Genomic DNA, 142,863 nt, shown 5'->3' on the forward strand with positions numbered 1-142,863 from the left:
ACCCGGGCCCTCGGCAGTGAGAGCGTGGGGTCCTAAACACTGGACCGCCAGAGAATTCCCATGTGCCTGTGTTATTTTAAACAACTCTATGATGTAGGTGTGTTATCGCCGTTCTAGAGAGGAGAGAAAACTGAGATCACAGGTGACATGACTCGACCAAGGTCACTCAGTAAATGAGGCAGGATTCAAACCCCATCAGTCTGGCTCAGGCTTGCTCTCCTTCATCCACATGATGACTGTCTCACACACACACACACACACACACACACTCTCTCACACACACACACATAGACACATGGCTTTATGAATTTATTTAGCAACTGGCTAGTGCAAAATTTTTTCACAAAGCATCAAATGTTAAAAGAATCCTCGCTTTCCCCAACAGGTCCATTCCTGAAAAGTTAACTATAGTTCTCTAGAAGAATTCACTAGAAAGTAGGTTTTTATTGATGGCTTGCTAAGTGCTTTTCGTGTGTTTCTTCATTGGATCAGTACAGAATCCTTGGTGGGATGTGTTGTTACACCCATTTTGTAGATGTGAAAATTGAGTCACAGAGAAGGGAATGGACTCATTCCGGGTCAAACAGCAAGGTCTTAGATGAGCTGGGATTCAAACTCAGTTCTTTGTGTCCCCACTGCCCCGTCCATAACCACTAGGCTCGACTTGCTTTTAGGTCTAAAAGGCACCCCACTGTTCTGCATCCTAGCCCAGGGGCACTCAAGAGCGGTGGGTGGAATGGCCAGAGAGGCTCTGGGATCTGGCCAAGCAAGACTGCTCACTCTCCTGTCCCTGGGGCTCCAGCGTCTCCTGAAGCTGTTCAGCTGGTGCACTTTGTCATCACACAAATATGCTAATCCTGGGGCTCCACTTTAATAACGGGTCCAGCTGGTAGGAGCTTTTCTTTCAGTGAAGTGCGAATGCTGTTGCCATGGAATGCAGCCTTATACCCAGGGAGCAGGAATTACCGGGAGGAGAAGCCGCTCTGGGTTGTTTTTCCCTTTATCCAAATTTCATTTCCCTCTGTGTGTTTCACCGCTGATCTTCATTTCAGTCTTCATGGAAAACTGGCACACGAATGACAGTTTGAGTCAAGGCTCTCAGGGCTTAATCTTCCCCACTCTCCATATGTTTACAAGCCACCCCTTCTGGGACAGGAGGCGGGGATGAGATGGTTATTTTTCCCACCCTGTGTGAAAATAGCATCCAAGCAGTGAGTAGAACGGGATTGGTCCAGCAAGCCAAACATCGACTCCCCTTTTTCAGCAGGACAGCCGTCCCCAAACTGCTCCTCCGCCACCCTTAGCTCCTGCTACAACTTGGTTTAAAAAGTCTCTTACCACAGAGAACAGACTTGTGGTTGCCGAGGAGGAGGGGGTAGGGGAGGGGTGGATTGGGAGTATGGGATTAACAGATGCAAACTATTACATACAGGATGCATAAACAAGATGATCCTATTGTATAGCACAGGAAACTATATTCAATATCCTGTGAAAAACCATAATGGAAAAGAATATGAGAAAGAATATATACATATGTATAACTGAATCACTTTGCTGTACAGCAGAAATAAACACAGCATTGTAAATCAGCTACACTTCAATAAAATTTAAAAAATAAATTTTTTAATAAAAAAATTTTTTTAAGGTCTCTAACGAGAAAGACACGCTGGGGACCTCCATAGTGTCTGGCTTGGTGTGTATACACGTGAGCGTTCCTCTCCAGTCACGCTGTGCACTGTGGCCTCTAGCCCTGGCTTCGGAATCAGTTGTCCTGGAGTCCACTTCCCACTAGCTGGGTGATCTTGGGCCAGTGACTTAACTACTCTGAGCCTCAGTTTTCTCCTTTGTAAACAAGGAGGAACAAACGGTTACAGCACAAGGCAGTGGGTATCGGGGTGATGGTTATAAAGCACAGCCCCTGGCACAAACCAGCTGCTTGGTGATGGGAGCTGGTAATAGCATCACTTTTTCTTTCTATTACCACTCTCTCCTCCCTCCCTTGACAAAGCGGGTGGGGCTGTGAGGGTGGGGAGGTAGGGGACGGAATAAAAGACTCAGATGAGTCATAAGTGGTCTCTGCCTTCAAGTGCTTCACGGCCCTAGTCCAGGACGTGGGCCATGTGTCCAAACAGCTACAACGTAAGTCAGATCGTGACCATAATACTCATGGCCAGTGTTTGCTGAGCACTCACAGTGCGTATGGTTTTAAGGTGTGCTTTGTGCGTGATCACTTCTAATCTTTCTAATTCCTGTGTGGGAGGGGCTGTTCCTATTCCCATTGTGCAGATAAGGAGACTGAGGTCCAAAATCACGCATCTACTGAGGGTAGGGGCTGGGATTCCAAGCCAGTCACCTGCAGTGTCTTAGTGTCATCGCCACACGGTGCCATCTCCCCAGAGGAGCAGTCCAGAGACCTCCGGGTCAGGAGCTGACATTAGTTTCCAGGCCAAAGGCCAAGCCTCGGTGCCAGGCTCTGAAGTCACGTGGGACTTCCTGTACACCTAGGAAGGCAGAGGGCCCAGGCTTGGGCTCAAACCCATTTAAGTGCCTACTATTCTGTTCCCAGTGGAAGACAGATCTGGGCAGGGAACATCCCAGGTGTGTCGGGGAAACAGCCAGGCCCCCACTGACTGAGGCACGGAGGGGATGGTGGAGGTGAGCCGGGCTAACCTCTAAGTGTCATTTTTTTTTTTTTTTTTTTTAAGGAACTCCTTTATTATTTATTTATTTATTTTTGGCTGTGTTGGGTCTTCGTTTCTGTGCGAGGGCTTTCTCTAGCTGTGGCAAGTGGGGGCCACTCTTCATCGCGGTGCGCGGGCCTCTCACTATCCCGGCCTCTCTTGTTGCGGAGCACAGGCTCCAGACGCGCAGGCTCAGTAGTTGTGGCTCACGGGCTTAATTGCTCCGCGGCATGTGGGATCCTCCCAGACCAGGGCTCGAACCCATGTCCCCTGCATTGGCAGGCAGATTCTCAACCACTGTGCCACCAGGGAAGCCCTAAGTGTCATTTTTAAGCCTTATCTTCTAGACAATGAGAAGCTGAGTGTAGCCAGGTGTGGAGTAAAAGGGGGAAGAAAGGGGCTTGGGGGTGACCGATAGGTGTTGGGAATTAAACCATCTTCTGAAGGTCTTGGAAGATCTTAAGCACTGACTGATCGGAGCCATCCTTGAACTGTTCTTTTTCACCTCCCCAACTAAAACATAAGCTCGCCGGGGTCAAGTGGAGGTTCATATCTCTTGGGTCATCATGGAGCCAGCAGGGTCACCAACGTCCAAAGATTAGATGCTGCTTGGTGATGTCAGTCCCTCCTGCCGTGCATCAGCTGGCCCTCGGTCTCTGATTGCTTTCCTTTCTTCCTCCTCCTCCTCCTCTCGTGCACAGGAAATCACGAGGACGGCCTGAACACAAGATGAAGAAAACCCAGGCCGGTGGGGCGGGGACGGGGGACGGGGGGGCGGACTACCTGACATGGGCCAAGTGCGGCCACACTTTCTCTTCTCTGTGGCAGGAGTTCTTGGTGGCCCTTGATCTGCCGTGGGAATTCCAGACAGGGTGGGAGATGCACTGTTTTGATTAGTAGTGATGCCAAGTAATACACACATAGACCACTCCACCTCTTATCAGAATGCTGAGAAGATCTTTCAGAGTTGTGATCGTCCAAGTCTACACGTATACACGGCGAGAGCTGACAGTTGAGACAATTCTATTCGGGAGAGAGGGAGAAAGATAGGCTGGGGGTGGGGGAGAGGAGAGAGAAGGAGGGAGAGGAAGCAAGTGTGTGCACTAGCAAGAACTAGAAGGAACTTTCATTTTAAATATTCCAATTAGCAACTCTACTGATCCTATTAATCCACGAATTACTCAGCTTTACCTGCGTGCACAGGAGTCATCACACTTCTCACTTGCTGCTCGTCTATTGAGGCAGCAAACGTTTATTGAGCACCTACTATGCGCTAGGCACTGGGAGGTCTGTTGACTTGGACGGGAAAGCGTTCCCAAGTGGAGCTTGTAGTCCAGTGGGGGTGTGGGGGGAGGGGGACTAGTAACCCAGAAATCACAATACAGTGCGGGAGGGCTCCCTAGGAGTGGAAGCACAGGCTCTAGCGGGAGCTGCGGGGCCCTGGATCCCCCATCATGGTCCTGTATCTGCCTCCCAACATGTCCAAGGTCATTCCCCAGACAAGACACATGGAACAGTCTCAGCAGGTACTTGGATGAACAGCCATCACTTCTTAACACCTGCTAGGGGTCAGCCCTTGGCATAACAGCCCTTTCAATGCGGCATAGTTGCTATACTTCTCTCCTGTTCAGAGATGAGGGGACTCAGAGAGGTGATGTTTCTCACAGGGAAGCTAATGGATGGCAGAATGGGGATTTAAACTTGTTCACTCCCAAAGTCTTATCCCTTTCAGACCTCTTTCCATCAGCACCTGCTGCCTTCTGGACAGCCCGAGGCAGGTAGAGTCTTCTTGAGGAAGGGCAGGTGGGAAAGAGGAGAGAGGGAGAGGGCAGTCGGGAGTCAAGAACATCTAACATCTTGTGATGCTGAAACTCAAGAGCCCCCTGACTCAGCAGGATATTAATAACCCTGGCTGGTCCCTGGAGGGCGACTCGACCAGGGATGAGAACAACAGAGTTGTATCTACCCGCCCTGCTGCCCGTGGCAGCTCACACACCACCTGTCCTCACTTTGTCTCTCCCCATACCTGGCTGGAAGCTTCCTAGAGCAGATGCTGGTCTGTATCTCTAGCCCCCATACAGAGCTCAGCATACAGTAGGCACTTAATAAATAACTGTGGAGTGAATGAATGGATGGCTGGATGGGTAAATGAACTGACCCCCGAATTTCCCAGAGCATCCCTACTAGTTCCTTTCCCTACTTTATCGTCCAATTGCACCTAATACGTGTTCAATAAGTGCAATTTGCTTGGTTCATGTTTAAAATCTCCCTCAATTAGAAGCACTTCCCAAGCATCTATGTGTGTCTGGTACAGTTCTGGGCTCTCCACGGGGCGGACAAAGGCTCATCCCCACACTCAGGGGATGAAAAAGGAGAACTATGTGAGGTCCGCCCTGCTTGACCCCTCTCCCAGACAGACATGACAAAACCATCAGCAGGCGGCCATAACCAATCAATCACACCACTGTGTCCTGATGCCCTGGGATCTCGCTCAGCACAGCCCTCCAGATGGTCAACAATGCCCACTGGAATTGGCCCCTTCTCTCTGCCCCCCACACCTCCCCCTCCTGGAGTCCATCTGAGAGACAGCAGCCAGGGCAGCCAGGGGAGCACTCCCTCCTCCATAAGCAGAAGTCTGTGTTCTCTCTGGTTCTAAAATGCGGAGTGGTGGGTGGGCTTGGCTGGGGAGAAGGTTTTGGTGACAGGAAAACACAGGCTCTGAGAGGCCACCGCAACTCTGTGGGTGGGTGCTGCGCCCCAAGGCATCCACGGGACCAGAAGTCACCTTCCTGCCCTGCTGTGGGGAGACCCCAAAGCGGCCAGTCCAACGAGCTGGACCCTGAGGGCTGCCACCCCTAGAGGACCCTGGGGGACTGTGGAGAACCACGGCACCCCAAACTCTGGGCTCTGTGTGTACGTGGGGACGTGTGTGATCACCAGTGATAATGAGAATAGTAGACCACCTGTGAGCCAGTCAATGCAGGTGCCAGGTGCGTGCAGGAGTGCAGGTAGCTGCTGCGTTGCAGGGGGAGGGTGTCTAGAGGGTTCCAAGGAAGGGTCCTGGGTGGGCCGGGAAGTGGGTGGTGGGAGTTCCCCCAGGGCTCAGGACTGGTAAACGCACGAAACATCTCAATATTTCAACAATCGGCACCCAGTTGAACAGCAGCAGGCCCTGCGTGGGGATGCCTCAGGCTGAGAGGGTCTTTCTGGCAATGGTCCCGTCACATCAGGCCAAGGAGTTCCTGTCTGTGCCCAAGACCCCGCAGGCACAGAGTAGTTGCCCAGTACGTGTTGGCCCTTTAGCTGCAAAAGCAGGCCTCCACGCCATGTGCTATAAAGGCATTTCTGGAGCCATCTCAGGCCCCTTTACCTGCCGCCACCTCTGCATCCCCCGTGGTCATGCTTGGGTCTCACCTGTGCGTGCACGAGGCGTGTTAATGTCAGGCTTCTAACGAGCCCGCTCCTGACGTGTGTCTCCCCTCTCCTTAGGGACTTGTCACCCTGTTGATCGTTCAGGGAAACATTTGTAGTGGGAGAGCTCAGACTCCTGAGTAGGGAGGCCGGCGGTTTATCTGAAAATGTTAGGGCTGGAAGGACCCTGGGGCATCACCAGCTCAACCCCCTCACTTGACAATGAAGATCCTGAGGCCTAGAGAGGGGGACCTGGGGCTCAGCCAGGGTCCCCAAAAGTTCCTGGGGGACAGAATAGCAGAGAGAATCTCCCCAGTGGGAGGTTGTGTGAGGGGTCAAGGGCACTGGCTGTGGGGTCAGGTGGGTCTGGGTTTGAATCCCAGTGCAGCATTGGAGCAAGATGTTTACCTCTCTGAGCCTCAACTTCCCCATATGGAAGGTGGAGGCAGATAAGAGCGCCTTCCCCAGGGTCTGGCACATGGTCTGTTATCAGTCACTGGAGATTTCTTTAAGAAACCCCAGCAGGCTCCCGACTCTGGCCAGCAGCAGTGGCTGTAACTTAAGGACCAACAGTGGGCCTGGGGGATAAAGAGGAGGGGCTTGGAAGACAGGGGGTCGTGCCTCCAGCTTTGCCGTAGACCGTGATTTAAGCTGGCCTCAGAGGACGAACTCAGCTGGATCGGGGCATGGGGGTACATCACACAATTTGACTTGAAATTATACTCCCTTTGGCTTCTGGTGTGCCCCTAGCTTAGCTGTCTCATGAGTTCAAGGCCAAAGATGGCATCTCCCCTCTGAGGCAGGGGGAGTGCCTCCTGTCCCTGGAGGATCAAAGGGCTTCTCTAGGGGAAGGGAGGGCCTCTAGGGTCAAGGGTCAACTGATTCCCGGCAGCCTGGTCACATTCGGGGTTCACCACACCCCTCTGAGCTCCCCGCAACCACGATTTCATTATTTTTTTAAAAATTTTTATTTGAAGATCTTTATCCAACAATTTATGAATCAGGCAGCATCCCATCCAGCAGGTAGAAAAGTGCTCCCTGTGACTTCATTCTGAAATCCTCACAATAGCCCTGCGAGGTGGATACCATTATTATCTCCATGGTATTATCTCTGAACCCTGCTCGTGAACACCACTTTCTGCAAATGCAGCCAAAGCCCCTCACACGGGGTCTGGACTGTGCCTGGGGTGGTGATGGGGGGTGCATCACTGCTTGCTCAGCACCCACCCCACGGACGCCTGGCTCGGGAGCTTGTAGGCCCCCCGTAGACACTTCCACAGCAGCCAAAGTTGCTTGGTGGTCAGAACTCTGCGGAGGGGTCCCTGCTGAGACGCAGGGCAGTGGCCCGGAAAGGGGTGAGTCTTGACAAGCCACAGAACTGCCCTGTCAGCAAATTTGGATTCAGGAATTAGCAGGGTCAAGATGAAAGGAAATCTGATACAGAGCTTTTGTTTTTCCAGATTAAAAAGAAAAAAAAACTTCTGGGCATCTTCCAGGGGTTGGGATGCTAGAAGCCATGTCCTTCCGACCATCAGATGGATGGTGGGTCAGGAGACCAGCTGGCTAACCTTCCCAGCCCTGCACGCTCTGACCGACGGTGGAAAACGAGAGGGGTGGGACCAGGATGCAGAGGCGCTGGGGAGGATCCCAGTGTGAAGACAAAGGCCCGTGAGGGCCCTGCGGAGCTGAGGAGCCCCTCTGGGAATGGGGGCAGCAAGGGTTAAGCGTGGTCATCCTAGAGGTCATGGGTGACAGCCGGCAAACGGAGGGAGGGAGCAGTGTCAGCTGCGAGCTGTCTCCATCCCTTAGGCCAAGTGCCATTAAGTGAGAAGTCGAAGCAGGTTCCCAAGATCAAGAGTCAAACTTGATGAGCAAGGGTGCCCGCAGCTGTCTAGAGAGCCCCCATCCTGACGCCCTCCTTTGGGCAGAAAAGACTGACCAAGAGGTTTAAGAAAGAGAGATACTGTCTCCCACCATCAGTGCCTGGAAGTCCGCCCAGACATGGCTGGTTAAGAGCAGCGCCCCTGCGGCCCCTTTTGGCAGGACCCAGACCAGGGGCCAAGGTCGCAGGGCTCTTAGAATTCAGGGGTTGATGGCAGAGAAGTTTGCATGCCAAGGCGGCCTCCTCGCGGTGGACAATTTAACAAGGGAACTGTTGCCTGCAACACGGCTCGTGTCAGTGTGTGTGTGACCAGGAAAGAGGGAGTCGGAGGGAATGCCTTTCTGTTTATTTGTTTCTCCCTCTCACTGTGGGTTGTCTTTCGGAATTTCCAGCTGCCTTTGGTTACAGGGTCTCTTGCTCTCAGCCTGCCCATGCAGGCGATCGACTGCTGGGGACTTGGCAAGTGGGCACATGGTGGGGACCTGAGTGGGGCTGGGGTGCTCAGAAGGCCACTCCTTCTCTGTCAGCTCTCCAGGAGGAGCGGGAGGGAGAGGACAGGTATTTCTATAACTGGGTGAATTGTTTTTGCGATCAGCACACGTCTGAGAGGATGGCTGCATCTGCTGCGCCCAGATCACCTGCCCGGTAAGAAAGAAAAATGTTTTCCTCTAGGTGAGGAGTTGGGGTGGGAGGGGTCTGCAGGAGGTGGGAGGGCTGCTTCATCCCCGCTGACAGTGTGTCCCTCCGCCCCCCCACCCCCTGCTAGGGCACACCTTCCCCCCATCCCCCAGCCCCCTTAGCTGCCCACACACCTGGGGGTGGGAAGGATCCACATCCTGCAGGGGTGGGTGCGACTCCTTCCTCGACTCCCCAGCTCTCCGGCCTCCCACCCCCATGCTGAGAGCTGGGTGGGATGAGGGTGGAGAAGCACCGCCCAAGGGCGGATTTGTGAGAAGAGATCCACGGCAGGAGGGCTGCGGCTGGTATCCCCATGTATTTCCCAGACTTGACGAACCCTATTTTCTTTGGACACAGAGCAGTGTCCTCTGCTGGGCCACAGGCTCCCAAAGGGCTCTGGACACCCCCTCATTGCTGGAAGGAGGGCCTCCCCCAAAGGAGACAGTCAGATCATCCAGAACCAACACTGACCAAGCACTTACTATCTGCCAGTGTTGAAGGATTTTTACGTGCGTTTCTCCGTTAATCCTCCCCAAGCCCCAGGAAGTAGGTGCTATCATTATCCCCGCTTGAGGGATGAGGAAACTGAGACTCCAGCAGGTGGAAGTCGAGGTCTGGGTCCCCACGAGCCTGGGTCTTATTTTTCTTGGTGCTCATGGTTTGAACGTTCCTTGTCTCCTATCCTGATAATTAGGACTTGCCTCTGCAGTTATTTTAGTTTGTCCAGTGTTTTTTGGCAACATGGCCAGGCTGGCACACTTACACTGGGCCTACACACGGGCTCATGTACATGTGTACGCAGACACACACACACAAACATACGTACACATAAATGCTCACACTTCCCCAGACTCCACTGCCTCCCTGACTCCACCTGACAGTGTCTAACACGTAGTAGGTGCTTAGTAAACCTCTGTGGGCTGCACAGGCAGCTTGACACTTGCGACATGGATAATCTATTAGAATTGCCACACTCCAAAGGCAGGACCCAGTGGTTTTGTCGCCATTTGCATCCCTGGGTGCTGGCGCACAGTAGGTGCCCTGCAGGGTGATGTCCCCTGAGATCTAAGCTGGCAGGGTCAGGGGAGTGACCAGCGCCACTGCGAGAGGGAAGCCGATGTTCCTTCGCACCCCCATCTCCCAGGCTGAGGAAGCCCAGAGACTCTGGAGTCTACTCGGGAGCAGCAGCTGGTTCTGCCCGTGGGGCCGGCAGACAGTGCCTGCGGAGGGCACTCTGGGCACCCACTGCGCTGAAGCCCTGCCTGTCTGCTGGTCCCCCTGGAAACTTGGTGAGGGGCCTTTCTCTTTCCGGCAGCCACCCCTCCTGAAGGAGCTGAGCAGCTTTGCCAGGAGGAGCCGGGCTCTTCCTCCTGGGCTGAGCTCTCTCCCTGCCCACCTGGCTGGGGCTCCGGAACGGGACAGTCCCTTGCGGAGAGGGAAGGACACCCAGCCTGGCTTGAGAGGATGGGGCAGGGGAGATTCCACAGGCAAAAGTAGGCATCCCAGTGCCACGCCCACCCAGTCGACGGAGCCTGTTCTGATCACCCAGGCGATCGCTTGCTGTGTGCCCTGGAGAAACCACCGAACCTCTCTGGGTCCCTGGGTCTTCTGCTGACAAGTGGGGTCTGCAATGCCAGGTCCCTCCCAGGATCATCGGGAAGAAAACAATCCTGGAACGATAAGCTTAGGACACAGACCGTACATCAGTGAGCGTGGCCATGAGGTCTGTGTCCAGATACTGCCCGTGCCCCAATCCTGCACCGAATCACCCTGGACAGTGCTCTCATCTGAACAGTGGGGCCGATAAAAGCTTCTTCCCCAGGGTGGTGGCACAGCAGAAATGCGAGAACATCAGTAAGGGCTGTGCACCAGGCCTGCTGTGGAATACCAGAGCCACCTTGTGTTAAGCACTTTCTAGAAGCCAAACAGGTTTCAAGCATTCGCTCATTAAACCCTTACATCAAGCCCAGGCGTTAGGTGCTATTATGATCCCCATTTTCCAGAGGAGGCAACTGAGGCTGGGTGAGTCCTTTGCCCAAGGTCACTAAACTAGGAAATGGTGAGAGGGAGTGTGAGCCCAGGGCTGCTTGATTCTGAAGCCCTGAATCCCAACCATGACTATAACACGTGCTCATCTAAGATCTGAAAGGTACCCTCGAAGTCGACTGGTCCACCCATTTTTACAGCTGAGAAAACTGAGGCCCAGAGAAGAGAAGAGATTAGCCTAGTCACAGAGCAGCTGCTGCTGGAACCAGACCTACGACACCCACAGTTACCGCTCACATTTATTGAGCACATACTATGTGCCAGCTTTGAAGTGCTATACGTGCATAATTGCATGTAAATTTTATAATAACCCTAGGAAGAGAGAGACTTTTATTATTCCCATTTTTCATTCAGGTAAACTGAGACAGAGAGGGGCAGTAGCTTACTCAAGGTCACGCAGCTAACTGACAGGAGAGGTAGGACCCACACCCAAAGAGTCAAGCTCTAGAGCCCTTTTCCAGTGCCACGTGTGGCACCAGCTCCGCGCAGAGCCCAAGCTGGCCTTGCCTTGCAGCTGGATCCTAGGCAGACTTACCTGCCAAGGGAATGGGGTCTGCAGGGTTCCTAGGGCATGGCCACCATGAGGCAAGGCAGGACGAAGCGGGAGTCCCCAGCTGGGTAGGCACTGCCTAAGCTGGGAGATGGGCACGGAGCTGGGGCTGGCGAGCCCATTCTGCCCCAAAACCCTTACCTCCTGCCTCTGCAAAGAGAAGTTTATCCAAAAAAATGCAGGCGAGCTAAGAACACGTCTTGCTTTATGAGTCTCTTGTTGTAGGCAGTGCACATCTTGGGAGATGTGTGGATGAAAGGCACCATATAAAATGCAATCAATTATGAATCACCATTACTGAATTAATCACATGTATGATTAATACAGTAATAATAATTAATGCGAGTATGGTCTAGAGATTAGAGCAGAGAACTGGCAGGGAGGAGTCGGGGTGCTTCTGGCAGCCTCTGCCACGACCTGGAGGTGTCACCTTGGGGAAATGCCCTGGGCTTGGATTGTGGTCTCTCTCCTCCTGGCCCTGCCTTGGCCGTAGAAGTCAGGGGCCCAGGGATGCCCCCAAACCCCTAGATGGTCCTGGGCTAGTTCCCAGGGTCTCACCTCCTACTTCCAGCACATCGCAACTGCTCAAGGTCAAGGGGACAAATCAAAATCTTGGTCTGGCATAACTGAGAATGGAGTGAATCAGGTGAACGGTGAGAACACGGTGCTGGTGCCTTTTGAGCCTACACTTGACTTTGGTCAGCGGTGTGAGCTCATTTTATCTGTCTGTCTTTTAGTCCGTCTGCATCAGGATTTGCCTTCTCTCGGAAATCCCCGGAGGGGCTGGACCTCATCTGTAACCTCTCATTGCAAAGCTGGTAGATCGTTTTTGAGTGTGACTTTATAATTTCCTGTTACTTGTCTATCCCATCCATGCCTGTTCCCTCACTGTAAAGGAGTGAAGCAACACAGAAAGAATATATATGTAATAAAGCATGTCATCCCCCCATTTCCCCTGCTCATACTGTGGTATCTTTATTTTACATATGTGTATATATATGTATAGGTACATATGTATCTTTATATGCATATATCCCCTTTGTTTAAAAAACATAGATGGAACAAAATTACATGCATTATTCTGCAGTTGCTTTTTTGATAGTAGATTCCACATACACAATTGGAATTAAAACTGTGCAGTGGAGCCAAAATCCCACCAGTGAAGAGGACCATTAGGCGCTGTTGTGAGAGGGGAGCCAGCAGTTATTTGGGGGGAGACTCATTAACACTTTCCTGCCCCTGGTGCTCAGCTTCTTTTCATTGCTGGGGAAAGGTCATTTGTCATAAGATACCTTAATGAAATTTAAAAACGAACATCCCTTGACCACCTGGTCCCTACATGGCTGGAATCCTATTTGTTTCCCATCTTGGAAAAGAAGCGCTTTATTAGTCACTTGAAAGAGATGCTGTCTCCCAGAGGTTGCTGTGGCCTGCTGTCAACTCGGGATCACCGCGCAGGGACTACCTTCTGGGGCAACTTCCCTCATTATGCAGATGGAGAAACTGAGGCTAAGAGCGGGGAAGTGATGGCCCCAGGCCACATAGCTAGTAGGGGCTGAGCCACAAAAAGCCCATTATTCTGACTCTCGGGTCAGTGCTCTTTCCACGATTCCATAATTTCCGGGATCTGGAAGTGGGGAGACCAGAAGACAGGCTCGGGAGTGGGTCTCTGAAAATGCCGGTCGGCATCAGCTCGTTGGAGAGGCAGGAAGTGCTGGGGAGAGCAGGGCTGCAGAGGCGGTTTAAACCCTGTTTCCGTGGCATATAGCTTTGCACATGGGTCCCTTAAACCGTCCGGGAAATAACAGGAATACGCCGCCCTGGGTCCCTCCACTGTGTTTAGGTGAACCACAAATCAGAAGCATCTTCCTCTATGTCTTGTTGGCTGTCCTGACAGCATCCAGTCTCGGTGATGATGGAGGAGCAAGGCGTTTCCCGGGAATTGATGACCCTGCCTGGGGGTGACAGCAGGCTGAGGGCCTACCCAGGTCATCACTCACCCTGCCTGCGTGGGAGCCCCACACTGTGCCCTTCACTGCTGCCTGCAGGACAAATGCTTGAAAGTCAAACTGCTGAGATGTGTTCTTCTCCTCCAAGGAGCTTTCTCCTGCTGGATGCTTTGAGGCCCGGGAGCAGGTAAACGGGGGCTGGCTTGCATCTGCTCTCCTGGACGGCTTTGTATGTGTTGGAGGAGAGGGGATCTCTAGTGGGAGGGGTCTGAGAGCACCGCAGGAGGAGGCACTTGATGGCCTTTTTGTGACCGCTCTTTGGAGAAGGAAAGACTCACCATTCACATCTCACAGGTGGGGAAACTGAGGCCCAGAAACAATCTGTGCCGTGCCCCAAGTTAACCAGCAAGTCAGGAGGCGGCACCACCGGGAAGCCCAAGAGCCCTGCATCCCAGGCCAGAGTCTTCCTCAGCTGTGTGACCTTGGGCAAGTTACTTAACATCTCTAAGCTTCATCTATAACTTGGGACTTTACTAATAGGAGTTAAGTCACAGGTCTGCTGGGAAGAATCAGAGGATAATACACATAAAGCGGTTTGCATGGATCCTGGCATAAAGCAGGTATTCAATAAAAGTTAAATTATTATTATTATTAAAGCAGATGACAGTCTTTAATTCCGCGTCCTCTGCCTGCTCTGTGACAACAGTCTAAACGTTATTCAGCAATACAGCCCCCTCTGCAAGCTTAGGGGGAGCCAAAAGCAGGGAAGGGTTAAGGTGGAGGTAAGAGGTGGCAGAGGGGTGTGGCACTCAGGGTCACATCTTGCTCTTATTCCTGACACCCTCTGTGACCTTGGACCTTGGACCAGTCTCTCTCTCTCTCTCTCTCTCTCTCTCTCCCTGTCCTCAGGCTCTTTGTTCTTGATGCACCAAATGACAGTGCTGGCTGCCTGAGCACTGCACTGAGAACCCACCCCCAGGAAGCCGGGAGCACCTGAAAACCACAGGTCTCCCCTGGAAGATGGAGGAGGCTCTCCCCACAGGCCTGGGAGGCAGCCTGGAAGGAAACCTCCGGGGGGTTGAAGAGCCCAGGGCTGCCCAGTATGGCCAGCTCCCCGGCCTCTGCCCTGGGCTCTGCAGGAGTCCTCGCAAGGGCTCCTCCCAGGCTTACCAGGGAGTGAGGCCTCTCCTGCCCCCCTACTCTGCACTCCCTCCGGAGCTGGCTTGGCTTCGTCAAAAGCAGGGCCCATCAGGGTGGAGGCGGCGATGTGTCAGCTGGTATTCAGGCTCTGGTTGTGCGCTCAGATCGCTCCCCCTCCCCATCTCCCCCAATCCACCCACCCACCCTTTTACCCACTGCTTGGGGCCTTCTGGGTGGCAGCACTTCACCGAGGGAGACCGAGCTGCAGCCTTGAGCCTTTGGCTGTTGGGGGGTGGGCGGACTGACTCACTTGGCCCCCTCCCTGGTGCCGATGGGGCAGCTCCCACACCCATGGGCGCTGGCACCCGGTCAGGCCCCTGGGTTTCGGAAAAGGAAGCCGCAGCCCCGCGGCGCCTGACCCGAGCTGGCTGAGGATGCGCTCTGCGCGCCGGGACCCGCTGGCCCCCGGGCCGGGAGGAGATGTTTAGCCTGCGACCCCCCCAGAGCAGGCTCGCTCCCGCGGCCGCCCGCTGGGGCCACCCTGGCCGCGGGCCCGCCGGGACGCCCCTGCTCGCAGAGCCCCTCCCCGGGCCGTGGCGCGTCCCCCGAGTCTCGCAGTATTTCCTTCCTGCACCTTTAAGAAGACCGTTGCTCCGTGGTGGGATGGTGTGTTAAAGCCACACAGAGGAAGTTACGCAGCCCGGATCAGACCGAGAGATAAAAGCCCCGATGGTGATCGTGAGTGATGGCAAGAGGATTTAGCCTCGGCATTAACTTGGAGCGGAGTGCAGGGGGGCAGTGAAACGCCCCGCCATCTGGCCCGCGCCGCGCCGGGGGGATGCCCCGGCGCCCCGACGAGCAGCCGCGAAGCCCACCCGGGCCGGGGGCTGCCGGGTGCCCGAGCGCGGGTCCCCTCCGAGCCGCCCAGGGGGCCCCAAAAGTTTGCACTTGTTAGCGGCGACCTCCCGCTCGGCCGGGGCGGGCGATGCGGGCGGCTGGGGCCCGCCCCTCCCCCGGCCCGCGTCTCCGGGACGGCTGCGGGCGGCCCCCCCGGCGGCCGGAGGGCTCCCCAGCCCCGATCTGACGGCCGCGGCGGCGGCGGCCACGGCGGCAGCGGGAGCAGCGCGGGGAAGGAGCGCCGGCTCGCAGCCCTCGGCCCTCGCCCCACCCAGCGCCAGCCAGACGGGGGAGGCGGAGCGCCAGAGGGTGGCGGTCCTCGGCCTCCCGGGTCTCCGCTCCGGGAAGCTGCTCCGAGCCAGGGTAAGGCTGGAGGGGAGAGCCCGGGAGGCGAGCGGGGGGCGGGGGGGGGGGAGAGACGCTGCAGCTTTGCCAGGCTGGTTTCATTTTTAAAGGGCTTCGGTGACCGTGCAGGCTTTCCCGCGGCCCAGGAGCCACTTCAAGCGGCCCAGCAAGGGCTGGGATGCAAAAGTTATTTGGTGGCGGCCGTTACTAGCGGAGGACTCGAGTCGCTTGGAGAGGGGTGTGTGAGTGTGCATTTGTAGCAGCATCTTAAAGGAGTAGCTTGTCTTTCTGGCTGGCTTTTCCCCACCAGGGTCTTTTTCCATCGTTTGTGTGAGTGAGTGGTGGGGATGGGTGTTACCAGAATGCCTGGACGTGTTTGTGAAAAGGAAATTAACCCTCCTCGCGCGCCATTCCCCTACCCCAATTTCATCGCCACCCCAATTCCTCCCATCCCCTTCCCCTCTCTGAAAACTGGGTATGTGTGAGTTGCACGGAGAAACTCTGTGTTCCAGCGGCGGCTAGAAACTTCTTTCCGTGCCCTGGAGGGGTGGGCTAACGGGGAGGGTTATGTGCCTGGACCGGCTTGGGGACAGAGTGGAGTCGAACCTCCAGCCGGGTGGCACGCAGATGGTGGGAGCAGAGGCCGCGGGAAGGCGGGAAGGGGACCGTGGGCTCGCGGCGTCCGCGGGCTCCGGAGTAAGTTGTCCGCCTGGGCTGGGGGCGGCAGCGCTGGGGAAAAGGATGCGACGAATTCCCCGGCGCTTTGCTGGGCGTCTTCTAAGTAAGGGAGGCGGTGCCAGGTGTGGGTGCACCCTCGGTGCCCGCCGGGCCTTTTTTAAAGGCGTGATTATTAATTGCTCCCGTGGCTTGCACTCAACTTCGGGAAGACGAAAAGCAGCTGCGGGATCGCCAGGCACGCATCCCCGTGCGACGCCCGCCGTTTGCAGCCCACCCGAAGCACGGACTCCGAACCCTTGGCGTCCAAGGCTGGGAGCTGACCCCCATCTCCACACCCCCCACTCCCCCCGGCCCCAGCCGCCCAGCCGAGGCCTCCTCCTCGCGCCCCACCCCCCTGCGCTCAACTCTTCGGGGCTATCTGGGTGCTGAGAGGGCGTGGGGGGCGCCCGGGAGCCCGAGAAGGCTCCCATTCCGGGGCTGGGGGCACCGGGGCCGCCGGAAATGGGATGCTCACTCGGGCGGCGGCGTTGAGCGGGGCACCTACTGGACCGGCGCGGGGTGAGGGGGGGTTAGGGTTGGGAGGATGGGGTGGGGCTGGAAGGTGATCGCGACCCTGAGCGGGCTCCCCTTTCCTTCCTGGCTCCCAGCACCCTCCCCTGAAGGCAGATCTCACCCCCCTCGGCTGTCCCCGCGGGGAAAGGAGAAGAAACTTGGGGGTGGGCTGGGTCCTGGGAGAAGCCCCCAGTGCCCCCTCTCCAGGGACCCCCCGCCCCAGGGGCTCCGCGTCCACCAAGGCAAGTTTCCCACGAGGCGAGGGCGCAGCCGGCAACTCCGGGAGGAGCTTCCAGCCCAGCCAGCTCGAGAGGCGCTAATTCAATACGACAGAGAAATCTGAGTTCAGAAATCCTGGTAAAATCTAATTTTCGGGTTTTAATACCCTGGCTTTCAGCCCCCCTCGGCTCCTGAGGACTCTTAAAAGAAAATAAAGCGCATTGATTCTATTTGTTTCTGGGAGCTGCAGTTTCTTAATAATATCAGGTGAAGATTTATTTTCCAAGGAGAAAACTATCCACCGGGATACAACCTCTTACTCTGAAATTTCCCACACTGGCTTCTCACTCCGTGCTTTCCTCCTCGCTGTTCCGAAGACTCTTGCATCTCTCCCCCTCCCTTTTTTTCTGTTTGGCAAAAACTGACTGTAACATTCTCATGCTGAGCTCACAATTCCCTTACGATGCCAGCAACGCCCAATTGATTGACTAGTTGTAAACACATTTATTACCCCCCCCGCCCCCCCCCCGCAGATTTTGATGTTGTTGGCTCCCCCACCCCATTTTCCAGGGAATGCATGGCATTTAAGCCTGCAGAACTGCAAAGCAATTAATAGGTTTGCGAGGCGCGCTGCCTCTTCCATCTCGCGGGCCTCCTGGCCTCCGGGCCTCACTGCCTCCCCACGCCCGCCTGCGTCCAGTGCGGTCCAGGCCGAGAGCAGCACTGGTCCTGCAGACGAAGGAAGCCCGCGTCCGGGCCCACCCTGCGAGCCGTGGCCCGGCGCCCTGGTGTCCCGCATCAGGAGCGCTCTACCTGGGAGTGAACGGTTAGGAGCCCGCGGCTGGAAGAATGAGTTAGGAATGTGCTGTCTTCTGGGCAGCGCGAAGCTCAGAGAGAGGCATCCAAACCTTTGCCGGCCGCGCTATCTTATTTTTACTACATTTTCTCAGGTTGTAAAAATAGTCTCCAGGCGGGTTCTTTCTGAGAGTTTTCTAGCAAGAAGCACATTCAAGGCTGGGCAGGCTCTGTAACACTGTTTCTCTTTAAACAGCCAGAGGGGAGATGTGAAAATGTGTCCCCCTCGGATCCTCCCCATTCATCTCCATCAAGAGCCCTTCAGCTAGAGAGAGGGGCAGGGGCTGCCTTAATGCAGATTTATGATGTCCCCCGCCTGGAGCTTTGGGGCAGAGGCTGGGGACTTCTCCTGGGGAGGTGCGGAGTGGCCAGCCCCCATTTGGACAATGTCCCCCCCCGCCACTCCGGTTTGTCATTTTTGGCAGGAGTGCATTTGTATCTGGGTGGAGAATGGAGGTTCATGGAAAGGTAGTTAACTCTTCAGGACCTTCTAGGTACAATGGCTGAAGAGTCAGCAGTTTGGGAATTTAGATGCAATAATCATAGACATAATAACCAGAATTAATAACACACGCGCTTCTGCTGTGACTCATTGCAGTAACCTTTGCCCTATTGGCTAGTATTTTTGGCCAGGATCCCACACTGGGGACCAAATTCTCCTGGTGATATATCAAGTGTCCTGAAACACCCCACACTATTGGAGTCGTGTTTTTCGCAATGTAACATTCATCTTAGTTATGTCTATTTAGGGCTTTTAAATAATTACCGGTAGCTTAAAATAGTAAAGCAACAATCATAATGGTGACCTGTTTATAAACATACCCTCTAAGGGATGATTGCAAAATTATGGCCTTGATCGGAAAAAGCTAATATGACAAATCATTGTCACTTCCGTCAAAGTCTTCAACATCCCTAGTTTCTTACAGTTAAAAATTAAATTCACCATTTCAGAATTTTGGAGAGATATTTACTGGCACCCAGTTCGTAATTGTTGGCCCACGCGTGGACCATTCTTAATCGGAACCTGTCCGCACAGCCTTATTGGCACCTGTGATTACAGCTTCATCTCTGCCTTCGGCGGTTTTGACATTTTGACTTGTCAGTCATGATAAAGTCACCATTCAGTCTCGGCTCCTGCGGCTGTTTTAGAAAGTCACTGACCCCAAACAGGGGCACTTCTGCCGACCCCGACACCCCCATAAATAAGGAGAAGGCGCATCACCTTTTTAATAATGTGCCCCATCTCCAAATGTGCATCTCCTATATTAATAAAAATAACCCAGTTTCCTCGGGACACCTTGCTAATGCAGCCTCATTTTTTTGCACATTTTGCCAGAGAGCTTTTGTTCTTATACATCTTTACCCCCCCTTTCTCTGTTTAATTTGTTGCAGGTGTTGTTGCTAACGAGCTCTCTCTCCTCCCTTCTTGCAATGAAAGACAAGCCAGACCCCGGGTACCTGGATGGCTTGGGAGCTGAAGTCTCAGAAACTTCCTAATAAGTTGCCAATGGCTACCAGCCAAGGTCAGCTGGTTCCCATTAGCGCCTGTCCCCACCAAAGCCGAGCCAAATAAGCTGCTCCCCAGTTAACACCTCAGTCGCTTTTTTTATGCTCCAGTCCAGCTGCACAATTGTTGTCACTTTACGCCCATATGAAAAGAAATCTCTTTTATTGGCCCAAAATGCCAAGTCCAATCCCGTAGAGGGAACGTGTTTGCAGCTAACAGGTACACCTCCTGATTTTATTTTATCTTTACAACGCAGGCCGGAGGGTTGTTTTGCAGTTGTGTTGAGCACATCACACATTAAGGGCCCTTTAAAGACCTGGGTTGATTGGAAGGACAAAAATTAAAAGCAATCTGATCCGGCCTCATGCCAGATCCCTGCGGATTTTCTCCCTATCCCATTTCCATCCACTGTCACAATTTGAGAGTCTGCCTGATTTGACCAGATTCACCTCTGGGAGAGGTGTGATGCCAAGGTTAGGAGGACGCCAAGTTGTGGGCAACTTCTCGATCTGCCCATCAGCAGTCTGAGAAACGCTGGCTCTGAGTTTTCCATATCGGCCTCTTGGAAAAAACAAGTTCCTCGCTGTTTGCAACCTGGCAGAGTCCCTGGGACATCCGGCCTCCGTCGCCTGGTAGATGTGGCTTTTCCATGCTGAGGTTTCGAGTCCCTCCTGACCCAGTCGCCACCTCTCCGGTCCCTCTCTGGGCCTCGCCCCTGGGGACTGCGCCGCCATGCTGCACCTGCTGGCTCTTTTCCTGCACTGCCTCCCGCTGGCCTCTGGGGACTACGACATCTGCAAATCCTGGGTGACCACGGATGAAGGCCCCACCTGGGAGTTCTATGCCTGCCAGCCCAAGGTGATGCGCCTGAAGGACTATGTCAAGGTGAAGGTGGAGCCCTCCGGCATCACGTGCGGAGACCCCCCTGAGAGATTCTGCTCCCACGTAAGTCAGCCCCACCCCGCCGTTCTGTTCGCTCAGGCCAAGTGGGTGGGGGTCTGGGCCGGACCCTTGGGGTGGGTGAGCAGAGCAGGAGGACCCAGATGCAAGGTTGACTTTCCTGCATGTAGGTTTGGGATCAGGTCTCTGTCCCACCTTGGAAATGTGCCAAAGCAAAGGCAGCCCTGAGGATGCCGGGGTCACGTGACATCGTTCTTTGGGGTGGGGAAATTCTTGGCCAGGTGATCACTAGAGCCTCTCCTCTTGGGAAAACCACAGTACTAGTCACGGTTCCCCAGCCTTGCAGATAAGCCCCGCCTCTCTCGTAGGAAGTCAGCATCTGGGCAAGCGAGCAAAGTACTATTCGCAACGTTGCACTCTGACCTCCCTCTGTTCATCCCTTTGTGGTGCCACCTCCTATTCCACCCAATCCAATCCAGCAAACAGATTTGCCAAGCGAGGGAATGCCAAGCACCGAGCTGGCACTTTGCAGGGGAAGGTTTGAAGGCAGTGCAGAGGGGATTCGTAAGGGAGGACGGAAGGGGTCAGAGCAGGGCGGGCGGTGTGGCTGGTGCCATTTCTGATTCCACCCCTATGTGCAGTGACCACAGTCGCTGGTTAAGTCAGGGGGAAGGCAGACTTTCAGGTGTTGTCACTTGAGTCCCTAGTTAGTGAAAGATGGAGTCTTAGAGCCACGGAGTACATCAGTACTCAAGTAACATTAACAACAACAACAACAATAATAATAGCGGGGATCATTTATGCAAGCCCCTGAGTGTGGAGGCTAAGAGTTCAATACGAGTCATTCCATGGAGTCCTCCGCTCAGCTGAGCTGGGTTGATTCTGTGTTGTACAAAGTAGGAGTTTCAGGGGGTGAGCTCTGGACCAGTGGCATCTCTGGGCCACTGCTCCATCATCTATCTGTAAAGTGTGTACACTAATAGCACACACTCAAGTCTCTGTAAGGAGTAAGTGAGCTAATGCACCCTAAAATGCTCAGACTAGGGTCTGGCACAGAGCAAGTGCCCCTAGGTGTTAGCTATTGTCATTCCCATTGTACAGATGGAGAAACTGAGGTCCAAAGTCACAGCCCAGGAAGTGATGAAGCTATGATTTGAGTGTCTGGCTCCAGAGTCACTGAGCTAATCTGCCTCCCGAGAGACGCCTTCCCACTGGGCAGAGCCCCGGGTCGGGCAGGAGGCTGGACAGGGCAACCAGGCTGCAGGAGGCACAGGAAGGGCTCAGTGTCATCCTCGGGTGGCTGCTGCCTTCATGTGTCCTGGGGGAGCCTCCAGGTCTCTGGGTTTATGGCTGGACTGAGCCGGTGTCCCCACTGGGCTCCTGAGGATGCCTCAGTCCCGTGGGGCGCTTGGGTCCTATCCTAGAGCAGTCAGCCTGGGAAGGTAGGTTCCCACTTGGATGGTCAGCAGTCAGGAGGCTGTCACTGTGGGTGGTGGCTGGGCTGGCGGGAGCTAGCTGGGGAGAGAGAGAGGGAGGGAAGGAGAAAGCAGCACAGGGCCAGGAGCCAGGGACTGGAGAGTTCCACTGCACTGAGGACCCCAGGGCTTTGCTGGCTCAGGGACAGGCAAGGGGGCTGGCCCCTAAAGGTCAGGGCCAAGGCCAGCACCGGGGCAGCCCAGCTCTGAGTCCACATCTGAAGCTGGCTGCCCACCCCAGCTCATGTAAGGACTTCTCCACACACTCCCTGAGCAGAGTCAACCGCTGCCTCTTGTATTAGAGTCTTGACTGTATTTCTTCTTTTGAATATTAATCGTCTTAATGTGCTGGGGGCGGGGCCGTGGGGCGGGGTGCCTAAATCATAAATCACTGGACCAGCTTCTGGTCAAAGCTTGAGGGGTGGAGATGACCATCAAATGCAAGTCTGAGGCCCTCTCCTGGCCAGAGGTGGCTCAGGATGCCCTTGGCCCTGGGCCTCCGCCCTGCCCCCCCTCTCACACACAGAGAACCCAGTGCAGCTGCCGGGGTGGCCGGGGTGGAGTGGTCACCCCGCCACAGTCCTGATGCCACCCAGCATGAGTCCTTGAGCTGTGCAAGGAGCATTCATGCCCTTCCTGTCCTCTCCTGGGAAGACTGGTGAGGAGGGCAGGGGAGGAAGAACAGCATCTCCCTCAGTGTCCTGACACCTGTCTGATGGACTTAAATATTTCATGATGGGCTGCCATCCGGCTCTGCCCTTGATTACAAATGTGCAGCCAATGCAGAAGGGGACGCTGCCTAGGCTGGCTTCTGCAGGGAGGAGGGGGTCACATCCAGATGGATTCAAACCCCCCCCCCCCCACTGTTTAGTGCAGCTTCCCTAAGCAGGTTCTGTGCATGTCTCATTAAATTATCTCTAGGATGCTCTGAGGTGGGGGCTCTTCTAATCCCATTGTAGGGATTAGAAAGCGTTGGCTAAATCCCGCCAAGGTCACTCGGTCTAGAGGGCAGGCTGGGAACTTGTACGTGGCCAGGACCCATGCTTATGCACCCGACGGCCCAGCCTTCCCTCTCTGAGCTTCGGTGAAGCAGAGATGATGGTGTAGGCAAGTCACAGTGCCAGTGGAAAGATGCAGCCCCGCCATGGGTGTCCTGGCACGTAGTAGGTACTCCATGTGTGGTAGCTGTTATTTGCTTATTATTGTGGCTATTATGTCCTTGGTGGTGTCTGGGCCTTTGTCTCTTTGCCTCTCTCCAGCCTTGGGGACACCACGCCCTGTATTCCTGGTCTCAGGGCAGCCGGTGGTGGATGTGTGCTCAGGAAGCGTTCACTCCTCTAGCCATGGCCGGTGGCGCCACCAGGGGGCGCCCTAGTGGTACCCAGGTGGCCCTCTGCCCCCTTAGCCTTACAATAGCCCAGTGGGTCCCTGTTTCCTGGCACCCCTCCTGCGGCGAGTGCTGGGCCTGTCCTAACATCCATCCAAACGGAGCATGAGCCCTGGGGCACCCTGAGGATGCAAGAGGGGCCACGGAACGACTGCTCCTTTCAGGCTTCAGTGTGCAGACCCTCTCTCCCCCCCTGGACTTGGGTACTTCCGCAAGGCCACCTGAGAACTGAATTGTAAATTCCAGCCTGGTGAGGAAGGGGAGTGGGGAGGAAGACCAAGATAAATGAACAAAAAGCCTATTGGCTCTAAATGCACAATGAGAATGAATAGGGCTGAGCTCTCAACCAAGGATTCTTGGGCAAGGGCAAAATTTCAATGAGGGCTGCGGGAGAAGGCGGGCAGCTTCCCACCCCTGACGCCCAGGGCCTGGCTGGAGAGGGCCAGCCTTCTGAGGCTGCAGGGCCAGGGAGAAGGAGGGAAAGGCAGCGCCCGCAAAGGCTTCTCAGCCCCTAGCAGGACCCCTTTGGGATGGGGAGGGCACAGTTGGCGTGGGGAGCAGCCCCACAGAGCTTCGAAAGAGAGGTTGCCGGTCAGCTGCCTGCGCTGCCGTGAAAGGAAGGGGGAAACCCTGTCCTCGTGCCTTGAGCCTCAGGAGAGAGATGGTGAGAAAAGAGGGTGGGGGGCACAGAACAGGCAGGTGGTGTTTAAAATGATCCTACAGCTAGCTACACACTGCTGCCCAAAGTGTAGTCCCTGGACTCACCTTGTTAGAAATGCAGACTCCTGGGCCCCGCCCCAGACCCGCTGAGCCAGAAGCTGCATTTTAATGAGAAGTCCAGGTAATTCGGATGCACGCAGGGTGTGCTCTGAGGAACGCTGCTCTCCATGGTCCGTCAGTGATGGGTGATACTTATTATTGATGATGGACAGACAGGAGGCCTGTGGTTCCCATGGGACCTTTGCAGGGTAAGGAGGTGTCGCCCCTGCTGAAGGAGAAAGGCAGAGAGCAGGAGGAGTGGCGGTCCCAGGAGTGAGTGGTGATTCCTGAATGTTGGAGACCTGGCGGAAGTTTCCAGAAAGGCGGTGTGCTATCCCGACAAGAGCCACAGGCCTGGAATCTGAAGACCTGAGCTTGCATCCCAGCTTTGCTGCTTGTGGGCTGGGTGATCTGGGGCAAGTCTTTCAATTTTCTGAGCCTCAGTTTCCCCACGTGATGGAATATGGCTGCCTTGCCCACCTCTCCAACTTCCTGGGAGAAGGAAGTGCCTTTCAGAAGATCTGAAAGTGCTTAAAGAGTGCAAGTTCTCTTCTAGGGTGAGGCTTTGATAGTGTCGTTGATCCAGTCTTGAGCATCTTGGCTTTTCCACGGTGAAATAGCTGAACATTAAAGGTTTCATCTAAGGAGACTCGAGCACACAGAGGTGCCTGGGTCTTGGTGCACAGGAAAACCCAGAGATGGTCATGAAGGCACATCTTAGAGCACACGTCTTCCTCAGAACCTGCTTTGCCTTCTCTGTGCCTCCGTATACCCAGACGCAGAGCAAATGGCCCCATCCCTACCCCATGGGGTCTGCTGGGCTGATGACTGCAGAGGGCAGGTGGGTCCCGGGGGCCTCAAGCCCCTCCCCACCATGACACTGAACACCATGTACAGAATCAAGGTCACAGATGCCATGCCTCCTGCCAGACCTTGATGTTCACGAAACGTTCCCATCCAGCAGCACTGAGCTCACCAGCCCACTGGCTCAGGTCTCCTTTCCCCTCTGCGTTCTGTCCCCAAACCCACAGAGGACAGCCTGGGGAACACCCTTCTCCACCCCTCCCTCCTCTCCCCGTCACAGCCCTCCCGTCCCGTTTCCGGGGCTGACCTCATGCCAGGTACAGCTGTGATGGGGCAGTGCGATAACTCTTGCAAATCCAGGTAAACAACAAGAGAAACACAGCAGGTGTTAAGGGTGGTGCACAACTAACAAGGAGTGGGTGAGACTGGGACCTAATGTAAGGAGCTTGAGAAGGATGAGTGTGCGTCCCGCTCCCCCCCCACATGCTCTAGCTCACCACAGAGTTTCCTGCCTCCTTGCCTTGGCCCGTGCTGCCTCCTCCACCTTCTTTCCTTCCTTCATTTCCGAGGCTTTCGTGTTTACCTAGATTACCTCATTTTTCAAGGTTCAGGTTGGACCCACCTCCCCCAGGAGGCCTTCCTTGACTCCCCAGCCCAGGTGGGTTAGAAGGCCCCATCTGGTCACATCTGTGTCATTGGGCTTACAGACGTGGCCTACGGTTAAGAGCTCAGGCTCTAGAGGCAGAGAGGTAGAGGTTGGAATCCCGTGCTGTGTGACCTTTGGCATGAAGCTTAACCTCTCTGAGTCTCATTTCCTTAAATGGGACTATTGATAGAAGACGCATTTGGAACTGTCATGAGCACAGTGCCTGGAGTCAATGGTCATTCCATGCTCATTATTCTACTCTTGACATTTGCCTCCCCCTTGGACTGTGAGCTCCCCAGGGGCAGGGCTGCCTTGTTCATCTTTGCATCCCTCCCTCTTGGCTCAGTTAATGCTCAGAAGGCATTTACTGAACCAATGGATGGGTGGGTGGAGGGACAGTGTGATCCAGGAAGGCTTCTCGGAGGAGGAGAGATTAGGGCTGACTCTTACAGGAATAACTAGGGTTTCAATCAGGACAGAGGAGGCACCAAAGGCCTCTACTTATCTCCATTTGAGTCCCTGTTCTGTAGGATTCTCAATCAGTTGACACCAGGAGGTCTGCACAGTTCTGTCCTTAAGCAGGAAGTGATTTTGGAACCTGAGTTTCCCCCAGCCCTTAGTTAAAGCCGCTCAGTCTCTTGAAACGCCCGAGGCAGGGCCCAGCCTGGGACAAGAATAGTTCCATGCATGACATCTTGTGGCTTGGTGAAGTCTCCTTCCTGGGGAGCAGACGAGTGACAGGATGGGAGCAGCGGTGCCTGTGAGGGCCGGGCCCACACGACTGAGATCCTGGCCTCTTACTTTCCTTAAGGGAATGAGTTTGGGTCCCGACACTCCATGGAGCGTAGGGGGCAGAGCCTCTGGAGTGCCAGGGGGAAGGGAACACATCTTTCCAAAGAGTGTCAGAGACTTAGAGGTTCTAGAACTTTTCCCCAGGTTCGTCCGCCTCTTCCCTCTCTACATTCCCTGGCCCTGATTTTTCATATATTTTCATTTTTCTCCCTTAATGCATGTATAACACAAGCTGCCTTGTTAAATCCCACGTGTGACGAGGCAGGGGGTGGATGGATGGATGGGCAGGCAGACCCCTCCAGCTGTGGATGTGAACTTGAGGCTTGGGATGGGGCAAACGGGCGCCCATGCTCATCCCACCCCTTCTGGGTTGTGGGACTTTGGAGGAGTCCCTCGTGCTCTGAGCCTCGGTTTTCTCATCTGAAAATTGGGGTGATGCTAAACACAATCTCAAAGGAAGGTCGTGACGGATGAGACGAGACAAAGCATGTAGAGCCCTCAGCTGGGTGCCTGGCACGAAATGAATGTTTCCCAAAAGGGATTTTTTCCCCCATCCTAGAATTTAGCGTGAGAGACAAAAGAAGGAAAAGTAGAAAATCACAGAAGAGGAGCTTATTAGCCAAGCGTGTAAGGTGGGGTATAGTCAGCATGTGCTGTGGGAGTTCAGAGGGGGAAAGCAGGGCACCGGGTTGGTCTGGGATGGTCTATGACCTTGAAGGGTTGGAGAGATTCAGAAGAGCCATGATGAGGCAGAAGGAATCGCAACTGCAGAGATGCAGGAAGGGGTCCGTGTGACATGAGGGGACAGTGTGTGGGTGATGGGGAGGGGATGACCCACTCCACCTGTTTGTTTCATCCCCCCCACCCCGCTCCCTGTAAGCCCGTGGGCTGGGCTGTTATTGTGCCATTGGATGGAGGAATAGACCAAGGCTCCCCAAGGTCCACTAATGGTGGAGCTGGGATGCAACCTTCCTCTGCCTGGCTCTTGACCACTCTCTAGTGTCAGGGGGGTTAGGCCAAGGGTGTCGGGGGAGAGAGGAGGAGCAGAGCAGTGGGCATGCAGAGACCCGAGGGAGCCCACAGGGCATGGAATTCCTGAGCCACAGGGCTGGAACAGAGCTTGGCAGGCTCAAAGAAGCAGGTTCCAAGCTGCGGCCCCTCACCCTCACTGCCCCAGTAAGGAGGTCCAGACTGCAAAGCTCTGTTCCTGTCCCACAGCCCAGGACCCAGGCTTTCCTGCCTCAGACCTGGCCAGGGCCCACTTGGCCCACTAGGCCCACTAGGATGCTCAGCTCCTACCTGGAGGGGACTGGAGTGGTGGGGAAAGTGGGAAATGGCAGATCATGCATGGTTCTGTTCAGCTTTGGTTTGCAGGTTCTGATTTGTTTTTCATCACAGCAGATTTGCTTAAATATATGAAAACGTGTTTCTAATTCCCCAAGCACACACCAACTGCTGGCACTGGTGGGGGGCGGGGGGCGTGTCAGAGCAACGTGAGCGCAGGATGCGAGCCGGGCAGTGCTGGGCCCCGACAGGGTCTCCTCACTGCTGGGACAGCTCCTTAGCCTCAGTTTCCCCAACGGTGCAACGATGGGGTTTGGCTAGATTAACCGCTTCACCCAGCATCCCTGCGTGATTGTAGATACATTCTCGGAGTTTGGTAAAAATCTATGCTGGGGTTCAGCCTTGGTCTCAAACAGACAAAGTGAGGGGCTCCAGCGCAGACAGAATGGTTCCAAGTGCATATCCTGTGCTCAGCACAGCACTAGATGTTTTTTCAAGTTTAAATCCCTTTGTTATAGTAGTCTATTAAAGGAAAATCAAAACAAAGAAAAACAAAGCTGAGGGCTAAAAACATAACGGTACATCACATCATCTCCCCTTGGTTTCTGCTTCTAAATTCTTTTGCAAATTTTTTAATTGAGGTATAATTGACATAGAAGATTGTATTAGTTTTAGGTGTACTGTACAACATGATGATTTGATGTAGGTGCATATTGTGAAAGGATTACCACTGTAAGTTTAGTTAATATCCATCACCACGCACAGTTAAAATTTTTTTCTTGTGGTGAAGGCATTTAAAAATATTTTTTAATTAAAAGAATTGAGGTGATAGTCATATAACATGAAATTAACCATTAAATTTTTTAAAGTTGGGGTAAAATATTTATGACATAAAATTTGCCTTTTTAACCATTTTTAAGTTGTGCATTTAGCACATTCATGATGTTGTGTAACCAGACGGGAAACCCCGTCTCCGTCAGAAGCCGCTCCCCATTCCTCCTTCCGCCAGCCCCTGGCAACCACTAGTCTGCTTTCTGTCTCTCACATTTGCCTATTCCAGACATTTCACATAAATGGAATCATGCAGTGTGTGACTTTTTCTATCTGGCTTCCTTCACTCAGCATAACGTTCTCGAGCTTCATCCATATTGTAGCTCGTACCAGTACTTCATTCATTTTTATGGCTGAATAATATTCCACTGTATGCTCTACCACATTTTGTTTATCCATTCATTGGTTGCTGGGCATTTGGGTTGTTTCCGCTATGGGGCTATTATGAATAATATTGTTATGATCATTTATGTACAAGGTTTTGAGTGGACATATGTTTTCATTCCTCTTGGGTCTATACCTAGGAGTGGAATTGCTGGGTCATATGGTAATTTTATTTTTTATTTATTTATTTTTAAAATAAATTTATTTATGTGTTTGTTTATGTTTGGCTATGTTGGGTCTTTGTTGCTGCGCGCGGGCTTTCTCTCCAGTTGCAGCGAGTCAGGGCTACTCTTCGTTGCGGTGTGCAGGCTTCTCATTGCAGTGGCTTCCCTTTGTTGCGGAGCACGGGCTCTAGACGCACGGGCTTCGGTAGCTGTGGCATGCGGGCTCAGTAGTTGCAGCTCGTGGGCTCTAGAGCACAGGCTCAGTAGTTGTGGCGCACAGGCTTAGCTGCTCCATGGCATGTGGGATCTTCCTGGACCAGGGCTCGAACCCGTGTCCCCTGCATTGGCAGGCGGATTCTTAACCACTGCGCCACCAGGGAAGTCCCCATATGGTAATTTTAGATTTAAGTTCTTAAGGAACTGCCAAACTGTTTTCCAGGGCAGCTGCACCATATTACATTCCTACCAGCTCTGTACAAGTGTTCCAATTTCTCCAGGTCCTTGCCAACGTTTATTATTTTCCGTCTTTGTTTTTTACTATAATGGCTAACCTGGTTGGTGTGACGTGGTATCTCATTAGGATTTTGATTTTCATTTCCCTAATGACTAATGATGCTGGATATTATGTGCTTATTGGCCATTTATATATCTTCTTTGGAGAGATATATATCCAAGTCTTTTGCCCATTTTTTCATTGGGTTGTCTTTTTGTTGTTGAGTAGTATATGTTTTTTATATATTCTGGATACTAAATCCTTATCAGATATATGATTTGCAAATATTTCCCCCATTCTACAGATCATCTTTCATTCTCTTGATTGTGTCCTTTTAGGCACAATTTTTTTTTTATTTTAGTGAAGTCTAATTCATCTCTTTTTTTCCTTGTGCTTTTGGTGTCATATCTAAGAAATCATTGCTAAATTCAAGCTCGCGAGTGCTTACCCCTATGTTTTCTTCTAAGACTTTTATAGTTTTCACTCTTACAGTTAGATCTTTGATCCATTTTGAGTTAATTTTTGTATATGAAGTCAGACAAGCATCCAACTTCATTCTTTTACATGTGGATATACGCTTTTCCCAACACCATATGTTGAAAAGACTATTCTTTCCCCATGGAATGGTCTTGACACCCTTGTTGAAAATCAGTTGACCATAGACGTATGGGTTTATTTCTGGACTCTCAGATCTATTCCATTGAGGCACTGAGCAGTCTATGTGCAGTATTTCATCTAACCCTCCCAAATATCCCTCATGGTGGAAACAACCTTTATCTTATTGTCCCCATTTTACACATGAGAAAACTGAGAGTCTAATACTGAGTGGCAAAGTCCAGGCCCAAACTCAGACCCTAGTCATTCAACCTCCCGAGGAGGGAGGAAGTCCAAATGCTCACCCCTCCTCCCTCCCTTTCTCTCCCACCTCTGTCCTTTCCTCCCTCTTTTTCTCCTTTTTTTCCTAACTTATCCTTTAAGCTGGGATGTTAACGGTGATTCCCAGAGGAGGGTATCTGGGGAGGGGATGTCATGACCTGTGACCTCTCTGGTCTCCAAATATCTCCTGCTTCCACTTCACCTCCTCCCCTCCCCTGCTCATCAGGGCACCAGATTCTGTGTCTCCATCTTTGCTACACGGGCTGTGCTTGCACAAAGTAGGCGATAAAGAAATGCTGGGGATAACTATCCCTCATCTCAAGTAGATGGTGCAGTTTGGAAGGGGTCATAGAGATTATCTAAACCAGAGGAACCCCGATATCTCTAAGCACATTACAGTGGAACTAACTACTCAGGGGAAAGTGGGTGCCTGGAACCTGGCTGCTGGCACCCTCTGCCCCTGCCCCGGCCCCTGAGCCCCCACCCCCGGAAGTCCTAGGGCTCCTGTGAACACAACACGAAACCACTAATAGAGTCCAACTTCCGCCCCATTTCCTACATGGGGAAACTGAGGCCCAACGGGATGGACTGACTTCCTGGGTCCCCAGTGAGGGAGCAGCAGACCCGAGAGGTTCAACCGTAAGCCATGGGCTCTCCCACAAGAGTAGACTGGAGCCCTGGGGACATGAGGCCCTCCACACCAGGTCTCCGTGCATCCAGTCACATCCTGGATTTGACCACATGTGGGGGCATTTGGTGGGGGACCTGGAGTGCCTCCCAGCGTGTGCTGGAGCTACACCTTCAGGGTAGGCATGGCCATAAGGTTAAAGTTTGCTCTCTGGCCTGCTCAGGTGAGCTCTCACACCTGTGTGTAGCCCCTGGTGACCCAGTCCTGCTCAGAGCTGGCTCTCGCAGGCCCTGGGGATCCTAAGACCCCTGCCCTGGCCCGTCCGCAAGCTGTGGTTCTCCTTGCTGTGGCAGCACTGTGAAAGGCGGACAGGAAGGGGATGTTTGTGGGAGGTGGGCAAGGCCAGGGGTGAGGCAGGATGGGGGTCAGAATGTTAGGGATCACGGCAAAGTCAGCCTTGGCGATTACCCTCCGATGTCAGGCTGGGGTGCATGTGGTCCAACCCCGGCCCTCAGCTGGGAGCTTCAGGAAGCAAGAGCCGGGGATACACTCTTGTGTGTCTCATCACATGCTGGTGTTTCTTCCACCCGCCCCATCTCGTGGGTTTTGACTGCCATTTCCCGAGGCCTCCCTGTGGGCTGGGTACCCTGCATATGCACTTTCTGTGCATAGCGTTTGTGTTTTCTCCGCAGCACTGGGACGGGTACATTGCAAATGAAGGGAGGGAGGCTCAGAGAGATGGAGAGACTTACCCAAGTTTGCACAGCAGCGACAAAGCCAGGATCTGTCTCCGGGGCCTTGACCACTGTGCCATCCTGCCTTGTCAAAAGTTGGGACCACTGTCCTCGGGGACCCGAGATCTCAAGGTGCAACCACAGAGGGGAAGCCACCTCACCCCTCAGGGTCTCGTTGGTAGGAAGGAATTAAATCCATGTTTGTGGATCCCTCCAGATCTACACCTGGGGCTTTCTAGAGCTGCCCTTCCTATTAAAGCGTCCTGGGCCCGTCTTCAAGGACCTGGCATTCTTCTCCCCCAGCACAGTTTGTCCTGGGGGCTTTGGGACAACTTGGACCCCCTCGGTCCTGCATTCCAGCTCCCTCCTGTTGCCTGAGTCATTTGTCCACTTGACTGCAAGTGTCGACCAGGGAAATAAAAGGAAATGAAACACGACCAGGGCATTTCCCCTCGGTTGTAGCAGAAGTCCGTTTTTGGGCAAAAGATGAAAAGGAGGAGGATGAGAGATAGAGGCTGCAGGTAACCCCAGAGTCTCGTCAGCCACAGCAGCACGCCCCTGCCTGAGCCCACAGAAAGTGCGTGGTGCCCATACGGGAGACTGCAGGTTCCTGAATCGTCCCCTCCATCTGGGGAATCAAGAGACAGCAAAGGCAGGTGACAGCAGAAGGAGAAGCCAGTGGGCCAAAGAGCATGCCCTGTTCCCACCCCAGGCACCATTTAAAACCCCTTGCCAACAGCTCCGAGGCTGGCCTCTTGCTGGGTCTGGGCTTCTGGGGATCAGGGTCCACGCTGGATTGGCTGCCAGGGGCTGGGTGCCCTTGGGTCTCGTCCCCGCTTTAGGATGTAAATTTCCTGCCTTCACCAGAGGGGGTCTGTGTATTCACCCTCCAGACCCCACTGCATTCCTAGATTTTGCTTCTGGCTTTTGGGACTTTCAGACTTAGAGGAAGAGGGAGAGGCATGGAGAGAGCAATAACCTCCCAGGCACTGGAGGACCCCAAGGGGATGGACAAAGGCAGGACACCAACCCCAGCTCAGCTGCAAAACCCCAGAGCAGTGCCTCCTTCTTTGGCGGGGTCTCAGCCCCTTTGAGAATCCATGGTGCTCTTCCTCGAACAACGCGTGCGCGCGTGCGCACACACACACACACACACAGTTGCAAACACTCACAAGGCTTCCCAGACCACCCTGAGTCCACCTGTGGGCCCCTGTGGGCCCCTATGCTCCCTCTGGGGGCCCTTAAGCTCAGGACAATCACCATGTGTCTTCTTGTAACTGACTGATCCTGTTGTCTGAGGCTTTTCTTGATTCCACATCTTCCACCACCTCTTCAGACCAGCAAAAGCTTATATTTATTGAGTGCCTACTGCATTCCAAGCACGTGACCTGAAGTTGCTTGTTGAACCCACCCAGAACACTTACGACAGATCCTATATTTATGCCCATTTTCAATATGAGGAACCTGAGGTTCAGAGAGGTTAAGCCACTTGCCCAAAGTCACACAGCTTCCAAGTAGAGGATCCTGGCACCTCCACTCCAGGCTGCCTGAACCCAGTGCCTAGCTCCTAACCAGGCTGCTTAGCTGACCTGAGGTGCTCTGCGTCTCTATCTCACGGTTAGATTGAGGCGGTTGTTGTGTGTGTGCATGCGTGTGTGCGTGTGTGCACGTACGTGTGGCCATTTTGCTGGGGGAGTATACTGTCCCTGTCTGCCTCTCCTCCCCCAGCACTCCTCGGCAGCCTGAGCAAGGAGGGCTGGGGAGGAGTGACGGGAGCGTTTTGCCCACCCCCTCTGCCCCCGAGACATGATGGAGTCTGCTAATCCAATTATTTGATAATTCACTTATTTCATGTCTATTTGGCAGTGTGCGGGCTCCCACGCACCAGCTCCGGGGAAGGCGAGATGGCTTTGCCTGGAGGAATCCGATCTGTTTTTCTGGGGAAGGAGTGGGGAAAAAAATACACCCAAGAATGGACAATAATGGACCTAAAAATAGAGGGTGGAGGGAAGTGGGGGCGGGGAGCGGTGCATCTGCCTTCCACTGGGCCTGCTCGCACCCGGCAGCCCTCCCCCTCCCCCTCCCACCCGTGGGTTCCCCAAGGGTCTGGCTGCCTCTCAGCCTGGGGGAGAGGCACGGGAATGGGGAGCGGAAGGAAAGCAAGGCCGGAAGCCAGGTGCCACCCCAACATGGAGAACTGTCCCATCGAAGGGTCCTCCGGGCTGTGGCCTTGACCTTGGCTGCACGTCAGAGTCTCCTGGGGAGCCGTAACCAGCCAATGCCTGGGAAGGGACCTACCTCTGAGGGTCTGATGTGGTTGGTCCGGGGTGCCCCTAGGTGAGTCAATGTGAGAAACACTCTAAGCGGTGTCTCCACAGCAGGAATAGGGGTTCAGATTTGGGGGCTCTCTCCTCCTTTACCCCCGGGTCTCCTAAACCTTGAGACAGCCTTCCTGAAGGCCCCAAACCCAGATGGTCTGCTGGGACTCCAGAGGAGTGCAGGCAGGGGACAGGGAGCTGTGCAGACTCTTGGTTCTGTCCGGGTCCCCATCCCCCTTGAGTGTCCTCAGCTGAGCCTCACAGTGGACTCACCTGGGAGCTCTTAACATCCCCCCAACCTGCCGGGGCTACCGCCCCACCAGCTGCCACCCCACCTGCTACTGCAGAGTCTCTAGGGTGGGCCTGGGCCGAGGATTTATTCAAGCTGGGTGGTCCCAGGGTGAAGTCAAGTTTGAGAACCAACATTTCAGTCTTGCCCAGGACGGCACTGGGTCCCTTCCAGCTATAAGCATCTTGTCTTTTCATCTTAAGCATCTTGGTTTTTTGAATTCAAAGTCCAGAGAGGGAGAGAGATTGCTCTCAGAATCTTTCCTTCCATCTGAGCTGCAGGCACCCCATCCTTGCTCTGGCTTCCTGGGACCTGAAGGGTGCTGGCCGCCACCTTACCCTTTGTTCCCAGGTTCTTAACCTCTCTTTCTGAAAGGAGGCTGCCCAGCCAGAGTCAGGGCTTTCCCTGCAGTTGCTAAATGTCAAGGCTGCCGGCCGGCTCCAGGTCTCCCCTTCCGCCTTATCTCCTGCTACCCACCAGGCTCCTGGTCCATCCAAGCACATTAACTCCTCTCTCCCTGTGGCTCTTGCATGTCTGGTCTGGCTCTTCGCTCGATCCCGCTACATAGCGCGTCCTCCTCACAGCCCGGTCAAATCTCCCTCCACCTGTCCATATCCAGCCCACCCATCCTTCTGGGCCTGTCCTTCTGAAATCCCACCTCCTCCAGGAAGCCTTCCTGACCTTCCCAGCCAGTTCCCCTCCAGGCTTGTCATCCGTGCCATACTCTGGTGGTCACAGCATGGTGGTCAATGCTCCCATAAGGGGTCAAAGGTTACTGCAGGTATGACCTTGAGTCAGTGCCTGGCCTCTGGGGGCCTCAGTTCCCTCACCTATAAAGCAGGGATGATGGTGAGAGCTGGGCTGACATCACTGTACAGGTGCCCTTCTTTGGACCAACTGTAGCAGGCACCCCAACCTGGCCAGGCATCTGAGTCTCTGCAGGGGGTTTTGATTGGTTGGTTGGTTGGTGGGTTGGTTCGTTTTCAACCTGGAGCAGAATTTCTGGTCTTAGTGCCCAGAAATATTTTCATCTCTTTCTTCTTCCCAAGGATTTGGATGGGCAGCCAGGTTTGACGGCTGCTTCTTCAGGACTATTCTGCACATTAGAGGTAGTTGTTGAATAAGTGAGGGAATAAATAAATGAAACCTTACCAGCTCAGGCTTGCGTCTCTCACCACCACCAAGGGCTTCATCGGTAGATGAACTGTCCAGTTGTGCCCGGGGGTGGGGCAGGCCCAGACACTTCTTTCTCTTTCCTCTACCCGGCCGCTTCTTACTCCTCAGAGACCAGCAAGAAGAAGCCCTAGAAAGTCTCAGCTTGTGGCCATTGGCACAGGCAGGTCCCATCCTCCAGGTGCTGCATCCACTCCTGACACCTCCTTTTCAATGCGGAGGACCTGGAGAGGGGACCCGCCCAGGAGGGGGAGTTGCTCTGCAAACCTTAATTAAGCATCTTGCGTGTGACAGGCCCCGCTCCTGTCTTCACAGAGCACACAGTGGGGAGGGGACCACACAGTAATTAACCAAAGAATGGCTAAGGAAAACCGATGCCCATCGGGTTTTAAGTGCCCATCTCGGGGAGGGAGGTGTTGGCCAGAGTGTTCTCCGAGGAAGGGAGGGTTAGCAGACACCTGCAAAGGAGTGGAGGGGAGGAGCTCCAGACAGAGGTGGAGAAGCCCGGGTGGGATGGGGGATGGGCATCAAGATAGGAAGGAGAGATTCCAGGGTCCAAAACAAGGTGGAAATTGACCTCCGTAGGATCATACAATGATTTGTAAGAATTTTGTATATGTTTTGTAGACTCCGTGGCACAAAAGTTCATTTCATCTTTCCTAAACCAAGGAATGACCCTACAGGCAGAGGCAGGGTAGCATAGCGGGCCCTTTATAGAGCATATATTGTGGAGCTTCTAACACCAGTTCTGCCCTTTGCTCAGCAAAGTGCCATTGAATAGGTTTTCTAACCTATCGGTGCCTTGGCTTCTCCATTTTGAAAATAATTATTAGGATCGTCATGAATAGAGAAAAGGAAATTTCACACGGAAAATCACGATCTCAATGTCTGGTGCTAAGAAAAATACTCAGTAGGGAAGTTTAAAAAAGAAAAACGGAAGCAAGGCAAGATGAGAAGCGAGATAGGTGGGCGAGGTGGGCAGAGCCAGGACCAGCTTGGGTTTGGAATTCATCCGAAGAGCGTGCTCTGGGGTGCAGCAGGGGAGCTGAAACACACGGCTGCTTTCTAGAGTGTGCCTGGTGGCAAGTAGGGGCGGGGAGGCCGGAGGGGTTGGTGGTGGCAGGGGGTGGACACGGCAACTGTTAGGGGAGGGGGCTGCCGGGATCGATCTTCAACCTCAACCCTCTTGGGCCCTTCCCTTCCAGCCGGTGGTCCCACCAGCCTCTTTCAGGACCCACCGAGGCCCCATTGCTCTTCAGCGAGAAAGCCGAGGGCAGCTCTCAGAGAGGAGGAGAGGGGCTCTGCAAAGGCCCCAGGGGTCTGGGGAAGGCGGCTCCCCTGAGTACCCCAACCAGGCCCTTCGGAGGGGGGCTGCTCGTCGCCCTGCCTCCCCCCGCCCCCAGTACTGCATCCTCCAAGCCGCTTTTTTTTCCTCCGTGATAAAATATTCATGTCAGCAGAGCAGGCCCTCTTAGGGAAGGCTGCCTGTGTCTAGCTTCTGCTTTGTTCAAGCTTTTAAAGAGTAGGACGCTCTTCCTACTCTCTAAGCATTTTCTAAGTCCTCAATCAATAATGCACTTTACCCGGCTTCTCTGGATGCAGCTTTTCTTCCTCTCTGCACCCTTCCCCCAACCCTGCCCCGATTTCTCTCTCTTTCTCTCTTTCCTTCTTTCTTTTGTCCTTCCGTCTCTCCCAATTTACTTTTATTTACTTTTTTCTAAATGTGTTCCACGAAAGTGTTGAGCTGCTTGGGCGGCGAGCCTCGGATGGGGAGTGGGGGTGGGCAGGGAGGGAGGATGGATGGAGGCCCAGGCAGCTGCCAGGCAGGCGGGTCCTTGGATGAACAGGTGGAGTCTGTGTGCGGGGCGGGCCGAGGAGGAGCGGCCGAGCCTTCCCGCTGGCCCTGGTGGGGAAGCGTTTGAGCTCCTGGCACCGGGGGAGGAGGAGGGCTTGGGCTAATCCGGCCTCTCACTCTCCTTTTTCTAATCAATTAGAAAATGTTTACAGCATAACCAGAGAAAACAGGACAAACGCGTAGAAGAAAGGGGGCCTGGAGCAAAGACAGTATGCAGAGTGTGAGTCAAAATACATCGCCAAACTTTCTAAGGAGCCAGCAGTCCAGATTGGCCTATCTGCTTTTTATAGTAATGAGTTCCCTGTCATGGAAGGTATGCAAATGAAGAGCTGCCATCCCCTTGTCTGAGAGAGATGCCCACGTGGATCTGGTCAGTTATGTGGTACCCAGTGAGGGGCTGGGGTGCAGCAGGTGCCCGTGGGGGGGGGGTCCTACAGGGATCAACCCAGGCACTCTTCAGCTGGGATAGAATTTCCCACCCCAAACATTCCTAACAATCTGGCTGTGGCAAGAATCTGCATATGCCCAGGACCGAGTGAAATATTTCCTTTTTTTTTTTTTTAAAGGAATACAATTTTGAGTTCCTGGAGAGATTAACCCTTGTCTAGCCAGAGCCTTGGCAAGACCTCACCCCACCCTCTCTGGCTGTTCAGCTGACGGACAGCCTCTCTGGGTGTGCAGTGGTGGAAGCAGTGTTTGGCGTTGCATCCTTGCCCGTCTCCTGGACAGCTCGTCCGCCGGGCCAGCCCTACGCCTCGGGTGGTCAGAAGGGCTGGCTGGCTGGGTCTGTCGGGGAAGTCGGAGTCAGGGCGAGGAGGACTGAGGAAGTGGGTCCCTGCCCCGCTGCTAGAGCAGCACCTGGGCCGGCTGTTTTCCACTCCCCTCAGTAAACGCACAGTCCTCCCTGGGTGATGCCGGGAGGGTCGCTTACCCTCTCTGAGCCGCGCCAGAGCAAAGGGATCCAGTGAGGCACGTTAGGAAGGGCGCATTGGGACTTCCCTGGAGTTCAGTGGTTAGGACTCCGCGCTTCCACTGCAGGGGGCACGGCTTCGATCCCTGGTTGGGGAAATAAGATCCCGCATGACTCGCGGTGCAGCCAAAATATTTAAAAAAAAAAAAAAGCAAAGGACATGTTGAATAACTGCTCAACAGATACCATCCTTAGATCCAACTGTCAGGGATCCTCACTGAGTTTGGAAATATTTATCAAATGCCACTTTGTGCAAATCACTACTGGGAGTGGGGGATGGCAAGGATGAGCCAGACCCGGCCCCTGCTGTCCCAGAGTCCAGTCTCAGTCACGGAAGGTTCTGGAAGGAGGTAAATGTGGGCAGGGGTGAAATGAAAGGGGGGCTGGAGCAGAGTGGTGGGCTGCTCCAAGCAGCTGCAGAACTGAAGTGCGTTTCCTAAGTTACGGCCTGGCCAGGCTCAGGAGGTGGCCCAAGACTCTGGGTCCAAGGCAGACCTTGGACCAGGAGATGCCCACGGTGGCTGGCTCGGGATCAGGGTCTGGGGTGGGGGTGGGGAGGACATCACTGTGGCTTCTGGAGATTCATTGCCAGGATGGATGAGCCCTGGGAAGACACCTTCCCCTGCCTGAGTGACGGCCAGGCTGGGAAGAAATGGCTCCAAGGAGAAACAAAACCAGAAAAATACAAGAGGAACCTCCCTGGCCAGCTGTAGCTCCTGCCCTGAAATAACACGAGGGTCGGCTTCTGCTGATTCACGAGCAGGGAGGGGTGACCTTGCTGCTGTCCAGGGCTTTTGCTCCAAAAGAAACCAAAAAAAGGGAAGGGAGAGAGGCCTGGGGGATCGGGTTGGGAGGAGTTAGAGGCAGGACAGGGATCAATGAAACCGCAGAAGGGGAAGGGGGGCGGGGCGGGGGGAGGAGCAGAGGGAGGGAGGGAGGGAGGGGAGAGGTAGAGACTTCCGGGCAGCTAGAATTAGAACCGGCTCCCAACAGAATCTCCGTTTCCGATTTGTTAATAATTTATCCCCGCTGCAACTTTTCTTACCAATAAATAGGAAATAATTTGTTAAGGAGAATTCCCCCGGCACCCTGGCTTTCTCCCTGGGATGAGGGGGTGGGGATGTGTCTCTGCATCCTTTCTCCGAACTGGTGTGGGCGACCGAGGAACTTGGACTTGGGGAGGTGAGAGTCAGAGCTCAGTCGTTTCATGAACGGGGAAACCGAGGCACAGGCAGGGCAAGGCCCCACCCAAGGTCACACACGGGGTCAGGGACGGTCTCCGGGATCCCAACTCCATGACCTCATGGGTCGGCTACCAGGCCCAAAGAGTTTCCCCCGAAGTTCTAGAAGCATCATCCAAGGCGGAGGGTGGTGCTAGCTCCTCTGTGTGTTGACTTCCCCCCACTTTTGCTCCTGCCTAAGTCCTGTTCTGTAAGACGGAGCTGTGCTGCCTCGCCTTCCCCTAAGCGCCCCGCTGGGGTCCCCGGGGAAGGCCGTGCTCCGAGTCCTTGCCCAGCCCCCCTTGCCCAAGGCTCTCCCTGGCAGCCCCCCGCATCCAGCCTCCCACCCGCAGATGCCCCAGCCCCAGCTGAGGTTGGTGGGGCTGAGGATGAGACTTCAGCTAGCAACTTGGCAGACAGGTTCAAAAAAAATCTGTCAGCTGCTAAACTGTTCCCTGGGTCCGCCCACACGCCTCGGTGGCACCCGAGCCTCTGGGGAGTGGCGCACGGCTGGGGCGCCAGCCGCCTTTCCCTCTGGGCGAGGGGCACAGTTCCTGACTTGTGTCCAAGCCCGACGCCCTGGCTTCTTGTCCCACCTCGGCCACTGCGGAACCCTGTGACCTTGAGACATTGCTCAGTCCCCTTCCTTTGCAGAATGTAAGTAAAAGGACCCCATCCTCCAGGATAAAGCACATGCAGGGCTTAAGCATGGCCGTGACCTTGCCCTTGGCCCAGGCCACGGGGCTGGTGATAGTCAAGATGCTCTCCCTACACCCATTGTCCACAAGCCCAGGCCCCCCAAAGTGCTTGCCACGTGGCACCTGGTGCAATTCTCAGGACCGCCTATGAAGTCAGCATTCACAGCCTCCCTGGACTTTCATTCACTGGACAGAGCTTTCCTGAGTCCCCGGAAAGTGCCAAGGTCTGGGCTGCAGTGGGGAAGGAGGCGGGGGAGGCCACGGCCCTCGTGGTACTTGCCCTGCAGTTGGGAACCTAAGGCTCACGGTAGTGGAGTGACTGCTCAAGTGGCCAGTGAACGGCCGAGCCCTGTACCCGCCCTCCCAGTTACAGAGGGCAAAGCCCTTCCCGCCACACTGTGGCCCGCTGCTCCGCAAAGACCCAAACCTGCCTTGGCGGTGTCCAGCAGTGGTGTGATTTTGTCCCAACACAGGTTTGGATGGCAAGGCCAGTCTGCATGAAGTTGTTTATTCCTCCTCCTAAGACTTGCTTACAATTCCGGTGACTGCCCCATCCATGCTCTCCTTGGTTAAGGACTCAAAGCCAAATAGCCAGACTTCCCCGGGCAGGTTACCTCCATCTCTGCTAGCAGTCAGCTTTCCCACTCGATGATATATATATTTGTAAACTTTTTCATTTTTTTAAAAAAATTTTATTTATTTATTTATTTATCGGCTGCGTTGGGTCTTCGTTGCTGCGCGCGGGCTTCTCTCTAGTTGCGGTGAGCGGGGGCTACTCTTGGTTGTGGTGCGCGGGCTTCTCACTGCGGTGGCTTCTCTTGTTGCGGAGCACGGGCTCTAGGCGCGCGGGCTTCAGTAGTTGTGGCACGCAGGCTCAGTAGTTGTGGCTTGCGGGCTCAGTAGTTGTGGCTCGCGGGCTCAGTAGTTGTGGCTTGCAGGCTCAGTAGTTGTGGCACACAGGCTCAGTAGTTGTGGCTCGCGGGCTCTAGGCGCGCAGGCTCAGCAGTTGTGGCTCACGGGCTTAGTTGCTCCGCGGCATGTGGGATCTTCCCAGACCAGGGCTCGAACCCGTGTCCCCTGCATTGGCAGGTGGATTCTCAACCACTGCGCCACCACGGAAGCCCTCGATGATATTTTCTGCTGGTAGCTTGTCTCTGCTCTTTACAACCTGGCCTCTGACTCCAGCTGCACCCTTTGCACAAAAAAATAACATAAAAGTAAAAGCATTGAAGAGACAGTTGCAAGATCTCTTCAATGAAAAGCCTGGGATGACATGTTTCTCTGTAGAACAGTTGGTCCAGGTGACTCCTGCTCAGTGTTTGTGGAGGAGATTTGTCCCCACCCCGTTCTCTGCTGTGCTGGTGTCCAGGCTGACTGCCTTCCCCTCGCCCTGCACCCTGGCCTTCACCCCTCCAGCTGTGCTGCCCCACTTTGCAGGTGACTTGCCTTTGTGTATCTGTAGAGATAAGTGAGCCGCAGACATGATGGGCTTGGTTTCCCCAAGATTTCCTTGCTGGGGTCCCACAGGATCCAGAGGAAGTGATGCAGGGCTGGCAAGTACTTGGTTTCTTGTCTGGGAAATGGAGCTGCCCAACCTCCTGGGGGTTCTGGGAGGATGCGGCTGGGATGGATGTGCAGTGCCCAGCCCGCCCTGGCCCATGGTTGGCATTCAGTGAATGTCATGATCGTCACACCCTTTCAAGCCAGCAGTCCCACCGTGGTCAGTGTTGTGTGCGAAGTTCCTGGCTTCACCATGAAGGGGCCAGGTGCCCTTCAGCCTTACTTCTTCCCCTGGAAGGTTGCTGGGAAAACCCTTGACCTAGTGTACGTGAAGCTGCTGTTTAATAATAATTGCTACCATTTGGGGACATTTCCTAGGCATTTCATACAGATTATCTCATGTGATATTGGATGAGAAAATAAAGACTCAGAGAGGCAAAGCAACTTTCTCAAGGTCACACAGCCTCAAGGGGTTGAGCCAAGATTGAGCCCAAGGCTTTCAGACCCCAACACCAGTTTCCTTAACTGTTTGACCCCAGAACAGGGGTTCCTAACTGGGGAAATGGGACCCCATGAGTCCCCTAAGTGGAAAATGTGATATGTTACATTTTTCCAGAGAACATCCTAAGGTTTTTTTTTTTTTTTTAGAAATTCACGTTCTTTTATTTATTTATTTATTTATTTATTTATTTATGACTGTGTTGGGTCTTCGTTTCTCTGCGAGGGCTTTCTCTAATTGTGGCAAGTGGGGACCACTCTTCATCGCGGTGCACGGGCCTCTCACCATCGCGGCCTCTCTTGTTGCGGAGCACAGGCTCCAGACGCGCAGGCTCAGTAGTTGTGGCTCACGGGCCCAGTTGCTCCGTGGCATGTGGGATCTTCCCAGACCAGGGCTCGAACCCGTGTCCCCTGCATTGGCAGGCAGATTCTCAACCACTGCGCCACCAGGGAAGCCCCATCCTAAGGTTTTTAAACAGGGTATGATTTTTTGTTTTTGGTGATATTCATGAAATGTTTAAAGAAACAATGACGACTTTTGATAATATCAAAGTTTGGCTCTGCTGTCATCCAGAGAAGTTAGGGGTGTGCCCCAAACATCCCTGGCTCTTTCTCCCCGGTATTAGGCCACTTTATCTTGACGGTGATTAGTTAATCTGATCTCATAGAGATGAGTGGAAATGTGCAGACCTAGGAGGCCAGCCAACGCTGGCCCCCCTGCCGGCCCCTCCCTCTCACATGCAGTGATCAGCCGTCAGATGCAGCAGTGCTCAGGGTACGGGGCTCGGGGTGAACCGGCCTTCGCACCCCAGGCTTCCTCCTCGGAATCCTCCCTAGTGAAGAACAGGAGGAAAATGAGGGTATGAGCCAATGGCGCTTGGGAAGGACCGTGGGCATGAAGCTGCCTTCAGTCGGGGGCACTCTGGCCCCTAAATGGTTAAATGGAATTCCGAGATCTTGGGGTGGGAGGGCGGTGGAAGAAAGAAGAGAAATAGGAGAGAGGGAATTGTGTTGGCGATGGCTTGGGATTTATTTATTGTGCTCGCTGTTGATTAAGCCCACTCACTCCGCAGCAGGCGCAGGGCTGGTAAATACACAGGCTGATTCATTAGTTTCTGACCATCTGCTTCCCGGGCTGAGGCCGGGGTGGGGGCGGGGGGGGGGGGCAGTGAGCCCTGCAGGTTAGGGCAGCTTGGCTCTGGCAGCCAGGTTGGAGCCTCCCATCCCTTGGCAGAGCCGGCTGTGTCAGTCTTCCTGATGACAGACAGGCCAGGTGCATCGGGGCGTGAGGGATCCAATGTCCCGCCATGGGGACCACAGGAGGCTGGGCAGGTGAGGGAACGTAGGCAGGGGGATGGAGAAGGACCAGGGGAGGGAATTCCCTGGAGGTCCAGTGGTTAGGACTCCGCGCTCTCACTGCGGAGAGCCCAGGTTCAATCCCTGGTCGGGGAACTAGGGCCCCATAAGCTACGTGGCATGGCCAAAAAAAAAGGACCAGGGGAGAGGTGAGGTGTTTCACAGCAGCTGGGGGTTGACAGGAATAATATCAACATTCCATATGAGGTCTATTACTATTAATCTAATTATCATTCTATTAATAACTAATTAATAGGATGACCGTAATAACTGTAACTTAGTGACTGGTTACTGAGGTCCAAGCCCTACAGGGAGGCTCCTCTACACTGTCCCAGATAAGCACACTAACAATCCTGTGGTGAATGATGAGGGAACTGGGTTCAAAAATGAATCAGGCAAGGAGGGCTTCCTGGAGGAAGTACGTGGGGAAAGCTCTAAAAACCCAGAGTAGGGAAAGCGGCTGCAGGGGCACAAGCTCAGAGGTGAGAGGGGATGAGACAGCCGGGGAAAAGGCCCAGCTTCAGTGCTGGGTGGATAGCTTTCCAGGTGGGCAGAGTAGCATGATGCCACCTGGTGCCAGCGTATTGAGAAGCGGGCTGGTAGAGGAGGGCCCCAGAGAGAGCGTCTGGCCGCTCCTCCCACCCTGACCCACGCTTTGCTCACTTGGGGTGAGGCATGTATTAGTTTGCTAGGGCCTGGGTGGCTTAAACCACAGAAATTTATTTTCTCATGTTCTGGAGGCTGGAAGTCCAAGGTCAAGGTTTGACCCTTGAAGACCAAGGCAGGTTGGTTTCTTCTGAGGTTTCTCTCCATGACTTGCCAATGGGCCCCTCTTGCTGATTCTTCATATGGTCATCTCTGTGTGCACGTGCCCCAGGGGTCTCTCTGGGTATCCAAATTTTCCCTTCTTGTAAGGACACCAGTCAGATTGGATTTGGGCCCACCCTAAGGGCCTCATTTTAATGTAATCACCTTTAAAGGACCTATTTTCAAATACAGTCACATTCAGAGGTACTGGGGGTTAAGGCTTCAACATATGAATTTTGGTGGGGGGGGGACACAGTATACTCCATAACAAGGTGCCAGGGGCCTTAGAAGAAGGGAAGCTGTGGGAAGAGGATGATTGCTGGGTTGGGGGAGGGGAGGATGCCCACTTGGGTGCAAACTGTGTCTTCCGGTCCCCAGTGTCCAGGTGTGAGCTCTGAGCCGGCTGAGGGCCTGGGGAGCAGGCTGTCCCCCACAGGCAGGCCTGCCCCCCTTTCATCACCAGGCCTGGACTCTACAAGCCATTGAGCCATCCCCATGGGGCCTTTCAGCCTCTCCGCATTCCGGGCAACATCACAAGATCACCAACTGGAGCGCAAGGAAGCTTGGACCCCCGTGGGCCGAGCCAGGCCCCTCTCCCTGCCATGTTTTGTGTGAGGTCCCGAGAGTTCCAGAACACCCCTGAGGTTGTCCAGGACAGAAGCAGGTTCATCCTCAAACCCCTCCCACCCTCAAGGAGGCCCGGGCCCATCCTGCCCCACCCTGGGCCTCGGTTTCCCCATTTGCTCAGTGAGGGGGGTGGACTCAATGCTGTACCCCTTCCACCCCAAGTTTTCCGGGTCCTGGGAATCAGCAGGTCGGGCCAGGTGGGGTGGACAGTTGTACCACAGGGGACCCAGGACAGAGCTATTTTGGTGGAACCTGCCTCAGTAAACCCCAGAGCCAGCCTGCCCACTGAGGATCCCTGGGTGGCCTAGGAACTGGTCCTCCACTAACGGGCTTCAAAGGTGATGGCCCAAGGTCGCTGCGGTGATGCCGGCTCAGCCCCTCGGGAGACAAGGCGCCCACTGACACTGGGAGCCGAATGCCTCATTTTAGAATGTGAGGCTTTAACTCAGATCGAAGCCGCTTTGTTTCTGAGCAAACCAGGGACCTGAAATATTCATCAAAGGAGCTGCAATTGGTCTGGGGCGCGTGCGGTTCTTAGTGACGGTGTTTCCTTTTAATTAATAGCCTTTATTTTTTAGAGCAGTCTTAGGTTTACCGAAAATGTAGCAGACAGTCCAGAGAGCGCCTAAGACCCGTTTCCCCACACAGTTGCCCCATTATTAACAGCTTGCATTAGCGTGGTACCTTTGTTACACGGACATGTTGTTATTAACGCAAGCCCACGTTGACAGTAGGGGTCCCTCTTGGTGTTGCACAAATGTATCATGTCATTTATCCAGCATGACAGTGTCATACAAGATGGCTTCACTGCCCTAAAAATTCCCTGGGCTCCCCCCTATTCATCCCTCCAACCCCCGGCAACCACCACGTTAGTGATATTTTCAGGCCTCCGGGTGAGTTCACACGGCAGACCAGATCCAGGGGATGGATTTGAACTGCGGAGGAGGGAAGCCCCGGCTGGAGCCCGCTGGGCCAGGGAGTGGGCTGCCAGCTTTCGGAGGCGGGGGTGAGGGGAGAGGAAGCACGTGGGGGCCGTGCCCTGCCTTCCCCAGCCGGTGTTCCCCACTGGGCCTGCCAGGCACGTGCCGAGGACCTGGAAAGGACTGCCACAAGATGCACCCGCTTGAGGGGAACCTGGGCTGTGCGTGAGGCAGACACTCGTGCTGTGGGGACAGAGAGCAGGCCCCAGTGACAGACAGGCCACAGTGTGGCCCCCAGCTCTTCCCAGCAGGGCCTCGGGCAAGGGCCACCACCTTCCAAAGCCCGGGTTGCTTCATCCCGAGCATGGAGCTGACACTCCCACACTGTGAGCATTGGCGGTGAGCTAGTTACTAAACAGGAGAGAAATGAGATAATGTGCTGGGCACCAGGGGGCTGTGACTTTGACTTCTTCCAGCGCCCCTCCTGTTGCTACTAATTGTATTGTCTGAAGGGTCGAGAAGGCATCTCTGTGTAGGAGATGTTTCAAGAGTCAAACGTCCATCAACAGATGAATGGATAAAGAAGATGTGGCACATCTATACAATGGCACATTGCTCAGCCATAGAAAGAAACGAAATGGAGGTATTTGTAGTGAGGTGGATGGACCTAGAGACTGTCATACAGAGTGAAGTCAGAAAGAGAAAAACAAACACCGTACGCTAACACATATATATGGAATCTAAAAAAAATAGTGCTGAAGAACCTAGGGGAAGGGCAGGAATAAAGACGCAGACGTAGAGGATGGACTTGAGGACACGGGGAGGGGGAAAGGTAAGCTGGGACGAAGTGAGAGAGTAGCGTTGACATATATACACTACCAAATGTAAAACAGATAGCTAGTGGGAAGCAGCTGCGTAGCACAGGGAGATCAGCTCGGTGCTTTGCAATGACCTAGAGAGGTGGGATGGGGAGGGTGGGAGGGAGGCTCAAGAGGGAGGCTCAAGAGGGAGGGGATATGGGGATATATGTATGCATGTGGCTGATTCACTTTGTTGTACAGCAGGGGCTGGCACAGCATTGTGAGGCAATTATCCTCCTATAAAGATGAAAAAAAAAAGTGTCAGTAGGAATTTGGAGGCAGACAGAGAGTGGAAGGGCATGTCGAGGAGAGGGAACGCCATCTGCAAAGGCTCAGAGGCACAGACAAGGGAGGCCTGGAGGACAGGAGTGCTCAGGTGGGAGGCCAGGAACAGTGGCTCCAGATATGGTGGGAGGAGGTCAGAGTCAATGAGGTAAAGCGGTAAGGCTTTACCCTCCAGGCAGTGGGGAGCCATGGAGGGTCTTGGAGCAGTGACTAGCTCCCGCCCTTCCTGATTGTCTGAGCTTAGAGTAGGAACAAATGTGTTTTCTTGGGAGGCAATAGAGCTGCATGTCTTTATGGGCTTCGGAAGAGAGAGGCTTCCTGGTGCCCGGACGTCGGAGCACAGGCTCTGAGACCTCTGGGCAGACAGCGGGGCTGGGCTGGGACAAGGCTCCCGGGCCCCCCAGAGCATCCAGCGTCCACCCTGGTCTTCTCCCCCCGCAGGAGAACCCCTACCTGTGCAGCAACGAGTGTGACGCCTCCAACCCGGACCTGGCTCACCCGCCGCAGCTCATGTTCGACAGGGAGGACGAGGGCCTAGCCACCTACTGGCAGAGCGTCACGTGGAGCCGCTACCCCAGCCCGCTGGAGGCCAACATCACCCTCTCGTGGAACAAGAGCGTGGAGCTGACGGACGACGTGGTGGTGACCTTTGAGTACGGCCGGCCCACCGTCATGGTCCTGGAGAAGTCGCTGGACAACGGGCGCACGTGGCAGCCCTACCAGTTCTACGCAGAGGACTGCATGGAGGCCTTCGGCATGCCCGCCCGCCGGGCGCGCGACCTGTCGGCGTCGGGTGCCCACCGGGTGCTGTGCACGGAAGAGTACTCGCGCTGGGCCGGCTCCAAGAAGGAGAAGCACGTGCGCTTCGAGGTGCGGGACCGCTTTGCCATCTTCGCCGGCCCCAGCCTGCGCAACATGGACAACTTGTACACGCGGCTGGAGAGCGCCAAGGGCCTCAAGGAGTTCTTCACCCTCACCGACCTGCGCATGCGGCTGCTGCGCCCGGCGCTGGGCGGCACGTATGTGCAGCGGGAGAACCTCTACAAGTACTTCTACGCCATCTCCAACATCGAGGTCATGGGCAGGTAAGGCCCGGGGGCGACCTGGTACCCAGGATGTTACCTGCTTCCTGGGATATTACCAGATACCTGGAATGTTACCTGAGGCCTAGGATGTTACCTGTTTCCTGGCATGTTGTCTGATACCTGGGATGTTCCCTGGTACCTAGGACGTGACATGGTTCCTGGGATAGTACCTGGTTCCTGGGACGTTACCTGGTACCCAGGATGTTACCTGGTTCCTGGAATATTATCTTGTTCCCAGGATGTTACCTGTTTTCTGGGATATTACCTGATAACCTGGAATGTTACCTGGTACCTAGGATGTTACATGATACCTGGGACATTACCTGGTACCTGGAATGTTACCTGGTGTTACATCAACGGGGCTACCTGCGTTTTTCCATGGAGGGAGGTGAATGGTGGCTGATAAATGTCCTCCGTAGGGCCCAGGCTACCTCTAGCCACAGGGCTGGGAGGTCTGGAGAGGATGGGTGGAGCTGAGCAGACCTGGGCGGTGTGGGTGGGGCTTGAGCTAAAGCCTGGTGCTCGGGAGGTACAGTGTAAGTGGCCACGGACTCAATGAATGGGCACTTGTGTCTGCGGGGTGCCCGAGACCACCTTCAGACTCCGTGATTTGCTAGAAGGACTCACAGAGCCTAGCAAAGCTGTTATACCCACAGTTGCTGTTGTTACAATGAAAGGATACAGATTACAGTCAGCAACAGAGAAAGGTGCAGAGGGCAGGCTCTGGGAGATAGCAGTGCGAGCTTCCGGTCTTCCTCTCCCAGTGCAGCAACGATGTGTGACATAGCACGTGTGAAGTAGCGCCAGCCAGGGGAACTTGCCCGAGCCTGGGTATCCAGGGGTTTTATTGGGAATTGGTTATGTAGGCATGGCTGACTGCCCACGTGGTTGACCTTGGTCCCCAATTCCTTGACCCACAGGTCATGTTGATACTACATGGCCCAAGGCTGCCATCATAAATCACATCATTAGCGTAAATTATCTGGAGTGGTCCAAGGCCCCAGGTAAACAAAGACACTCTTATTGGACAGGACATTCCAAGGCTCATAAACTCCTCCCAGGAGCTAGTTAAGGGCCAGACTTTTCTTTGGACTATGTAGCGTGTGGACAACCCAACCCTGCCGAGTTATTCCTTTACTCACAGCTTTGGAGAAGAAAATGTTTTGTGGACACTTTGGGGGGAGGCAAAAGACCATCATAGGAGGTAAAAACAGCCTTTGATTCCCAGGAACTCTTTAGATTGCAGATGATAAAATGGTCGCACGCTGTCCCAGATCATCTGTTCATTCGACAGATGACCTGCTGGTCAGTAGGGGCAAGGCCTTTATCCCAAGCCACGGGTATAACACCCTGGTCTGCACTCAAGAGTGAGGCCTGGGGGGGGGCCCGTCGCTGGTAACCAAGGGGTCAATCATAAGGGGCAGCAGCGTGCAACACAAGAGCTCTCTAAGTGTGGTTCCTGGGCCAGCAGCATTAGCGTCACTTGGAAACTTGTTAGAAATGCAAATTCTTGGGCCCCATGCCAGATCTGCTGTATCGTAAATTCCAGGGGTGAGGCCCAGCAATCTGTGTTTTAATAAGCTCTCTGGAGAATTCTGATACACACTCACGTTTGAGGACCGCTGGTGTGACAGTTGGGAGTAGGCATTCTGGAGCCGGATGGCCTGGGTTGAATCCCCAGCTCTGCCATTGACTGGCTGTGAGCCTCCGGACGAGGGCCTCCCTGTGCCTCAGTTTCCCCATCTGTAGAACAGGGAAGATAATGAGCATCCTTCTCGTATTGGATCGTGGTAAGCTAAATGAGTTAGAGTTAGAGTTGATGAAATACTCAGAACTACTATGAGCTTGTGTTTATTACATCGTAGTTTAAACTACTATGGGTTTAGCACGTCACACATGCTAACAGAGTGTTTATTGAATAAAATAAATAGTGTTCAAAATAATGGCGTCCGAGAGCTGGGGCAGGTTGAGGAAGGACCAAGTTGAGACCCAAGGGTGTTGGGGCATAATTAGAGCCAGAAACATGGCTTAGGCCAGTTTGGGCAGGGGCTGCACCAGAACCCAGCTGGGACAACATACCCTGGGCAGCTTTCCACAACAGGCTCTACAGACTGCCCGAGTATATAATTACTGATGAGTGCAAAAACCAGTTTGCTGCATGGTGTGTATAGTATAATCCCATTTTTGTAAAATATATAATATGCCCACACACATGATTTCTCTGTTGACATTGACATTGGAAAGAAGCCCGTTCGGGCCCAGGAGCATCGTGGATGTGGGGAAAGGCTAGAATCTTGTGTACTAACTTCTCACTGTGGTCACACCTGCGGAGTAGGGGTGGGCAGGGGCGGTGTGGGGCTTTGGTTTTCCGCTGTGTCTGCATTTTATTTTCCTTTGACTCTGTGTGTGGATTCCAGGTGGGCCAAGGCAAAGGCAAGTGATTCATGAGGTGGGGTCAAGTTCAAGGCCAGCAGGCGGCAGTGAGGCAGGTGCACATGCAGGGGCCTGTGGTTCTGACACCCGTGATTCCTAACCCGCCCGCACTTGGGGCAGGCTATTTTAAACCAGGAACGGCCTGGAAACCACCTGATATATGGCAGCTATTGTAGTAGTGGGGAGTCAAGGATCAAGCTCCTGCTCTGTTTCTCGGATCTATGTCCAGGCTTTGGGCCGTTGGTCATCTTGGTGACCTCTGCCAGCCCTGAGGATGCAATGGTCTGGTTCTTTTAAGACCCCCCCATCCACCGACCCAACAGCTTAGCAGTTCGGAGGTAGGAACAAGATCCCCACCCCTTCTGGGGGCTGTGGCCCCTTTCCTGACCTCCTTGGGCTGCTACGGGGGTGTCCCTCATCTTCAGGAATCTAATCAAGGGCCTGCCTGCCACTTCATTAGGCGGCTCATGCAGGGTCCTGAGGTCTGGGCCGGTTGCAGGGTCTGCGCTGGATGGTGACAGCCAGGACCTGTAGTGCCCCTTACACCTCAGCCAGGGGTGAAGGTCCTTTTTCTCTTAGGAGGGACTCTGAGATGCAGAAGTGGGGCAGATCGTATTTGGGAAGGGACAGAGGGACAGAGCGGGGCAGGAAAGAGCCTCAGCTTTTCAGCCTCATCCAAATCAAGAGGGCTGTTCTGGTGCCAGGTGACCTGGGGGTCAGGTGAGCTGGGTTCCAGCCCCGCCTGCCTGCACCCCTCTCTGGACCTCAGTTTCCTGTCTGTAACCTGAGGACTGGGGCTGCCTGGAGCCCGTGCCTTCCTGGCAACGTGGCAGGGCGGTCCCTGCCCAGCAGCTCCCAGTTCCCGTTGGCACCCAGCCTCTGTGGGTGGTGGGGATTAGCTGTAGTGGTGGTGAAAGTACGCAATCAATTCACAGATAAAGTAAGTACTCTTCAGGCGGCTGGTTGGCAGGAAAGCGGCAGCTTGGCTAAGCGATTAATTAGGTCTAGTTAGATGCTTCAGCAACGGGCTGTGACTTCCTCTACTTTTCCTTTTTAAATTCCAGGTGGGAAAGTCCAGCTGTGCCTGGGAGCCAGAGAGGCCAGAGAGGCAGGGTGGGGTGGCAAAGGTGCCCGTGGGCCCACCCAGATGATGCCCTTGGTGTTCCTGAGTAGTGACCTGAGGATCCCAGGGCTCTCAGGTGCTGGGATTTCAGACTGAAGCTGTTCTGGTATTTGCTCAGAATTTCATGACCCAGAGTTACACGGTGCCTCCCCCTGTGGCCTGCTAACAATAGTAGCTGATATTTATTGAGTGTTTGCTATGGGCTCCTTTCCTGTTGAGCAGTGAGCTAAGGGCTCACATACACCTTAGTTAATCAGTAGTCATTCACTTCCCACATGGTTATTAAATCTCTAAGACCCCACAAGCTGGAGCATTGAGCAAGCCGGACCTGATCTCCGCCCCATAGAGCCTTTCCCACAGGGATGGCATTCCCCTCTACCTCGTGTTTTTAGATAAGGAGGCCGAGGTCAGGGGACATAAGTAGATCACACAGCGAAACTGAACACCAAAGAGTCAAGGTCCAACCCAAGTGTGCCCAAGCTCAAGTCCATCCCTCTATGGAATCCAAAGGTCTTTGATACCATGGATGCTTCCAGCCCTGTCACTCATGTCGGCTATTTCCAGCCAGCAAGCACCTGGCTCTGGGGGAGGAGGATGGAGCAGATGGAGAAGCCCAGGCCCCTGGGGATGAGGACCTGGTACAAATCAGGAGGTGAGAGGAAGGAGGAGAGCGAACCGCAGCCCCACAGGGCAGTGGTGCAGGGAGCAAAGTAGCCTCCAGCATCTGGAGGTCCCGGCCCACCACCGGCCTCCCCTCCCTTCAGGACCAGGCAAAACAGCCTTGCCAGTCCTGCTTACTCTGGGTCTGAGATAAAGAGAAGAGGGGGGTCCCGCCCGTTAAGTTGCTCCCGTTCCTGGAAGGCTGGGAGGGGGCGGGAGCGATTTTCTCCTTCCACACACAGGGAAACTCAGGTGTGGACTGGGAGAGCGGCTGGCTTTAACTGGGCAAGTCCGGGGCGGCACCGGATTTGAGGAGGAATGAGATGGTGCTTGGAGAAGAGACAGGGCCCCCACCTGCACCCCCGACACAGTGGTCAAGGTCAGCCAGGCCCACATCCAACCAGCTTCATACAGGAGAGCATTTTACTTTATTTATTTATTTTTTCAATATTTATTTATTTTATTTTTGGCTGCGTCGGGTCTTAGTTGCAGCACACAGGGGTCCTTCGTTGCCGCATACGGGATCTGGCATGCGGGCTCTTTCGTTGCAGCGCGTGGGTTTCTCTCTAGTTGCGGCATGCGGACTTGGTTGCCCCTCGGCATGTGGGATCTTAGTTCCCCGACCAGGGATCGAACCCCCGTCCCCTACATTGGAAGGTAGATTCTTAACCACTGGACCGCCAGGGAAATCCTCAGGAGGGCATTTTAAAACAACGGGCTCCCCAGCCCCACTGCTAAGAGCTCTGGATCCCACAAGTTTGGGGCGAGGTCCAGAAGGCTTTATCTTTACAAATCTCCTCAAGGAAGTGGAGAGGTGGGAACCCCCAGGTAGAAGATGGCATCATTAGACCAACCAGGGTTTGAATCCTGCCTCCATCACTGATTAACTGGATCACCTTAACCTGTCTAAGCCTCAGTTTTCCCATCTTCAAAATGGAGATATGATAACGACCTCACCAGCTTGGGGTGAGGCTTCAGTGAAATGATGTATTTGAAGAGCTTACCCTAGTGTCCCATTCCTCTGGCTAGGTAGCCGGAGAGGTCAGGGAGAGAGGCAGACCAGATGTGGCCACATCTTCTGATGTTGTGAGAGAAGGCACATAGCAGATATATATGTGAAATCACTTGCTTTTTGAAATACTGGCACCTACTCAAAGTTCTTTGAAAATCCTGTGCAGGTAAAACAAAACACACCTGCAGCCCAAGGCAGCTCACAAGCTGTCAGTGTGCCCCCTCTGCTCTGAGACCCGCCTGTCTTCTCACAGCTGTGACAACATAGCCACTACACTCACAGTATTCTGCAGGCCCCTGGCAGGACGGACACCTGGGATCTGAAGTGTGGACAAACTCCGGGTAAACAGCCTGCTGACTCTGGATCTGGGGCAGAGGGAAGGGGAAATGGTCATCCTATTCTCACCCCCAGGCCCTGCCCCAGGGCAAAGTCCTCCACCCAGAAAACTCTTGGAGGCTCCAGGGAACCAGTCCAGCTGGAATGGAAGAGTGAGTTCCCCATTCTTGGAGGTATTCAAGCCAAGCAGGGTGGTGTTGGTGGGAGATGATGGAGAGAGGTCTCACGCATCAGATGAAGGTCCTGTGCACCTGATCTGTACACCACTGATTAAGTGAACAGGAACTATAGATGCCATTTTAAAATTTGGTTGGTGTGAGAATCCACCGGCTTTCCCAGATGCTGCTGGGGTCTGGCTTCTCATCCAAGGCCCCGGGCCAGCCAGCACCCGCCTGGTTTTCTCCTCCTTTGACCCCCTGCCCCTTTCTTGCCTTCTTGTCTTCTTCCATAAACGTCCTGTCTGTATTGATCACGCAGTAACTGGAGATAGACGGAACTTAGGACGAGAATAGAAACCGCAGGAGGGAAGAAGACTTTGTACACGTGTGTGTGTGTGTGTGTGTGTGTGTGTGTGTGTGGAGGGGAGTGGGAGGGGGAGGGGATCAGAGAGAGCAGAGGCCTTTCCACTTACTGCACGTACTTGCCCCGCCCTCCATCTAGTCTCTTCCGTCTCTGATCGACAGGGAACATGGGCGAGAAGGGAAGCGTGTGACTTTATTCTGCCTGCACTGACCCTTGTAGCTCTGTGAGCCCCACCTGGGGTTGGGGGGGTGGGGCTCCCCCCTTCAGTAACATTAGCTGTCATTGCTGAGCAGTTCTTACGGGCCGTGTGGTATTCTAAGTCCCGTATGTGTGTTTCCTCATTGAGTCCTGCCCCTTGAGGGCCATTGTCCCCAGTACGCGGATGAGGAAACTGAGGCTTGGAGGTTAAGAAATAGACGGAGATGCCCCCTTAGGATGACTACTGTCAGAAAAACAGAAAACAACGAGTGTTGGCGAGGATGTGGACAAATAGGAACCCTTGTGCACTATTGGTAGGAATGTAAAATGGTGCAGCTGCTGTGGAAAACAGTTTTTTGGTTCCTCAAAAAAATTAAACATAGAATTCCCATATGATCCAGCAGTTCCGCTCCCGGGTATATACCCAAAAGAACTGAAAGCAGAGACTTGAATAGATACTTGTGCATCCACGTTCCTAGCAGCATTATTCGCATGGTGGAAAGGTGGAAATAACCCAAGTGTCCATCAACTGATGATGGATTAACAAAATGTGATCGGTACATACCATGGAATATTATTCAGCCTTGAAAAGGAAGGAATTCCTGACACCTGCTGCAACATGGATGATATAAACCAGACACAGAAGGACAAATACTCTGTGAGTCCACATCTGTAAGGCACCAGGAATAGGCAAATTCACAGAGATGGAAAATCGGATAAGGTTGCCAGGGGCTGGAGGGAGTGGGGAATGGAGAGTTATTTAGAGGGTATAGAGTTTCTGTTTGGGGTGATGTAAGTGTTCTGGAAAAGGATATTTTTTAAAGGTAATTGCTTCTATTTGTTTGTTTGTTAATTTTATTTTATTTTTGGCTGCACCGCACAGCTTGCAGGATCTTAGTTCCCTGACTAGGGATTGAACCCTGGCCACGGTGGTGAAAGCACTGAGTCCTAACCACTAGACCACCAGGGAAGTCCCTAGAAAAGGATATTGATGATAGTTGCACAATAATGTGAATGTACTTAATGTCACTGAACTATACACTTTAAAATGGCAAAATAGTAAGTTTTATGTTATGTATATTTTAACACACACACACACACACACACACACACACACACAAGATGAAAAAGAAATAGGTGGATGGCTTCCATGTCAGACTGTCCAGGTGCAAATCCTGGCTCAGGTGTGACCCAGGGCAAGTTTCTTAACTTGTCTGTGGCTCCTTTCCCACCTCCATAAAATGGAGATAATAACCATGGAGTTTTTTTGTTGCTGTGCACGGGCTTTCTCTAGTTGCTGCGAGCAGGGGCTACTCTTCGTTGTGGTGTGCGGGCTTCTCATTGCGGTGGCTTCTCTTGTTGCGGAGCACGGACTCTAGGCACACGGGCTTCAGTAGTTGTGGCATGCAGGCTCAGTAGTTGTGGCTCGTGGGCTCTAGAGCGCAGGCTCAGTAGTTGTGGTGCACAGGCTTAGTTGCTCCGCGGCATGTGGGATCTTCCCGGACCAGGGCTCGAACCTGTGTCCCATGCATTGGCAGGCAGATTCTCAACCACTGCGCCACCAGGGAAGTCCCATAATCATGGAGTTTAAATCAGACAACCCATGAAGAGGCTCAGAGCCTTGGCCAGGCTGTGGTAAACATGCAGTAAGTGCTAGGGTCACCACTGTGTCAATAAAACACCAGGGTCACAGGGCACAGCCTGGAGGTCCTTCTGTGGGGCCCGTGGGCTTTCAGGAGAGTGGGCTTTAATGGTCCTGGACTCCCGGAAATACATGCTAAGCATTATGTGGGTGTGAGGTCAGCCCGAGTGAGGGCCTTAGTTTTTATTCCATTGCCAAAGGGGTCCATGATCCCAAAACGTTTGGAGAATCAGTTTCATGTTCCATTTTTTATTTTTTCAACCCAACATATATGTTCCCAGCTCATTAAGGACAGAGATTTTTGTGGGTGCTGTTTACACCCTTTAACCGAATCTGCCAAGCTTCCTGAACCACTTCCTCCCACCAAAGATGGGACATGCACAATATTGTCGTCTGCTGAGGAATGGGGCGGGGGCAGAGCTGTGCTGAGGATGTGGGGGGTGTCCACTGCCAAGTGTGGCAGGGGGACCCATGGGGCATTTATCCAGGCTCCTTTGGGTACCTCTGGGCTGCTCACCTACCAGGTGTGGCCCCAGCCCTGGTGGGAGGGGGCAGGAGGGGGGTGCTGGGTTTGGCTGGGGTCTCAGAAGATATGGGGCCCTGGTGGGTGAGTTAGGGATGGAATCCCTGACAGTAATGCCTTCCAACAGTGCTGGGGAGAACGAGCGCCCCCCTTTCTCTCGCTGAGTGGGGAGGATTTTCTTCTGAGAGTTTTGTCACTGTCGTATTAATTCATTCAACGGATATTTTTAATGGGCACTTGTATTAGTTAGTTTCCTGGGGCTGCCATCACCAAGTACCACAGATCAGGTGGGCTTAAAACAACAGAAATGTATTGTCTTACAGTTCTGGGGGCTTGAAGTCTGAAATCAGGGTGGTGGCAGGGCCATGCTCTCCCTAAAACCTGTCAGGGAGGATCCGTTCTCCTAGCTGCTGCGGAAGCCCCTGGCTGTAGGTGCAGCTTCCCATCCCTTCGTCTGTCTTCTCGTGGCCGTCTTCTCTCTGTGCCTCTGTCTCGATAGAGTGTTCTCCCCATATCTCTTCTTCTTAGAAGGACAGCAGTCATACTGGACTAAGGGCTCACCCTACTCCAGTATCACTTCATCTTAATTTACATCTTAATCACATCTGCAAAGACCCTGTTTCCATATCACGTCACAATCACAGGCACCAGCATAGATAGAACTTCAATCTGTCTTTTTGGGGGACACAATTCAATCCATAACAGGGACCTACTATGTGTCCAACACAGCCAGGTGCTTCAGATCCAAGAGCCCCACGGGGTTTACAGTCTAGTAGGGAGATAGGAATAAACAAACCAAACCACCACAGGTGACTAAAGGTGCTGGGAAGGTAACAAACCGAGGGGACTATAGGGAGGGTGGCTGGGAGGGCCGACCTGACACCGGGGCCCAGGTGGTGGGGGAAGGCCCCCAAGGAGGAAGCTATTTTTTTTTTTTATCAGAACATTTTAAACCCCACATTTGTTTATTTATTTATTTTTTGGCTGTGTTGGGTCTTCGTTTCTGCGCAAGGGCTTTCTCTAGTTGCGGCAAGCGGGGGCCACTCTTCATCGCGGTGCGGGGGCCTCTCACTATCACGGCCTCTCTTGTTGCGGGACACAGGCTCCAGACGCGCAGGCTCAGTAGTTGTGGCTCACGGGCCTAGTTGCTCTGCGGCATGTGGGATCTTCCCAGACCAGGGCTCGAACCCGTGTCCCCTGCATTGGCAGGCAGACTCTCAACCACTGCGCCACCAGGGAAGCCCGAGGAGGAAGCTTTGAAGGTGGAAGGGTGAGCGGGAGCAGGTGGAGGTGCATTCCCGGCAGGGGAACAGCAGGTGCAAAGGCCCTGCCTTCACCTCACGGGTGATGCCTTCCAAGAACTTAATGTGACGTGGCTAGAGTGTGTGAGCGCCATGAGAGCAGAGGGGACAGGGCCAGGTGGTGCTAGCCCTGCAGCCTCTGGAGGGAGTAGGTTTTTGTTCTAAGTTCAGGGAAAGCCATTGCAGGATCTTAGGCAGGGAGGTAACACTATCTGATTTCTGATGCTTGGCCGCTTGAGTTGGGAGGGGCATCTGGAGGGAGACCAGGCCGTTTCCGCCGAGACAAACCACAGCCTGGACCGGGTTCTGGACGTGGAGATGGGAGCCGAGGGCTGCCTGGGGATGGAGTTGACGGAGTGGCTGGTGGGAGCGGGAGGCATCCAGGGGAGCCCCGGATTCTGGCTGGAGACCCTGGGTGGATGGAGATTGTATCTAGTCAAGTGGGGACAGCCGGTGGAGGAAGAAGTTTCTGGAAGAAATTTTTTAATATGTTTACATTTTGTTTTGTATATTATCATACAGTAACATTGACCTTTGGGAGTGCAGTTCTATGAATTTTAACCCATGTAGGTTCATATGACCACCAGCACAATCAAGACACAGAACAGTCCATCTCTGCAGAGAGCTCCCTCGAGCTGCCCCCTTGTAGCCACACCCTCCTCTCCCGGCCCCCAGCCCTCAGCAAACACTGATCTCTGTCACTACAGTTTTGTTCTTTTTTTTTTTTTAACATCTTATTGGAGTATAATTGCTTTACAATGGTGTGTTGGTTTCTGCTTTATAACAAAGTGAATCAGTTATACATATACATATGTTCCCATATCTCCTCCCTCTTGCATCTCCCTCCCTCCCACCCCTCTAGGTGGTCACAAAGCACAGAGCTGATCTCCCTGTGCTATGCGGTTGCTTCCCACTAGCTATCTGTTTTACGTTTGGTAGTGTATGTATGTCCATGACACTCTCTCACCCTGTCACATCTCACCCCTCCCCTTTCCCATATCCTCAAGTCCATTTTCTAGTAGGTCTGTGTCTTTATTCCCGTCTTACCGCTAGGTTCTTCATGACTTTTTTTTTTTTTTCCCTTAGATTCCATTTATATGTGTTAGCATGCTGTATTTGTTTTTCTCTTTCTGACTTACTTCACTCTGTATGACAGACTCTAGGTCCGTCCACCTCACTACAAATAACTCAATTTCATTTCTTTTTATGGCTGAGTAATATTCCATTGTATATATGTGCCACATCTTCTTTATCCATTCATCCGATGATGGACACTTAGGTTGCTTCCATGTCCTGGCTATTGTAAATAGAGCTGCAATGAACATTTTGGTACATGACTCTTTTTGAATTATGGTTTTCTCAGGGTATATGCCCAGTAGTGGGATTGCTGGGTCATATGGTAGTTCTATTTTTAGTTTTTTAAGGAACCTCCATACTGTTCTCCATAGTGGCTGTATCAATTTACATAAGTTTTGTCTTTTTGAAAACGTCTTGTAAATGGAGTCACACAGCGTGTAAGAGGCTTCCTTCGCTCAGCGCGGTGCCCTCAAGGTGCTTGTGTTGTTGCCATCAAGCATGGTCCTTTTTATTGCTGGGGAGCATACCGCCCAGGGGCTGGGTGCACCGCAGTTCCGTCCATTTGTTGCAGGAAGGGGGACCCCTTCCAGGACCCAAGTGGGCTCTTGTCTAACACTTGGAAATGAATCGTCCAAGGAGACACACGTGCTGACAAAGCAAGAGACTTTACTGGGAAGGGGCGCCCGGGGCGGAGAGCAGCAGGGTAAGGGAGCCCAGGAAGACTGCTCTGCCACGTGGCTCGCAGTCTCCGGGTTTATGGTAATTGGGTTAGTTTCTGGGTTGTCTCTGGCCAATCGTCTTGCTTCACCCATATTTTTTCTGACTCAGGGTCCTTCCTGGTGGCGCGCGCATCTCTCAGCCAAGATGGATTCCAGCGCGAGGGTTTCTGGGAGGTTGGTAGGACATATTATGGGCTGGCGTCTCCTCCCTCTTTTTGGCCCCTCCCAAATTCTTCTGGCTAGTTTTTGGCCGGCAGCACCGTGTTCCTTATCGGGACCTCCTGTTGTGAGACAACTCAGGCAAGCGGTCGTCATCGTGCCTGGCCAAGGTGAGCGGTTTCATTTGACGGTTCCCTAACACATTCACTCAGAGAAGGGAATTTCAGTTGCTGCCAGTTTGGGGCAGAATGAATGCCTCCATGAACAGAGCTGCTCTGAACATTCGTGTAAAGGTTTGGGTATGAGCATAAGCTTTCATTTCTCTTGAGTGAATCCCTGGGTGTGGGATTGTAGGGTCATATGATAAATGTGTGTTTAACTTTATAAGAAACTGCAGAACGGTTTTCCCAGGTGGCTGTGCCCCCAGAGGAAGACAGAGTTCTGTTTTGACCTGTTGCTGTGAGGTGCTCTCGAGGCATGGGAGCATTTGGACGTCCAAGTTCGAAGGGCAGGCAACCCAGGAGTCCTGGGCTTAGAGATGACCCCCGATGCCATGGGAGCGTGTGAGGCTGAGAACGAGGAGGGAGATGAGGGCTGGCCTGGGATGGAGCCCTGGGAAGTTGGACAGTGAAGGCAGGACACGGAGAACAAGGAGCCATAGAGGGGAGAAAATCGGGAAGGATGGTGCCCCAAAGCCCAGCGGGAGGAGCATATCCAGGGGGCATGGGCATCAGTGTCCTGTGCCACTGAGGGGTCCAGACAGAGGACAGCCAGGTGGGTCCGTGGACTTAGCAACATGGAGGTCAAAGGTGACCTTGGGAGAGCAGATTTGGGGGAGTCGGGGACAAAGCCCATCTTGGGTGGATTCCAGGGTGAATGCAGAAAACTTTAAAAGAATGAATGAGGGGTAAAAAAAACAAAAGTGGTGTTGATAAGGCTTTCAAGAGGTTTGATCATGAAAGGGAGCAGGGAAATGGAGTACAAGCTGGTGGGGAGTTTGAGGGAAGGAGAGGGTTCTTCCTGAAAAGAGGGAGGGACCGCAGCACCCTGGGGTTCTGGTGATGATGCAGAGATAACAGAAAGGAACAGCAGGGGAAAGTGCTGGGTGGAGGGCCTGAGAGGATGGGGTGGGGGGGGCGGTCTTCCACGATGTACAAGGAGAAGAGAACAGGTGCGGGCTGACAGACAATATTTAGGCCAGAAACCCCGCTTCTCACGCTTCTAAAGACCCCATATCGTCCCGGCAACCAAGGGCAGCCATCCTGGGGCTCCGAGGTCTCTTTGTAATGAGTCGATAGCGGCACATCTTGGTGTCAAAGAGAAGACTGCGTCTGCATTCAGACTCTTTCATTTGCTAGTTTATGGTCCAGGGCAAGTCTCTTCAATTTTCCCGAGCCTCAGTTTCCCCATCTGTGAAATGGGATCCTACTGTTTCGAGGACGGTCTGAGAACTTGTAGGTCAGCTCAAGGCCCGACGTGCAGTAGGTGCTTGGGAAATGGGAGCCCTTGTTATTTGTAAGGAGTCAGTATTTAGTTACCTGAGCAAAACCCCATTTCCACGGGTCCATCGCTCACCTGGGGGACCCTCTCCAGCCAAGCTGAATCCCTGGATCTCTGCTCCTGTCTGGCTCCCTGCCCCGCCCACAGCTTGGCGATTGGAGGGACCTTATTAGCTGTAACTGAGGCTAATGAGACATGGGCAGGACAGACAGGGCTGGAGAGCCCCGGCTGGGCTGCTTCTCTACCCCGCAACAGAGGGAGCCTGGAGTGGGTCATTTTGAAGGCTTGCTGGCACGCCACCCATATCAAGCATGTTTTATTTATTTACTTTTAATTAATTTATTTATTTGGTCACGTCGGGTCTTAGTCGCGGCACGCGGGATCTTCATTGCGGCGTGCGGAATATAGTTCCCTGACCAGGGATTGAACCCGGGCCCCCTGCATTGGGAGCACTGAGTCTTAACCACTGGACCACCAGGGAAGTCCCTCAAGCACGTTTTAGATTTACAGGTGCTCCCTTATATGTACACACGTACCTGCCCCACCTACACGCGTGAATCCACTTCCACAAGCACCGGTCACATACACATCACACGCTCCATCGCCTTCGTGCACCGCAGCTCACAGAGGCTGACCTGTAGGACAAGCCGAGGCTTCTGCAGGAGCCCAGGGTCAACGAGGGGCCTTGTCTGGGCTTCCCTGGCCTCGGGGAGTTCGGGTGCCTCTCCCCCATTTGGAGTTGCCTCTTTCCACTCTGTGGGGAAATGCCTACCTCTGGGTTCCTTTTCTTTTAATATCTTTTTTTAAATTGAAGTATAGTTGATTTGCAATGTTGTGTTAATTTCTGGTGTACAGCAAAGTGACTCAGTTATACATATATATATACATTCTTTTTTATATATTCTTTTCCATTATAGTTTAATCATAGGATAACTATATCATATTGAATATAGTTCCTTGTGCTATACAGGAAGGCCTTGTTTTTTATCCATTCTATATATAAAAGCTGACATCTGCTGACCCCAACCTCCCACTCCACCCCTCCCCCAACCCTCTCCCCCTTGGCAACCACAAGTCTGTTCTCTGTGTCTGTGAATCTGTTTCTGTTTCATAGTTAGGTTCATTTGTGTCATATTTTAGATTCCACATATGAGTGATATCACATAGTATTTGTCTTTCTCTTTCTGACTTACTTCACTTAGTATGATCATCTCTAGGTCCATCCATGTTGCTGCAAATGGCATTATTTCATTCTTTTTTATGGCTGAGTAATATTCCATTGTATATATATACCACATCTTCTTTATCCATTCATCTGTCGATGGACACTTAGGTTGTTTCCATGTCTTGGCTGTTGTGAATAGTGCTGCTATGAACATAGGGGTGCATGTAACTTTTTGAATTAGAGTTTCGTCTGGATATATACCCAGCAGTTCGATTGCTGGATCATATGGTTATTCCGTTTTTATTTTCTGAGGAACCTCCATACTGTTCTCCATAATAGCAGCACCAACTTACATTCCCACCAACAATGTAGGAGGGCTTCCTTTTCTCCACACCCTCTCCAGCATTTGTTATTTGTAGACTTTTTAATGATGGCCATTCTGACCAGTGTGACCACCTCTGGATTCCTACCCACCTCTCCCATCCCACTCTGTCAGCCTGAGCAGTTTCCTACATGGACCCCATGACTACCCCTGCCCCACGGAGAGGGGCACACGCCGCATCAGGATTTTGTCTGGGGAGAGGACTGGCCTTGCCCCCTTCAGCCTTGCCCCTTCCACGCGGAGGTTTTTCCCCAAACCCAAACCCAGTCACATCACTTCCCTGAACAACACCCTTCAGCGGCTTCCCGTTGACCTTAGAAACTCCGTTCCCGTGGACCACAGATCCTTCCTCTCACCTCCCTGGGCAGCCTGGGCCCTGAGTCCTCACAGATCAGCCCCCTGCCCGGAGCACAACCCACCCCATCCACCCCTCCTGTCTGGCAAACTCCTCATTCCTCAGCGCTTGGCTCGGAGAGCGCCCCTCCGGGGTCCCCGCAGGCTGGAGATCTGGGCGGCCAGCCCTTGCCTCCCCTCCTCTGGCCTTCAAAGAGCACAGCAATCCCACTGCATTGTCACAGGTGCGTTGCTGCACACACACGCCTGTACCCAGCTGCCCTCCCCCTCCCCCCACCCCGGGCTCCGCGCTCTGAGAGAACAGGGTCTGGGGCTGTGTTCCTGACCCTGTAAGGCCAGCACTGAGAACCAGGCAGGAATGCTGTGTATTCGTTGAAATCATTCGCTCATTCATTCATGAACAAATGAACTCACTTACATGAGCAAATGGGTCTTAATATCCGTAGCTCTTTCGGAGGAGAAGGGGTCCGGAATCCGGGAGCCAGGAGGTGGGTAGACAAAACCAACGGTCTGGCTGACCCCCACCCCATCGCTGCCCCTCCACCATCACGCCCAGCACTCCGCACATTCCCCCCCTCTCCCCCGACCCAGGCCTGGCCCTTCCCTCCAGGGTGTTGAGCCCTCCCACAGGGGAAGAGGTGATCTTGCTTTAGTGAACCAGCCTGGTCATACCCACCGTGTCTCCCCCAGGCCGCACGCCTGAGCCCCCCAGCACCCCTCCATCAGCCTCTCTCCTGTTGGCTGGCAAGCTGCCTCTGGCTTCATAATGGGTAATAGGATTTATCAATAGACTGGAGGAGGTGATGTACGTTAAAGCACTTAATATAAAAGGACTTCGCACAGAAGCCCAAATCTGATTTGGCAATGAACTCAATTGCCAGCCTGACTGCGTTCCAGGAGATGCAGCAGCCGGCATTTATCCACATTACCCTGAGAGAGCCAGGTCACGCCAGGTGGCCGAGGCCTTGCACACCCGCGCCCTGCAGCTCGGCTTTCAGTGCCCCCTCTTCTCGGGGTCTCAGGCCTTGACTTGAAGCCTTTTGACCCAGACGGTTCAAGTTCTCCAGCATCCAGGAGCCCTCTTCCCACTAGTGCCCTAGCCCTGCCCCCATTCCACTCATTAGCTATGAGTCCAATATTTTATAGGCTTCCCTTAGCAAGATCCCCAACTATGTCCTTCTCATTACTGGTCACCTCTTGATCCAGCCTCTCTAGGATCAGGAGAGGTTCTCCTGACCATTGCTTGCTTCCTTGAAGGCTGCCAATCTCTCCACGCTGCTGTGCACCAGCCAAGGACACGGTCTCTCCCTTAATCCCCCAAAGAAGATCTGACACCCCCAGGCCACAGTGATCTATCACACGTGGATTCACAGGCTGGGGCGAGCCAAGGGGAATGATCACGTACGAAGAGAACACGTCAAAGGATGGCCATTAGCCAGCACTGACCTGGAGACCCAGCCATGGGCCGTGGCCACCTGCTGCCTGGGTGGGGCAGCCCCTGGACCACCTCTCTCGGGAGCCCCCAGCCCCCTCTCATGGCTGCATCCTTCCTCCCTGGAGTCCAGGCCTCCAACCCCAGATGCCTGAGCCCCTCTGCAAGGGAAGTGCCCTGCTCGAGGTCAGCCTTCTCCCCCATGTGTCCACCCTCACGTGCTAACATCTCCAGGCCAGCATAGGCTTGGGGTTTGCTTCCCTATAAACCCAACAGCCCACTGAACTGTTTTTCCCCAAACAAAAGAACAGTCTTTCCCCAGAAATAAATGCTCTCTCTGACAAGGGAAATGGGAAGACACTGCTGGCGGCTTTAAAATAGAAGTTTGTTTCAAGCGACCCTGGCCTTCAAGGTGTCAGAAATACACCCACCCACTCCCAGAAGTCTCCATATGCAATGATGTTTGGACAAGTGGTAAAAGAAGTGGGGGAGACACCAGGAAGAGGTGATCGATTACCAAGAACCCCCCCGGGGGCCTGCGCTCTCCCAGGCGCCCCACCTGTGCTCACCGAGGGGTCCCTGTGACTGCCCTGAAATCCTGGCAGGTTTGACCATTGAGGGGAACCAGCCCCGGCCCCCTCCTCCCTGTCCGGCTCCGGCACCCGGCTCTCTCGCTCGCCTAAACTTACCACTTCCCCATCTCTCCCCCAGGAGCCGATGACATCACTCTTTCCGACAGCCAGGAGTTGACCTACATTCCTCCACCCTGCTGTCTGGGAGGCGCTCCAAACACCCCGCTTCTCTCACCCTGAGGAGGGGAGGGCCCGGCTCACGATTTCCGATTTTCGTGGCGCACTGGTGCCAGGCCCGTGTCCAGATGGCGCTCCCGCCAGCAGCTCCCAGGCGCTGCCCGCCCCTCCCTGCGGGGCAGGGCACGCTGGCGCCTGGCACGGGCTGGTGCCCCTGCCGTCCCGACGACTGCTTCGTGCTTCGTGCGGCTGTCAGGCCCCCGGCCGGGCCCGGCAGGTGGACGGGAGCTGGTGAAGTCAGCATGTCAGTCTCCTGGCAGGAGCAGGGCACATTTCCCTGAGAACTCGGGTTGTCTGGGATGGCCGTCCCGTGCAAGTGAGCCTCGGTCCTGCCTCCGGACAGTCATGGTCCCCTGGGGCTCGTTAGGGACTCGTCAACTAGAGAAAAAGAAACGACTTAGCGACTTAGAGGAGAAGGCAGACAGTGGCCTCGTCTCCGGAGGGCAGGCAGCCCCGCCAGCTTCTGATGGGTGGGTGGGGACACCCAGGCCAGGCCTTGAGAGGGGTCAGGGGTCGGGCCAGAGGGCCAAGGCTCACCATGTGGGTGAGCAGGGGTGGCAGGTAGGGCTGCCAGATAAAATGCAGGATGCCAGCTAAATCTGAATTTCCGATGAAGCACAAACAATTTTTTTAGTGTAAGCGTGTCCCAGGTATTTCATGGGACATACAGGCAAACCTTGTTTTATTGCTCTCACTTTATTGAACTTCGCAGATAATGTGTTTTTTTACAAATTGAAGGTTTGTGGCAGCCCTGCATCGAGCAAGTCAATCGGTGCTGTTTTCCCAACAGCGTTTGCTCACTTCGGGTCTCCGTGTCACATTTTGGTAATTCTCGCACTACTTCAAACTTTTTTTCATTATTATTACATTGGTTGTGGTGGTCAGTGATCTGTGATGTTACTCCTACAACTCACCAAAGGCTCAGGTGATGGTTAACATTTTTCACAATATAATATTTTTTTAGTCAAGGTATGTACATTTTTTTAGACATAATACTATTGCACACTTAATAGACTACAGTATAGTGTAAACATAACTTTTATATGCACTGGAAAACCAAAAAAATTCATGTGACTCGCTTTATTGCGATATTTGCTTTATTGGTCTGGAACTGAACCCGCAATATCTCCGAGACACGCCTGTACTTATACTAAAAAGTTATTCAGTGTTTACCTGAAATTCAAAGTTAACCAGGCATGCTATATTTTTATTTGCTAAATCTGGCAATTGTAGTGACAGGAGGCCCTTCATGGAAGCAACTCTAAGAGGACAGTGGGCGTGTCCCAAGGGGCCTGGAGAACAGGCCAGCTGATCTCGGCGGGGGGGCTCTGGGGTAGGGTGTTGGCAGGACAGCGTGGATAAGGAGACCTGTCCCTTGGGACTGGGCACCTGGGGGCTGCCGAATAAGGACGATCTTTGTTCCTGGGGATCCCCCCACATTCCCACCAATGTCACTCGTTGGCCATTAGCAATGGCAAAGCAGCTGGTATTTATGAGGGCTCCCTACGTGCCCGACCCTGTGCTGAGCACGCCCCATGAGCCAGCCCATTCTCATCCTGTCAATAGCCCTGTCTCGTGGAAACCGTCAAGTCCCCAGTTTTATGGACCCGGAGACTAAGACCCTGCGGTCGCCTGCCACCACACTGCTCCAGCCGTGATACTGCCTGGCTTTCACTGAGCCGTTAAGGCTCATCCGTGCCAGATGCTGTGCAAAGAGCTTCTGTGCATTGTCTCCTCCCTGCCTTCCTTTCCTCCTTCATTCATTCAGCCACTATCGATTGAGAGCCCACTGCGTGCCAAACAGTATATTAGGCACCCATGAACAACTAAATAGAAAAGTTGAAAAGCTAAGATGTAATTCAGCCCTTCCAAACTGCAAACGAAAGGTCTGAGATCCGGAGAAGTGACTCGCTCAAGGTCACCCAGGCAAATCAGGAGCAGGGAATCTGCTCTGACTCTGGCCGCTGACTCAGTGTCTCTGTTCCTCCCTTACCCCCATTCTTACGGAGCCACTCCTGCTGCCATCCAAAGGGTCAAAGCCCTGGGATTCTGTGATGGGGCAGGCAGCAGATCCTGATGGGCTGGGAGTGGACTGCTGGCCAGTGGCAGGCCCCGTGGGCCGGCCGGCCTTGCCCTGTCCCTCTTTCATTATTAAATAATGTTCCCTGATGGATGAGCCGAAAAGTGCTGTGTAGCGGGGTCAGGCGGCTCAGGTGATGGCTTTCTGGTGAGATGGATGGTTCTCAAAGGTCAAAGTCAGAAAGTAATTCCCTAGGAAAATTGATCGCATGGATGCAGGAGAAATACTCGGGCCAGCGGTAGAGCCAGGAGTCTGGACCACCCACCTACGTCTAGACACAGGCTGCAGTTGGTGTTAGAAAGAAAGTTAGGAAAGCGAGCTTCTTTCTCCTGCATTTCCTTTTCTTTTTTTTTTTTAAATATTTATTTATTTATGGCTGTGTTGGTTCTTCGTTTCTGTGCGAGGGCTTTCTCCAGTTGTGGCGAGCGGGGGCCACTCTTCATCGCGGTGCGTGGGCCTCTCACTATCGCGGCCTCTCTTGTTGCGGAGCACAGGCTCCAGACGCGCAGGCTCAGTAGTTGTGGCGCACGGGCTTAGTTGCTCCGCGGCATGTGGGATCTTCCCAGACCAGGGCTCGAACCCGTGTCCCCTGCATCGGCAGGCAGACTCTCAACCACTGCGCCACCAGGGAAGCCCTCTCCTGCATTTTCTTGGCTGAGGCTGGGCCTCGAAATTGGTTTCTTGGCTGAGGCTGGGCCTCGGAATTGGCTTGGGAGTATCTGTCCGGTGGCCCTCCCCACTGGCCTTCATTATCCAAGTGGAATCAACATAAGGCAAGTGCCGGGAGAGACAGGCCAATAGAATGGTGATGAAGTCCAAGTCTGGCACCGACAGTTCTGGGTTCAAATCCAGCCTCTTCCACCCAGAGACCTGGGGTGAGTTCGTGACACTTGACCTACTACAATCTTATATCCTTACCTATAAAATGGGAAGAGTGATGCCTTCTGGGTTTTCACAAGGATTCAGTTAATAACGCACGTCACCTATGAGTGCTCTATAGAGTATTTATATATGCTTGCTTATTTATTTTAATTTCATCTCCCGAGGGCCTTCTGGAATAGGGAAGAGAAACCTCAGGACGGCAGCCTGAGGGAGGGGGGAAGGACACGACTGTGTCCTTTGGGGGAATTGTGGGCAGGTTGGATTTCTCTGAGCCTATATCTGTCTGAGAACCAGCACTGGAGACCCTCCAGGCCGCCACCCCCTTCTTAAAGTGGGGCTCACCAGCTGTGTGGCCTTGGGCAACTTGCTGAACTTCTCTGTGCCTCATTTCCTTGTCTGTAAAATAGAGATAATAGCAATAAACCTTTCATGAGATTCTTGTGAAGAACTGACACATTCATTCAAGGAAAGCTCTCAGGACCCCGTCTCTAGACACTCATAAATATAAGAAATGAGAAAACCAACAAGACACTAGCATTTGCCAAGCACTTATATGCATGTCTTCAGGGCCATGTCTCAGTTACTCCTTATGACAACCATATGAGGTAGGTGCCACTGCCATCCCTATTTTACAGATGAGAAAACAGAGGCCGAGGAACTTCAGCAACTCTCCTAAGGTCACACAGGAAGTGGCAGAACGTCCCAGGCTAGGGCGACCAGGGGCCAGGGCTACCATCTTACAATCAGCAGGAAAGGCAAGAGGAGAAGTATTAACCCCAAATGAGCACCTGTGTGCGAGGCTGGGTGACATGGCAGGTGCATTACTTATGTCCATTCGCTCATCCCCTATTCAGGAATGACCGAGGTCACCAATCCTCACGACAGCCTGTGGTGTGACCAGGGTTGTTGCTCCCCATTCTCCAGGTGAGAAAACTAGAACTCAGATTAGTGAAGAATTTGTGCAGGGCCACCCAGCATGTGCACTGGGAGGGGGTCGAAGCCCTGCCCGCTGACCCCAGGATCCCAGTGCCCGCCACACTGGGCCACCACGGCATGTGGACATTCAGTGTGGCCTCTGGCGTCAGGTTGCCCGGATTCAAGTCGTGGGTCTGCCCCTTACCAGCTGGGGGGCCTCAGGCAGTTCACTTCACCGCTCCAGGCCTCAGTTTCCCCGTCTGCATAATGCAGATAATAATAGTTTGTCGTTCATAGGATGGTTGGTAAAGGCTGAGGTGTTTATCCGTGAGGAGTTCTCAGAATGATGCCTTGTATCAGCTATGTTCACCCAGCAAGACTTTCTTTAAGGTGCAATGGTGCTAGGTTGATACAAATAGTAAAACAAACCTTTGAAGTTTTGCAGGAGAGAGATTGCAATAAAACCCTGGTTCCCAGGCTTTAGTCACTCAGGTAACAACTTCACTATTTCCCATATATTCCAATTAGTTATTCATTTGTTTGTTTAGCAACAGCTTTACTGAAATGTAATTTACATACCATAACATATCCATTTAAAGTGTACAATTCAGTGGCTTTTGGTATATTCACAGAGTTGTGCAACCATCTCTATAGTCAACTTTAGAACATTTTCGTTTCCCCAGAAAGAAACCCTGTACCATCTAGCGGTCACTCCCATTCTCCCCTCTCCCCAGCCCCTGGCAACCACGAGTCTACTTTCTGTCTGTTCTGGACATTTCATATAAGTGGAATCATACAATATGTGGCCTTTTGTGTCTGGCTCCTTCGTGTAGCATGATGTCTTCCAGGTTCACCCACGCTGTAGCAGGTGTCATGCTTTGTTCCTTTTTATGGGTGAACAATATTCCATGGTGTATATACACCACATTTGGTTTTTCTATTGATGGACATATGAGTTGTTTCTACCTTGTGACTATTATGATTAACACTGCAGTGAACATTCATGTACATGTTTTTGTGCAGATGTGTTTTCGTTTCTCTTGGATATATACTTAGGAGGGGAATTGCTGGGTCATATGGTGAGTCAGTTTCACTTTTGTGGAAAGTTTTCCAAAGTCACTCACAACACTTTACATCCCCACCGGCGGTGTACGCGGCTTCCATTTCCTCCAGATTCTCACAATCATTTTCTTGTTATTATCTGTGGTTTTGACACTAGCCATTCTAAGGATGTGAGGTGGTAACCCTTGTAATTTGCTTGCATTTCTGTGATGGTTAGTGATGTGAGCATGTGCTTGTTGGCCATTTGTGTATCTTCTTGGAAGTAATACCTATTCAAATCCTTTCCTCATTTGAAAAATTGAGTTGTCTTTTTATTATTGAGTTGTAAGGGTTCATTATATATTCTTAGATATAAATCTCTTACCAGAGATAAGATTTTTCTCCCATTCTGTGGGTTATCTGTTCACTTTCCTGATGGCGTCCTCTGAAACACAAAAGTATTTAATTTTGATGAAGTCCAGTGTATCTATTTTTTCTTCTGTTACTTGTACTTTTGGTGTCATGTGTAAGAAATCACTGTTTAATCCAAAGTCATGAAGATTTACCCCTGTGTGTCCTTTTCAGAGTTATCTAGTTTTAGCTCTTACATATAGGTTTTTGATCCATTTTGAGTTAACTTTTGTTTATGGCGTGAGGTTGAGTTCTAATGTCAGTCTTTTGCATAAGGATATTGCACATGATTTATTTATTTACTTAATAATTTCTTTAAAAGAATATGCTTTTAAAGTTTGACCTCATCTAGGCCAAATAATATTTTTGAGATTCCCAGGCTTGGTGAGTTTTGTCACTTAAAAAAAAATACTGTGTAATCAAAAATAAACAAAAACGATTAAACTCTTCTATAGTTCTAGCCCGCATCTCCCCCAGTCATGTCATGTGCTCCACTTTGGGAAATGATGCTTATTACAAAGGACATTGGGACGAGGGAAGGTATAGCAGGGGCTGATGGGAGGCCCTCCCTGCAGAAGTGACATTTGGCCTTGAACCTGACACGCCCACTAGGTGTTAGCTTTAGGAGAAAGGGGCGGAGCCTGGCAGCTCGATCCAAGCGGAGGGAACTGCATTGCGCAGAGGTCTAGAGGAGAGCAGGATCAGAACTCATGCTGGACAGAGATGGGAAGAGACACAGAGACATGGAGAGACATAGAGGGACACAAAGAGAGAGCCAGAAAGGTGAAGCCCCATGCATGCGCGCGCGCGCACACACGCGCACACACACACACACACACACACACACACACACAGAGCGCATTACTCCCTGCAATGCGCTCCCTGCAAAAGTCAGGAAGTCTGAGAAGCAGTTCCATTGACTGCGTTCTGTTTCTGTGCCAGCCCTGGCGAGGCTTCCCCCACACTGTGTGGGCTCCTCCTGGCAGCTCTGCCCAGCAGGGAACTTCTTCTCTCCCCGATAGAGGAGGCACTGTGCTCATTCCAGGGCTCAACCAGGGAGGGCAGGGAAGCCAAGACACCCTCTGGGAGATGAAGATGGTGGGAGGGGCTGGCCAGCATGGGGCGGGGCAGAGACAAGGTCAGGGAAGGAGGTCTGGATTTGGATCTCGAGTAACCTTTAAACTGCAGGACCTTGGGCAGTCTTCTCCCCAGAGGTACCCCCAGCCCCCGCCAGGCCTGTCGAGCTCTCACATTCCGTGACTCCCTACTATCATCATTATAACACGCTACTCAGATTCAGCTGCCCTTTTACAAATTTTTAACAAGCCAAGGTCAGTGTTAACACCCAAAGTTGAGATGGCAATCTTTGCTTTCTGTAGCTGATATCTGAAAATATCTGATCCTCGGGCCAGAGGCATGGGGTACATTCCTGGTTCCACACAGCTGGGGTGTTCCTCTCCAGCTAGCTCAGTGGTATGTTAAATAGGAATTCAGATGAAAAAAATTAAAACCTTCTGAGGTCAAATACCAGAAGGTTGGTTTTGCAAACAAACTTTTGTTAGACAAAGTCAGCAGGTTTCTTTCCTGCAGGACTTGTCAGAGCCTTTAATATGCTAATGTGCACTGGGACCCTGGGTGGAGGGTGTCAGTCAGGGAGCAGGATGTGAGGGCATTAGGAGAGCATCACATGTGTTGACCAATAAGGTTTAAACACAGAACCTTTCTTTGCCATGGACCATCCTTGGGGTCTAGTGTTCCCAGGAAGAAGGGTCCCCAGTGCCAGCAGGTGCCTGCCCATCCCTCTCTGTGCCTTTCCCAGAGCTGAGCACATAGTAGGCCCGCAGTACATATGTGGTAATAGATTGGAACTCCAGGGAAAGAGTGAACAGGCTTTCTCATGCTCTGTTTATTTCAGCTCTGTGCTGCAGTAAAACCTTGACAGGGCTAAGTATCCAGGGAAGATGGAGTTAAAATAGCACAGATTTTAGCATTGGCTAATTCCCTTGGACAGGGCCTTCACTCTACATCAGAATTCTATTCCAGAGAGTCCAAAAAACATCCTTGAACCTGGGACTTGAGAGTCACGAACAGTGCACGGTGTGTAACATGGAGCGATCGTTTCCCAAACAGGACCCTGATGGACCTGCTTCTCCTCCTGAGAGGAAAGGCCTGTGTGAGCTCAAGAACCAGCCTCCTTCCCCACCTAGCCTGACTTCCAGTTTTCAAAAACCATTTGTTATCTACTTATAAAAGTAATACCTGCTCACTATAGAGAATGTAGGAAACGTGCAAAGTGACAAAGAAGGAAATAGAAATAATAACTATAACCATTTATAATCCCACCCCTCCCTCAGGACAGGTACAGGAATACCTAGATGTATTGTCTACTGGTGTTTCAGGTATGGATATATGTACTTAAACATAATCAGAAGCTGCATGTACTAGTCTGCTTGGGCTGCCATAATGGAGTGCCACGGACTGGGGGGCTTTAACAACAGACATTTCTTTATTTTCTCACAATTTTGGAAGTTAGAAGTCCAAGATCAAGATGCTGCCTGGGTTGGTTTCTGGTGAGACCCCTCTTTCTGGCTTGCAGATGGCCAATTTCTCACTGTGTCCTCACATGGTGGAGAGAGAGCTCCAGGGTCTCTTCCTCCTCTTGTAAGGGCACCAACCCTATGGGATTAGGGCCCCACCCTTCTGACCTCCTTGAACTTTAATTACCTCTCTAAGGGGTCTCTCTCCAAATACAGTTGCATTGGGGCGTTAGGGCTTCAACATATGAATTTGAGAGGGGACACAATTCAGTCCATAACACTATAATACCTACAGTTTGGTATCTTACATTTTTACAATCCATATTCTAACCCATGTTATCCTCTTGGACTCCGGAGTTGGATATCTCTGCGTTCCGGTTTCAGTCACAGTTCTGGACAGCCCTGTGACTCTGGGCAAGATACTTAACCTCTCTGAGCCTCCATTTCCTCGTCTGTAAAGTGAAGGTGACAATAGTACCAGCGTTTGTGGTCATTCAAGGGTCGGATGAGATACCCATTGGCACACAGTAAACACTTCCTGAGTATGGTCTTTTCATTTCTATTTGGAACATTCCCCAAGGCTTGAAGTAGCCTTTGACAACATAATATTTAATGGCTTTATAATACTCCATAGCATGGATGTGCCCAATTTCCCATAACCATTCCTCAAGATGATATGAGGGCAGAGAGAAGCTATGAGAAGGAAGGCAGCCCCGGCACTTCTGAAGCCAGCAGGCAGCAGGTTAACTCCGAGCTGCAGGGCTGCTAGAAACCTGGCAACCAGTTTTCCCCATTTGGGATCCTTGCCCTGGAAGGCCGGCCTCACAGCAGTGCTCCAGTCAGATGGAGACAAAGAGGGCAGGAGGGGAGGCAGGACTGATTTATGAAGTGGGAAGATGCAGGGAGTTAAATATTCATCGTGTGGATAACAGAGGCTAAGGGGAGACGCTGTGTCCCGGAGGAGCGTCACTCAGTGGAAGGTGGGGTATGAAGAGAAGAGGGAAATTACGAGCTGGAGAAGAAATGCTGGTTTAGCATCCAGGAAACAATCTTTGAGATGATGAGATCCAGCGAGGGGGAATGTTGCACACGCCGGGCATCACTGGTGGGACGTAGGCGCCTCCACCCTAGTCCATGCCACTGTCCTCTGTTGCCAGCCGGGACAGCTTCCTGCCCGCTCTCCACACCCTGGCTCTGGTCCCCCTGACAAAGCATCCTCCATGGAGCGACCACGGTGATATATAAAATAGGAGCCAGAGCAGGACACCTCCAACCTTCCAATGGCTTCCAGAACACAATCCAGCCTCCGAATCACGGTCTGGCCTCCTCCTCCCCCTTACCTCATCTTAGACCTTACAGGTTGAGCTCTTCTCGGCCCTAGGGTCTTCCCCGATGCTCTTGTCTCCTTCCAGAAGGTTCTCCCCTCCTTGCCTGAGTAACTCTTGATGTTCCTTCAGGTCTCAGATTTAAATTGTTCTTCCTGGAAGCCTATCCTGCTCCCACCAGACTAGGTTAAGACCCATCCATGATCCCCTCTCCTTTGTAGAACACGTGGGCACCTATAACAATTGACATTAATGAAAGATTTGCATGATTATTATTTTAAAATTAAGTCTATATTAAATTTTAGGTTTTAGGTTTACAGAAAATTGAGCAGATCATGCAAAGAGTTCCTAATACCTGGGCTCCCCACCCAGTTCCACCTGTTATTAACATCTTTCATTAGTGTGACACATTTGTTATAGTTGATGAACCAACATTGATACAGTATTGTCAACTCAAGTCCACAGTTGACATTAGGGCTGTATCTTGCTGCTGTGTGCTTCTGTGGGTTTTGACAAATGTGTAATGTCGTGTGTCCACCATGACAGTGTCATACAGAGTCACTTTCCTGCCCTAAAAATCCCCTGGGCTCCACCTATTCATCCTCCCCACCCCTCCCCCAATCACTGATCTTTTCATTGTCTCCCCGATGGACCCTATCCTCCATCAGAGGAGGGACCCCGTCTGCTTTGTCGACCATTATACTCACCATCCCCAGCTCAGAGCCTGGCACATAACAGGTGCCCTATAAATATTTTTCTTTGTGTACTTTAATAAAAAGAAAATCCTACCAAACACATTATTCTGCAGTTTGCTTTTTACAAATATTGACAATATATCTTGGAAATATTCCCATATGAGAATATAGAGCACTCTCTCTCTCTAACTTTTTATTATGGAGGATTTCCAACATGCATACAAAAATAGAATCTACTATAATGAACTGCCGTATACCTGTCACCCAACTTCAGCAATTAACTCATAGCCTTTCTTGTTTCGTCTGTATGTCTGCCCATATTTTCTCTTTCTGTGTTATTCTGAAGCAGATCCCAGACATCAGATACTTTCATCTGTAAATACTTGTGTGTGTCCCTAAAGCTAAGGACTTTTAAAGATGTAACCACAATACCATCATTGCCTTTAATAAACATTAATTTAATATCACCAAATGTAGTCAGTGTTCAAATTTCCAGTTGTCTCACGAATACACATTGTTTATCTGAGTTTAGAGGTTGTTTGACCAAGATCCAGATGAGGTCCACGATCTGCACTTGGTTGCTTTGCCTTTGAGGTTTCTCTTGATCTGGGTCCCTCCTTCCTCCATTTCAAGTTGTGCCCCTTGCAATTCATCTGTCCTATAAACTATATCATCACTTCCGGATTTTGCTGATTGCGTCCCCCTGGTGTTGTTTAGTATGTTTCTCTGTCCTCTGTATTTCCTATCAATTCGTAGCTGGATCCAGAGTGTTGATCAGATTCAAGTTCAATTTGTCTTGACGAGACTTTTTCTTTGGTTGTCTCTCTCTATTGATGCTCTGTGCCTACAGCTATCCATTCGGTAGGGGATGCTACATGGTGACTTTCAAATTCTCTCCTTCCTTCTTCAATTATCAGCTGGAATGCTTCTATAAAAAGAAACATCCCGTCATCAACTATTGGTTACCTGGAGGTACCCTTTTTATAGGACAGGCGAGACAAATGCTTGATTCTTTCCCTTTATTTACTGGTTTCAGAATGATGAGTTGCCTATAAATATTTGAATGAATGAATGAATAATACATGTGTGGATGAATTGACAGGCTTTTTGGAGTTGGGGCTTCTTTCTGCCCTCAAGGGCATGGTTGTGGGCCGCGGTTGAGAGCAGAGGTGCAGCCTGGGGCCAGGTCCACGTCCCCACAACCAGGGACAGGTAACTCTTGCTACCTGTCAACCCTCCATGGTTGAGAGCAAAGGTGATCAGAAGCTGCGTTACTGAAAATTCAGCACCTGGGACAAGGGCATCTCATCACCCCACCCTCACCGAGAGGTAGGAGCCAGGGGTACCTCATGCTGGGGAAGGACTCAAAATGGTGAATCCGGGAGTATTTGTCCCAAAGGAGAGTCGTGGCAGGTTGGACAGATGGCCTCAAGAGTCCCTTCCAGGCCACCCTCCAAGCCCCTCCAGAGAGCTGGACCAGCCCACCCACACGCTCACTGACGCCTTGCCCCCTCTGTGTCCCCCCAGGTGCAAGTGCAACCTGCACGCCAACCTGTGCTCCGTGCGCGAGGGCAGCCTGCAGTGCGAGTGTGAGCACAACACCACCGGCCCGGACTGCGGCAAGTGCAAGAGGAGCTTCCGCACACGGTCCTGGCGGGCTGGCTCCTACCTGCCACTGCCCCACGGCTCTCCCAACGCGTGTGCGTACGCAGAGCGCCCGCTGCGCCCGGGCCCCCCCCAGCCCCCTCCCCCCTCGGACCAGTGAGGCCATGGTCTCCCCCCAGCCTTCAACCTCAGGAGCTGTGGATCTCATCACACACACACATGCACACACATGTCCTCCCTACAGAGGTGTGCACACAGAAACATGCACGCATGCACACCTGGACACACGTGCGCACACACACATATGCACACACAGGCACACCCCTTGTTGCCAAGCTCCTAAGCGCCAGGCCCTGTCATCAAGAACCTCTAGCACACCTGCATCCTGCTGGAAACCTGAGATGAGCTTCCTCAGCAACCTTCCGCTGACCTTCCCCTTCTTGCCCCCAGGGCAGGAGAGAAGGCCCAGAGGGTGTCAGGGAGGAGGGGGTGGGGACCCCTCACTCCGGGTTAACCGTGAGGAGCAGCGCCATCCCTTGTAACCAGTGTTTATGGGGCATTTACATAGCCAAGTGCTATGGGGTCCCCACTCCCTCAACCCTTCGGGTGGCCCCAGGAAGCGGGTCTCCTATTATCCCATTTTACAGAGGGGTCCTCCGAGGCCCTGGCCCGTGCCCTCTGCATGGTCCTCTCCTCTCCCGGCTCAGCCTTCCTGTGCCAGAGGTCACCCTCAGGGTGCGCCCACACACGCCTGCACTATGAACACCCTTTGGGGGCCCCCATCACTGGCCCCCAACATAGTCCCTGGGTATCTCCATGAAACCAAGAGTCCCAGGGAGCCCCCAGCTGCCATGGGTAAGGGGGCCTGGGCTGGTCCCAGAGTGGGATCTCCCCAGCTGCCCCCACCCCAGTGATTTGCTGACGCCGGTCAAGTGCTTTGACAAGGAGGCTGCACCGGGCATATTCTCTACACAGCTTCTCAGCCCTCACAGTAACCCCTCGGGTGCTATTTTCATTATTATCCCACTCTCCAGATGAACAAACAGAGCCCCAGTGACCCTCAGTGCCCTCCTAGTTCAGCAGCAAGTTAGATACCACCGCTGGACCCAGCTCCAAAGCCAGGCTGGGCCGCCGGCACCGCTCAGCTCGCCCCTCCTGGGCACGCTCCCAGGAGCCCCTCCATCGGCACCCCCGCGACCAACCGGTGAAAGATTTATGCAACTTTAGGCTGACAAAGCCGGAAGCCTCGCAACGAGGCTGTGACAGGCATGTTGGGCGTGTGCGGGCGCCGCTAAGGAAGCCTTTGAAGGGTGACCTCCCAGAGTCACGGCACCTGCTGGCCTGCAAAGGCACAGAGCGCTCTGGGCGACAGCCCAGCCCCGCCCGCTCCCCCCTCGCCGCCGCGTGCCCAGCCCACCTCTTTGTTGCCAGGACCGTTTCTTGAACACTTTCCTTAGTCGCTGTCACCTCCCTCTGGCTCGCAGGCTCATCCCTTCATCTGTCCTGCTGGCCCCCCCACCTCCCCGCTTCCTCTCTGGACCCTGTTCTCCTCCCGGAAGGATCCCCCCAAGGTCCCCCGGCACCCGCAGGCTAAGACCCTTACCTGCAGGTCATGCACTGTGGGCCCCCATGTGCATCCTCCCAGGCCCCCCTCACTGTCCCGCCACCAGGGTCACCAGGGGAGGTCCTCATGCCACACGTCCCCTGCCCACACCCCGGCGTCCACCCCAGGGCTCCCGGGGCACGGAGGGGTGTCCTCACGCTCTGTCCTTTGTCAGGACCGCCTGGAGGGGAAGCTGTGGCCCCGGCTCCTTCCTTCTGAGACTGACGATTCCCGCCCTGGTACCCAAAGTCCCAGGTCAGACCGTGGCCTTGGGCCCCTCTCACCCCCAGGGCACAGACAGAAAGGCCCGGGTCGGAGTCAGGCCTCTGCCACTTGCAGCTGTGTGGCCCTGGACAAGCCATTTCTCCGCCTGAGCCCTGTTTTCTCAGCTGTAGAATCAGGACCCTAATAAAACCCCCTGTGGGGCTGTTGTGAGGACTGAATGGCCCAGGTGGGGAAAGCGCTCAGCCCGTGCCCACGTGCAGAAAGCTCTCAACACGTGGCAGGCGCTGCGATCATCTTCCAATCAGTCGTTCAGCCACCGTCCCTGCGTTTCCTCAGATGGGAGCCTGCACCATGGTTTCCCTCTGGTGGTAACTTCCATCAGAGCTTCCAGTAAACCAGTCTGTCCCCGTGGCTGGGGACCCTCATGTTCTCTGAAATCCCATCACTCCTGAGAGAACGGCCACCCGCCTCCTTGTCCTGCACTGGAGGACCCGAGAGTCTAAAATCAAATGAGAAGGGTGCCTGTGAAGCCCCCAGCAGAGGCTTATCAGCAGGTCCCCTGATAGGGTAAGTCACAGCTCTGAGACTCAGTTTCTCCATCTACAAAATGGGCTAATAGGGCCCCTCCCTCTCAGGGCACCGGTGAGGATGGAATGGATGGTCTGACCCAATCCCTGCACGGTGAGGTGCCCAGGCCCCTTGATTTCCTTTCCCCAGCCCTGCCACCCCCTCCTCTGCAGGGAGGAGGTGGCCGGGCCCCTTACTCTGCTGTGACCCTTCTCTTTCCGCAGGTGCCGCCGCAGGCTCCGCCGTTGGCAGTAAGTACACACCTGGGTCACCATCACCCTGGGAAGGCGACTGGGGCCCTCAGTGCACGAGCCTCTTTGCATGTCCTGGGAAGAGCAGGAGGGGAAAGACAGGGCTTTCCTGTCGCCCTGGATCCACAGGCCTCACCACCCGCTCCTCTAATCCATTTGCTTCTTCCCCCTCCTCACCCCCTCCTTCGTGTCTCACAATTCCTCCCCTCTAGCTTCTCAGCTGGTGCTGCTTTGGAAAGGTCCCCTTGCCCCCCGGAGGAACTCTCTGCTCCTCCCTCTCCTGCCAGGCAAGAGTGGGGGTCACCTTCCCCGACCAGAACCCCCCCACCCCCAGTCTGACCATGGGGTTTGGCCTCCCTCCGGGCAGCCCGCAGCTATCACCTCTGCAGCCGCTCGCCCACGGGGAGGCTGAGGGAAGTGAGCCCGGATCCCGACGCGTCCAGGTCAGCTCAGGCCCCAGAGCAGCCAGACCATCTGAAGGAGGGTCAGGGGAGCCCCGAGAACTCAACAGGGAAGGTGAGGGAGGGCGGTAGGGGGTGACCAACTATCACGAAGTCATCATCAAGCACGCGCAGTGCCAGGCATCGGCTAAGCAGGATACTCGTACTATCTCATTTCATCCTTGAAGCCACCGCCCCCCTAGGTGGGTATTGCCATCTGTTCTCAGATTCAGCAGGAGAGAACTTGTCAAACGGCCAGCCAGTGCCAACCCCAAGTCTCAGAAAGGCTTCCAGGGGCGCCGTCTCCCTCCGCCAGGGCTCTTTGGGGCCACACTCAGCCCCGGGGCTGCTCCCTGTGGGACACCAGTGGGCGGAGAGGGGGCCAGAAGAAGCTGGACCTGGAGGGGACGCTGGTCCGCTCAGGGGGGTCTTAAGTTGCTTCTCTGCGTTGCTCCACACCCACCAACTCCCCCACCCTCTCTTGCTTTTCTCATCTCTTGCCAGGCATCAGCAGGTCTCGGAAAGACCCTGTCCCCAAAGCCCCTGTGGCCGCTGTGGCCGTGAGGGGGGACCCCACCACTCCTGCCCCTTCCACATCCACTGCTTGGGCCCCCATGGCCCCCAGCACCCCACAGCCCACAGGTGGGTGCCCAGCTACAGCCCCAGCTGCCCTGCCCTTTCCCACTTCTGGCCCGAGTCCCTGCCTCTCTCTGTGATGTGTGATGATGTGGGAGCATCAGCCCTGGGGAGGGCAGGGGCTTGGCTTTTAGAGTAGAGAATGCTAGATCCCAGAGCCGCAAGAGCATGGTGCCAAGAGGCCTCCGGGCCGTCTGGACCCACCTGTCACTGGGCCCAGCCAGGGCATCCAGGGCTCACGTGAAAGTCCTGCATCCTCTTCCTCCTGCCCACCCCCGCCAGGGCACTGCTCAGCCTGGCTTAAAGGCGGGGTGACCTAGCAGGGGGGCCCAGGGGAGCCGGCCCAGGCCCCGCCCCCACCAGCCATCCTAGCCCCGGCTCTGCCCCCTGCCCACGAGCAGCTGACCCCCGGGAACGGACAGTGCAGGGTTAGTCAAGAAGGTAGTCTCCTCGGATCAGCAAGGCGGAAGGGACCCTCTGAGCTGGCGTTTTCACACTCTGGACGGCTGGGCCCTTCGGGGCAGGGCCAGGCCAGGGGTGTGTTCAAGGCTTGGGGTGCTGGGGTGGCCCCCTGGTCTCACCCGGTCTCACTTGGGGCATCCCACCAGCTCCTGCCTGCTGCGAGTGCCAGGAGTCTGAAAGGACTCATCCTTCCCAGAGGATGCCGGGAAGATGTGGCCAAGGTCCCTGGTCCCCAGCAGTGTGCCCCGCCTCTGCCCCACCCCCTCTGCAGGGAGGAGGTGGTGGGGTAGGGGGCTCCTTACTCCTTGGGCAGTGCCGTGCCCCTTCCTCTCTCTGATGCTCATGGACCCTTGGAAGGGTGGCATTTCCAACGGGCAGAGAGCCCTCCGTCAGCTGGGGAGGGATCCCCGACACTCCGGCTTCGGCCTGTTGGGGGTTGGTGCTCCGCAAGCCCCCAGCCAGTGAATGCCGTGGAAGAGTCCCCCTCGCCCAGCTCCTCCGCTGGACCAGAGGGCGACACATCACACTTCCTTTCTTTCTACCTCCTTCCCTTCTTCACGGGAGACATTTGCAGGGGGCAGGGGTCTAGCCGGGAGATTCGAGGATTTCAGAATGGCTTCTTGGCCCAGGAATCCTCTTTGGGGTGGAGGACATGCGTCACTCTGGAAATCCGGGCTCCGGACACAAGTTGGTCCAGCCGCCTGAGACTTGCGCTTTTTTTGCTGAGCTTGTGATGGGCAGACGGGACCAAAAATAGTCGTGGTAGGTCCCGTGTCTGGCTGCAAACGGTGATCTGTCTGGGTGGGAGGCCAGACACACACACATTGAGGAATCCGGACCCCGTTTTTGGAGCTGCTTCTGACGTGGTACGAAGGGTGCAAACTGCAAAGCTAGGAGTTAAGGAAAGCATCCGAGTCAGGGCGGTGAGCCTGGACGAGAGAAGGTTTGAATCGTGAGGGTCCCCAGGACCCAGGTGGTGAGAAGGACGTACCCCGCCCTCCAGGCAGGACCAGCATTCAGCGGGGTCATGGTCCACTTTGCATCCTGAGTCCAGTGCCGGGCTGCAGGCATTAAGAGAAAAAGGCGGCTGCGGTGTGACAGCCGGTGACCTGAGTGTCCCAAGTCTTAGGGGTCATCAGTCCTCTTTAGCAACTGAAGCCTATGCCTGGGCCCCCATGATGCCCATTCCCCCCACCCCACGAATCGTGACTCTCACTGCAGCTAGTGGAGCTCAGACGTCTCCTGGGCCAGGAGCTTGTACTCTATTCCTTGCTCACAGCCCCACGAGATGGGGCTGTTATCTTCCTAGTCCCATAGGTGAGGATATGAAGGCTTAGGAAGAAGCAGCTGGATTTTTATGGTATGTAAATGATACTTAATAAAGCTGTTTTAAAAAAAGAAAAAAGAAGCAGTTGCTCAAGGTAACAGGCAGGACCTGAACTCGGGGCTCACTGACTCCTGATGTTTCCTGCCCACTCAGCCACCCCGTGCCGCGGCCCCGAGGCCTCGGGGGTCTGTGAGGTGGTGCTGCCTTTAAGACCTGGCTTGCACAGCTCCCCAGTTCCAAAGGAACGGACGGGGCCTGCATCTGGCCTTGGCAAGTGACACGGGCCATCGTGAGACGGCTCCTCCCGCATACCTGAGCGTGTCCCTGGAGAACCCAGTTTTTCCACCCCCAGGCCCCCCTGAAGGTCCTGATTCTCTCCAGGTACCTCCCAAGAAGTGCGTCAGGCTCTCTGGCCCAAGTCCACCTGGGCCCTTGAACCCCTGGCCCAGATGTTTCTCCCTTCTGCCAGTGTCAAGCTGTCCAGAGGGCAGGGGCTGCCGGCAGAAAGGCTGTTCAAGACCACTAACCCTCTCCCCAGCTTGGCCGCCGAGGGTGGTGGGAGAGAGGCTGCAAAGCACAATGCCTTCAGGGCGGGTTTATCGTGGTCCTAATTAAGCCCTTGCCAATTTGGGCACCCGCATTCTCTTCTCATTGAACATCCCATAAATGTCAATTTCATGTCCAGAGGCTCTTGGCTCCCAGCTGTAAAGCCTCCCACACTACTTAGCTGGTAGATTTTCTTTTTCTTTCCCCACCAACCGGCATCGTGCGTAATCCCTTTAAGAAGCGGAAAAAATCTGATTTCTCCCTTGTCCCTCTGGGTTTGTCCTTTGAAATTCGGCACAGAATGATTCCTTGCCTTGCCAGCCCTACCTGCGTCCCCTGCTGTGTGTCTGGTTAGTCTTGGAGATGGGCACGGTGACATTTGGGAGCTGACTCACGTTGGGGTCCCTGGTGAAAATGGGCCCAATCTAGGGGTCAGGGAGGATGCTCCAGTCCCCAGATTGGGGTTGGACAGGAAGAGGACCTTCTGGACACATTTGATGTCTTGGCCAGAACACACGCCCGCTTTACAGCCATTAGCCAGAGACTTTAGCGCAGAGAGGTCTGGGCCCAGATACATGGGACTTGATCTAACTCTAGCCTTCAGTGTGGCCCCGGTGACGGGGGCCACACAGGGAGGGAGATTCAAGAATCAGGTGTCCCGCCGAAGAAAGGACTGCCCAAAGTACGCAGATTCTCGGGCATGGGGCGCCCTTCCATCCGGTGTCCGTGCGCCCTTCATAGGCTGCCGTAGTGTAGACGCTGCCTCTCCTGTAGATTTGAACCCAGTTCTATTTGGCCAGTGTAGGCAGAGCCGCTTCTTATAGTACTGCTTCTTGTAAGGGGCCTGTATGCGGTGATGCCTCAGTAGGTCCCCAGGATACGCCCAGCCCCAGCCCCTTGCATAACTTGGTTTCTCCTCTTCTTTCCCCTAAGAGTGGATCAGGCCATCTACCGCTGCCCCCCTCTGGGCGAGCGCCCCCTGGCCCCAGGTGTCCTCCAGTGCAGAAGGTATGGGGAGCGGGGAGCTCCTTCTGAGACTCTGTAGTGGAGGGAGCAGGGGCACGGGGCGGGGACGCAGGGTGGCAAGGGGCCCAAGGGCGTCGAGGGGAGGGGCCTTGGAGCTCTGCCTGCCCCTACCCCCAACTCTCACCTACTTAGTGATACCACCACACCCGACCCCTTTCAGTCCTACACTCTAACCCTAACCCTAAGCCCCAAGGGCTTCCGAGGCAAGTGGAGACCCTGTCCTGATAACAGTAACCCTCTCTCTCCCACCATCGTGCTCACAGGACCCCCTGGGCCGAGGTGGAGCTCAGAGTCAGAGAGGGCTTCCTGCAGGGGGTTGGCTGTGAGTAGATGAAGGGGGAAGGTAGCCTTCCAGGCGGCAGGACCAGCTGGGCAGAGGCTTGGCGGTGGGATGGCAGGAAGCAGCGGTCTGACCAAGCGAGATGCAGGGAGGGGTCGTGGAAGGCACTGAGACCAAGCCCAGAGCCTCATTCTCCCACCGCAGTGGGAAGAAACACGTGGGGGCCCACAGGCTCCTTTGTAGCCGTCGTGGACACACCCAGGAGGCACACAGGGCCTGCCTGAGTCTCCAAGATGGGACGCTGTCCCCGGTCCCGGCTCACGGTTCCCTGGAAGTTAAGCCCTAATGCCTGGCTTAGGCAGCAGCCCAGCCCACACCTCCAGTTCCCCTCCGGCGCCAGCTGTGAGTGGTGAGCAGGGCTTTGCGCGCCCCCTGCTGGCAAGCAGTTCCGGAGCCGGACCCACAACGGTGAGGGTCTGCAGTTGCCAGCAACCTGGCCGGCCTCTGAGTCAGGGCGTCCTCCCCGGTGATGGAGAGCAGGCTGGAGCAACCACTTCCCGGCCCTGGACCCACTGGGGCACGACAGCCTCCCAGGCGGAAGCCGAGGAGACCATGGCATGCTCCCCCGCAAATACGGGGCTGGGATTCTGGGCAGTGGAAGGCAGGGCAGCCTGTGCTCATGGCTGGACGGCACCTGCCCAAGGGGAGTCCCTGGACGGTAAAGGACTCACTCTGGCTGGAGCAGGGAGCTTTCTTCAGAAAGGAAGGGAGGTGGCCAAATCTTGAATACCAGCTACAGACGCTGGACTTGACGCTCACGGGAGTTTGGAGAGGAGAGCGGAGAGCGAAAGTACAAGGGTGTGCAAAGCAGTGTTTCCAACCAGTCAAAAAACTGTCCAGCTTCAGCAAAGTATTTAGCACAATATGAGGGATGTTGGAGATAGAGAATAACTTGGAAGGATGAATCCAGCTGGATGTGTAGATGGTGTCCAAGGAGGGACCAAAGGCAGGCCTGGTTCTGTGTGCTCCTGGTTGTGCTATGTCGTCTCTGAGCAGGTGACAAAGCTGCTCAGAGCTTGCCCAGGGCACCTTGGGAGCCTGTGCTGAGCTTTACCTCGACCAGGACAGCCCACCCTGGGCAGCTGGACCACAGCTGATGAAAGAGCTTCTTTCTCATCTCTCCAAGCTGCGGGCACCTCCGCTGCTGCCCCCGCCCCTGCCAAGGCCTCCAGACTTTTCCAGCTCAGGCCCAAATCTCCTCAAGTGATGCCTATTGAAGAATTCGAAGGTAAGAGGAAGGCCCCGGGGCTGATCAGCCCCTCCTCCGGCCCCTCTCCCCCCCAACCTACACTGGAAAAAACAAAACAAAACAATGCAGTACATGGACCGATGCCCCCTCCCCGAGTAGCTGGGTCAAGGTGAATCGGAGCCTCTCTCGCCTCCAGTCCTCCCTCCCCAAGGGAGCTGGGAGCAGGTATGAGTCAGAAGTACAGTGGGCAAGCACGGGGCAGGCAGAGGAGCTACCAGGAATAGCCTGTCCTGGCTTCCCTGGGAGGTGTGGCCCAGCGGCTCGTCTTGGCTGAAGCAAGATCTGGGACACAGGGGTCACTGACAGTACTCCTTGGGACATCTGGAGGATGCCTCACCTTCTCACTGTCCCTGGAGGGACAAGGTGAAGGGGACGGGTCCAAGAGGCCATGGTGTGGGAATGCTCACCATCTCCTCCTGGGCACATCTCAAAGGCTCATTTCTCCAAGGTCTCCCATGCCCTTGACCCTGACACCTGGTCAGTCCCTCCTTCTCACATCACAAAATGGGGGTTGTGTCCTCTAGAGATACACAGATGGTGTCTCACAGAGGGGAGCTGGCATCCTTTCTTGTTCAAGGGGGTGTTGAGCCTCTTAGGAGGGACAGCAAGGGATGTCCCCCTCTGTGGCAGGGAAGGTGACCCTCCTCACCAAACCCCGCCCCTTGGTGATGTCATGGGAGCCACCTCCAAACCCCGGGGGCCTTGCCCCAGGTGGTCCCAGGTGCCTCCAGTGAGAGTCAGAAGCTGGGCCAGGGCTAGGAGGAGTCAAGGTGAGATGCTCGGGGCACAAACCTTAAGGCAGCACTCACTCTCAGGGTCGTGCCAGAGCAGGCCCTCTGATGCCAATGAGATTTGCAGAACAGCTCGGGCTAATAAGAAAGGGTCCTGCAGGTGGGTGTTTTCCTTCCAATCATCTTCCAAAGCAGCATGGGGAGGAAGCTCCTGGCCCTTTCCATCCTCTCCAGCGTTCATGCATGCGTCTACCCTTCATTGAATCACTGGGGTACCGTGGTGAACGCCATGAACCCAGGCACCGCCCTCCCTGAGCTCACGGTCTGGCGGCATGACCCATCTTTCCTGCATGAATCATGTCTAACCACCCCAGCATCACGAGGGCCTCCCTCCAGAAAGCAAGTCGCCCTGGTACCCGGCCAGGCTTTTAGCGGATGCTGCCCACTGGCCCTCCCTGGTGCCCTGCCCATGGGGCCAGGTGGTAATCTGTGAGCTGGGCCTACACGGGTTCTCGTTCGGGCCGAAGCTAGCAGGCCCATCTCTCCCCACATGGTACAGAAGTGTTGGAGACCCAGGGCACCTTCCTGTGCCAGGTCCTACCCCTGGCCTCAGTGTTCGGGAATGCCACCAGGGAGGGGGCAGCCAGAAGGCACACTCTCCGTCTGTTCTCTGACCCTTGGTGTTTCTCGCGTTTGGCCGGCCCAGACTGCGAGTGCTATGGCCACTCGAATCGCTGCAGCTACATCGACTTCCTGAACGTGGTGACCTGCGTCAGCTGCAAGCACAACACACGAGGCCAACACTGCCAGCACTGCCGCCTGGGCTACTACCGCAACGGCTCCGCGGAGCTGGACGACGAGAACGTGTGCATTGGTGAGCCCTCGGCTGGGAGGCAGGGGCCCCGCACGCGAGTGTGCGGACCAGGGTGCACGGGGGAAGAGCAGCGACACCCCTGCATCGGAATCCCCGGGGGAGGCCGGGGAAATGCCAATTCCAGGGCCCACTCTAGAGACAGACGCCTCCAGAATCCGCTCTATTAATAACCTCCCCATGTGGTTCTCCCTGCAGGCACTGGCATTTCAGAGCCACTAGTTCCAGTCAAAGACGGGTTCTAGGACTTGCCTGGCTGTGTGCCTTTGGGCAATTGTCTTCCCCTCTCTGGGGCTGTTTCCCTGTTTGTAAAATAGGGAGGTGGATCAGATCAAGGGTTTTCAACCGTTTTGGGGGGACTGAAGCTTTTCTTCAAACGAATTTTTTTCTCACGCTTTATATGCCCTCCATCCCCAGTGGGCAGACGGTTGGCTTTCTTTAAGCTCTGCTCCAGGACTGGCTTTTGGGGTAAAGAAGGAAATCTACAGGGGCCCTGGGCCCAGGCAGAGGCAGGCCATCCCAAAAGACCGAACATGTGGCCCACAACCAACACCCACTAGTCTGGAAGACGGTCTCCAGTAGAGGCCAGTTCTCAGCCCTCGGACGCCCAGCGCCCTTGGGAACCCATTGCCCATCCCCCGCCCAGCAGGCCAGCCCCGGCTGCGCACAGGAGGGGCTGCCCGCAAAGCTGCAGCTGTCAGCCTGAATTATGGCAACGGCCTTCAGATAATTTCATCACAACTCTAAAGTGATCCCAACGGAACTGCGCTGCCCATGTCACACCAGCCAGCAGCAGGGACAGGGCAGGGCCTCTGGATCCGATTAGAGGCGTGCCTCCTCCCCCAGAGCCTCCTTTTGCCTTGCCTGTCTACCTCGGCCCCCCACCCCCGGGCCCGGCACTAGGCGACAAGGACTCCCAGAGTGGGGGCATTTGGCTCCTCCCACGGAGCAGGGCGAGCTGGAGGCCTCTGGGGCTGCTCCACCCGCCCTGGAGAGGAGCTTCGGAGGCCGACTACGCCCTGCCCCCTCCGCACACACACCCCCGGCCCCCAGGACAGATGCCCGGTGGCCTCTGCTGAGGCTCCTCCCACCTGTCAGTCACAGCTCTTCGGAGCCAGGAGGGATCAGCGCCCGTCCCGGTTACAGAAGCGGAGACGCAGGCCCAGGGACGGGAATGGGATGGTCCGGGCCACACAGCGCCAGGGCCAGAGAGGGGAAGGGGCCTAGTGGATGTGAGAAAATGAAAACTGTCCCCTCGAGATCTGGACGCCCCAGGCGTCCCCACCCCGCCGTCCAGCGGCGGGTGCGGAGATCCGGCTGGGAGGGTTGCCGGGGTGGGCGGGGTGGGCCCGTGCGGACGGCGCCCACACGTCGCCCCTGATCGCTCGCCGTGCGCGTGTCCGTCTAGAGTGTAACTGCAACCAGATCGGCTCCGTGCACGACCGGTGCAACGAGACCGGCTTCTGCGAGTGCCGCGAGGGCGCGACGGGGCCCAAGTGCGACGACTGCCTCCCCACGCACTACTGGCGCCAGGGCTGCTACCGTGAGTGCGCGCCGTCCCCCTGCGCGGGGCCGCGTGCTGCGGCGCCCGGGGCGGGGCCTCGAGGCCGCCCAGGTCAGGTCCGGGTCGGTGGGTGGGTCCCAGGGGCGGGACCTGGCGCTTCCGGGGCGGGGGCCCGGTAGGTGGGCGGGGCCTGGTGTTGCCCAAGGCAGGTCCGGGTGGTGGGCGGGGCCTGAGGCGAGCCGGTGTAGAGTCGGTAGCGGGAAGGGGCTTGGAGGCCAAAGTGGAGCCTGGGGTTGGCTGCAGTTAGTTGGCTGGAGGCGGGCGGATTTGCGGGGAGTGGGGGAGGGAGGCGGTCCGAGGAAGTGAGGGGCTGGCGGATGGATACCCGACGTTAGCCACGGGAGGAGGGTGGAAGGGCGCCCCAGGCACGTGGAGCAGCACGTGCTAAGCTCTGGACGGGAGAGCAGGTGCGTCTGAAGAACCGCACCAAGGCCAGTGCCGGGGCCGGGGCCGGGAGAGCCGGGCAGCGGCGGGAGGGAGGCAAGGGCCCGGTCTCGCCCGGCCCTTGGTACCATCCCCGCCGGGACGCTTCGGGCCACGTGCGCCCTGAGCCTCCAACACCCGCTGGTCCAGGCCGCGCCCCCAGCGTTCACAGGTCCCAGGGGCTGAAGCTCCAGCGAGGGGCGGGGGGAGGGAGGGCTGGACCGGGCCGCCACCCGAGTTAACCGCCCCTCCGCCCCGCAGCCAACGTGTGCGACGACGACCAGCTGCTGTGTCAGAACGGCGGCACCTGCGTGCAGAACCAGCGCTGCGCCTGCCCGCGCGGCTACACCGGCGTGCGCTGCGAGCAGCCCCGCTGCGACCCCGCCGCCGCCGACGGCGGCCTGGACTGCGACCGCGCGCCCGGGGCCGCCCCGTGCCCCGCCACGCTGCTCGGCTGCCTGCTGCTGCTGCGGCTGGCCACCTGCCTGGACTGCTGAGCCCCGCGGAGGACCCCCGGCCAGGGGGGGAGGCCGGACCGTGCGCCCCGCCGAGCCCTACGCCCCGCGCCCGGCGAGCCGGGAGCCCGGGGGCCGGCGTCGGAGGCCCGGCGGCCAGAAGGGTGCGGCCCGAGCTGCTCCCAGGTGCTACTCAGCAGAGTCCTCCCCCCACCCCCGTCCCCCTCGAAGTGGCACCTGCCCCCGCCCCGGCGCCGCAGCTGTGTGGTCGCGGCCCCAGCGGCCCGCGATTTCGGTCTTAGTTTTTCTTTTATATTACCCACCGCCCCTTTCCTTTTTTTTTTTTTTTTTTTTTTTTGCGGGCGGTGAGACAGGGGGGTGGGAGAAGCGCTGCTCATCCCAACAGCCCCAGGTCCTGCCTCCTGCCTCCCTCTCCCCCCACCACACACACGACTGTTGCAGACACCCCCTGCGCCTGTCCCTGGCTCACCATCAGCCAGCGGACCCGAAAATCCAGTTGCCTCCACCTCTAGTCAATGACTTGATTCTCTTTTCTATTCTTTGTTTTCCCTTACAACCCACCAGACCCCAGGCCTTTCCAGAGGCCTGGTGACCAAGGAGCTCGCTGTCTGGGGGAAGGGAGTTAGGAAGGAGGGTTGGGAGGGCTGGAAACTTCCTTTTGTAGAGAACTATTTTTGTTTGTATTAACCGCCCCTATAAGGAGGGAAAAGAGCGGGGACTCTGGACACCACGGGGGTGGTTGATGGTGTATAATCTGACAGTAAAGAATCTGCTCACTGCTGCCTCCAGGGCCTGTTTTCTTTCTGTTCTTTTTTACCCAGCAAGTGTGGGAGTTAAAGGGGAGCCCACAAAATAGCCTTAAAGAAGCAATTTCACGCTCAAGGCCGTCCCTTCCCCAGGCCTTTCTGTGAATGACAGACAGGCATAGCCAGTGCAGCTCTCTCACCATGTGGCCAGGCCTGGCCCTGCAGTGACCTACGATGTCCCCAAACTTGGGAGGTTACCTCCCTCCTTCCCCCCGCCCCCCGGCAAAAGAAAATATCCAGAGCTTATTGGCACTTTGCCTTGGTTGTCCTCAAATTTAAAAGCATGTGGTAGACATTGATACCCTTGCTGAAAGTGCAAGGCAAGCGACTGGCAGAGCCGTCTACCAGGGCTCGACTCTGATGCTCCTGTTTATAAACCAGGATGGGGGTGTCCTATCAGGCCTGCTGGACCCCAGCCTCAGGCCCAGCGTCTGCTGCTGCCACCGCCTTCCAGAGCCCCCTGATGGTCACATGCCAAGGTGGGCACAGGCTGGTGGAGGCGGCAACGCAAAGACCCACAGCCGACCACCCTCTCCTCTCTCCTTCCTCTTTCCCTCCAGAGCACCAGGAAGGGGATGGCCAAGGGGACCAGGGGCAGTGTGGGAATTGTGAAAGGGAGCTCCAAAGAAAGGGGTGCATCAGCTTAGCCCTGTGCTTCTGGGGTGCCCGTGGGTCTCTCTGGCCCTTGGGAGTTGGATTTCCCTGCTGTCTCTCAAGAAGATCCAGATTTCCCTGCCCATCTGCTTATTTCCCAGCAGCCCCGGAAGATTCCCAGTCCACGGATCAGGTTCTGGTCCCTTGTTGCTCCTATGGCCATCCCCTCCCCCCCCCCGGCCCCCTCCCCCCACCCCCACCCCCACCCCCTGAGGTTACCCTCTGGCTGCAGCCGCTCTTTCCAGGCTGGGAAGTTTAAAACTGCGTTCCTCCTGCAAGTCCCCAAAGCAAGGCTCAGACGGAGTTTAACAAAAGTTGAGGATGACAAGAGATTACAACATGGCTACAGGTGGATATAAAATATGCTTAGAGCCTCTCCGGGTCAAACACTGACCCCTCCTGGCCTCCAGATCTCCCTCTGCTCCTAACCCCAAGAAAGTGCCTTCTTTCAGCTCCGCCCCTGCCCCTGCCCCGTGGCCTCAGTGGCTAAAAGAGAACATCCCTGGGGTCCTCGTGGACGGGAGGGGCCATGTGACAGCTCTGGCCAATGGGCTATAAGCAGGAGTGATGGGCGGGGCCTCCAGAAAGCTCCTTAGAAGCCTCTCCTCCCCTCACTCCCCACCCAGCCTCAGCTGGCCAAGTTTGGGGCCCTGGCGTTTCTCTCTTACCCCCTCTCCCCATGCTCTGGCGGCATGGGGTGGGAGAGCCACCCCCTCAGGATGGTGGAGCTGAGAGGGTGGAAGTTGGTTTTCTGAGGACCTAGCAGAGCAGGGGACGCCAGCCCTAGTTGCTGACCTCCACACTTCTTAATGTGTGAGAAAAAATAAACCTTGATATGATTAAAACTCTGGTCTTTGGATTTTCTGTTACACGCAGACTTACCAATTCCTAAGTTATTGGCCCTCCCCACCCAGCATCTTGGTCTCTGAGTCCACTGATGCAGAGACACTAAAATGTTACCCCCGCTTAGCCACAGCCCCTGTGTCATAACACTGCCCACAACGAAGACAACAGATGGCAGTGGCTTCAGGCCCAGGAGTTCAGGGCCTGTCAAGCCGCCTCTTTCCAGAACAGGACCTGCCTCCGCCTTCAAAGGAGCACAGGGCAGGCTGACCAAAATCCACCTCTAGATAAAACACCAACTGCAGGCTGCAATTTGTGAGCAGTGGTCACCTTCCTCCTAATCATCGTGACATTAACATATAAAGGAACCATGATCATTCACCCCCAAATACACACACACACACACACACACACACACAGTCTTAGGTCTGGGTCCCTTATTAGCAGAGCCTGAGATGGGTTCAGTGCGTGGATTTGCGGAGGGTGTGCTGTCAGGACACATGTGAAAGGGAGTGAGAGAATTAGGGTGGGGCTGGGAAGCCCAGTGAGGATGCCCAGCTTCAGCCTGGTCCACCCACCGGGGCTCTGAGCATAAATCACGTCTTGAGGCAAGGGGGCAGTCTCATGCCGTTGGCTTCATGCTGGATTTGGGCCCCCCCCCCCCACAGTACAGAAGATGGGCGGCTATGAGCTGTAACAGGCATCACAGCAGTGGAGGGGGGTTCCCATAGACGGGCTCTGGGTCGGGCACCAGCAGCTTCCACCGCACATACACACACACATACCCCTTGGTGTCACCCTGGGTGTGTCCCTGGAAGGCCCTGAGGGGTCTGGGAGGAGGGGTCCTCAGTGGGCAGCACTCTGTCCGCCCTGACCTCTCTCGCCAGACCAGCAGCGCTCTGTCAGCTTCCCTGGGACTAGCCTCTGTGCAAGCAAGGACCGGGGAGGTGGAGCGCATCGTAAATCAGAGTGGCAGCCCGGGTCCCTGAGGACTCGGCTCAGGCCCTGACCTCAGCCGGAGGAGGGAGGGAAAGCTGCCAGTGGCCATTTGGAAAACTCTGACATCTTTCAGGCAGTGGGGAAAAGGAGAAAACAAGGTTAGCAGAGCCCAAAGTCACAGCCTGGCCTCTTTTCAATGGTGCGCCCTGGTCCCAGACCTCATGTTTTGACATCTGGTTCTGAGAGGTGAAGAGGAGAAAGCTCCCCTTTCACAGCGTGAATGGTAACAGCCACTGTCGCAGGCACAGTGCGTGCAGGATTGCGCTTAACCTTCACCTTCACCCTTGGACAGGTTTCTCATGCTCAGTGCCACTGACATTCGGGGCTGGATAATTCTCTCGGGGCGGGGTGGGGAGTGGCCGTCCTCTGTGTGGTAGGCCTCGAGCCTCTAGGTGCCGGTAGCCCTCCCTCCGGGCACTGCAAAGTGGGGGCAAAATCACCCCAGGCTGAGAATGCTCTCAACGGAAGGGACTGTCTACCCAGTTAACAGAGAGGGAAGTCGAGGCTCAGAGATGGGAGGTAACTTGCCTGAAATCACGCTTGCCAAGAAGCAGGGGCAGGAGGTGACTCAGGACAGCGTGTGAACCCAGGCCTTGCAGCCTCGGCAGCCCAGGCAAGAGGGTGTCCACCCGGCGGAGCCTGCAGCTCCTGCCCACACCCCTCCTCCGCCCCTGCAGCGGCTCCAGGGCAGAGGAAGGGGCCCTGGGGAGCCGGGCATCATCCGAATGGCTTTGCTGTCAGGTGAAATGCCTCGCCCCCTGCCCTCACCTGCCCCCTCTAAATAAGCAGGCCTGCTGCGCCGGCATTTTTACAGTTATGAGGCATTTATGGGCACCTGGGGAGCAGCTGTCGGCATCTCCCCACAGGCCTGGGCAGGGGGCTCCCCCCATGCCCGCACCCCTGCCCTGGCCCTGCACCTCCAGCTGGGCCAGTCTCACCGAGTCCCCGAGAGATCCCTGCACATCTCAGGCCAGGGTAAAAGCCTGAGGTTAAGGGTAGAAGCCCAGGGAAGAAAAGCTTTACTCGTTTTTATTTTCCCCTTTATAAAACACAAATCACGACTGCAGGGGAGTTAGAAAAAAACAGAAATGCAAAATAATAATAATTTTTAACTTAAGATCACCCACAATCCTCCGTCCAACGCTAATAACTGTTAATATTTTCTGAAGTACATTTCCAGTGCTTTTCCATAAAACAAACCTATATACAGAGAGTTTGCCCAGCATTTGTTAAGACCGTGCTAAGCATTGTGCTGAGGTTGAATATATCTTCTTTCAAGGATCCCTGAGATGAAGCTGAGAAGTGAGCTCTGGTAATAGAGCCATTTTACAGCTGAGAACACTGAGGCTCTAAAAGTGTCCTGGTCGGAGATCTTGGGCACAGCACCAAAAGACAACTCTGGGTGATTTAAGCAGAAAAGAGTATTTGAAAGATCATAGGACTCACAGACACACGCCAGAGGCACGGGGTGAGGGGTGGTGGTGTCGTGAAGCCAGGAGCGCCACCCAGTATCCTGGCCAGAGAGCGATCGCTGCTGTCCCTGTGAAGCCCTGATGCTGCCATGGGCACCACCCCGGCCCAGGCCTGCCTCCTGCTGGCCTCCCCGGCAGGCCACACACAGTGTGCCCACACCCTTCTGTCCGGCTTTTCCCACTCCCTCAAGGGAGGTGGGCTGTCTTTCCCCATCCAGAGGAGGGGCACCAAGAAACAATGCCTATCCAGCACAGAGAGGGTGGGCAAGTTGCCCAGGGTCACACAGCCAGGAAGAGGCTGAGTCCAGGCTGCAAGTGCAGTCTCTCTGGTGCAGAAGCCCAAGCTTATAACACTGAGCCGCAAAGCTGCCACCTTTTCCTTCTATTTTATTTATTTTAGCAATGGTAGCCTCATCTTATACACACCCTTCTTTAGCCTGCTTTACAAAATTTAGCAATACATCCTGACTATCAAAGGAGATCTTTTAATTTTGAAAGGACATGAAAAACTTCACCCTTTTCCTTTTTGCCCCCACCAGTGGCCCTCTTCCCCGCCCACTGCCCCACCCATGCACCTCTCCCACGTGACAGGGTCTGGTCAGGCCCCCAGAACCCCTGTGGCCGGGCTCCCAGAGGCACAGAAGACCTTTCAGTCCAGCAAGGGGGTGCTGAGGCCGGAGGCCAGGTGGGTGAACCTGCGGCAGCCGTGTTACAGATGGCTTCCGGCCAGAGGACGCCTACTTTACTGACCGAGCAAGTGGCCCTGGGGACCTGGCCAGGAGCAGCTGGAATGGGTCCCAGAGTCCCGGGAGCTCCCGGAGCTGTGCCCTGCAGCTGACACTGAAGGCACTGGGGCCTGTCCTGCGCTGTACATCTCACAGCTGACCCAGTGCCCACATTTCTCCCCTCGAGCAGCATGGGGGGTGGGGGGTAGCGGGGCGGGGGGTAGCGAGTTTCTAAAGGCAGAAGGGATGGCATTGAGGGGCTCTCAATCCCACCACTTGGGTTCGAAGCTGTTCTCCACCACCTGGATGACCTTGGGCAAGTTACTCTGTCTCTCTGTGCCTCAGTCTCCTTATCTGTGAAATGGGGTTGTGAAAAACAGCGCCTACATCATGGGGCTATTGTGAGGATTAAAGAAGTTAATACATGCAGTGCTGTCCCAAAGTAAGTAACCAGTGTCAGCTGTTATCCATTTCCTGCCCCCCACCAAAGCCTGCCAAGGGGGGGCCGTATCACTCAGTCTCTCCTTCCTTCCTTCCTTCCCTCCCTCCTTCCCTGCCTCACCCAGCGCATACCCTAGACCTCCACGTGCCGGGTCCCAGGGCACAAGGAACCAGGCAGACACTGCTTGCCTCCCCTGATGCCCAACGCCAGCCTGGGCACAGCGAGCGCCTTCCCCTCCCTGGGCATCACAGCCCCTCCTCACCCTCCACCGGGAGGAAGAGATGAGGGAGGGGATCACATTCTGGGCATCTTCACTCCCACCACCCTCACCGAGACATAGGAGGCAGACCTTGGGGAGGCCCTGATCTGCTGGGCCAGTGGCGACCCTGCTCCTCCCGGGACTTCAGTTCTGGAAAGAGCTTCCAGCAGAGGAGCCAATACTGGTGGTCTGTGAAGGGTGGAAACCTGGAGCCCAGATCTTGGTTTCTAAATATGCTCCTCCCCTAAGAGGAACCAGGGTTCCTCGGAGTGAAGTCTGATTCCACGGCTGGACAGAGACAGTCTGGGTGAGCCCGGGACACCTCGTATCACAAGGTCAGGAGGTGCCCAGCTGGTGAGTTCAATCACACCCCAGCTGCAGGCGCACCTGGCACTGTGGGGACCTCGGGTCCGCAGGGCAAGGACCGGAGGGCCCAGGAGGGTGTCCTGGGCACAGCGTCCAAGTGGATGGACCCTTGATAGGGAAGGTGGCTGGAGGTCTCCTCCCAGAGCAGCTGTCCCTCATTCAATAACCCCTTTCCTAAGCCCCCACTGTGTCCCCTGGCTCTGGGGGTACAGGATGGGAAGGCCAGGAGGCCATGTGAGGGCAGGGGACCCTCCATGAGGAAGAGGAGGTTACACTGAGCCCCAGAGATGGTGAGCACCTGTGGAAGGCTCGTGGAGATACCACACTGCTGGACATCCCACGGCCCACCTCGGAAACCGGAGCATGACAGGACATGATGGAGGCTTGTTAACACGGCTTTTTCCACAGACTCTGGGGCAACACCTTTTAAAAAAGAGAAAATGATGGGAATTCCCTGGCGGTCCAGTGGTTAGGATTCCGTGCCTCCACTGCTGGGGGCCGGGGTTCAATCTCTGGTCAGGGAACTAAGATCCCACAAGCTGCACGGTGGCCAGAAAACCAAAAAAAAAAAAAGAGAGAGAGAGAGAAAATGACTGAAGAACTGGTGTGTCTTCTTTAAAATAAAGTTATTGTAAAAGTAGCTCATGCACTGTACAACAAATGGAAAAATGAAAAAATGTATGCAGAATATAATACTTACATTTACCCCCTAGAATAGGCGGAACACAGGGGATTTTCAGGGCACTGAAAATACTCTGTATGATACTCTGATGGTGGCTACAAGTCATTACACGTTTGTCAAAAGCCATGGAATGTACAGCGCCAAGAGTGAGCCCTAATGTAAGCTGTGGACTCTGGGTGATCATGACGTGTCGGTGTAGCTTCATCGATTGTAGCAAATGTACCATCCGGCGGGGATGTTGCTGGTGGGGACGGGGGTAGACGGGAAATTTCCGTACCTTCTGCTCAATATTGCTAGAAACCTAAAGCTGCTCTAAAAAAATAGTCTACTAAAAAAAAAAAAACTACCTAACCTCTATCAGCATTTTGGTGAATGTCCTGTCTTTTTCCTATAGAAACATCTATTTTGTGTTTCCCTGTCTATATACAGACACATATACAAACATACGCACACACATACACACATATATACACGTATATAGAACAAAACTATAACCCCCACCTAACCATAACATTGTGGACATTTTCCAGCTACCGGGATCTATTTACATCTGGCGCTGTCACTCTGCCCCAGAGAGGTGGATGTAAGTCCAACATCGCTAGTACCACAGGATGTGTCTGTAGACCCCATAACTACCTGAGAGTAGATTGCTAGGTAAGGGGTATTCCAATCAAGGTATTTATGTTGCAAAGAATGGAACCCACAAAGTCTGGCTCCTGTGATCAAGGGGGTTACTGGTGGGATAAAGGGATTATGATGCGAAGGGCACGGCTCCAATCAGGCCCCACCTGGCATGCTGTCCTCATGGCTTGGTTCCTGGGGAAGGGAGCACCTGACCGTGCTGTCGTCTGGAGCTCTGATGTCACAGCCTCAAGCCCAGAAGCATCCACGTCCAGGTGCTCTGGAGTGCCTTCCTGTCCTGTGTCCCTACGTGACAAAGGTCTGAGCACTGCCTGGGAAAACTCTTCTACGTGGGTACCAGAGGAATGCGACAGGAAAAGAAGTAACAACCTCAAAGTCCATCAGAGTAGAACAGGCAGACTGGGGCGTGTTCCTAAAATGGAATACTACCCTCCACCCAAAAAGAATGGATAGCGGCTAGTCATCTCAGAAATGTAAGGATGAGGGGGAGAAAAGTCAGCCCCAGAATACCCATTGTATATATCACATAAACTTCAAAATTAAGTAAATATAATTTGGGGGTGTGCAGTGAAACTTTATACAAACTACAGAATTCAGAATTCGGGTTACAACTAGGTGGAAGGGGGTGGTGGGGAGGAGTGTCTGGAAGAAACATGGAGTGAACTTTCCAGGCGTCAGCAGTGCCGTTTCTTATGATGGGGTAGGGGGTACACGGGTGTCTATTTTATTATGTCTTTCCTTTTACGTCGGTCTTATGTACACTCTGATGTATATGATTTATTTCACAAAAGTTTTAAGAGCCAGGTCTGTGCCAATCAGTGGTCTGAGAATCACTGTGGACATACACCATCCCCAGGTCACATATTTGTTTTTTAACTTGCTTGGGATGCCAACCTTAATTCACACAGGAAGATAAAAACTTCCCTTAGTGACTGCTTTCTAACTTCGTGAAGACTGAAAATTAAACCTGAGATGACGTAGTAAAGTAAAACGATAGTGATGTTTTTATATCAAATTATATATTAAAGTGTATTTGATGGCTCAAGTGTTTTGTTTTGTTTTTTTTTTAAAGGAATTCCTTTCTTTTTATTATTTATTTATTTCTTTTTTTTAGTTGTGTTCGGTCTTCGTTTCTGTGCAAGGGCTTTCTCTAGTTGCGGCAAGCGGGGGCCACTCTTCATCGCGGTGCGCGGGCCTCTCACTATCGCGGCCTCTGTTGTTGCGGAGCACAGGCTCCAGACGCGCAGAGCTCAGTAGTTGTGGCTCACGGGCCTAGTTGCTCCGCGGCATGTGGGATCCTCCCAGAGCAGGGCTCGAACCCGAGTCCCCTGCATTGGCAAGCTGACGCTCAACCACTGCGCCACCAGGGAAGCCCTCAAGTGTTTTTAACATTTAAGAGAATTTGGCATATTCATGTCAGATTAGTTTTGTTATTTCAATTAGAAACCTACTAAATAACTCAGTTTAGGATTAAATGGAAAAGTTTAAGAACATTGTATTAAATGGTATTTGTTTTATTATTATTATTTTTTGATATGAGGAAAAGAAACCTCAGGTTTTCTGGTTTCTTTTTTTTATATTTTGAATTTTATTTTATTTTTTTATACAGCAGGTTCTTATTAGTTATCCATTTTATACATATTAGTGTATGTATGTAAATGGTATTTTTTAAAAGAACTGGAGACTCACCGTGTTTATGAGTTTATTAGATTCACTGGATCAGTTTAAATACTAGAAGAGGTGGCAATTAAAGGGCTTAAAAAGAAAATTAGGGAACAGTTCTCAGAGCTTTCTGAGATGTTCTTCCTGGGTTATAATCCTCAAATTTGGCTCAAATAAAATTTTCCAATTTTTTCTTTAAAAAAGTTTAATTTAAAAAAATAAAAAGAAAAATAAATAGATTTAATTTATAAATGCACTTTAAAAAGAAGAGTGATGCCCTTATGCCTTCCTTTTTATGGCAGTAGACTATAAAAAAAGATCAGAATTAACTATTTCAGATACTTGCAATGACCAGGGCGGGTATCTGGTAAAGGAAGCAGCAGCAATGTTTTGTAGTTTTCTGGAGGACCAGGAAAAGAGGCCCCTGTGAGTGGGGACTGTGGGAAAATCCTCATAGAAAACCCATCCCTCTGACCAGAGGAACCAAGATAAGATGTCCCTGTGACCTGAATGGTGGCAGCGTGGTTTTTGTTTTGTGTTTTTTTTTAATTTTTATGGGAGTATAGTTGATTTAAAATGTTGTGTTAGTTTCTGCTGTACAGCAAAACAAATCAGTTATACATATACATATATCCATTCTTTTTTAGATTCTTTTCCCATATAGGCCATTATAGACTAATGAGAAGAGTTCCCTGTGCTATACAGTAGGTCCTTATTAGTTATCTATTTTATACATAGTAGTGTGTACATGTCAATCCCAATCTCCCAATTTATCCCTCCCCCTCCCCTTCCCCCTGGTAACCATAAGTTTGTTTTCTACATCTGTGACTCTATTTCTGTTCTGTAAATAAGTTCATTTGTATCATTTTTTTAGATTCCACACATAAGCGACATCATATGATATTTGTCTCTGACTTACTTCACTCAGTATGACCATCTCTAAGTCCATGCATGTTGCTGCAAATGGCATTATTTCGTTCATTTTTATGGCCGAGTAATATTCCATTGTATATATGTACCACATCTTCTTTATCCATTCCTCTGTGGATGGACATTTAGGTTGCTTTCATGTCTTGGCTATCGTAAATAGCGCTGCAATGAACATCAGGGTACACGTATCTTTTCGAATTATGGTTTTCTCTGGATATATTCCCAGACCTCCTTCCCCAGCCCCACTGTGCAGCCCTTGGGAATCTCCTTCTGAACAAAAGCAGAGATGGCCAGATGGCTTTTGGTGGTGGGCCTCGCCCCACTCAGGGCCCCTGCGGGGGACCATTACTGAGGAAGGCAGACGTGACCCCGATGGGCCCCAAGGCTGCTCCCTTTTCCTCCTGAACCCTTAGGAGCCAGGCCGCAAGGCTGGCCACTCGACGGAAACACCTGAGAGTGAGTTTAAGCTTAAGTTTAAAAAAAAAAAACGCGACAAGTACTTGCCCCCAGGCCCATGAAATCAGGAATTCTAGAGTAGGGCCCGGGAGTGGGAATTTTTCAGAAGTTCCCCCAGGTGACTCCAAAGTGCACCTCCCAGGCTGAAAACTACTAACAATTTGATTTGCAGCAATGGTGCTTAGAGCAAAGGCAACAGTGCCCACCAGCACGGCTGGGCCCGAGCTCTAACGAAGAGAGCACAAAGCCAGCTCCCGTGGCTCCGAGCACCGTCCAACTGCAGACACCATTTACGCCATCTGACTTGGCAAATGCCTTCTGTACAGCAGGATGGGGTGACGATAACTCAGGTCCTTTAAGAGTTATAGAGGGATCCCCTGTGTACAGAACCCGCCTTCACGGTGCTGGCACAACATTGGAAATGCTACTTAAGCTGAAGCTACATTTTAGTTTCCTCCCTGAATTATTTATTCCTCAAACAATAAATGGTGAAACCCAGGAGATGGTGGTGACAGCGCGTGTGCTGGTCAGGAGGGACTTGAAGAATCACTGCTACAGCTGCTGCAGTAATGAACTCCACAAGTAAAAGAGCCATCGCAGAGCACTCACCTCCCATCAGGTCACTGGCAAGTTCATCTTGTCCCAGAACACGTACGTCACTTCACCTTCGTGGGTGGTTGGTGCCTCCACCCGGAATGAGCGGGAGGCCCAGCGAAGCTGGCGGTGCCCACGTCCTGGCGGAGCACAGCACATCGGACTGCGCCCCCTGAAGCCACTGCTTTTATAAAACGAGTTGTACTTTTGTAGCCATCAGTGGTGACCCCCAACTTGGCCGTCTATTCCCTGCGCCCCCATCGGTGCCCCGGGAGCTGCTTTTGTGGGTCACCGTTCATCCGTCCCTCCTCTCTCACCTGCTCCCCAATCTTAGCCTGGAGGTGAGCGTGCATTTCTGGACCAAACGTCAACGTGTAACCGACACCACAACTAGCCACAGTGCACCCTGCAACCTTACGGGTAAGATTCCAAGAAGAGCTGAGAAGCAAGGAGAGCTGGGGGTGCGGACTGGATGAGAAACCGGAATAAAACAAATCCCCACCAGATAATTTCGGCATGAAATAAATCTAATGGCAGACTAAATGGAATATCTGGGAAGTGCCTTGAACCTTCATCCAAAAACACATAACTCCTAACCCACGTCAGTTTTCTTGTTTCCACTTTTAATTCTGCCATTTTCTCTTAATATTCAGGTTTTAACAAAGACAACAGGGCTATTGCTCGCCAAATCCCAGCTAGGAACTCAGAGCACAGAAAGAATCAAAACTACAGCAAAAAAATTATCAATCTGCACAACTAACTTTAGAAAACAGTTTAGTACAATTTTGTTATGAAACTCATTTACAGGAGGTTATTCACATGTACTTATCAAATTTGCTCCTGATAATACAGAACTAAATAAACTGTGCACAGTAAGTCCAAGGCAAATTATATACAAAGAAGCAAAACAAATTTTTAAGTAGAATATATTCATGTTGAAAGAGCTAAGATTGAAAGAAGACAAGGCCACTTTCTTATAACGCCATGGCAAGGACAAAAACTAACAGCCGTATTTTTCACCTGCAATAAGGTTGACCACCAATCAACAACACTGCTATGACAGCCACATCAAGAAAGGCCGCACTGTACATATGAAATGCTTAATGCAAATACATACACCAACTGGAACCACAAATCGATTCCAATGCAATGCCAGGTATGACTGTTTCCTGCTGGGAGAGGCTGTCAGGACACAGGCTTGCTCATTACAAGGGATGATGCACTAATTCTCGCGTTACCAGACCAGGTGGAAGGTGAACCAAAAGTGAACACGTGTGAGAACAGGCACCAAACTTAACAGGAAATAACATCGTTCAGGTGGGGCAGCAAAGTACGTACGGTGGGGAGCACTTACTTACTTCACGTGTTGTGTGAGCGGAGTGGGAGAAGTTCCTGACCCCAGCTCTTTCCAGCACGCCTCTTCTATAAGCTTACAGGTTTTAGATTCTCTAAATTGTCACTACAAGTGTCTGCTAAATGAAGCATTTTACCAAGACAGCAGGAAAGTAAACTTAAAGAAACAATGAGCTTTCTTGCCAAAGGCCAGGCAGGAAGCTTACGAAGCCCCTGACCCAGAGCGGGGCTCAGCCCGCCTCCGTGAACGGGGAGCAGGGGTTGACTGTGGGGACAGAGCACGTGCTCCCCGAGTGACAGGAGTGTTCAATCCCATCAGCAGAGGTCTGGACACCAGTGGGAGGGACAAGGGTAACAAAGAAGTAGCATGTTTAAACCTTTGGCAACCAAACATTTTTTTTAAAGCTCTTAATAACCTGCTTCAGTAGAATTCCTGATGAACACAAAGCCCTTTTTGCTTAAAAAGCAGATGACCGAAAAAGTTTCAAATGGTGCACATTCATCTTCAGGAATGCCTGCTTTCTCCCCCAAACTAGCTAGGGCTGCACAGCATTCACTACAAACGGCTAGTTCAAACAATGGTCAGCTGTTACTAACACAGATTCTCAGTCTGTGATACCTCAGCATCAGTGTGTGTGCGCTTGGAAAACTGGACTTTGAAATTAGGCAGCCCTGCCCTCATCCAAGTCTCTCAAATCTCCGCCCACCGTGGCCACTTCCTTTCACAGAAGCACAACCCCTCTAACCAGATCTTCCACCACAGCGGAGTATTTGCGTCACTTACGATGGTTTCCAAAGATCATAGGAAATCTGTCAACTCTCTTCCTGTTCTCAACTCCAAGTATTTGCACTCCTCTCCCGTCCTTCTCTTTTTAGAGGATGTTTCTCTCCTGCCTAAAATATTGTATCTGGTCTGCCCTATCTGGTTCCCAAGCTGCCCGGTGACCAGAATCCCTTGGGAAGATGCTAAACATCCAGCTTTTCATGAGTTGGATTCTCTTGGCGATCTACAGGCTTCCACAAGCCACCCCAGCACTGATCTAATACTTGGCAACCACTGGATTTGTAACCCACCAGTTGCAGGAAATTCACAATATGCTGGGGGCATCTGAATGACATTTCAAGAATTATTCTTTCATTTCACATTCTTGCATCTCACGAAGAATGAGAATTTTAGCTAGAGAACTATGTGCTCGCTACAACAGGCAGACGAACTCGTCACAGAAACGTAATATCCTGTGCCAAGGTGCCTCGTCTAAAAAGGTGCATGAGTGGAACTTCACCTAACAGAGCTTTGCTTCCCAGGGTCTTGCCCAGGACACGCCAGTTGGTTTAACAGGACGAGAGGCATCTGACCCAATGCACTGACTCGCTTCTCTCAGGCCGCCTTGGCTGTTAAAGACGTCTGTTTGCTACAACAATCTTTGAAAGGACCTGCCCTCCTCCCACCTTTTGTTTTTTTTAAATATAAGGTTTGTTCCGTTGAAAATGATTAACATTTTAAGCAGGGGAAAGAAAAGCTGTCTACCAGATTAAATTTTAAAAGGATTCTGTTATTTGCTATACAAATATACATTCCAACTTTTACAGCATCCTCTCCAGACTGACCTTTTCTACAGAAGAACAAGAGATCAACATTTTAAGTCTTCGACTTCGAGGACATTATTACTGATACACAAATGCTTTCTGAAAGCTTTTGCAACTGACAAAAAGTACTGAAGATGACCAAGAGGCCCATGTGTTAGGATACGTTTTCTGTTTTCCAACAGCACACAAACTCCTTTAAGGAAAAAAGTAATCTCATCTGGACAGTCCTACTAGCTGGTCATCCGAAGTCTGCAGTAACGCTGTGGCTGACAGTCTCATTTGGCTCCACTATAAAAGCCTCCTCTTCTTTAAGCTACTGTCCTCCTCCTCCAGTCCCCTCTCGTCCCAGCCTGAGTTCCTCTTTGTGTGGTGGCTCAGAGAGCCACGCCTCTCCTGATCCCCCTCAGTGAAGGCCCTGGTCTCCCTCCTGTGGCTGAGTGCCCCCCCTTCCTGGGCACGTTTACTCGCGGAAGCATTGGTACTAGCAGCTGGAGCGTCGCACTGCGCGTGAGGACTGTGCCTGTTCACAGCAGCTCCCTTGGCGGGGGGCTGCTGCCCGATACTGGTCGGGTCCTGGTGACTTCCGGGGAAGCCTGGCTCTCCCAAGGGAGGCGTTGCTCCGGGGTACTGGGGGCTCGAGGGCTGCAGCTCACTGAGGCATTTCCCTTTGGCTTCACAGCCCAAGCCCATCCTCCTAAGCAGTCGTGGGTCCCGAAGCCGGTCCTGAATGGGTGGCCTTTCAGGGTCCTTTGCAGTAACAGTGACAGTGGCTTCTTTGGAGTCAGAGGGTGAGTGGTACGGGGAAGAAGCAAAGGACATCTTGGCAAATTCACTGTCTAGCTTGTTGCTGGGCACTCCGCCCTGGGGTGTGGACACCTCTGGGGCGACAGCAGGAGGGTGAGTCAGACTTCTCTGCAGTATGGGCTTGAGTTTCAGAATCTTCACTGCATCGTGTCTATAGTTTTTGTCCCAAGTCTTAATAATGGCACCACGCTTCTGTGCATCCTGAATCAGGTGATTCCAATGCTGGTTTTCCTTGAAACAAAGAGAAGGAAGAAAATTACATCCCAAAGAAACACTTCATATGCTTGGGAAGCAGAGGTTCCAGTTTTCACTTCTGAACAAACAGTAAGTATACTTTCGTGAACAGATTCTCAAGAATCCACTACTCGTTAGACAAGGCTGAAAGGAAAAATAAGGTGGAATACAGAACGATAAAGCCACGCTGCTAGAAAAGAACACTGGGCACCACCTCTAAGAAAGAACTTCCACCATTTTACCACTGTTACTCAGGCCACGTGGTGAATTAGCTGTCATGCAAATCTGTACCAACTGCCGGTAGCCTCATGTAGCTATCTAAACTTCAATTAAGCAAAATTAAACATTCATTTCCTCAGTTGCACCAGCCACATTGCAAGTGCTCAGCAGCCGCATGTGACCAGGGCTAGGATCCCGGACAACACGGACACAGAAGGGCTGCGTCATCCCACCGAGTTCCCTTGACACTGCTGATCCTAGAGTCTTGCCTGCCTCCGGCCAAGGCTAACATTCTGGAAGAGGAAGGCTTGGTTTCAGAAAGCTCTAACTTTTGAGTGCATGCTGACTGTTCTAGAAAGAGGTCCATAGCTTTCAGCAAATTCCCAAAGGCTTCCCAAACTCCAAAGGGCTAAACGATCTTAATCCGCTGAGATAACTATTCCAAAGATATTGTCCCACTTTTGTCTCTTTTCTAGAAAAGCTTAAGTTATGAAAAGCACATCTAAAGGGAAAAACAAAACAAAACAAAAACCCAACTCACGCATCTCTCCTCTCTTCCTTTTAGAGTTTCCTCAGCAATAAATTGCTTCTTTACAACCATCAGAACTTGGGCCTCTTTAGACAGAAGAAAGAGAGAGTATGAGGGAGGAAAAAAGACGGAGACTGAAGGAAAGAGAAGAAAAGGATAGCTCCCCTCATGGGGGCTCCTGCACTACTCATGAAGGTGGGTAAGGGTATAGCAGTGAAGCTGCATACATAGTACTGACCTGCTGTGTGACCTTGGTCAAGTCACTTGACCTCTCTGAGCCTGTTTCCTCACTGTAAAGTATGAATAGTATTTTATTTAGATGACTCTAAAATGCGCTTTGAAAAAAAATAAAATGCCCTTTATTTTCACGTTTTACCATTTCTGACTTTGGGGTGCCTCTTGGCCAGGCAGCAGTTTCCATGTATGTAATCCTGGAGGAATTCATGGCTGGGTGACTACAACCTCTTGACTTTTAGTCAACAAACCACTTTTAAAAAGAATGAGTCCTGGCTCTTGCCTGAAAAATCTTTCCACAGACATCCTCTGATAAGAAAAGTATCAGCACTACAACTTGGAGAATGGAGATCAGAAGTTGGAAAAACCCCCGGGGACCACAGTGGGGTCGTCTCATGAGACGCCTCTGACTGCACAGGGAACGGTTCGAGCGTGAGCAAGGGTAAATGGGATGGTGAATGGGGACGACCAGAGTGTTAGTCTGAAAGTGAGATGCTTTCAGGGGTATCTTAGTCTATCTATTTTGCTATATTTCCTATGTATGAACAAGAGTGGTATGACACTGGGTTGGCCAAAAAGTTCATTCAGATGTTACAGAAAAACCAAAATGAACCTTCTGGCCAACCCAATAAAAATCTGTCTAAAGTCTAAAAAAGTTCTTTCAGTAACTATAAAACAAAAATTCTAAGTGAAAATAAAGTGTCACAGTTCAATAGTAGAACATAAAATAATGATGCCCATTATATAACTAATGGCTTCTTGGATTTGATAAACTATGCTGGCAATGCAGGCCTCACAGGGTCTTTTAAAGCAAGTCATGAAAATCAAGTGCACGGTACGGTGACCGCATGCACCAGGAAGATGCATATGAGCAGTACCAGGCTCCGATCTCCCTGACTCAGGAGAGCTCTTGAGAGTCCTACCCTGTGGCTGGAACGCAGATGTAAAGCAGACGGCCTTGCTGCTATTTCTGCCAATTCTACTGCACCTAAACTTGCTGTTTAATCCAATCCCCAGATCACAAAAACAGTTCTGAGAAGGAGCTATTAGTCTTGATTTCTCAGAGGAAACCAAGTGCTTTAATCACTGATTCCATCTCCATAAGGGAAACTGGGCTGAAGAACCAAAAAAAAAAAAAAAGAGGCTGGGGTGGGGGGAAGCCCAAGGACAAATACGTAAGTTGGATTGCAAGGTCCAAATGATAAACTGGAAGTTTTTCTATTCTGTTCTGTCGGTCTCTTTTTGTCACACTGGCTTCCCAGAGTGAAGATAATAACGTCTATACCGCAGCTAGATGTCAGTGGGCTTCAAATCTGCGTGACGGTGACTCTGGGGCTCACAGAGACTTCCTCGGGGGGATGTGAGAACGTTTTCTGGGAATCAATTTCCAAACCTCAGCTTCCAAACCCCAGTTCCCTATGTCCTCCTGGGGCTTTTCTGCCCTTCCACTCCATCCTTCACAACCACCACAACTCTCACCTGTCCCAAATCTGACCACAGGGCGCATGGCTAGGGGAGGTAAACACGCCTGGGTGTCAAATAGAGGGGGTGGTAAACAGAGGGGCGCCCATGAAGGCTCCCGCCATCAGGGCATCTAAGAGACACAGCTCTATAAACATTTTACTTTTCGGGTTTGAACATTATCAAAATTCAACTGTGTGAAAATAATAACTGTTAATACGTTACTCAACTGACAAGATATCGTTCGTTAATACTCAGATCCTTATGGTCACAGGAAAAATAATTTTTTAAAAAACTCTTTGAGGTAACTATAGATTCACAGGAAGTTACCAAAACAGTACAGAGGTTCCACGCACCCTTCACACAGTTTCCCCAAATAGTTATGAAAACCAATTCTTTAAACTTTCAAATTTACATGTAAATTTTTTGTGGCAGAAAAGCCTAATAGTCATATTAACAGAAAGGCTTTTAATTATGAAAATATATAAACTACCCCCACTGAATTTTATCCTAAACAGTATAAATGGCAATTCAATTTTAAAGAGCAGAAAGAATAACACTGCTCTCTATTCCACTGGATATATTTAAGAGTGGCATAATGGATTTATTTTTAATAGCTTTATTTTTAAATGTCAAATATTTACAATACATTAGAAACAAAATCTTTATCAACACTTACGATGAAAAATTTTCAATATAAACTTAAAAACGGAGGATACACAGCTTTTAAACATTCTTTCAAGGGGGTACACAAACAACAAAGGTTGAAGACCACAGATCTAGGTAAGAGTTGAATGAGAAAGATTGTATTTGTGCGCCCTCTGGTGGAACTAACCAAAACAGGGGAAAAACCTACTGAGTTGGCACCTCTCCTGAGATAAACCAATGACTCTGTTAAATACAGAAATTAGAGAAACTGAGTTATTACACCTAATGAGACAGGCAGCAAATATATGCTTTATCTAGCTGTGATTCACCAAATTAAGCTGCACTATTTGTCGACTACAGATGTAAACTTGCCCCTTCTAGAGGAGTATCTGTACTGACGGAGGAGCTCTGATGCCACTCACCCCTCAAGGGAAACAGCAAGCAGTGCTGCTCTAAGTGCCAAGACAGAAATGAAGATCCAAGCACTTCCCTGCACATTCCCCCTCTCTCTGGCATGAAGCCAGGCTAACAGCCACATTCACTGAGTGTTTACTAAGTGCTAACCAATCTTCTAGCACTTTACATATATGGGTTTACATGTCTTCCTAACAATTCTACGATGTAGAATCAATTTTTTTTAAAGGTCATCTTGAGAGTAAACTATGGATACCTGGGTCTTGGGCTAAGAAAGGGTGAGCGGTTTAGGCATTACAAAAGCTCCCAGGAAGAAGCTGCTGGAGGACATAACAACCAGGGGGAAGAGGCTCATTATTGTTTGTAGCCTCGAAATCATTCCACTTTGATGAAAAATAAAAACAAAACCTCAACCCGGTATCAGTCATGATGGGCAAACTCCGGAGTTCTCTGGTTCTCTAGAATGTACCTACCATCAGGGTCCTCAAATGTCCCAGGATGAAGAGGCTGTACTTGGCTCGTGTGATGGTGACATTCAATCTCTGCAAACTTGCCAGAAACCTAAGCAACAGAAGGAAAAAAAAAGTTACTTCTTTCTTCAGAATGACTCGGCATGTCAGTGTAGGTGAGACACAGGCGTTTCAGACAGCTTTTCTTGGGCTCCTGCTTTAAGGTCATGGTGCAGGACCTGGCACAGAAGCAATTCCCATTAAGGACAGCAAACAAACAAGATGCCCAGTGCTTTCTTTCAAAGTGATGCATCTGTCTGTCGATTTCCTATTTTGACTTGGATGAGATATTGGAAATTTTAATGGTATGATTTTTAAGCCTTAAAAGATCCTAAAAATATGATAGTAGATCAATTATGACACATACCATGGAGAGGAACATGCCCCTGCAAAATATACTGGATTCAATAATCTGTTTCACTCTTATCAAGTGAAAAAACAGATTCACACTGTGACATGGGTTAATACACAAGGTACCAAGAGAAGCAGACCTAACAGTGGATCAACTTCACAACTTAAAAAAGAAACCTTCAAGATATTACTCAATTTTTTATATAAGAAAATAGAGCAAATGATGGTACTCTCTAACAGTGATTAAAAAGATCTAACTCGGGGGCTTCCCTGGTGGCGCACTGGTTGAGAATCTGCCTGCCAATGCAGGAGACACGGGTTCGAGCCCTGGTCTGGGAAGATCCCACATGCCGCGGAGCAACTGGGCCCGTGAGCCACAACTACTGAGCCTGCGTGTCTGGAGCCCGTGCTCCACAACAAGAGAGGCCGCGACAGTGAGAGGCCCGCGCACCACGATGAAGAGTGGTCCCAGCTCGCCGCAACTAGAGAAAGCCCTCGCACAGAAACGAAGACCCAACACAGCCAAAAATAAATAAATAAATAAATAAAAATTAAAAAAAAAAAAAAAAAGATCTAACTCTGGATCATAAACAAGCAAAGAATCAATAATGACAGTTACCCACCCAATTGAGCCTTGCATGGCATTTGCTCTGACACATGTAACAATAACACAATCTTTCTGACGACCCTGGAAGGCATCCACGGTATCTACTTCTGCTGGCCTATTTACGAAGAGAGAAACATATTTACTGAAAAAAGATAATTATTAAATATACATATTTATACAGTAGTATTTCTTACTTTTTTAATGCTATCTTTTTAACTTGGAACAGAATTCACATAACACAAAATTCACCATTTTAAAGTACACCATTTGGTGGTGTTGTCATTCACTACAGTGTACAGCCATCACCGCTATCTAATTTCATAGCATGTCCATCACCCAGGAGGGAAGCCCTGTGCCTATCAGCCATCAGTCTCTACCTCCCCCTCCCCAGGCCCTGGCAACCACTAATCTACTGTCTGTCTCTATGGACTTTTCTATATGGGAAATTTCATATAAATGGAATCATAAAATATGGGACCTTTTGTGTTGGGCTTCCTTCACCTAGCATGTTTTCAAGGTTCATCCGTGTCGTAGACTGTAACAGTACTTCATTCCTCCTACGACTGACTATTAGCCTGTACAGATACACAATTTATTTTTTACCTATGTACAAATTTTGGACATTTGGGTTGTTTCCACTTTTTGACTATCATGAATAATGTTGCTACGAACATTCATGTACAAGCTTTTGTGTGAACCCTTTCTCAATTCTTTCAGGTATGTATCTAGGAGTGGAATTGCTGGGTCACGTGGTAATTCTATGTTCAACTTTAGGAGGAACTGTCAAACTGTTTTCTACAGTTTCTCACCAGCAATGTGTAAGTATTCCAATTTCTCCACATCCTTGCCAAAACTTGTTATTTTTTTTTTTTTTGTAATGATAGTCATCTTGGTGGGTGTGAAATGATATCTCCTCATTGTGGTTTCGATTTGCATTTCCCTAATGACAAATGATGTGGAACAGCTTTTCATGTGCCTGTTGGATTTTTATCTTCTTTTGAGAAATGTTATTCACATCCTTTGCCCACTTAAAAAGTTAGATTATCATTTTATTAAGTTGTATGAGTTCTTTATATATTCCGGATATGACTTATCAGATAAATATTTTGCAAGTATTTTCTCCCACTCTGTGTGTTGACTTTTCACTCTTTTGATAGTGTGTCCTTTGAAACACATAAGCTTTTAATTTTTAAGAAGGCCAATTTACTCCTCCTTTGGTTACTTGTGCTTGGGTATCATATCTAAGAATCTGTTGCCTAATCTGAGGTCATATAAATTTACCTTTGTTTCCTTATAAGTTTCATAATTTTGTCTCTTAGACTCAGGGCTCTAATTCATTTTGAGTTAATTATTGTATACAGTGTGAGACAGGGGTCTAAATTCATTCTTTTGCATGTGGATATCCAGTTATTCCAGCACCATTTGTTGAAAAACTATTCTTTCCCCAATGAATAGGCTTGGCACCCTTGTTGAAAATCAACTGGCCATCAATGTATGGATTTATTTCTGGAATCTCACTTCTATTCTATTGGTCTATATGTCTACCCTTATGACAGTACCAGTGTTGACAGCTTTGTAGTAAATTTTGAAAGAGGGAAGTGTGAGCCCTCCAACATTGCTCTCTGTCAAGCTATTTAGGGTCTCTTGCACTTCCATGTGAATTTTAGAATAAGCTTGTCCATTTCTGTAAAAAAAGGTAGTTGGAATTTTGACAGAGATAACAATGAATCTGTAGATCAACCTGGGGAATGGTGCCATCTTAACAATATTAAGTCTTCCGATCCATGAACATGAAATGGCTTTACATTTATCTAGTTCTTTAAATTCTTTCAACAACGTTTTGTCCTTCTGTGTATGAGCTCACACTTCTTTGGTTACATTTATTCCTAAGTATTTTGTTCTTTATGATGCTATTATAAATGGAATTTAAAAAAATTTTCCTGGGCTTCCCTGGTGGCGCAGTGGTTGAGAATCTGCCTGCCAATGCAGGGGACACGGGTTCGAGCCCTGGTCTGGGAAGATCCCACATGCCACGGAGCAACTGGGCCCGTGAGCCACAATTACTGAGCCTGCGCGTCTGGAGCCTGTGCTCCGCAACAAGAGAGGCCACGATGGTGAGAGGCCCGCGCACCGCGATGAAGAGTGGTCCCCACTTGCCGCAACTAGAGAAAGCCCTCGCACAGAAACGAAGACTCAACACAGTCATAAAAAATAAATAAATAAATAAAAGAACGTGAATTTCTAAAAAAAAAAAAAAAAAAAATTTTCCTTTTCAGATTTCTCTATAGTGTACAGAAATACAACTGATTTTTGTATACTGATCTTGTACCCTACAACTCTGCTGAACTTGTTTATAAGGACCAGTAGTTTGCATAGATTTTTTAAGGGTTTTCTATACGTAAGAGTATGCCATTTGTTTTTTTTGTTGGTTTTGTTTTTTTGGTTTTTGGTGTTTTTTTGGCCACACGGCATGCAGGATCTTAGTTCCCTGACCAGGGATCAAACCCATGCCCCCTGCGGTGGAAGCATGGAGTCTTAACCACTGGACCACCAGGCAAGTCCCAGATTATGCCATTTGTGAAGAGACACTTTTACTTCTTCTTTTCAAATATGGATGCCATTTCTTTCCTTTTCTTGCTTAACTGCTCCGCATAGAACGTCTAATGCAGTGCTGCACAGAAGCAGTGAGAGGAGGCATCCTTCCTGATCACAGGGGGAAAGCTTTTAATCTTAGCATCACGTATGATGTTTTAGCTGTGGGTTTTTCATAGATGCTCTTTATTAGGTTGAGGAAGTTCCCTTCTATTCCTAGTTTGTTGACTATCTTTATCATGAAAGGTTGCTGCATTCAGTCAAATGTCTTTTCCACATTTATTCAGATGATCACCATCATGTGGGGTTTCCCCCTTTAATATGGTATATCACACTGACTGATTTTCATATGTTGAACCAACCTTGCATTCCTGAGATAAATTCCACTTGATTGTGGTAAATAATCCTTTTAATATGCTGTTGAGTTCAGTTGCCATTATTTTGTTGAGAATTTCTGCATCCATATTCATAACGGATATTGGTCCATAGTTTTCTTTTCTGGTGATGTCTCCATGGCTTTGGTATCAGGGTAATGTTGGCACCATAAAATGAGTTAGAAAGTATTCCCTTCTATTTTTTGGAAGCATTTGCAAAGGACTGGTGTTAATTCTTAATGTTTGACAGAATTCACCAGTGAAGCCTGGTCCTGTGTTTTTCTCTGTTGGAAAGTGATTACTAACTCAATCTCTTTACATTTCATAGGTCTATCCAAAGTTTCTGTTTATTTCTAGAGTCAATTTGGTAGTTTGTGTGTTTCTAGGTGCAGAAACTTTTGAGTTAATGGATTTCCAATATTTAATTTTTAATTTTACTGTCGAGGTATAAAGGAGACAAAAACATGATCTTCACCCTATACATGAAGGCACTAAAAGGGTTAAATACTTTATTCTAAGTGAAAATGTGAATACATGATTCTCAGTAGAGTTAGAATTCAGATAACAAGTCATCCAACTAAAGGGAAAGGCCTGAAGAATTTCTCAGTCACTTCCATTGTCAAGTGTAACGGTGATGACGTTTGAACTGGCAGGAGGCATTCCATCTACAGGGGCTACAAGTGCAACCACACTCCCTCCCAGCGCAAGCCTATGGAGCCGGGGTCCTAGTCTCCTCGTTCTATACTACCAGGGTCTAAGACCACTCCCTAGGGTTAAGTTTCCTTTTCTTCTTTCCTTCTATCCCCTCTTTCTTCTTTTTAATTCAACAGAAAAACTGGAAATATCTGTAAAAATAGAGATGCCTCACCCTTTTCCATCAAACTCTTTGTCCAAATCCTTCTGAATCATCATCTTCTGAGCCTTGTAATGGGTTATTATGCCAATGTTTCGGAAAGTAACATCCTTTCTTTTGTCTTTTATAAGTTTAATTATTTCCATTACCAGTTTTATTTCCTGAACATTTACATATGAGCTAAATAAGACGAAAACAAAAACACAACACATCAAAACTAATAGCAGTCCAATTGCTAAGTTAAGTTCCACTTTGTTTTCCACTACAGTAAAGGGTACATAGGTAGGTTTCATCTTTATTCAGTCAGCAGTGATTCAAAGAGGCTGTTATAATGACCATTAATATTGTACATATGAATAAATATAAAAATAACTGCCCAGTGAAACACGAAGTTCTATGACAGAAAAGAGGTTGGAGTCAAGTGATGTTTAGGCACCAGTTTCTTCATTTATTAAAACAGGGATAGCCGCAGTGAGAACGGAAGTATTCATAATAACAATGGAGCTATGACTAATGAATAGGATCTACTAACGTTACGGATTTACTATCTTCCTAACACTGAGAAAAGTGCTTCAGGTGCACTGCCTTCCTGCATTCCCCACCACGGGCCATGCAGGTCATGCCCCACACGACCGAGAGGACGGCAGCCACCCCGACTACGCGTGGCCCAGCCCCGGAGATGAGTGAGCACGGGCCCTACAGCAGCACCACGTCCTCTGTCCTCGCTGGCCTCACCCTGCGCTCCCGAACTACAACGCACGCCCTCATTACCATACCAGACGCAACATGGGTGCACGCTGGGGGATGCCCTGCACTCGCACCGTGATTCCCGAGGCTACCTTATCTGTCTCGCTTTAAAGCCTTAAACACTCACGATTCTAATTTCAAGACTTACTGTACAGACAACCCAGTCAGCTAGCTTTCTTTTCCATACCTGAAATCTTTATTTGGTCACCTCTCAGGCCAACACTCTTCTCGTGACCATCCATCTCCACAATACTTATGTGGTAAACTCTCAATCCTCTGCTCCATTCCAACAGACCCCACTACAACCTTCACAATCCCTCTGGAATAGCAACCCCCCAGCCAACTGCTCCGTATTTCTAACTTCTTCACTGAGAGACCCCTCCCTCCACCGCTATTAACTAATATCTTATTCTCACAGAGGACACCACTTGCTCTGCAGCTCTCTCCTGACGCAGAGGTGGAATTTCTATTTCTTCATACGTCATGATACAGGGGTGGCATTTCTATCTGTGCTAACAAATGCAGCCTCCGGGCTCCTCTTCCTTTATTCTCTCACAAGAAGCCCTGGCTCCTCTGAGGTGCTTCCTAATTAGCAACCACTGCTCCTTTTCGCTGTCATTCACAAACCACCTGATTCACAATCCAACACGCTGAAAGTACTGTCCACCCTCTGCCTCACACCTTGACTCAACTGTATCTGTACTTATCCTTCACAGTACTTAACCCAACCAGAATCATTAATCACCACGGTGATGGCCTGGTTAATGTCTGTCTCCCCTGTTAAGACCACAGCAGCCTTGCACTGGGGCCACGTCTGTTTTACTCACAGTTGTGATCTCAGCATGGATCTACTGAAGTGCTGACCGCATGTTAGGTAACATAACCCCCATTACCCAGTTAAGAAAAAAAAAATCAAAAGACTGAAATATATAAAGACATCAGTAATTTATGATTGAAAAGGTGAAGTTATCAACCCAGCTAAAAGAAAATGACTGTGCACTGGCAGTAGGCAGAGAGATTTATATGGAAAATATTTTGAATTTAAATATGAACAGAAACAATATAAAAATTCTGGGACCATCAGAGGGGACTGAAGAAAAAGGAGAACGTACTCATTATCCCGCTTTTCTGAACCATCTCCAACATCAAACACGAGGTAGGGCTGAAATGGCCATTCAGATGAACACCGAATGGTCTCTGTCAATCTACAAAAGAGCAGCCACCATTTAGAATGCAAGTCAAATTATAAGAGAAAACGTTTTAGAATTATTATTACCATTTGTTCTTTCTGGGGAAGAGAGCGAGGGAAAGTAAGAGGACAAGAAGGACCTTCTTTTTACATAAAATTAAATACTTTTAAATAACATATTTTAGTGAAAGGTAGCAAGTGAATTTCATTTCTATTCTAGTAGTACTAGGGAGAATGACCCACGTAATTAAAATATAACAATCATGATTGGAAAGTTACCCATAATACAGTAAGTGAAAAAAGCAAGCTACAGAATACTATGTAGAGCATGGTGTGCTTTTTTTTTTCCCCCAAAAAGAGAAAAAGTAAAAAAATGATGTGCATAGTACAAGGACTGGAAGTAGATATAACAAAATGTTACCAGTGATTACCTCTGGGTAGTATAAATAGGGGTTCGGTTTTTCCCTTTCTCTTCATTTATCTGCATTTGCTACAATCAATAGGACTTTTATAATTAAAATTATTAAACCTTTATGCTTTTAATAACAAGACCTAAAAGCACAACAAAAGAGCTATTCTTCCTAAGCAGCCAAACCTACAAATAAAACAGGTGAACATGCAATGAACAGAACTCACCTATTTGTTTTCAAGCTCTTGTTATAAACGTAATTAGAAGGGAAGAGACATATGTCTGGGTGCATCCTGTACTGAATGGTGAGCTGTAAGACAGGCAGCCTGCCAATCACGTTGTGCTCCACGTTCTCTTCCAGAAGTTTGTAGAAGCGGGCCATCATCGACTGGTCATAGCCATAATCCTGGGCCTTCTGAAAGGAGGAAAACAAAGCAATAATCTCCAAGAATTCATTTGTACTTTTCCCACTATTAAAAAAACAATCACTGAGCTCTAAAATGTACAAGGTATTACCAACAACCAAAGATTCAGATAAAGAAAATGTTTCCGACTCCAGCCCTAGAAAAACCATGCAGCTTGACTACAAAAGTTAAGGTATTTTCTCCTTATTTAGAAAACCCACATACTGCTTATGAACGAGATGTGATCTTGTGAATGACCACAACTGTCGCTATTTTGGTGCTAACAGGGGTCACCTGAAAGAATCGATGATAAAAGCAGCAAAGAACTGTGACACAGATTTTAACAATTATTTCTGGGCTATGCTCTCACAACTAAAAATAATGAATGTCATTGTAAATAAGCCTCTGAAAGACCAATTTCTTCATGCATCCATCATATACCGAGCAGCTAAAACTTGGGGTGCTGAGAGTCTACAGTGGATAAGATCAAGTGTCACAGGACTTACATTCTAGTGGAGGAGACAGGCAACTAAGTTGATTTCATAAATCCAAGAAAGGGTTACAAACCTGTGATCTGAAACACAGTGACTTAATTGACAAATGAAGAAAACTGTCTTAATGTTATCACGGTCATGCCTTGGGATATACTTTTCAATGGTAGCATCATATCAAGATTCAAAAAGTATTATATCTTAAATAATCCAGAAGCAAAAAATGTGCTCTGGAAAACCCACTAAGATGATGCAATCTTTATGAGTGATGTTGACAATATGAGCATTGAAGATGTATGTGCAAAGTTTTAATAAACCTGTTTCACAAACTATCAGAGTGGAGAAAATAGGCATTACTTCTTATTTATATTATTTATATATGTGATTATTTATATATGTGATATTAAATAGGTTTGTATAATTAAAGGGAATATTTTTAGTAGACATTTGGCAATTTCATCTATACCCCCCAAAGTTTCTCTATTCAAGTTAGCTAAAACCTCATTTACTTCACTCTGGGGAAAAAGAAAATGGTTTATATGAGGTAACACATCTACTTCCAGAAAAAAAACTGAGTCCATCCTACAAAATGATGGAGATTTTTATGTTTTGACATGAACATATATTCCTGATCTATTTACTGACTGGAAAAAAGGTAATGTGGTACAGACTGATTCTGCCACCTTTAAACAAGGTCAAAACCTACATACATATACACAAATTTATACATTCCCTATAACCATCTGACATTCTGAATTTAGTAACTTATTTACTGTCTGTTACCCACTAGAATGCCAGCTTCATGAGGGCAGGGATTTTTGTCTGTTTTCATCACTGTCTTGATGCCAGAACTTAAAAACAGTGCCTGAATTAGCCTGGCACTCAATGAACACAGACTGAAAAAAAAGTCAACACACACATGCCCACAAACTGTTCAAATACTCACTAAATTGTTCATAGTAATTATCCCTAGGGTTAGAAAGGCATGTTGAGAAAATTAACTTTGTAATTATTTTCTGAAATTTTCTCAATAAGCCTCTATTATTTTTGCAACAATAAGAAAAGCCCAAATGGATTTTTCTCATTTCTGCTGTTTTTAATCCATCACCAAAGTAGACAGTAAAACTGAGGCCTGTCAACAACCCCTTTTCACTAGCTACATGCTAAGGCCCTTCAGGAAGTTCAATCAGTAAGTTTCGGAAACACTGTATTATCCACAGAATGCAGGACAGAGTTGGCTCCTCCTGGTTCTCCACAAGCAGAGTCCCCTGCAGCAGCTCTTCCCTACGGACAAGGTTTTCACTCAGGGACGTGGGTGCTCCTAGGCTATTCCCTTCAACAGTCACGCACGAGTGTTCAGATGTCGAAGAACCGCACTATCATTTTGATGATTCCAAAGTCAAAAAACAATAATAACAAAAACAACTTGCCTTCTTTCCATAACGTAACAGAAATGCTGTGAAAATGGTCTGTTCTCTGGGACTGTTTATGCAGCCACTACTCTACATTTGTACAAATAATCTATGTATCAGTAAAATGCTCAAATTTCATTAAATTTCAAAACCGTCATCTAGACCTATATGAAGATTACCCAAAACATCTGAATCCTGATTCTGCTGTGCATTTCTAGGAGCCATCTTTAGTGAGATTTAAGAAACAAAGTGAAGGGGACCACAACTTTGGCGCTCATCTTCCCACAAGCACAGCCCACAATCTCTTTCCTTTCACCACCTTCCCTTTCAGAGGATGTGAGGGATGCCGGCATTTTCCTGTGCTATAGGATACAGAATCCTAAAATTGAAAACGTTACTGTAAGAATAATTTCTCTTTATACTGTTTTCCTCAAGTTTGCACATATTTAAATATAAACCAGGAGGTTGGATTCTTTTCCTTGCTTTTAAAGTTTTTCTTTTATTACTGTTTTGGTGTTTATGTTACTAAAATAAATCAGATACAGCCCTTAGAACAGCTGCACACTGCCTTTCCCAAAGGAACAGCCCACTGCACATGGGACGTCCTCCTCCTAAACTTCTGGTCTGTGACACTCACACTGCTCCTGTCACACACGCATAAGCACATTATGAACAAAGGAACATTTCCGGAGACTTTTACTATGAAGGCTCGTAACAGTGGTTCTCTTTTCTCAGCCGTTCCCTGTTTTTCCCAGCAAGTAAGAGATGATGATCCAAGAAAGACCGCCCCACCCCCCAAAGCAGAAAAACCCAAACAAGCCCCTTCCACTTTAAAGCAACACGAATGTGAAGACACGTACCACAGAGATGACCGTGGGAGGGAGCTGCTTAGGGTCCCCTACGAGGATGAGCTTGCTGCAGCGATGGATGAGCGGAGTAAGAGTTTCAACTTCACAAGACTGCCCGGCCTTGGTACGAGAGGACAGAATGGGACATAATCAGAATTCTCTCTATTATTTATTTATCCATATACAGTCTATCCAATTCATAAGAGTCGTAACCATTCAGAAACATACACTTTCTCTTTCTGCACCAAAGATCAAAAATAAGAACTTTCTTTGGTTAGAAAACAAAACAACAAAAACATTCTAAACGTCGAGGGGGGAAAAAAAAACCCCCACACACGTTTTGAAGTCAGCCGCCACTCAGGTGCCACTACCACTTGGGAAGCAGCCATAAGCTAGAAGGGCCATGTCATGTCCCTGGTTTGTCGTCTTTTTTTTTTTTTTTTTAACTTTTAATTTATTTTTTTATTTTATTTTATTTTATTTATTTATTTTTGGCTGTGTTGGGTCTTTGTTTTCTATGCGAGGGCTTCCTCTAGTTGCGGCAAGTGGGGGCCACTCTTCATCGCGGTGCGCGGGCCTCTCACTGTCGCGGCCTCTCTTGTGGCGGAGCCCAGGCTCCAGACGCGCAGGCTCAGTAGCTGTGGCTCATGGGCCCAGTTGCTCCGTGGCATGTGGGATCTTCCCAGACCAGGGCTCGAACCCGTGTCCCCTGCATTGGCAGGCAGACTCTCAACCACTGCGCCACCAGGGAAGTCCCCCCCCCGCTTTGTCTTCTTTGTCCCTGCTGGGCACATGCCTGAGGGGACTGCGTGTCTGTGCGTCTCACCCCCATCCCACTCTCTTCGTTGTTCCTCAGTAGGCCGCCTCAGTTGCAAGACTCAAGCTTCTTTTCAATTCAATGGCATTTCCTTCAATTATTTCATCACTTCCATCTTTTCTATTCCTTCGTTTTGGTGAATACTGGATCTTGGATCTCCTGGATGGGTTCTCAGTACCTCATTTTCCATCTCTTTTGTCTTCTGGCTCTACATTCTGGCAAACAGTAGGTACCCAATAAACGTTTGCTCAATGAATGAAGTAGGAATAAAGATGTTAGCTGAAAATATGGTGGCTCAGAGCGGTCCAGAGTTATATTAAAAATGCTTCAAAAGGAAAGCAGAGATACCCCAAGCAGGAGCTAGAATAATCCTTGGGAGGGATTTTATGAAGAACAATCAGGAATCCCTAAGACTACAGTCCCAATACTGAAAAAGCAATTTTCATCGTGGTGGGTCATTAGCAGCATATTTCAACATAAGAGAATACACATGTAATGGCAGGTCAAAATCAGATGCAAAAAGACCACTTTGTCAACATCTCGGCAGCCACTCTTCATCTAAGACTTACTCCTTACTCCTCAGGCAAAGCTGTATGGCCGACTGCTTACTGACCTCATCAACAATGACGCAACTAAAGGGGACACCCCCTTGCCCACGGAAAGCAGCCTCAAGCAGCAAACCACCACTCGTGCTCAGTGTGCAGCAGATGATGTGGGACTCTAAGATGATGATGTTCTGTGTCTTTTGTGGGCGTCCTTGAACCTAAGAGAATAAAAGTTAATCAACATTCAGTGGTATATAAATTCCTAACTACACTTATTATGTGGCAGAATAATGTCTAGTAAATGTTAGGTACCTAGAAAACAGCAAAAACATTCAAGATAATCAGAAGCCACCAGAAAGAACACTTTGCAGTGGAGTCTAACCTCAGAACATGATTTAATAAGCACATTAAGAAAAATTTATTCAGGGTTTAATTTGGTCAAAGTGGATTACAATTCTTACAGCCTGATGTATGAGGTAAGGTATCAGAATAAGCAAAGATTTAAGTAATTCTACTGAGTTGTGAAGGAATTATCTGAGTAAAACCAGGATCAGAACTAAGCCTGAACATATCCTTTCTGTTAGTTTTTAAGTACATAATATTGTTCTCTCTTTTATAAGGGCTAGTACCAACAAAAACGTCTGTGAAACTGACAAGCATTCTACTTCCACAGTAGAATCCAACAACCTTGGTCCAGACTATAATGGAATAAACTGTGATGGAGACTGACAGTATGAATGACACCTCACAATGCATTTCATTCAGTGTTCGAATTAATAAACCAGTACTCTCATCAGAGATTCAGTTAGCCTATTTCCCCTCCTGAAAAAGCTGTCGTGAATCATCCCTGAACATATGATAGATTCAACCATGGATGCCAAGGCATGTATGTGAGAAGAGGGTGGCAACTGTGGCCTTCTGGTGCTCACATGTTAACTGTCACATACCTCTCCTCTCAGCCACCTAATGAGTAAAACTGCCAAGTACAATTAATTTAATGGCCCACAGAACAACGTGATCAGTGGCAAAAACCGTAATACCGGTAAACGTGGACTTCATCCTTAAACGTGGGAAGATTAATTTTGGGCTCAGCTTAAAGTTTTAATAAAAAGCTTTCCACATAATTTTTAATTTAAATAAACAAACTGCTAGTGGAAATATGCATTAAGTTCAATTATATTTATTTAGCCACACAGAGAAGGTCAATAATACATTGAAGAGAAAAACCTCAGCTCAAAAATACAAATACCATTACCGGTTGAGTATTACCCTCTCTTTCCCTGACCCCCAATTCATTTCATTAAGGGCTGCATTCTGGTGACGGGGTACACACCTGGCTCATCCTAGCTTTGACCAATCTAAATGTCAGTTGATATTTTTATATCCAAAGAATACTGGGAAAAGTTATACATGTTATAGAAGGATTTTTGTGATCAAAAACAAGTAAAAAGAGTATATGCTTTCAGCCAAAAACTGAGAAAAAAGGTGCTTGTATTTCTTGGGCCACATCCCAGCCACTGTCACTCTACCTGAATTCAGACATGTAATTTTTTTCCCTGTATTTTCAAATATTTATTTATTTATTTATTTATTTGGCTGCGCTGGGTCTTAGTTGTGGCATGTGGGGTCTTCCCTGCAGCGTGTGGGATCTTTAGTTGCAGCATGAGGGATCTTTTAGTTGTGGCATGCGGGCTCTTAGCTGCAGCACACGGGATCTAGTTCCCTGACCAGGGATCACACCCACACCCCTTGCAATGGAAGCACAGAGTCCTAACCACTGGACAGCCAGGGAATTCCCCCAAATTTTTAAATGTAATTGAGAAAAGACCATAGGTTGTCTGAACTATTTCATAATTTAAAAAAAGAAAAAGTAATACCAGGAAAATGCTACAGGTGAACTACTTACCTCTTTAATTTTAGAAGCAAGCTCCTGCCTTTCTTTTGAAACTTTGGCAATTTTTTCATCTAATTCTTGCCTCTGGAAAAAATCAGAATGCCATCATTAAAATTAAGCATTTTAAAATGCTTTCCAATGGACTGCCTCACACTTCAAAAGGCTGAGCCAGTACTTTACCAATGAAAAACTGATTCACCCAGTGTGTTTTCTCTATACCAGTATTCCTGTATTGCTGTGTGTCAGAGTTTAGCTAAGCTACTCCATGGTACTGCTGCCCTGGCATCCATTTTGTTTGGCCAAGCAGCCTACAGAGACCCCAGACTAACACTAGGCCCCTTCACACACACGCACGCCCTAGACAGCAGCCCGTGGAGTCACCAGCCCACCAGCCAACATAAGCTCTTGTGATCAACAGTCTCCCCTGCCATCCAGTGCCTTCCCCTTATATGCCCTTTAGATAAGGCCCTCCAAGCAACTTACCAAAACCCTGCTCTTTCGGTTACAATTGGCCAATCCAGCCCTAGCCTGGGAACCACCCATGGACTCTGATAACGACATGTGCGCCAGGGCCTGCCTCTCTCTGTCTGCACTCTCCCTTGACCTGCCTGCCATGCCCCTCAAGGCATGCCTTATACCTTTTTCAAGACCTGTGAAAATAAACTTCTCTATTTCGATTTCTCTTGTGGTCTGTTTTTAAACATCAGCTCATTATCCAGCAACCCAACAACCAGCACCCCATGTTTCAATTAGTAGGTGTTAATTTGATAAATTCTTTTTTTGGTGGCCACACTGTACGGCATGAGGGATCCCTAGTTCCCTGAGCAGGGATCGAACCTGAGCCCCCTTCAGTGTAAGTGCAGATTCTTAACCACTGGACCACCAGGGAAGTCCAATAAGTTCTTAATACTGTGTATGATTCAGTTCTGTTCAGGGTATTGCAGGTATGCTCTTTCTGCTTAAGCAGGCCAACCCTTGGGGCATCATTTATGTGTTATCTGCTCTGCCTTCATGCTATTAACAGTGGCGTTCAGTGGCTAAAACAGATTCCACATGGCCTGCAAAGTCTAAAATATTTACTATTTTGTTCTTTTAAAAAAAGTTTAACCCCTAATGTAAGGCATACCATTTCTGTGTACATTTTTATACACAAATTATGCTATTCCACAATGAAAGAATGGCATCAAATACTCATCAACTAGTTTATCTACGAGCTATTAAAAAACACTGATCAAGAAATGTTTAGATACCTGTAGCTCCCTTCCACCTCGGCATAAAGCACGCTGGCGGGAAAGTTCATCTAGTTGATGATCCAGAAATTCCTTTCTTCTATGCATCTCCTGAATATGAGAAGGTAAGTCTTTTTCTTTAAAAAAGAAAAAAAAAAAAGATATAAAACTGCTAATTCTAACAAATACACACATATGCATACACAATGAGAAGAAAAACTAGCTTTCAAAACTAGACTACTTCTAGGGTCTCCAAATTACCTTTAATGCCGCCATTTTCTACCATACAAAAAGAAACAGAAATCAATTAATATATACCTTTATTCAGTACTTACTCATTCTGTGGTTAACTTGGCTGTCCAAACTGAATTTTAGGACCTCAGTATTAATAGACTTTTCTGGACCTAGACGTACTAAATTTATATCTCCACAGTTTCCTGTCGATAAAAGTCACACTTAGAGATTAATAAGAACACTGTCAATCTCTGTACATAATAACTATTTCTAAGCAAATATATTAACAATCAGAGAAAGGAGCTAACATGAACTGTTAATCAACCAAATACCTGGAACTGCGCTAGAGGTTCCACACACATTCTTTTAGATATGCTTCATAAGTATCCTATAAGGCAAGGACTTATTTCCACCTAATAAAAGCTACTGAGGTTGCATAACAGTACACTGCAGAGTTGAGATTCTATTACACTAATGCTTCTCAAACTATGTTCGATACATCACTCCATGGTAAAATGTATTTGGGAAATGGCGAGTGAAAATAAAACAAATTTCTTGACCATAGGATATTTCGAAGATGAAGACTTTTATCTATTAATACATGTCTGAATTCCCCAAACAGAATCTTACGCGACCATCAAATGCTTTTCTGCAGAATACTGAGAACCAAGGTTTTGAAACTCTGCTCCACATCACAATGCCACTCCAGGATCTAAGGGACACAAGATGCTGGAAATTCTGGAATACGGTAATTCCAAAAACTGTCAGCAACATTTAACTGGTTGATTAACCACATTTTAATTTTAGGTTAGCACATTTCAGATATTATTTAATCTAAAAATCTCCCACTGCTTCACTGAACTAAACTATAGCAACCATGCAGCGTTTATTAGCACTTATCCCAATCAGACACATCACATACTTGTTTGCTATCTCCTTCCACTGAATCCAAGTCCCATAAGAACCAGGTTTTGTTTTGGTCACTGCCTAGAACAGCAGCTGGCACATAAGTACAATAAACATATGTTGAATGAATAAATGAACTCATTATACAGCTGTCTACACATATTTTTGTTCCTAGTTCAGCTCATTCTTCTAAAATTTGAAGCCATCTTCTCTAACCAACATTTACTTGAAGGTTTCAAAACTGCTAACTTGTGTTTCTACCAGAAAGGTGGATGAGATTATACCCACTATAAGCACCTAAAAATGCTCCAGAAATTAAAACAGACATCCTTCAAATTGCAGGGTGAGCTCAGAAGGATGTTAAGAGAAATTCCTAGGGGCCAAAAACAAAGAGAAAGGTAAAACCAGAGGTGAAAGCCCCTGAGCTGCTGTGGCTTCCCTGGAAGGAACAGGGTGAGGGCTGGTCACTCTCTAGGTGCTTAGGTGTTTGTTTTTTAATTTACATACAATAAAACGCAGAGATTTAAAAATCCTTAGTTCTATAGAGTTTGACAAATATCTACATCAGCAAAACTACCATTCCAATCAACATACAGAAATTTTATAATGGGGGCTTGGATTTTAAAGCCCACTAGAAAGCAAGAGGGCATGGAAGAAGTGGAGGGATGAAAAAGACATGAATCTATCTTGGCCTGGGCTTAGCTGGGAAAAAAATAAACTCTCTTCTAGGACTTTCCAACCATAGGCCCACGCCACATGTGGACTTAGAGTCTAAATACATAATACAGAGAATGACAAAGGTGACCCAACCAAAATACAGTTGAGGTTTTAAAAATGAGAATATAGTGAACAATGTTATACCAATATATTTGAAAACCTAAGGTGAAGCGGAAATTTTTCTTGAATAATATGAATTAGCAAAACTCACTCAAATGTAGAAAACTTGAATAAACCAACAATTAAAGACATTCAGCAGACAGAAACTTATCCATCTGTCAAATAATAGACAAAAAAACAAACAAACAAGAAGTCCCCCCAAAAAACAACACTAAAAACAAATTAACCTTCAAGTAACAGGTAATTCTGTCTTATACGAAACATTCCAAATAAATATCTGAATAACTTCATTTTTAAAGTCTGTATAACTTCAATACTAAAACCAAAGATATGACAAAGAAAAATTACAGGCTGGCCTCATTTAAAAAAATCAATAGCAATCCAGCAATGTGTTAAAAAATAATAGTACACAACCAAGTTGACCTTATTCTAGGAATCAAAGATATTTTCACATTAGAAAAGCATTGTAGGGAATTCCCTGGCAGTCCAGTGGTTAGGACTTGGCACTTTCACTGCCATGGGCCTGGGTTCAAACCCTGGTCGGGGAACTAAGATCCCTTAAGCCTCGGGGTACGTCAAAGAGAAAAAAAAGAAAGAAAGAAAGAAAGAAAAGAAAAGCGGGAATTCCCTGGTTAGGACTCTGTGCTTCCACTGCCATGCAGGGGGAGGGTGGGGGGGGGAGATGAATGAAAAAAAACTGCATGCAATAAAATTCAACACCCACTCATTAAAAAAACTCTAATTAGAAGGGGACTTTTTTAACCTGATAAAGGGTATATACCAAACCCCAGAAACAAACATCACACTTAATGGTGAGATGTCCAAGGTATTTCCTTAAAGGACACCCAGGACCACTGGACATAGTGAAAAGAAGCAAACATGAAACTACTGAAAAAGAAGAAAAAAGCTGTCTTTACTGACAAGAGATGTCATTTTCTCTCTAACAAAAAAAATAAAAAATCCAACCTAGACACGACACTTGTGCCACCTTCGTCCCAGCCTTCTCGTGTTGTCAACCCACACCTGAAAAAGTGCTTATTACCCTCCCCTCAGGGAAAGGAAAGTGAAAACCGCACGGGAACTGTTCTCAGTTGTATAATTTGATACAAACACTTTGGAGCAGAACCGGGCAGTATCTAGAAGCTGCACAAATCCTTCAACCCAGCATTTTCATTTCTAGGTATATATACACTAGACCAGTGTTTTTATAAACTCTTTTGACCGTGATCTATAGTATGAGGTACACTTCACATTGAAAGCCAGTACACTCATACCTCACCAATAAAACAAGTTTCACAAAACAATACTTACCCCTCACTACCTACACTCTAATTTTTTCTGTTCTCTTCTGTTCTATCTTATCTTGTTTAAGTATGCTGGTTCTGATCTCCCTAAACTGATTTCACAATCCACTAACTGCTCACAAGCCACAGTGTGAAAGCACTGCCCTAGCAGGCTGTACGACTACTCAGGAGACGTGAGTAAGGACACAGTACTCCAGTGCGCTCCCTTCAGCTGCTATACAGTACAACACGATACAACTCAGTCACTGCAGTAAACGTTTTCATCCTGCACTGGAGAAACAGGCACAAGTATAGGAATAAAGTATGAAATAACAAAAAAAAAAATGGGAAAGAACTTACATTTCTATCAATGGATAACGAATAAACTGTGCACTCATACGATGAAATACCCTATAGCAGTTAACATGAACGACCGTATCCACATAGAGCGATACATAAAGTCATAGTTCTCACAAACATAATGGTGAGTAGAAAAGTTGCAGTTGACAATGCATTTTAAGTTTTAAAAGCAAATGAATTCTACATGTAGCTAATACATATGCAATGAAAGGAAAAACGTGTGTGATCCCTCCGAATAAAGACGACACATCCCAGCTGCTCCTGCAGCTGGTGTGGCTACGGGACTAAGTTCCGGCCAAAAGGAAATAAGCAGAGGTGCTACTGGCAGCGTCTCAGAACTTTCCTTAAAGCACGGCTAGTAAATCTGTCCCCTTTTCCTTGCACTTGCTAGATGTGACTACTGGTGCTGGAGCAGCCATTTCTGACCATGAGGTGCACTAAGGAGTGGGGGGTCACACGCAGTGGAGCAACAAGGTAGAAAGACCCTAGGTCTCTGAAGACTCGGAAGCAGAGTCATCACGCCAGTATCATCCCTCAACTGCCCGTCTCTGGGCTTCTGAGTAAGAAGGAAATAAACTTCTATCATAGTTAAGCCACTGTATTTGGAGTGTCTATTATTTGCAGCCCAATTTAATCTTAACTGATTTAAGTCACTGCCAGGTAACCTCAAGGAAAATAAAATTTGGGTAGGGAAGACAAGATACATGTGCTCAGAAGAGCAGCCCGACCCAGAGCCATAACCATGCCACTCAGGATGGCTGGTGTGAGAGTAGATGTTAGTAAGGTTAAGTGCACAGAAATGACTTTACACATTCGCTCAAGCATCCCGAATCCTCGGTGGCAGTGCTCTTCAGTCTGTCAACTGTACTGAAAAGACTTATCCCTGTGGTATACTTTACATCTCAACTCTTCAGCTTCTCCGCCTATAAAATGTAGATAGTCAGGTTATTTATTGCGTGGCTCAGAGGACTACTCTGAGAGTACTGACACATAGTGAGCACTCGGTAACCATAAGTGATGACTGCTCCAACTTTTGCGTCACTAAACATCTACTAAGTCCCAACTGAGTGCCAGGCACTGTTCCAGGCACTGGGGTTACTACAGTGAACACATTTTTAAAAGCCCTTGCCTTGGTGGAGCTCATTATATTCTAGCTATACTGAACCATCCAAGGTTCTCTGGCTTTTGGTCCTTTTTCTTTACAGTAAGTTCCACGAGAGTCCTCTCCCCACTTCACTTCCTCATTGCTCTTCCAAGTTTCATCTTAGATATCATCTCCTCTAAAAGTCTTCCCTAACCCTTACACAACTGAATCAAGGGCTGCTCTAAGATGTTTCAAACTACCCACATTTTACTCCTGTTGTAGAGCTTCTACCTTTACAGTGTAATTGCCCACTGATCCATCCACTTCCTGTCTCTTTGAGGGTTTCACGGTTGAAACCTCAGTACATAGCACAGGGCCTGGCACAGAATAAATGCTCCAAAATATTCACTAAACGAACCAGTAAGTACACATGGGCCACAGCCTCAAGTAGAAAAAATTACCAGAACTGGCTTGCTCTTTGTCGTTCAAAGTTACCCACACTAAACACTGAAAACAAAAACAAATTAAAAGCCCACATAAGTATCATACCCAAAGGATTCTTCTTGTCTTTACACTTCTCTTTGAATTCAAGGATAATTTTTTTCATAAGTTCATCAACAGCTGCATTGGAAGGTGCACACACAAGGACACGGTTTTGTTTGATTTTGGCATTGGAGTTCTCATCTGAATGCCCCCTCCTCTGGTTCGACAATTTGCACCAAACAAACAAACAAACAAAAAATACTGATGAGCTCTATTATGCAGTGTTATAGTTCTTCTCTACTGCCACATATATTTGAAAGTTCCCCTAATAAATAGTTAAAAGTAAGTAAAAGCACCTACATCTTATATTGATGTTAAAAAATTACTCTGGCAGGGAATTCCCTGGCAAACGAGTGGTTAGGACTCGGTGCTCTCACTGCCAAGGGCCCAGGTTCCATCTCTGGTCGGGGAACTAAGATCCGCATGCCGCATGGCATGCCCCCCCCCCAAAAAAAATTGCTCTGGCATAAAATTTTATAGTAACTTCTCTGAGCCTTACCTTACTATCCACTTATTTTATTCAATATTCAATTCAAAATGTAGCCCAGGAATACATTCAAGATGGTCTCCTGGGATTAGCTGTGACCTATAATAAAGCCTGAAGACCACCGTTCTAGCCCTTAGCATTAGTTTCACACAAGATAACATTTTCTGTTCCCTTTATTTCTTATAACCTTCTCTACCTCTGCTACCGGTTTATCTGATATAGTTCCACACAGTATCAAAAAGATACACAAAAGTGAAGGGAAAAAACGCACTTTAGTACTTATTTACACGTTAGTTAAAGTAAAACAACATACTCAATTAAGGGCACAGATGCCCTCGTGCACACTCTACCTCTGTCAGTAGGCGGTACAGGAGGCCCACAATGGTTTTTGATTTTCCTGTCCCGGGTGGTCCATGAATCAGACAGATCTTGGCAACTGCTGGGGAGTGTTTCACCATGGCATATGCAGTTTCTATCGCTTTCTTTTGGTCTTCATTGAAATCTTTTAGGTAGGCAATCTATACAAAAGACATTAGTGAGAACGAGTGGTTGTTCCTGTGATGGCACAGGAGAGCAAGAGAGTGGAAAACATCTGTTTGAATTGCTGCTGACCTTTGTCAGACAGAAGCTTTGGTGATGATCAGGCAAGACCCCAAAATGACCCTTAATCTAAGAACCACTTTCACTACTGGAAAGAGCTACTGATGAGTGTCTACAGGCCTCAGTCCATCTACAACAACTATATTTTTATTTGTGATTCTTATAGAAAGATGATCACAATAAATTGTTTTGCACTTTTCTTCTTTTTATTCTGTGGTTCTTCCCATTTTAGTCAATTCTCTCTTTAGACAGTAAAAACATTCCAAGACTTCCTTTCCTAACACAAGTGATACAGTCGAAAAAGCATGGATTTTGGGTCAGATCTGAGTCTACACCTCAGTTTCACTCAAAAGCTAGGTCTCTAAACTCCTAATCTCTCTGGGCTTCAACCATTGCCAATCATTAAATCTGGGATTCCTTAGAGGGTGAGAACTGACTGAGAAAATGCATATGAAAGCCCTAACACAAGACAGGGGTTCAAATAACATTCCTTTCCTTCCGCCTGTCTCTGTGTTAATTTCCTGGAACTTACACACAACTCTTACAACAATGAGAAATATGTGTTCACACAAAATCACAACTTCATCGTCAAGCTGGCAACAATACCAGTCAATGCTCCACTGATCATTCAAATGCAAAATTCATTCCATTAAACCTACTCTTACTCTTGCATTTAATCACCTAATGAACAGTTAAGTAGGATGTTCACCTCACATTTTAATGTTGCTCTTCAAGCATATTTTCAATTCCTTTTTGCACTCTACCTTTTTTCCTGAGGTAAGCTGACTAACCTAACACAAAGAACTACTTTGCAATATTAAAGAAAACTAAGCACTAAAAATGTCACTGGGCACACATGGTGACTATGTCTTTGTTGTAGACAAAAGGGAACGTGTGACAGATAAAAATAACATGATGCTTTAACATCTTGACATGGAATGTTCTGACTTTCCCTGTTATCAAATGACTATCACTCACAATTCTCTCAGATGCTGTAGTTAGTAAATCTTTTGTACAGAAGTCCATGGGGTTTGGATTCAGAACGGCTCTGGCCAGTTGGCTCCGACCACTCAGCAAAGACATGGCTTTCAACTTCCTTTGTGTAGTCACCAGAGAGCTGATTACAAGACATTTCACGAATTCATTTAAATTGACTGGTAAATTATGTTGCGTCTGGATGGAAAGGGAACACTCCGATTTCCCATTACGCACTATTATCAAGGAGAAAAAGCAATTTCAGTTACCAGTGAATCACAGTGTCCAGTTAAAAAGGTTATTCAGAACGAGGTGTTTTGTAACATGTTTTTTACACACCATTTAAATAATTTTCTAAGTATCTACTGAATGCCTCCTAAGAACCAGGCAACATTCCTGTCCTCTGGAGGCTTATTTTTTAGAAGAAGGGGGCAGATAAGCAAATAAACATGTCAGGTGATGGTAAGTGCTAGGAAGAAAGCCGAGAAGGGGGATGAGGAAGCGATGAGGGTTGTGAGGGAGTGTTATTGTAGACAGGAGAGTCAGGGGAGGTCTTCCTGATAAGATGATATTTGAGCAGAGACATGACATTAAGTGAGTGAGCCATGCCCGTAACCGGGGAAAGTGGGTTACAGGCAATCAGCAACTGCAAAGACAATGAGGCAGCGAGGTGCCTGGATTATTTTCAGAGCAGGGAGAAGGCCAGAATGGCTAGAAGGAAAAGCGGGGAGAAGGCCAGAATGGCTAGAAGGAAAAGCGGGGAGAAGGCCAGAATGGCTAGAAGGAAAAGCGGGGAGAAGGCCAGAATGGCTAGAAGGAAAAGCGGGGAGAAGGCCAGAATGGCTAGAAGGAAAAGCGGGGAGAAGGCCAGAATGGCTAGAAGGAAAAGCGGGGAGAAGGCCAGAATGGCTAGAAGGAAAAGCGGGGAGAAGGCCAGAATGGCTAGAAGGAAAAGCGGGGAGAAGGCCAGAATGGCTAGAAGGAAAAGCGGGGAGAAGGCCAGAATGGCTAGAAGGAAAAGCGGGGAGAAGGCCAGAATGGCTAGAAGGAAAAGCGGGGAGAAGGCCAGAATGGCTAGAAGGAAAAGCGGGGAGAAGGCCAGAATGGCTAGAAGGAAAAGCGGGGAGAAGCGAGCTAGAAGACCAAGACAGTAAATGTGGCTACACTTCATAGGGCTCTGCAGTTAATCACTCTGAACATGACTCTGAGTCAGGTCAAGAGCACAGGACAGCTCCGTGCAGGTAAGTGACATGCACTAACTCACACATTAAGAGAATCACTTATTGCGAATGAAGAATAAACTGCAATGGAAAAAGCACAAAAAGACAACTTAAGAGGCTAAAATCTAGGTAAAAGTGAATGGTCGTGTGGGCCAGGAGGTAGCAGGAGAGGTGGCGCTTGGATGTAGGATATATGGCAAAGGAAGATCCAATAGGATTTCCTGATGCATTAGATGGAGCGTGTGAGGGAAAGCAGGACTCAAGGATGACTCTGAGGTTTTGGGCTGAGCAACTGGAAGAACGGGATGGAGGTCCCACATGCTGAGATGGGAAAAACCGAAGCAACAGCAGATGTCAGGCAGTAAATCAAGTGTTTCTTTTTGGAGTAGGTTTGAAATGTCTAATAATCTCCAAATGGAGATGTCAGATAGTTGGATGCATGAGGAGTTCAGGGAAGGAGACAGAAACCGTTTCGAAATCTTAGGAACAGAACTTCGGCAAATGTAACCACTTGTAAGAGTTGAAAGCACAGATGAAGCTATACATCCCTGTTGCTAAACGCATCTTGCACAAAGAACTGAGCTCTGATCACACAATAGTAAACATGGCACACCAGTTATGATGCGGCACAATGTTGAACTCTAAGAGCTTTGTTGCTATTTTTAAGGTATGATGCAAAAAGGTGAAGGAATAATGATCACATATTCTCTTCGCATGACAGAGACTAAGAGAGCAGCAATGTCAAAAAGGCAGCTTGGCATGTATCAAGCGTGTGGACTTCGTAGTCAAACAAAATTAGGTTTCAATTCTGGACCTAGGGTTGAATACTAAGGATGTCTTTGGATAAGTTAGTTAACGTCCCTGAGCTCTGACTGCCCAATGAGCAGGGAACAGACCATTCTGCTCTGCAGGGCTCTGGGGAAAGACGATAAACGCACGCAGGAAGGACAGGGCACACTGGCTGGCACATGGTCAGTAGTCCTTAAATTCAAGCTAACATTATTTTTGTTACGCTACCTTAGGGAGAGAAGTCCCTACAACACAATGGATGGGAGTGATGAAACACTAAACCCCTCTAGTTGCCTTACAATTAGTTATGTGTTTGGTCTGCTCATCAATAATTAGCCACAAAACCAAGGTTGGAATGTGATTTAACAAACAGATGGTTTGCAAATTGTCTGTTTTATAACAAACACACTGACAGATGAAGGAATTTACTAGAAGGAGAAGACATTACAAAAGAAAGCTTTTAAATCCTAAGTCTAAAGCAATAAATGCTGGGCCTTTTCCAGCTGAGTCTAGAAAAACTAAAAGAGGACTCTGAATGGTAAGTAATCAACCTAGCAAATACAGTCTGGTAAACATAGAGCAAATATACATCTGGTAAATGTACCTCAAATATAGGGCTGGTAAATGTATAGCAAATACATGGCTAGTAAAGCCTAATTTAGAGAGAAATTAAACGATGAGCTGCTGACAGATTTCTCTTCAATGTCTCATTAGGTACTTACTGACTGAAGTGCGGCGGAATTTATGAACATAACCACAATAATATTCATGGGGATCTTGCATGCGATGTCTCTCTATATCCTTCTTCTCTCCATTTAGTCTTTCAGGAACCAAAAACACCAAATCATTTTCCTTTGGATGAAGCTGTTTAGCTAGTTCACATTCCTCAAGATAAACTATAAAACAATAAGAAGTCAGCATTTATTCTAACAGAACTGTTTTACATGAGATTAAAGGATATTAAACCCTTGTACTAAGCTCAAGCAAGTATACAGCACTAGTGGACTTTGTACATATTTCAAAATGATAGTCTAAGCTAGTCAGCATTGTCAAATATTGATCACACAGTATTATAAAAGTCTTCTTAAAAACTGCTACAAAGCCAAAATAGATGAAGTCATAAAAACAAAAGCAGCTAATTAATTTCTTTTCCTTGAAGTTTATCTTAGTTTTTAATCAAGAAATTTTCACTTTTGTGCCCTACTTTCAAAATCCCAAGAGAAAATCTGGAAACAGATCCATGTACACATAAGAATTTTGAGCCTACTAGTGGCATTTCAAACAAGGTGAAAAGGACAGTAGTAAAATAAACGGGGCTGGGAAAACAGAGCAAGCTCTGAAGTTAAAAAGTTCAGTACCAACTGCCAAATCCAGCAACAACATACTGAACCAAAGCACGAAGTACTAGGATTAAGTAGACTGAACTACTAAGTCAAAAAAGAATTTTTAAAATGCATCATGTAAGAAATGTCTATTTGAAGGCATCAGAGAGCAAATACAACAATGAAGAATTATTCTGTTGAGATCCATAGGGGTCAGCCCAGTATTTTCCCTAGAAACATCTGAACTCTTCAGGGAGTGGCAGCCAGGAATTTGAGCAGTACCTGGGATAGCCTTCTACAAAAAAAGAGACAAAAACTGGACTCCAGGGCCTGCATAGACAGAGTAGGCATCCTGGTAGCCCTCAAGCTTCAGGTTGGGACCATGAAGGAGGACACCCAAGAATGAAGGCAGCTTCAATTCACCAGAGTACTTCAGGAAAGCTCAATCCTTTAAACCAGATTAAGATGATCCCACATTGCTAGTACTCCCAGAATCCTGGCAGAAGCAAAGAAAAATCCTCTCTGGAAGAAGACATCCTATCACCCTAGGCCTCTGATTATTTTTTAAATAACTTTCCAAAGACAATGACCAACATATTAGAGATAAGCAAAGCACCAGGAGAGAATACGTGAACTAGTAGACTCAACAAACAAACAAACAAAAAAGGGCTGCACAAGGCACTACACAGAGTACAGTCGTACAGTCCTTGAATTGGTTCCAGGACCCCCGCAGACACCAAAATCCTCAGATGCTCAAGTCCCTTATGTAAAATGGCGTAGTATTTGCATATAACCCACGCACATCCTCCAGTACACTTTAAATCATCTCTAGATTACTTATAATACCTATTACAATGCAAACGCTACGTACATAATTGTAAATCCAACATAAGTGGTATGTAAATAGGTGCTGGTGCATAGCAAATATGTTTCTCTGGAATATTTTTCCCTGAATATTTTCAATCCACGGTTGAATCTGATGATGCAAATCCCGCAAATACAGAGGACCAACTGTATGTCTTACACAGTTTAAAATATAGAGTTAAAATACATAACAATAATAATATACAAAGTGGAACAGATAAACAGGGTTAAAGTTTTTAAGATTTTGCCTTATCTATGGAGACACTTAAAGTATCGATTAAAACTGTAAACTTTTAAATCAATCAATGCACGTTGTAAGTTTTCACCTGAACTACTAACTGGCAAAAGAGGTAAAAATTGAGGTATAATTTCCAAACTAAAAGAAAAGAAAAAAATGAATGGTTCAAAGGTCTCACATATATGTAAAGAGTATACTCTAGTTCTATCAGTTTTTTCTTTATATATTTTATTAGGTATTCAAAATGGTCCTATCTTCTGTTAACTGAACTTGCTCTCACTGTGAAATACTCTCTTTTAATCTCAAATAATGCTTTTCTGCTGTAAAGTCTATTTAGTCTGGTATTAACAGAGCAAAACAAGTTTCTTTTAGTTGGGTTTGCATGAGTAGCTTTCTCCAATCTTTCTTTTCAACCTTTCTGTACCCTTATGTTTACATGTATTACTTGTTAACAGCATATAACATGCCAATACTGATCTTGAAATAACTTTTTCTACCCAAAGATACTAAGGCTACTTAGAAAATCACAAGCTCACATACAGGATAAAAAATATAGATGGGATCGATTATATCAGGTAGCAAAGAAAGCTCTCAAAGACTAGTAGGGTCCTGTCTAACGGGCTTAGGAGCCAACTTGAAGAAGCCAATTACAAAGACTTGAAACAGAAGTGTATTTAAGTCCATGTGTTTATAACGAAAAAAATTTTTTAAAAGTTCATTGGTCAACCCAGCACTTGCAGAGAATTAAGTCATTATTTTGAAAACTGGTCAGGAGTCAAGTATCAATACTTATTCTACCCTTCTTTATAAAGTATACTACTGAGTAATCAAATAATATGGAGCACTTTCTCTTTATAGAACTACAATAGCTAATAAATGAAGAAATGATCAAATAAAAATATCACCATTTTGTATCCTTTAGTAAAATAATTAATCTAGGCATTAAGGATCAACGGTTATAGAGCAACAGTCAGCTCTACCCACCACCAGAGCCTCCCATCAAGCCTCTTAGATAGCCTCAACCACCAGAGGGCAGACAGCAGAAGCAAGAAAAACTATAATCCTGCAGCCTGTGGAACAAAAACCATATTCACAGAAAGACAGACAAGATGAAAAGGCAGAGGGCTACATACCAGATTAAGGAACAAGATAAAACCCCAGAAAAACAACTAAATGAAGTGGAGATAGGCAACCTTCCAGAAAAAGAATTCAGAATAATGATAGTGAAGATGATCCAGGACCTCGGAATAAGAACGGAGGTAAAGATCGAGAAGATGCAAGAAATGTTTAACAAAGACCTAGAAGAATTAAAGAACAAACAAACAGAGATGAACAATACAATAACTGAAATGAAAACTACACTAGAAGGAATCAATAGCAGAATAACTGAGGCAGAAGAACGGATAAGTGACCTGGAAGACAGAATGGTGGAATTCACTGCTGCGGAACAGACTAAAGAAAAAAGAATGAAAAGAAATGAAGACAGCCTAAGAGACCTCTGTGACAACATTAAACGCAACAACATTCGCATTATAGGGGTCCCAGAAGGAGAAGAGAGAGAGAAAGGACCAGAGAAAATATTTGAAGAGATTATAATCGAAAACTTCCCTAACATGGGAAAGGAAATAGCCACCCAAGTCCAGGAAGCGCAGCGAGTCCCATACAGGATAAACCCAAGGAGAAACACGCCGAGACACATAGTAATCAAAGTGGCAAAAATTAAAGACAAAGAAAAATTATTGAAAGCAGCAAGGGAAAAACGATAAATAACATACAAGGGAACTCCCATAAGGTTAACAGCTGATTTCTCAGCAGAAACTCCACAAGCCAGAAGGGAGTGGCATGATATACTTAAAGTGATGAAAGGGAAGAAACTACAACCAAGATTACTCTACCCGGCAAGGAGCTCATTCAGATTTGATGGAGAAATCAAAAGCTTTACAGACAAGCAAAAGCTAAGAGAATTCAGCACCACCAAACCAGCTCTACAACAAATGCTAAAGGAACTTCTCTAAGTGGGAAACACAAGAGAAGAAAAGGACCTACAAAAACAAACCCAAAACAATTAAGAAAATGGTCATAGGAACATACATATCGATAATTACCTTAAATGTGAATGGATTAAATGCTCCAACCAAAAGACACAGGTTTGCTGAATGGATACAAAGACAAGACCCATATACATGCTGTCTACAAGAGACCCACTTCAGACCTAGGGACACATACAGACTGAAAGTGAGGGGATGGAAAAAGATATTCCATACAAATGGAAATCAAAAGAAAGCTGGAGTAGCTATACTCATATCAGATAAAATAGACTTTAAAATAAAGAATGTTACAAGAGACAAGGAAGGACACTACATAATGATCAAGGGATCAATCCAAGAAGAAGATATAACAATTATAAATATATATGCACCCAACATAGGAGCACCTCAATACATAAGGCAACTGCTAACAGCTATAAAAGAGGAAATCGACAGTAACAATAATAGTGGGGGACTTTAACACCTCACTTACACCAATGGACAGATCATCCAAAATGAAAATAAATAAGGAAACAGAAGCTTTAAATGACACAATAGACCAGATAGATTTAATTGATATTTATAGGACATTCCATCCAAAAACAGCAGATTACACTTTCTTCTCAAGTGCGCACGGAACATTCTCCAGGATAGATCACATCTTGGGTCACAAATCAAGCCTCAGTAAATTTAAGAAACTCGAAATCATATCAAGCATCTTTTCTGACCACAACGCTATGAGATTAGAAATCAATTAAAGGAAAAAAAACATAAAAAACACAAACACATGGAGGCAAAACAATACACTACTAAATAACCAAGAGATCACTGAAGAAATCAAAGAGGAAATCAAAAAATACCTAGAGACAAATGACAATGAACATGCAACGATCCAAAACCTATGGGATGCAGCAAAAGCAGTTCTAAGAGGGAACTTTGTAGCTATACAAGCCTACCTAAAGAAACAAGAAAAATCTCAAGTAAACAATCTAACCTTACACCTAAGGGAACTAGAGAAAGAAGAACAAACAAAACCCAAAATTAGCAGAAGGAAAGAAATCATAAAGATCAGAGCGGAAATAAATGAAATAGAAACAAAGAAAACAATAGCAAAAATCAATAAAACTAAAAGCTGGTTCTTTGAGAAGATAAACAAAATTGATAAGCCATTAGCCAGACTCATCAAGAAAAAGAGGGAGAGGACTCAAATTAATAAAATCAGAAATGAAAAAGGAGAAGTTTCAACAGACACCGCAGAAATACAAAACATCCTAAGAGACTACTACAAGCAACTCTATGCCAATAAAATGGACAACCTGGAAGAAATGGACAAATTCTTAGAAAGGTATAACCTTCCAAGACTGAACCAGGAAGAAACAGAAAATATGAACAGACCAATCACAAGCAATGAAATTGAAACTGTGATTAAAAATCTTCCAACAAACAAAAGTCCAGGACCAGATGGCTTCACAGGTGAATTCTATCAAACATTTAGAGAAGAGCTAACACCCATCCTTCTCAAACTCTTCCAAAAAATTGCAGAGGAAGGAACACTCCCAAACTCATTCTATGAGGCCACCATCACCCTGATACCAAAACCAGACAAAGATACTACAAAAAAAGAAAATTACAGACCAATATCACTGATGAATATAGATGCAAAAATCCTCAACAAAATACTGGCAAACAGAATCCAACAACACATTAAAAGGATCATACACCACGATCAAGTGGGATTTATCCCAGGGATGCAAGGATTCTTCAATATACGCAAATCAATCAATGTGATACACCATATTAACAAATTGAAGAATAAAAACCATATGACCATCTCAATAGATGCAGAAAAAGCTTTTGACAAAATTCAACACCCATTTATGATAAAAACTCTCCAGAAAGTGGGCATAGAGGGAACTTTCCTCAACATAATAAAGGCCATATACGACAAACCCACAGCAAACATCATTCTCAATGGTGAAAAACTGGAAGCATTTCCTCTAAGATCAGGAACGAGACAAGGATGTCCACTCTCACCACTATTATTCAACATAGTTTTGGAAGTCCTAGCCACGGCAATCAGAGAAGAAAAAGAAATAAAAGGAATACAAATTGGAAAAGAAGAAGTAAAACTGTCACTGTTTGCAGATGACATGGTACTATACATAGAGAATCCTAAAAATGCCACCAGAAAACTACTAGAGCTAATCAATGAATTTGGTAAAGTTGCAGGATACAAAATTAATGCACAGAAATCTCCTGCATTCCTATACACCAATGATGAAAAATCTGAAAGAGAAATTATGGAAACACTCCCATTTACCATTGCAACAAAAAGAATAAAATATCTAGGAATAAACCTACCTAGGGAGACAAAAGACCTGTATGCAGAAAACTATAAGACACTGATGAAAGAAATTAAAGATGATACCAACAGGTGGAGAGATATACCATGTTCTTGGATTGGAAGAATCAATATTGTGAAAATGACTATACTACCCAAAGCAATCTACAGATTCAATGCAATCCCTATCAAATTACCAGTGGCATTTTTTACAGAACTAGAACAAAAAATCTTAAAATCTGTATGGAGACACAAAAGACCCCGAACAGCCAAAGCAGTCTTGAGGGAAAAAAACGGAGCTGGAGGAATCAGACTCCCTGACTTCAGACTATACTACAAAGCTACAGTAATCAAGACAATATGGAAAAAAAAAAAAAAAAAGACAATATGGTACTGGCACAAAAACAGAAACATAGATCAGTGGAACAGAAAAGAAAGCCCAGAGATAAACCCACGCACCTATGGTCAACTAATCTATGACAAAGGAGGCAAAGATATACAATGGAGAAAAGACAGTCTCTTCAATAAGTGGTGCTGGGAAAACTGGACAGCTACATGTAAAAGAATGAAATTAGAACACTCCCTAACACCATACACAAAAATAAACTCAAAATGGATTCGAGACCTAAATGTAAGACCGGACACTATAAAACTCTTAGTGGAAAACATAGGAAGAACACTCTTTGACATCAATCACAGCAAGATCTTTTTTGATCCACCTCCTACAGTAACGGAAATAAAAACAAAAATAAACAAATGGGACCTAATGAAACTTCAAAGCTTTTGCACAGCAAAGGAAACCATAAACAAGACGAAAAGACAACCCTCAGAATGGGAGAAAATATTTGCAAACGAATCAACGGACAAAGGATTAATCTCCAAAATATATAAACAGCTCATTCAGCTCAATATTAAAGAAACAAACAACCCAATCCAAAAATGGGCAGAAGACCTAAATAGACGTTTCTCCAAAGAAGACATAGAGATGGCCAAGAAGCACATGAAAAGATGCTCAACATCACTAATTATTAGAGAAATGCAAATCAAAACTACAATGAGGTATCACCTCACACCAGTTAGAATGGGCATCATCAGAAAATCTACAAACAACAAATGCTGGAGAGGGTGTGGAGAAAAGGGAACCCTCTTGCACTGTTGGTGGGAATGTAAATTGATACAGCCACTATGGAGAACAGTATGGAGGTTCCTTAAAAAACTAAAAATAGATTTACCATATGATCCAACAATCCCACTACTGGGCATGTATACCCTGAGAAAACCATAATTCAAAAAGACACATGCACCCCAATGTTCATTGCAGCACTATTTACAATAGCCAGGTCGTGGAAGCAACCTAAATGCCCATCGACAGACGAATGGTTAAAGAAGTTGTGGTACATATATACAATGGAATATTACTCAGCCATAAAAAGGAACGAAATTGAGTCATTTGCTGAGACGTGGATAGATCTAGAGACTGTCATACAGAGTGAAGTAAGTCAGAAAGAGAAAAACAAATATCGTATATTAACGCATGTATGTGGAACCTAGAAAAACGGTACAGATGAGCCAGTTTGCAGGGCAGAAGTTGAGACACAGATGTAGAGAACAGACATATGGACACCAAGGGGGGAAAACTGCAGTGGGGTGGGGATGGTGGTGTGCAGAATTGGGCGATTGGGATTGACATGTATACACTGATGTGTATAAAACTGATGACTAACAAGAACCTGCAGTATAAAAACAAACAAACAAAACAACTAATACTAAACTTTCATTGGGTTATTTGTATGGAAATATGTTAATATAAATGTTTCAGATATTACATGAAATTTCTAAAACTCTTATATGTTTTGGTATAATGTTGTAAGTCATAATTCTAGTTATTACTTTAAAATGTAAAAAAAAAAAAAAAAAAAGGATCAACGGTTATAAATATTACAAAAAGAGAAATCAGAGATCAAGCACCTCCTGATAAAGGAACACACCAACCCCAGCTATGAAACAGTTTTGCCAAAAATATTAGGTCAAATGAATCTGATCAAGCCTCTAGATCCAACTATCAATTTACAAGAAATACACAGGACTGAAAAACATACTAAACACCACCAGGGGGATGCTATCAGCGAGACACAGACAGTAATTCTACAGGGTCAACAACACAATCTCTTCAACAAATAAATTACAAAGGTGGGGGGTGGAAATCCATGAAGGAGACAATTATAATTGAAGAAGACATATTAACAATGTCAATGAGTGGACCTAATTTGGATTTTAATTCAAACAGACTGAAATAAATTGTTCTTTATGAGGAAACTGAAAACTTGAACACTGTCTAGCTATCTAATATTAAGAAATCATGGTTAATACTTTAGCAACAAAATAATGTTTTACTATGAATTTTTAGGTCCATATCTTTTAGAGATAGTCACTTAATTACAAATGACACCAAAAGAAAAAAATCTAATCAATGATGATCTGCAAAATCTCTCCCCAGAAAACTGTAAAACATTACTGAAAGTAAACCTAAATAACTGAAGATATGTATCTTATTCAAATCAGTATTAGAAAGATGTCAATTCTTAACAAATTTCCACATTTTTTTTTTTTTCTCTAAAACTTACACAGTAATGCAAAGGGACAAGAATAGCCAACGTACTCTTAAGGCAAAACAAGGTAAGCAGACTTGCTCATTAAAAGTTTATAATAGGGCTTCCCTGGTGGCGCAGTGGTTGGGAGTCTGCCTGCCAGTGCAGGGGACACGGGTTCGAGCCCTGGTCTGGGAAGATCCCACATGCCGCGGAGCAGCTGGGCCCGTGGGCCACGGCTACTGAGCCTGCGCGTCTGGAGCCTGTGCTCCGCAACAGGAGAGGCCACGATAGTG

At 49.9% G+C, this 142,863-nt stretch overlaps 2 protein-coding genes across 10 annotated transcripts in view; one reads left to right on the forward strand and one right to left on the reverse strand.

The window, feature by feature from the left end:
- Positions 1–15,460: 15,460 nt before the first annotated feature.
- Positions 15,461–90,608, forward strand: NTNG2 (netrin G2). 5 transcript variants are annotated; one of them, XM_036854120.1, is made up of 10 exons: positions 15,461–15,597; positions 19,276–20,335; positions 47,365–48,008; positions 76,769–76,941; positions 79,466–79,492; positions 83,837–83,911; positions 85,396–85,497; positions 86,956–87,123; positions 88,529–88,663; positions 89,369–90,608. In XM_036854120.1, exons 2-10 carry the CDS (start codon positions 20,123–20,125, stop codon positions 89,602–89,604), a joined length of 1,773 nt encoding a protein of 590 aa, XP_036710015.1. In that variant the 5' UTR covers positions 15,461–15,597; positions 19,276–20,122; the 3' UTR covers positions 89,605–90,608. The 5 variants fall into 5 exon arrangements, with proteins under 5 accessions (XP_036710015.1, XP_036710012.1, XP_036710013.1 ...); XM_036854117.1 differs by lacking the exon at positions 83,837–83,911 and having other exon boundaries at positions 19,276–19,406; positions 19,647–20,335; XM_036854118.1 differs by lacking the exon at positions 83,837–83,911 and having other exon boundaries at positions 19,276–19,406; positions 19,992–20,335.
- A 12,326-nt stretch (positions 90,609–102,934) lies between these two features.
- SETX (senataxin) overlaps positions 102,935–142,863 on the reverse strand; it is an 83,380-nt gene continuing 43,451 nt past the window's right edge. For 4 of the 5 annotated variants that reach the window (XM_036854551.1, XM_036854548.1, XM_036854553.1 and 1 more), the window contains 15 exons: positions 133,910–134,083; positions 131,182–131,414; positions 129,954–130,121; positions 129,123–129,273; positions 124,205–124,306; positions 123,891–124,006; positions 122,653–122,724; positions 120,815–120,964; positions 119,397–119,504; positions 116,457–116,644; positions 115,744–115,836; positions 113,900–114,064; positions 110,082–110,180; positions 109,072–109,159; positions 102,935–105,090 (listed from right to left, as the gene is read on the reverse strand). In XM_036854551.1, the coding sequence (XP_036710446.1) occupies positions 104,344–105,090; positions 109,072–109,159; positions 110,082–110,180; positions 113,900–114,064; positions 115,744–115,836; positions 116,457–116,644; positions 119,397–119,504; positions 120,815–120,964; positions 122,653–122,724; positions 123,891–124,006; positions 124,205–124,306; positions 129,123–129,273; positions 129,954–130,121; positions 131,182–131,414; positions 133,910–134,083 (2,654 nt within the window). In that variant the 3' untranslated portion in view covers positions 102,935–104,343. The remainder of the gene's footprint in view (positions 105,091–109,071; positions 109,160–110,081; positions 110,181–113,899; positions 114,065–115,743; positions 115,837–116,456; positions 116,645–119,396; positions 119,505–120,814; positions 120,965–122,652; positions 122,725–123,890; positions 124,007–124,204; positions 124,307–129,122; positions 129,274–129,953; positions 130,122–131,181; positions 131,415–133,909; positions 134,084–142,863) is intronic. The other variant, XM_036854552.1, reaches the window with a different exon arrangement.

This window comes from Balaenoptera musculus, chromosome 6 (assembly GCF_009873245.2).
Source record: "Balaenoptera musculus isolate JJ_BM4_2016_0621 chromosome 6, mBalMus1.pri.v3, whole genome shotgun sequence".
NCBI lineage: Eukaryota > Metazoa > Chordata > Mammalia > Artiodactyla > Balaenopteridae > Balaenoptera > Balaenoptera musculus.

Bases quoted from the DNA above. Each gene is read 5' to 3' on its own strand.
- NTNG2 (XM_036854120.1), top strand. From the start codon at position 20,123: ATGCTGCACCTGCTGGCTCTTTTCCTGCACTGCCTCCCGCTGGCCTCT. The intron at 20,336-47,364 runs GTAAGTCAGCCC...CTCCCCCCGCAG, and splicing joins CTGAGAGATTCTGCTCCCAC to GAGAACCCCTACCTGTGCAG. The intron at 85,498-86,955 runs GTAAGAGGAAGG...TGGCCGGCCCAG, and splicing joins GCCTATTGAAGAATTCGAAG to ACTGCGAGTGCTATGGCCAC.